This window comes from Colias croceus, chromosome 8 (genome assembly GCF_905220415.1).
Source record: "Colias croceus chromosome 8, ilColCroc2.1".
Taxonomy (NCBI): domain Eukaryota; kingdom Metazoa; phylum Arthropoda; class Insecta; order Lepidoptera; family Pieridae; genus Colias; species Colias croceus.
The window spans coordinates 3,995,538-4,139,716 of record NC_059544.1 but is presented as its reverse complement, the minus strand read 5'-3'; the positions used below and the strand labels follow the sequence as shown (position 1 = coordinate 4,139,716).

The 144,179-nt window shown below is 33.6% G+C and overlaps 6 protein-coding genes across 6 annotated transcripts; 2 read left to right on the top strand and 4 right to left on the bottom strand.

Moving 5' to 3' along the window:
- Positions 1-1,643: 1,643 nt before the first annotated feature.
- On the bottom strand, positions 1,644-3,647 carry LOC123693907. The gene is made up of 4 exons (XM_045639173.1): positions 3,455-3,647; positions 3,054-3,218; positions 2,193-2,345; positions 1,644-1,851 (listed from the first exon to the last, which is right to left on the bottom strand). Exons 1-4 carry the CDS (start codon positions 3,527-3,529, stop codon positions 1,681-1,683), a joined length of 564 nt encoding a protein of 187 aa, XP_045495129.1. The 5' UTR covers positions 3,530-3,647; the 3' UTR covers positions 1,644-1,680.
- A 3,283-nt stretch (positions 3,648-6,930) lies between these two features.
- Positions 6,931-15,244, bottom strand: LOC123693960 (phenoloxidase-activating enzyme 1-like). The gene is made up of 7 exons (XM_045639226.1): positions 15,066-15,244; positions 12,504-12,712; positions 11,957-12,125; positions 11,190-11,304; positions 9,857-10,044; positions 8,332-8,424; positions 6,931-7,275 (listed from the first exon to the last, which is right to left on the bottom strand). The coding sequence occupies exons 1-7, from the start codon at positions 15,115-15,117 to the stop codon at positions 6,962-6,964; spliced, it is 1,140 nt and encodes a 379-aa protein (XP_045495182.1). The 5' UTR covers positions 15,118-15,244; the 3' UTR covers positions 6,931-6,961.
- Positions 15,245-41,798: 26,554 nt separating this feature from the next.
- LOC123693657 lies at positions 41,799-42,443 on the bottom strand. The gene has a single exon (XM_045638843.1). The coding sequence runs from the start codon at positions 42,441-42,443 to the stop codon at positions 41,799-41,801; it is 645 nt and encodes a 214-aa protein (XP_045494799.1).
- A 9,498-nt stretch (positions 42,444-51,941) lies between these two features.
- Positions 51,942-102,572, top strand: LOC123694092 (headcase protein). The gene is made up of 5 exons (XM_045639393.1): positions 51,942-52,644; positions 77,008-77,104; positions 99,255-99,443; positions 101,466-101,654; positions 102,309-102,572. Exons 1-5 carry the CDS (start codon positions 52,055-52,057, stop codon positions 102,477-102,479), a joined length of 1,236 nt encoding a protein of 411 aa, XP_045495349.1. The 5' UTR covers positions 51,942-52,054; the 3' UTR covers positions 102,480-102,572.
- On the top strand, positions 72,564-75,124 carry LOC123694093 (protein ALP1-like). Its single transcript, XM_045639394.1, has 2 exons — positions 72,564-72,842; positions 74,191-75,124. Exons 1-2 carry the CDS (start codon positions 72,742-72,744, stop codon positions 75,062-75,064), a joined length of 975 nt encoding a protein of 324 aa, XP_045495350.1. The 5' UTR covers positions 72,564-72,741; the 3' UTR covers positions 75,065-75,124.
- LOC123694094 lies at positions 73,236-75,304 on the bottom strand. The gene is made up of 2 exons (XM_045639395.1): positions 75,130-75,304; positions 73,236-74,139 (listed from the first exon to the last, which is right to left on the bottom strand). The coding sequence occupies exons 1-2, from the start codon at positions 75,263-75,265 to the stop codon at positions 73,313-73,315; spliced, it is 963 nt and encodes a 320-aa protein (XP_045495351.1). The 5' UTR covers positions 75,266-75,304; the 3' UTR covers positions 73,236-73,312.
- Positions 102,573-144,179: the final 41,607 nt, after the last annotated feature.

Genomic DNA, 144,179 nt, shown 5'->3' with positions numbered 1-144,179 from the left:
CTAAAAATAACAAAATCCATGATGGGCCGTCAAGAACCTTAATAAATGTTACCCCTTTGAAATGATATTTCGAAAATGAAAATTTCGAAACACAAAATTCTCCGTTATCAAAGTCCACCATGTGCAAACATTGAAATGAGCAGTGCCAAAGTAAGCAAGATTGAAATAATTTTCTCGGCTCGAATAACCCTTCTTCTCAAATTAAAGCACTTCCTTTATATGAAAGCTTCACGATGTCAGCGGCATTGTTTTGGTGGTACAAACAATACGTCTGAATTGTTCATTGCGCCAAAACTCCCTTACCCTTGTGATGAATTAAACTGAAAATTTCCTACAAATGAGACAATAAAAGCATGAGTTCTTTTAAGTAATTTTAATGAGAATTCTTTAATTTTTATTGGTGTTTATGCAAATTTGGTTGAACACAAAATATATTCTATTGTGTGAATAATAGAGTTTTTTTATGTGTAAAGCATAAAAACTTTTAAACTCAAACGTTATAGATTTAGTTTGAAAATATTTTAATTAAGTTAAAAAAAATTTAGATTGCTCATCTAATAAACAATATCAACAAAAATATCACTTTTTATATTTTATAATCAAACATGTTCCAAACTGGATTTTTGAATTTAACTTTTAATATATTTTTTATAAATCCGTATGAAATATAAGGTTTATTTGAATAATATTACAATTTGAAAACTAAAGCGTTGGTCGAGTCGTGCTCTTATTTGCATACAACTGATAGTGACCTTTTAAATCCTTTTATAAACTTATTTGGACATATTTAATGATATTTTAAGCAACGTATCTATTAAGATAATATTATAGATGAGATTAAAAGAAAAATAAACGGTGTTTTATTAAATTTCAAGTTTACGGTCCGTTTTATTTGTGTTTTTAGTTAAAATAATGACGTAAAAGCGGGGGAATTAATGGCTCGAAAGTTTTAATACTGACCAACGGATGTAAAAAGCTACCAGACTAGGAAAAAGTTAATAACGCCTGACGGGCTCGCCCCGTCGCAATTATGAATTTATACGAGAGTTTTACGAACAATATTTATTCGCTTTTGTTAATTAGAAGGCAAACGTGTAGTAGCTATGCTTTAATATGGCACTACTGATTAATGTTTACTATTAAATTTGTTATGATTCGACGAGAGCTCTCCGTAGAGGCGGTCTGTTGAAACGCGTATGCAAAAAAGAAATTAAAATTAATTTGGCACAAAGGGAAATCACATTTTTTTTCCTCGAGAAGATAGAAGTATCTTTATATTATATAAAAATTAAACCCGTTTTCCTTGGTCACGGCATCACGCGTGAACGGGTGGACCGATTTCGATAAAACTTTTTTTAACCGCTAGTACATTTAAATATTCATTATGTTTTAACAAAAGAATTATTACAGAAAAACGAAGTTTAAATATAATTTTAATCATATAAAAATAACTTATGTTTTATTAATTTGAATGCAACTATATCAATTTATAAACAGCTTCGTGATATCTGTAGATAAACTTCAACCTTTACTTACATATTAATTAACACTTTAATTTTGACTATAACTTTTCCTTGTATGATAGTGTTCGTGAACCCAAAAAGATATTAAAACATTATTTCATACAAATAAAATAAAACCAGTGTTTTGTCAATGAACATTTATTTATTCGTAACATAGTTATTTATCATCTGGGTCTTCTATAGCTACATATGCGACGAAGCAAATAACAGGATCGTTCCTTGCATTTAACACGGATAACTGAATGCAGTAGTCTCCAAACATTTCTGGCGCGCAAAAATCAGATGCCGAACTACCATCCATCAATAAATTGTCTAGGAGAAACTCCTCCTGAAAAAGAAAGACACTAGTTAAGTTTTCTGATATAGGTAATATTGATGTGACAAAATGACAAAATATCTAAACTAATTGATATTTAAAATATAGAGTTTGTTTTAATAATTTTAAACTATAAACTGAAAAATTAAGTAATTCTTAAAAACTCCGTCACCAATTTAGAAAATACTTGCATAAGTAGACTCCGGAAGGTATCGAAAATGGAAAGGCTAATTTCTTTTGAATCTTTAAAAATATGCCGATTGTCAAGTTACTAAAATTATCATTCTGTTAATGTACAAATAAACTAAATTATTTTTATTTTGTTATTATTAGGTATATATATATATACGTACCGCAGCAATAGGACATTCCTTGACATTAAGTTGCTGAGCGACGGGATACCAAGGAGCGTCTTGTTCCTTCAAAGCTCCACAAATATTATTTGCACCTAACCACATGACATCACTACATGAAGACCCGGCTACCTTTGATAGTCGAATTTCCAACTGAAATTGTAAAACATATCTACGATTTCAAAATTCTTATGAAAAGGATTTACAGTTCAAATTATTAATAAAACACCGTGGAATGGAGATATATTATTGTATATTTATATTAATTAGTCTCAACGACAATCTTTAAATACATAGTGTAAAACATTGGAATAAAATTATTTACAATTTTAGTTTTTTAGAAAATTATTTTTTGAATATTAAATAATTTTTCCATATTTTTATTTCGTTTCGTATTATTTGTAATCATATTATGTTTATGCTTCAAATAACGTTTACCCTAGACCTTTTAAGATCGGCTAAAAATAACTTTTGTTCAGATTCTAACTCTGGAAATGTCAAGGGTCAATTTTATTAAATGAGAAAATTTCTTGGTCTAATGATTAATTATATCTATAAGTTTTATGAATCAGCGAGAAGACGGACATTTATTATAAATGCTGAAATACATTATTGATACATTTATTTGTTTTCTGCTATTATATGATCTCTGTTGTAGGACTTCATATTTTTATTATAGTACCTAGTAGGTAGGTACATGCTGTGTCTCCTTCGAGAAGGATCTTTATCCTATAAGTTCTGTAAGCTCAATGAACTATACATTCTGTTGTATTTAAGTTGTGTACACTAGTACACGCACGTCGCACACATTTTTTTTTAAATCTCTTTGCCTATAATATATTATAATGAATACCTACTTACTTGGTACTCATCATCAATAGTTTTCAACAGTTTCAGGATGCCAGTCATGCTGATTGTTCCATTAGTGGCATCGTACTTTAGAGCCATCGAGGGGATTTCCATATATTCGTTGTTGAAGCCATCGCAGTCTTCCATCGTGTCGCTGAACACTATTGCACAATCTTCCTGTTTCAAAATATATTTTTTTCATGTTTTTAAATGTTCTTGAGTTATACAAATGACCATAATAAATTGAACTAATTTAAATTCACAATTATATGTAAAATTTATAAGAGATTAATATACATTTATGTATAATTTCAAGTATTTTTTTATAACTAATATAGGTAAACAATTAAAATTTAACAACTTTTTATCATATTATGTCAATAACAGAAACGATATTTCAAAAATAAACTTACTTCCTCATCTTCCGCGATGGCATAACTAACAATTAAACAGATAAAATACAAATAAACAATAAATTTACATGACATGATGCGTATCCTTCATCAAATAAAACCCCATATCTCATTGCAATAATATTTATATATCACTTGATTATAATCGCAATTGTTCAAAATAATAACTACATTAAATGTAAAAAGCAGAAAAGTTCGCGTGTATGAACTAACAAGAGTTATTATAATCATGCCATCATTGTACACGATGTAAAACCATTTTCAAGGACTCTTACTCCGTTCACTGTTAAAATCCGTACATTTTACTATATAATTTTAAGTACGCCGTATTTTTTCGAGATAACAAACGTAAATTTAAATACAGAAATAGTAAAATGACTAAAGAATCTCTCTTATGAATCAAAATGAGGCACATTTTTATGCAATTGTATTTTTGTGAAATAACTTAACAACTACGTGACTGATTTTGAAAAACTGTTCATCGTTGTAAAGAAATTTTAGGTTTAACCGAAACATAACATAATAACATGTTTTGTAAAAGCCCGTATTATTGAATACAACAAACTTATCGGCACGATGCGATATTTTTCGCGTAAAACAAACAAATGGGGTGAACTCAACGTATATCATTTCCGATATAGTAGTTTTATGTAAATACCGCCTACTTTTAAACTGCCGTAATTTTTAGATTCCGATTGGAGTTTCCCCTCGCGGTATTTGTTATCTCTGCGAGATGAATGTATTCAATATTTTGATTTACTATCTGTTTTTGCAAGTTTGTGATTATTATAATATGTCTGTTTGTATCACAGTTCACAGTCGTAAACGTTTCTTTAAAATCGTTTCTTTAAAATTTAGGTCAGGAGTGGTAGAGCTCTATTTGTCAATATTATTTAAGCTCTATGTAAAAACTGTCAATTTCATGAAAGTTTAAATAGATTTTGACTAGAATATCTGTCTATACCAAGGTCTCTATTAATTGTATAATATAATATCATTGGTTTCAATATAATTCAGTTATGATGACTTCTAACAAATACCTTTTTTTTTATAGTGGGGAAATCTTCCAAAGATACCCACGCCCCCCGGGGAAGGAGCCGTGGGTTATGTCGGATTCTTACCGACTAAAACCCCACTGTGTTCCGTCGACCCGCTTTAATGAGGGGGCCGCGGGTATTTGTTAGAATTCTTCCGCGACCCCCTCGGCGGCAGCCCATCTCCAGGCCAGGCGCAAGCCAAGAACAGGAAAGGTGGTTTAATAATAGTAATGCCACCGCGCTCTACAAGTAAGAAGACATTCTGTCATAACTTATGTTTACCCAACAAATTCGATTATTTTAAATTACATTCTTCTCTGTATAAGCATATCTAATTTTAATTAGTCGTCATGTAAATTCCGTATGATATTTCATTTAATTTCAATTTTTTTATCAAATTATAAGAAGAAGATAACTTAGAGTAGACCGTAAATAAAATTATAGTTTGTTTTATATTATACTAGGCAAACTTGAATGTGTAGGTACATAGTTATAATAATTTTCTACGTATATTGTATGTGTGAAGCTAAAAATCAACACGCTATTCACAAAAGGTTAAACCAAATAAAATTTTAGATTACCAGGCGCCCATAACTTTGAAAGGGTAAATGATTTAATTATGCGCATAGAATTGTCAGCGTTCCATTTTAGATAGGGAGGCGAGGTAGCTAAATGGCGTAATTAAACGGCGCCGTCGAGACTTATCAAAATCGATAGATAAAATAATTTCGAAAAGAAAAGCTTCTATGGTAAAAACCATTTTAGCGGTGGGTTTGGCGTGTACGGATTTTCAAAAATGTAAAAAAAAATAGTTACTTGGGCATTCTCGAGCGCGTCAGATATTCATACTACGTATGCCCCAAGTGCCTCTGATAACAACGGTATACTAATCTGCCGGTTTGCGTGGTGGGGCTAGGCATATTAATTCGTCAAAAATGCACAAAAAAAAAATTTACTCGAGCGCGTCAGATTTTCGGAAGGGGTGTTAAGTAGGCCCCAAGGAAGCTCCCCTTAAAAAAACTGACGATTTCGGCGTGACGATAAGTTACGATGAATTTTTGAAAATGCAGAAAAAAAAAGTCCTTTTGAAATACTCGAGCGCGTCAGATTTTCATAGGGGAGGTTTATCTCGGTCTCCTGAAAGCATATTTTCTTAATCTGACAAAAATGTTGGTGGGTTCTCTTAATCTGACCGAAAAAGGTTTGAGAGTTTCTTTTTTTTAATCATCGTTATTTCATATCAATTTTTCTTAACACCCTCAGTTTTCGAGATATACTCAAAAAACCGGGAGTTTGAGTTTTTATGATGCTTCAAGTCAAAAAGTTTTAACTTTGGACAAAAATGTAAAGAGACCTTTTTTGTGTAAAATAAAATTACCTTTTTTGTTTATTCAAATTTTTTTTTTGTAAAATTTATCGTTCGCGACTTATATACTGCAACGCGTTTTTCGGAAGACGAAATGGCTCCTCCAGACTTCCGGTCACGCGGAAACCGGCAGATTTTGTATTTTTAGTAAGTTTTAGATTATATTCTTCAAAATAAAAATAAAAACAATCGCGCTCGAGAATGCCGGATTAACGTTTTTTTTTTACAAGTTCGCGACCCTATAACTTGGCGGCGTCAAGGACTTATCGTCAGATTAGTTAAATTTAGTCTTAAAACACTAAAATCAACCCCCAATATCTTAATCTGACGCGCTCGAGTATTTCAGACTATCGATTTTTTTTTACTAATCTGATCGTCTATCCTGGGCGCGCGTCACTACTTAAAGAGCTAAATAGTTAACAAGGTTGTTCTATTAGGTCTAAGGTATCTCTCATATCTTAAACTGCCACGCTCGAGTATTGCAGAAAATTCCCCTCTTCGCCTCCCTATCTATTTAATTTGATTGCGAGTGACACCTATGCAAATGATACGTAACGATTAATTGAATATCTTTGTAGAAGGGACGACACTCCACTTTTAGGAAGTCCCATAACGTCAATTGAGCGTAGTGAATTTATATGAAGCTTGTATTTATGTTTATCGCATTCAACTTGAATTAGAGATTCAACCTTTATTACGATCGATAAGTTGAATAGGTAAGAAATAATGTATAATATGTAGTTTTATTTATTCTGATCATAATTTGGGAGTATGTATTTAAAAGTTTTTATTTGTGAGGTATATATATTTTAACTATAAGTATATCCATACTAATATTATAAATGCGAGAGTAACTCTGTCTGTCTGTCTGTTAATCAATCACGCCTAAACTACTGAACCAATTTGCATGAAATTTGGTATGGAGAAATTTGGATACCCGAGAAAGGACATAGGCTACCTTTTATTGCGAAATATGTACCACGGGCGAAGCCGACGCACCTCTAGTAACTATATAAATGGTTTTTAAATCAACGCACATCGTAGTTAATAAACATGATAAATGAAACACAACATCATTAAAAAGAATTTATTTACGCCACTTCACTACGAATTAGTATTACGCATGGTATTCTGAATCCAGTCCATATAACTAGAAACAGATGTGTAGACTCCAGGCCAGCCGTCCCTTCCACAGCCATATCCAAAGGACACCACAGCTACGGACTCCCATACACCAGATGGTGTTCTCTGCATCAGAGGACCCCCAGAGTCCCCCTTGCAAGCGTCCTCAGCGAATACACCGCCCGCACATATTTGCTTGTCTGTTAGACGCGCGTTTAAAGTATTGTATTTGGAGACACAGTCTTGCTTGTCGTAGATTGGTAAACCGAGTTTTAGTTTTACTTGGCTACTTTTACCTGTAAGGGAATTTATATTTAGTAAAGAATCGATGTAATACAATGTCTTTTTTTAAGATAGATTGGACTGGGCTTATAATTTTAACAGAGGTAAATAATAATAGATATAATAAGTAAGTATCCTGGTACGAAAAAGATCTCATTTAGGATAGGAAGGATACGCAATCAATTGAGAATATACATTAAGTCCGTCCCTCAAAGGTCGCTAAAATATTCTTGTTTTTACCGTAACCTATTACATCATATGAAACAAAATCCCCATATCCATAAAAACGGTAAAATCAGAAACACGCGGTCAACGATCGGTTGTTCGTATGAACAAATAATTATAATAAGTAATTGCTGGGTAATACCAAGTTAACCTCTCTTACCAAGCCATTTATAAGAAAACAAAAACAACATAATTCTCACACGAGGAAAATCAATTATGTTTTATTTTTTTTCATACAAATATGAAAGCCTACTAGGTCATACTGGTGATTCTTCAAAAACGTTTAAGTTTATAAGAGTTTTGGAAGTACATATTATATACAATATATATACATAATATTTCCTCATTGATATATTTGAAACTTCCGAGATGGTATTACCATCTAAAAGCAGCAAATCAAAAGAGATATATAAACGGCCGTAATCTATGTTGCTATGGTAACAAAATTCCGAGATTGCGTTGATTGCGTACAAACAAATTATAATTATCTAAGAAGTAACTCATTTCGTAATAAGAAGAAAACTTTGATATAATAACAATTATTATTTTAAATAACTTTCTAATAATATATGTATTTGTTTCTATACCATCACATCTGCCTCTATTACTTTTTAACACTATAATTTATCACACAGAATCTTCAACAAAATCACCTTCATTATTACACTATGAATCAACAATACAAACATAAGTATAGAAGCGGATCAAACATAAAACACCAATCGATAACACCGATACGACAGGAAATTCCAAATTGATATAATCGAAACCCAACAAGAGTCCTATCAAATAGCACATTAGTTAACGATATTTCCTAGAAGCTTGTAAACTAATCAATAGCATACCGTTCAAGGTTTTTCCCCATCCAGCTACGTAAACTGAACTTCCAGAAGACAGGCGTTGGCTGCTATCCGGCAAGCAGATTGGTTGCACGAATCCTGGAAACATAAATTAAAACATTACTACAGTATAGAAATAAACAATTTCTTCAGTAGAAATATGACACTTTTTAGAAATATAACACTTTTTATATTTCGTGTGTGAGTAAAATATTGATTAAAACCAAATTCCTATCTATCGCCACTAAAATTTTGTATCCTTTAAGAAAATTAATTCAAACTTTGTACACTTATAATAAGTGTACAAAGTTTGAATTAATTTTCTTTAAAGTGGGTCAAAATCGAATCTAAAGGAGTAGGTTACAAACAAAATCGTCGGTTACATACAAAAATACAGGTCATAAAAGCGTGTTGAAAAGACTTTAATAATACATGATAATGGCTATACGTCAAACACAAAAATATTATTCAAACCAAATATTATAAGCACTAAAAAGACCATGACCATGGTCAGGGCATTATCACATGAGTCACGCCTACTACAATTTATTTTGCATCTTAAGGTAAAATAAGTATAAATGCTTAATGGCTATTTGCATCGATTATGTTTTTAATAGGGCAACAGATAGCATGTAATGGCATAAGTGTGTAAATATATACGATTGCCAATGATCCAAATGATTATATTGCATTCTTATATCCTATTCTGAAAAGCGTATTGTTATTCTTCTTTTATTAAGTTACGTATATCAGATATGAAATAAAAATACATAAAAAAATACATAAAGAATATAAAAAAAAATATAATTATTGTCAAACCCCTTCAACAAAATTAAATCGCCATGTGTTGCAAGCGCAAAACTCTAGAAAGGTAAAACCGATTTCGTTAATTTTTACAATATTCTTTACAGTACGAGGATGGTACTTATGGAGGGAAAACATAAACATGTACCACGAGTGAAGTAGGGGCGGACCGCTAGTTACGTATGAAAGTAAGACTATCTTTATTTATTTTCTTATTCACGTACTAAAGGAACATAAAATTATATAAGAACAAATTCAGTAGTTACACACTTTTTCAGGGTTTCTATTATACTAGTTCTATACATTTATGGATAATATTTATCACATAAATATCTATTAAGCTCAGTGAGGGTAGAATGGGAAGTTAATGTGTCTGCATAACCAGGTGTTTATACTAGTAATGACTTTATGCACTCTGCGCTATACGATCACTTTATTGGGAATGTATTACTCTCATATTTATATTTTAGAATGAATTTTAACGATTCATGTTATTTTTAGATATTTAATATTTTATTAATAAATTAACGACCGATACAAGTTGCATGATTATTAAAAATGTTGAAGCAAAAAGTTTATATTTTACAAAATTAAGGCCAATTGAATTTTTAGACTATTAATGTTACAATACATATATCAATTAACGCATTAAACGTAAATATTGAAACGAGTAAATTGTGTAAATAAATGCTATAATTCGACGTTCTTTTAAAATAATACAATTTACCTGTATATCTAGCTCTAGTAGCCATCCTCACAAGGGCTATATCATCCTCTCTATTGGTTTTCTTATCCGAGAATCCAGGGTTGGGATACGCAGCCTGGACCAGTAACTCCTGGGGAGGATCAGCACAATCGTTACCAAGACAATCCACGTCTGTCTGTGTGTTGTATTCACCCAAACGAACTGTTGCTCTGGAAAATAGTAAGTATAAGAAAATTAACACCATGACAATTTTTTGTCTAAAGCAAGCGTTCTTGATATAATATGTATTAGTATAGATTTCAGGGCACATAGAGCCTAGAGTTAATAACACTTTGAGAGTCTTATTCATTCCTACTACTTTTAAATCAGCCTTTTAAGTATCGTCACGATTTGTTCCAAACAGGTTTATTTCCAAAAATTTATTAGGTATCATCAGCCTTAAAAGCTTTTTTATCTTTTTTTTTTATAAATTTGAAATAAGGATATATATGTATAGTTGGATTTGGTTATTCGGATTTTTATAAAAGCTTCTATATTCACTATAAACTTAAAGTAATAAATCCGAAATAATGCCGTGTTATGAATTGATTTTGCTTCGTATAGGGAATTCCCATTCTACCTTATATTTATGAAAAGAACCGGAATATTAATATTATTCGTTAAAACGTGTTTTTCATATTTACAATTTTCCTCCAGTTTTTAAATAAGATCCAATGTTGGTTTTACAATAAGAGCTATGTTACTTTTATCGTGGAGATATACTTATGCATGAGAAATTACAATGACATAATTATAACATTGTTTATGCTCTCGCACAACAATAACAAGGAATGTAGTATAAATATAGCTCTTTATAGATAAGTATATAGTCATTGTGAATTGTAGAAAAATTACATGGCAAATTATAATCCGGAACCCGATTCAAATCAAGCCAGAATGTGGCTAGTACAAAATATTCTGTATACCTTGTATGTTTTACGTAAAGTATATGCTAAGGTTGCCGCGAACCAAATAAATTTGTGTATTATCACACAGGAGGTTGTATTCTGGTACCCGTTAACCCGTGTAATGTTTAATTTTACAGATTATTCGTATGTTGAAAATATATTCCATTAGGGGAGATGCATTGGACTGCAGTTGCAAGTTTGCATAACCATGTGTTTTATCCCGCAAATCGAAATGAAAATTATAATACATTACAATTACAAGGTATTTATAAACTATTATACAATCAACAAAGAAACAAAAACAGCAATAGTAGCCCATCAGGCATCAGCAAACGAGCAACCATTATTAAAAATATATTACTTCACTGATTATTATCAGAGGAGACTGATAGATATTGGGTACTTACAATTTTCCTACAGCAGTCTCAATTTCTCCTGTGACACAATGAGCAGCAGTCAATACATATCGATGATTGATCAAAACACCTCCACACTGGTACGTCAGTTTACCAGACTTCGTGCCTGAAATATACCGTAAAAGAATCTAATATATAAAAATCAATGCCACTTTTCGTTGTAATTCCATAACTCGAGAACGGCTGAACCGATTTCGATAATTCTTTTTTTATTATATTCCTTGAAGTACGAGGATGGTTCTTATGTAGAGAAAACGTTAATATGTACCACGGGCGAAGCCGGGGCGGACCGCTAGTTTCATATAAAATTCTAGTGCAACTCACATTAAGATATTTAATCTGTATTTCTAAGAAATATGGTATCAGGTATGAGGTACGAAAATAGCCACTATTTTTCAGGATGATGGATCCAGATTTCATTCATCAGTTTCTTAGAAAAAGAATATTTGCTTGTTATATCATTTTCAATAGATACAGGTGAGATACAGTATATAAAAAACTATATCATTTGCGATTATCGTATTTGTAGTTTGTATAACATAAAGTATTCGCTTACTGACTTTATAGATAAGCACAAAAGCTGAGCCTCACTCAAGAATAAATTAATTTATGAGATTTTTCAAAAAATGATTATATTCAGTTGTTAATTATTATTTATCCATAAAATAATAAACATTGAAAATTTCTCTATTTCTTCTCCAAAAATTCTTATAGAACTAGAATTTCTTATCTCATCATAATCTTTTAAAACTACTAACGGTATCCCAACAGAGACATCCAAGGGAACTCGTCCAAGTCAGTGATCTGGCCTCCAAAGATCCTGTCACCATTGTCAATACCACAGGAACCACGTGGTGCTGGGTATGAGTCCTCCTGCACAGAACCATCTACCGTGCCGTCTGGGACCTGCGCTGGTCGAGGTCTTGACTGTAAATCAATCAATCAATCAATGAAGATTATAGCACCTAAGTTACCAAGCATTTAAAATAAATTGGAATTTCCATCAGTCAGTAAGCATTTTTCGTGATAGCACTGTTAGAGGTAATTTCAAAGATTGTCGTGGATTGTCTTGGTCATGATTTCAAAAGATTTTAACGCTGCAGGTTAACTTTATCTTGGCAGGTACTTGATGAGTAATTTTAATTACGCTATATGTTAGTCAAAGTTATAAAAGTTATTGTGCTCTTGTAGCACTTGAAATTGATGCACCAGTATTTTCTGTTTCAATCAAACAACATTTAAAGATTGTCACCATCATGAGCATCACCAAAACTAAACAAAAATATAATAAACATTAACACTAACCGTTGTTTGAGACGGATTTGTTTGTGGTGGTAAAGGTCCACAGCAAACCTTCGGAGTATAACCATCGAAGCCACATTGTGACTGCTTCAAGAAAATTACAACATTATTTAGTAGAGGCCGCTGTTGAAACGCAGATAGCAGTTGTGGACAATCGTATAGTGATATACAATTACTTTGGGAGCCTAGTGGTGTTCTACAGGATTGTGATACTGAAAAAAATGAATTATTGTAATAAATTGTACTTGCAACTGTATGCAACACTGTGTAATGTACATATTTTTAAGTATTTTGTAGAGGAAACCTGAACCTTTTTTATATATTTTTTAACACCCGAATTAAACACAGTTAAACATTTGAAGATCGTAATTAATGATTCGCAAAATAATAATACTCAATATGGTACATAAGTACATTATTATTTATTTACTTATTCTAATGCAAAAAAACGACATTTAATTTTATAATACGTATTACTAACATAGTTTCTAAGATTATAATGTATACTAACACAAATATGGATGACTATCTGGAAATAAAATATTATTTATTATTTATTTTTTAAACATCCCAGTATAGAACTTGTACAATTTAAGGTATTTCAAAGATATTATATTCTTGCAATACAAAGCCTGGCATATATTTAACTTTGGCGTGTATGCAGACGACTCAATTTGTAACGAACCACAATATTATCATTTCTAAATTAAGATGTATGAGTAAATTAAAATACGGGAATTTGTGTTAAAATTGAAAGAAATAACTATAAAATTGAAAGGAAATAATCTTAGAATAAATAAAAATGAATCGGCAAATGTCTTGCTAAGTGCAAAACTCGAGAATGGCTGAACCGATTTCGTTAATTCTTTTTTATAAGATTTCTTGAAGTACCAGGATGGTTCTTACTGATGGTAAACGTAAAAATGTACCACGTGCAAAGACGAGGCGGACCACTAGTACAATATGATATTTATCATGTACTAGGTTTCCGCCCGCGGCTTCGCCCGCGCAGTCAAAGAAAAACCCGCATTAGTTCCCGCTCCCGTGGGATTTTCGGGATTGCGTCATTTTCCCGGGATAAAAAGTAGCCTATGTCCTTTCTCGGGTATCAAAATATCTCCATACCAAATTTCATGAAAATTGGTTCAGTAGTTTAGGCGTGATTGAGTAACAGACAGACAGACAGACAGAGTTACTTTCGCATTTATAATATTAGTATGGATGAGGGAGGACACTGTCTCTTTCAATCGTAATCAAAATATTGATAGAATAACACAATGTTCATTTACTCGTCACAACAGTTATTTATTCCATAATAATTAATATAATTATAGCATTACATGTTATTCACACCTATTGTTTCGTCACACGCAGTAAATTAACTTTAAACGATCTTGTTGATTCTCTTTTTCCTCATCTTGTTATAAATATTATTATTGTGTTCATAATATTAAAGATAAGTGTATCGTAACAAATTCAACGATTCAAGGTAAACGGAAAAAATAGTTTCCAAATTTCAACGGCTCAAACTTACAATGATAATGCCTAGGTAGTATCTAGTGGTAATTTGCCCTGTACAAGTTTACTATTACCGCTCTGTAGGATGTTTATTCTATATTAAATTACTTTTAATTAAAAGTAAGCCAATTTTTAGCCATTTTTACGGGTTATAAACGCACATACGCTAACAAATTTCACAAATAAATATGTACATAATTTATTTTTAACCGAATAATGAGGAAAACATTCGCTTGAACAAAAGCTGTTCTCTATAGCTTATTAATAAGACATGTTAATAAATTATCGATGATAGCGTCTCATAAACATGATCTTTGGTCTATTAATTCTCGATAACTTCCTTGTACATACAACAAAATCAATGCAATGTTATCAAATGACCTTCACAATTACTTCTTTATAAATGAAAACTTCTCATTATTGAATAAAATTAAAATCAAATAGCGTAAGCAAAACAAACTTTTTATCAATCCATACATACTAATATTATAAATGCGATGGTAACTCTGTCTGTCTGTCTGTTACTCAATCACGCCTAAATTACTGAACCAATTTGCATGAAATTTGGTATTGAGATATTTAGATACCCGAGAAAGGACATAGGCTACCTTTTATTGCGAAATATATACAACGGGCGAAGCCGGGGCGTACTACTAGTGATTGAATAAAATTAAAATCAAATATATTGTAGCGTAAGCAAAACAAACTTTTTATCAATCTAATATATAAAAATCAATGCCACTTTTCGTTGTAATTCCATAACTCGAGAACGGCTGAACCGATTTCGATAATTCTTTTTTTATTATATTCCTTGAAGTACGAGGATGGTTCTTATGTAGAGAAAACGTTAATATGTACCACGGGCGAAGCCGGGGCGGACCGCTAGTATTTCATAAATATAAATAACATACACAACATATGAATGACAACACTAATAATTCAACATTTTTTTTATAGTACTTTCAACTTTCCGTAAAAGTATGATTATTCAAAACAATTTTATCGTATATAAACTAGTCCTATTATTATTTTATAAATAATACATACATGTATCTTTCCCCAAGAGTGTCAGTCCAAAAATAACAATTAAACACTTCATTTTTATATCAAACAATTATATACAATATTCACTAAACACAGATCATCACTATAAACAAAATAAATAGAAAACACACTGACAAGACACTTGTTCGTCTGCGTTGTTGTACTGGATCTTAGAGGTCATCAACAGTTAATATATATGTAGATATAAGCTCGTGTTTGTACGGTTCGCAGAAAAAATCATGTTTAGTTTACTTGAATGAGATGATTTTAATTGAATCGTCATCGTAATGTGCTAATTTTTATTTATAATGTCAAAAGTGAAGATGTGGAAGTAAATATGTGTATATTTAACTGTCAATTATAGTTACATATTGCTTAAAAGATTTTTGATATTTTTAAATACCTATAATCTACATGCTAATTGTAGGATGCCTAGGAAGCCTTAAATTATGATATATCGTCGCGAATAACTTAAATATTATAAAAAGGGCCAAAAGAAGGTCATATTCGTATAGTTTTATGTAGATTTTTTTGCAGAAAATAGTCCGATATATTTTATGCTGACCTTACGTCCGAACGATGATCGAATGCGTCACAGGTGGATTTACCAGTTTCTGTTGTGGCTGTAGATAATTCGTACATTTTCCTTCATCTAACGTGCATTTATATATGAATCTGTATAATTGGCTCGTAAATATTAATAATGATTAAATTTATATTGACGCTTGAAGATGTCCAACGTCTACGAGTATATACGGACATTGTAGAGTCGATTGAATTACTAGGAAAAATCTTAAAACGAACTGTAAATAACATGAAACATGACATTTATTCTTCACCAATAATTATCACTTACTCGGTTTTCGCAGTTTGTTAGTAATTTATATAGAATCTTGTGATAAGCAATTAAATAATAGAGGTCATTTTAAAGGAAATAAAGACTCAGTAATAATACAAGTAATAATTTTCCAATCAATAAAAACGTGAGTTAGTTTACCTGTATGTGACCTTGATAGTTGATACATGGATCGAATCTTCACCAAAATATGTAAATAGAACCAAATTACAATATATTATCTATGTTGTAACGAATTATCTTCACAGGATAATTTTATATGGAAATTTGGATAAGTATCTCTTCTAAATATAATTGACTTTAATTTTCTCTATCATTTGAATGAATTACCATTAATGAGGAAAATTATTTTTCCAATTCACTCAATAATTTAATAAACTTTCATCTAATAGACAGGAAGAATCGTACACGAACATAAATCATACACACAAACAATTTAATTATAAACATGCTTATTATAAGGAAATTGTATGAGGCGATATATTTGTATTATTTTCCTAGATGATCCCTGTTTATCAATTCCCATGGCCGCGTGATATATATAAAACTAGTTTTCAGCCTGCGGCTTCGCCCGCGTTTTCAAAGAGAAACCCGCATAGTTCCCGTTCCCGTGGGATTTCCGGGATAAAACCTAGCCTATATTACTCGTGGATAATGTAGCTTTCGAATGGTGAAAGGTTTTTTAAATCGGTCCAGTAGTTTATGATCCAATTCGTTACAATCAAACAAACAAACAAAGCTTTCCTCTTTATAATATTAGTGTAGATTATGTATTAAATCAGCTACATAATGAGGTTTCATATTATTATATGTATTTCATATAGGGAAACTGTTATTATTATATTTTTGAAGAGAATCTTCTGAATGCTTTTCTTATCTTCTTAATAAGTCAAATCAAAGCATAGAATTCTAGATCTATCTATATAGATACACCTAGTTGATATAATAAGCTGACCTTTGCGACAGGTCTCTCAAGTATAGTCGGGACAAAGTGGACTACCTATAAGTAAAAAAATAACCAATGAAAAACAAATCGTGTCCAGCATGACAAATGCTTTAGCATTTTGAAATTTGGGCTTACCCAAATTTCACTATAGATAGGTACCTTCATTTTTTTACGTCATTAAACTATTTTTAGATGATAAATATTATGTAGACCACCAATAATTTGCCACATAGAAAATACAACTATCAATTTGTATTATTTTGGTATATCAGACGTACGGAGAAAAATCCCACAGTTAAGAAACTACACTACAGAACTTCCCAAAGAAGTATGCAAGCACACAAGCTTACAATTCCACGAAATGCATTATTTTCCTTCCTCCCTACTGGCATACTAAAAATACTTATATTTGGCCATTGCACTGGGGACTTACTAGTGTTAAAGCAGTACTCTTTCCAGTGTGGGAAAGTGACGGCACTAGACGAACTATATAGCTCTGTCACTTTTCATTCTAGAATGAATAGCATAGGTACTGCTTTAAGACAGTATGCTAACCCCCCGGTGCGTCGAATATGCAATACCTTGCTAAGATAATATGTAGCGCTATGAAGCGCGAAGACATGACGCTTGAAGTGGCTTCTACGGGGCATCGTCACGTAGCTTAATCGCTAATCGACCTTGCTCCAATCAGGCGAATCGTTTAGAAACTGGAGCGCAATTTCCTCAATTCGCTTAAGGATTAACATCATTAACTTTCATGTCCCGTCTACTAATTGTGTTTCAGTCCCCAATTCCACTCGTCATTTGATTACGTTCGCGCCTTAGCTCCAAATAGTACCAATAATACTGGATATGTAATTAATAAATGATTGTGCTGAAAACAATATGTTTACATGTAAAATATTCTAGATCGGAATAATATTATTTTCGTATGTAGATTTGCATAAAACAGTTTACCTTAAGTTGATAGCAAAAGCAATTTACTCCTTACATTTGCTGAAACAATACCCAGTAATATTTTCAATTTCTAAAATGTATGATACAGCATAATTTATTTCTAAACTAGCTTTCCACCCGCGACTTCGCCCGCGTTTTCAAAGAAAAACCCGTTCCCGTAGGATTTCCGGGATAAAACCTATCCTATGTCCTTTCTCGGGTATCAAAATATCTCTATACCAAATTTCATGCAAATTGGTTCAGTAGATAAGGCGTGATTGAGTAACAGACAGACAGACAGACAGAGTTACTTTCGCATTTATAATATTAGTATGGATAATAATTTCTATTCACTTTTTTTCTGTATAGTGTGTTAGAATATTGTGTTAGGTATTATTTAAATTTATATAATATGTATTCAAAGCGCTCTATATTTAAGAGGGTAAGTAAAAATTGTGGTGAAAATTAAATACCTATAAAGTCAAGACCAACACATTTGATTTAAAATAATGATGTGATCTAAAAAAATATTATGTAAAACGAACATAGTATATGTAATGAAATTCTTAGCATAAAGTAAAATAAACCACTATAACGTTAATTCTTTCGGCAAAATTATTGAAAATTGTAAGGTTACACTAAATATTAAATGTGAGTATTCCCAGCAAAGCAAATCGTTGTCTCGTAAGTGAATCACGTACAGATTCGAACGCTCGGACAGACAGACCGAGCACAAGTAAAAGTTCAAAAACATGCTATGAATAATATAAAACTATATAAAATTCACTGGAACAAATTAGATATGTGCTTGCACGAACCTGAAGTAAAATATTTGTTAAATAAAATAAAATATTTAAAAATTATCCAAAGTCTAAAAATAAGAGCACTATATCGGTTATTTTTTAATGTAAGGTCATTATGAAATATTTGATGATGATAGTTTACTCCGATTCAGATATTGGTTAATTATAAGTGATGAAATAGAACTCCAAAATATATTATAATACATAATATGTTTTAACTCATGCTGCTTAATGTTTATGTTCTAAAATTAAACAGAACATAATCAATGGTCGCGTATAGCAAAAGTTAGATTGGAATATTCCAGCAAAACAAATGCAAACAATATTCACTCCCATACTTACTCCAATGTGTTGAAAAATCTAACTTTACCGGATAGATCAAAACAAAAGGTAGGTATGAATGCAAAAGCGAATATTTTTAACAAAATCCTAAAAAAAGATACGTATTTTTGACACAATAATATTGAAATATCGGGGTATTTTCTAGTAGAGCGTCAATAACGTTGTGTCAAGATATAATCGATGGCCTTTAAAAATTATTTATGGCGGATGGCCGGTGACGCGTCTGCTATTTGCACTGGCTCCACAATCTATGATATATGACCTCTTAATGTATCCACGTTTAAGTGAAAAGATTGTGAACTTATATATTATAACATATTATATCAATATGTTATAAGAGTTTAAGTATATAAATGCATTGAAAGATTTATAAATTCTTCATACAAACCATCGTACATAATATTATAATTGTATGCTTTTTATTTCATATTAAACGCTTGCCCCGGGTCTATCTGGTTTTGAACGGGATAAATAAAGATTATGCCTATAAACAGGAAAAGTTACAAACTTGGGTAAAGTTTAATATTAATCCCATATTAATATTTAGTAGAAGACTTGTTTACACATTTAAAGAACATATTAATATCTCTGCAAATTAGAAAAATCAATTTGCAAAATAGCTTAATTAAACTCTTATAGGATAGATTTCACTTTTTAAGCTCATAAACTATCCGAACGTTTTTTAAATTTTCCATGGACTAGTTTTTATATTTTTTGAAACACTTACGAGCAGCGACGACGGACGAGCACGAGCAACATCTAAAACGTTGAATACAGTTTAATAAATATTTATATTGAACTTTAATTGAAATGGTACTTAATTCTTCCCTAATAATAAATTTTCATATAAAATATTAATTGTAGTTCCATACGCAACACTTATCACGATGTTTAAACATTTACGTCAAATTCAATCTGAACATTAATAAAGCGTTCATACAATTAAAGCCCAGGGAAACTTAGGTCCTTTAGGGAATAAATAAACGCAACATTCCGACATAATTCACGAAGCCCAACTGTAATTAGTGACCGCCCAACACATTGATTTAACGACTTTGAATACGTTTTCGTTAAAAGGTTTTTTCAGAGAGCCCGTGTATTGATACAAACGAGCAAAGTCGTTGAATCGAACAGTAACAATAAATCAGAGGCAGAAGTGCTGGGCAGGATTGGAAACAGATATGTGCGGGCCCCGAATATCCGCCGTCTTCATATAAAAACTGTCTTCATCATGTATGTGTACGTATGTGTGTATAATGTGTCATTTCATTACATTATAATAATGTTGTTGATAATTGATAATAGTATTGCAAAGCCAAGTATGGAATAATTGTTGGGAAATTGGCATATATAGGTAATCCAAAGGGATTTTTTCCTTCGCTATAGTGAATGTGAATGTGTAAACTACTGTTAATTATGTTATATTATATTGCATTTTGCAAATTGTAGTAACTAATTTCGGGGCCTTTATTGGTCTAAATTCGAGTTGTGAATGGAGGTAGAGATACGTGGATGTTTGTCCCGAGTAATAAACGATTGGTGAACATTTTCTCAATCAACTGATTGTTGTTCGTCTACGTACTGAGTACCAACTCGAATGTCAAATACCATTTTATGGTGAGTAAAAATTTAGCTTAGGTACACATCTCTAGAATTTTGATACCTGTTTAGGTATCTATTTAAAGTGTAATAATATTTCCAAGGTTTCGTAATTTCCATATTGTTAATTTACGAAATATAAAGTTGTATCTATATGTTATGTATGTACTTAATTAGAAATTGTATTTATAGCAAATTAAATAATGAAGATTTAATAAAGCTAATATGAACGAAACGACACCAAAACTTATATACTTTACGAATATCTAAACTTAAATACAAATATTTTATGATCTCCACATCATTATTCATGTAAATATCACATAAAGAACATTATAAAAGGTCAAGAGCTTAAAATTAAATAAACCCGTAATCGAATTCCTTCGTAGGTAATAAGTTTTCCTCATAGAAATGCTCAAGTAAAATGTTCGCTTCGAAACATTTTCGTATAAATTGTCTCTGAGGCTTATTTAATGATGGCTGAACGGAAATAGCAATCATTATTTAATGTCAATGTTTAACTAAGTTTGCTACTGCAAATGGGCCGGTAATGATCGGAGCTATTGCGTCCTGCCTCTTAGCCGAGACGGAGAAATAAATAAATGTACTGAAACTTTTTGTTTGTGGTTTTTAGCGAAATTTCTGATATTTTGATTCAGTAGTATTTAATTATAATAAGATTTATATAAAAATAACGCAGTGGTGGCTCAGTGGTGAGACCTCGGACTTCGAATCGATAAGTCCGTGGTTCGAGACCAGGCGAGCGCGCAGGAAATAAATTGATTTTTCAATTTATCTGCGCATGTTGTAACATCACCACTGCTCGAACGGTGAAGGAAAACATCGTGAGGAAACCGACATGTCGAAGATTTAAAAAGTTCGACGACATGTGTCATCCGCCAACACGCACTTGGCCAGCGTGGTGGATTATGGCCTGTACCCCCATAGGAGGCCCGTGTCCCAGCAGTGGGAACATATTATATGGGCTGATGATGATGATGATGATGATGATTATATAAAAATAATTTAATAATGTAAATTCTGCCTTATAAATAAAGTGAGTATACATTTTGTATTTTACTATTTAAAGGTCATAAATGCACAACCGAAAGAGTTGTAAAAATGGCATCTTTAAATGATAATATTTTGTTCATTTTGTTATTTTGTAAACAGGTATTTTGATTACAAAAAAATCTATACCTTGATTTAATCCGCTCAAGATAGAGTCTTTTTTATCAATAAAACAGGTATTTATTTGGAATTGGATAATAATATGTAAATATATTATTGTCATGAGCTGCATATAATGTATTTACTGAACGTCGCAAGTTTATCTGCTCCCAAAAGGAATAATATTATTCCCGCTTTTGCAAGATTTTTCATTGTTCTGTATCATATAGAGCCTGATTCAATAAATTGACAGTTCAACACAAAATATTTGTTTTCAATATGAACCAGTAGTTACTATGAATAGAGCGTTGAATGATACCTATTGGCAGTGCATTTTTTTCCATTAGAATATCCAATACCTTAGCAGAATGCCTAATATTCACAAATTACTGAGTGTAACAGGCATAATATTTTATTGAATTTGTGATAATATTTAATAAGGGAAATGAACTCACATATTAAATTTGTATTGAATGCATAACCAAACAGGTATAAATACCTAATATTGTGACCTAATATAATGCATAATGTCAAAAACTTAGTCAAAAATTATATCTTATGAACATTGCGTTAAATTTACAAAAAGCTCTCAATCATTTTCCAATTTTGTACCTACATCATCATATCAATCATATTTAAAGTTTATGTTCATTTTAATAGAGTGTATCGCATAATACTCACATTTTTATCTTAAATGTCTCTATTTAAGCAGACGAAATAAAACCGATACAAATAACAATTTAAACTCGTATTAAAATTTTCATTCCATAAACCTTTCAATGTTAAGAGATTCGCTTCAATAAATAAAGCTACAGGATTCCCAACCACTAATGAGATGGCGACTCATAATTTAAAAGTATCCAACCTTATTGACGTCTCAATCCATCCTTTAGGGGAGTTCACAAAATAAAGATAAAAAGCGCCATATATAGAGTTTATTTAATATCACGCGATTGAGGGACATCAAAAGGCACATCTCGAAAGATATTGAAGTTTGATGACTGTTTGCGACGCTCCAACTTGGCTCGCAGTTGTTTATAAAGATTTTTATTTATCATTTATTCCAACTTCGCTAAAACTTGGAATAGAAATCTTCAAATACCTATTACCTGAAAGTACGTTAGCTTCAGACTAGCGTCAAGAGACAGCTATGTTTTATGGATACATTATTTTGATTATAATCTACTTTAAAAGAAATAACGTTGAAGGTGCTTTGAAAAATCTTGCTCGGCTCTGATATTTGTAACGAATTTTGCACTCTCGGCTGCCTTCTAACTTGGTCTCTCTGCGATGGAAGATAAGATACAGGTACATTGTTATTGTTTGTATTATTTTTATTAAAATATGTTTACTCTGTATCATAAAACGTCGTTTGTTTTTTTAGAGTATAGAAGTTCTCAAGGTTTTAAACATTCTATGTAAGTTTATCAACTTTGTTATTTAGATATAACAAAATTTAATTTTCAACGATTCCAACTACGTTTTTGAGTTATGTTTGGAAATCAAAAAGATCGAATATAGAGTCGTATGTAATCGTTGGAAGCTTCGAAACAACACGATGATGTTTTCATTTACATATTTAGCTTTTAAAAACCTACGAATAACATCAAACAGATTTATTTTCCTCAAAATATTCCAAATACAATCCATATCTTTGTTCAGGTATATCAGTATGAGAAACGGCGTATCTTAATTCTAAAACAAAGACAATTACTCAACAGCAGCTGCGAATTTGGCAATTAAAAGGACTCACGAGCTTTCTCTACCTTCTTAGTTTATAGTATTATAAAGAAACCCTGTAAACTGTAACGTAAATCGCAAATACGAGCATGTGTGCCCCGACAGACATAAAGGGGAATTAATAAGGCCATTTCAGAGAGCGATTCGGCAGACAGATAACCTTATAGTAAACCTAAAATACACGACGATATTGAAAGTTATCGATCCCAGTATCTGCATGTATTATGTGCGATTCAGTTTTATTTATAGCAGTTTAAGTAAAACCTGTAATGGATGTATCGAATATTGAAATGGATTTGTAGTCTTGCGATAAATTGCTGTTATATTTTTCAATATAAATTCATATGAACGAGATAAATCGAGTGAGGATGATCTCTGTCATAGGTAAGTGATATTATTAAAAAGCTATATTAAATAGAATATTAATGTTCGTTATGAAAATAAATTTAAACAAGTCGCGAAAAAAATTCTTGAGCCGTATTTGCTTCAACAAAAATACAGGGCGCTTCATTTTACGCACATCCACTCGAAGGTATAAAGACGATTATAAAATGCGGAATTAAAATATATAGTACCTTTTTATTATCACAGCTATAAAAGTAAAAAGAGTGTAAACGGTACCTTTCATCGTACCTCAGTAAATTCGAACATTTAGATTTGGCTATCAAACTTGCGAGCACTCAAAAATCCATTTGAAAAATACACATTTTATACCTTACTGAGTTTTATAAGAGGATTGGTCGTAACGATACGATACGAGTTTATTTTAGCCCCCAGTCAAAGGGTCTTTAGATCGTTAAAATCTAAGGTAGTGTTAGAAAGATGATCTTTGGATTATTCTAATGTCAAGTTTATGTTTCATCTATTCAGATATTAGCTATAAAGACATGTCATAGCATTGTGCCGCAAGTATAATTTCTGAATAATATTGCGTTGAGGTTAGTTGTAATGGCAACTCATAACTGTTTATAGGTGTAATATTAATTAAATTCTGGTAAAGACCTGAGGCAAGGATCAAAACAATATAATGCTTAATCGGAGAGCTCATTTGCATTTATATAAATGCGTGGTCGTTTATATGAGCATTGTGATTTGATTTTAAATCTAGCGATTTTATAGTTGTAAATACTTCAATGATTTTTGCATTTATTAATAAATAACACGACCCCCTATTGGGAAGTTATTTGAATATCGATAGTCGAAGATATATTTACAACTAGCGGTCCGCCCCGGCTTCGCCCGTGGTACATATTTCGCAATAAAAAGTAGCCTATGTCCTTTCTCGGGTATCAAAATACCTCTATACCAAATTTCATGCAAATTGGTTCTGTAGTTTAAGCGTGATTGAGTAACAGACAGACAGACAGACAGAGTTACTTTCGCATTTATAATATTAGTATGGATTAATTGACTTAATCACCAAGTACCTACATACAAAACAAAACTTATAAATGAGATGATCACACACCTGTTTAAAGCATTATAATATAAAGTTATGTATCTTATTAGCTGTTATAGCTTCGTTAGAGTGGTCAAAATAAACATGAAACAAACTTTCGTCCCCTATTTTGTCCTTTTGAAGTAAAATTTTATTAAAATCACTTCATAGTGACATGCCAAATTACAGCCCGGTCGGTCCCGTACTTTGGGGTTGTGCGTTGATACTTGATAGATCAGTCTGTTTTCATTTTATACATTAAAGACGACACTTAATGCACATTTTACCAATAAATTTTATAATTTTATAAAGCTAATATTAAACTTATATGTTTGTGTATAAAGTACAAACTTTTCGACACAATTTTTAACGCCTGTACATATTGCTATAGCAACACGCGTCTCGCAGATTGGATGATCTCATCTTGCAGGGGTTGTTAGAATGACGTCACCCCAACCCCATTACGAAACTAAGTTAGCAGGTCATCGCAAAGTACATTATGACTATTATATAACTTTCATTATACAAAACATAATAGCGAATATTATGATTCATTTACATCGGCATCATTGTGTAACTAGTAGTGCTTACAATACTATTAACATACTACACTGAATTTTAATACTTAATATTATTTAAAGCTGTTCCTCGGTCTATATTATTCATACTACATATTTTATACATTTGAACTTTATATTTTTTCTAGTCGTATAAACGTTTTGAATAACATAATAAAGCTGCTTTTCTTTACAGTCCGCTAAACATAATCTTCGTAGCTTCGTTGGAATTTGTTTGATATTAACGTATTTAACAGTGTATGTATGTTTTTTATCTCGTGTTAAAACGGCCGGAGCCAGGATAAACGCTAGTCTAGTTAAGTATAGTAAAACGAGCCGAGTTAATAGTGATTGCTTCCACTGATAAATAAACAATATGTTATTAACTCGTTTAAATTGCGTTGCTTCTGATACACATTTCATACAAAATATTACGTAGGTAAAAGCTGGATTTATTTTGTTAGCATTTAATACACCTGCTCAGATTGATTTCCTGTTTTTGCGAAACATAAAATTGAAATATCGGTAGTCGAATCGGTCAGGTGATTCCGTATTTAATACAATCATTGGTTTTGATTTACAGCTTGCTTAAAGTGCCATTAATGGAATTAAAATTAAGCAGTCATAAGGGGAAAATTAGTATTATTTAATGACTCAGGTAGTCTGTGGTCATAATAATATTATATGTACGATAAAATCGCAACATTCTCATAATATGAAAGTTTGTACTCACGGATTGCTAGCTTTTAATACGTGGCTTCTTTCGTGTTTTCTTCAGGTTATGTCAAGGTACTCTTTTTATCTTCTGTATTAAAACACTGCACTGCAAAAAATCGAACGGTAAATAGAATAAAAAAGATGGCCCTTTATTATAAACTCGAAGCAATCGAAAAGCGAACAGTAAATAGCGACAATAATTTTGCATGGAAGTATGGGTACAATTTTCTTTTCGAAATCATTGAGGTGAACCATAAATATACTCACGTTTCCATTTAAACCATCGTTTAAAAAGGATCCAAAGCACAGAATATGAAAAGAACGTAGCACTGGTAGGTATTCGGTGCTACGGTACAGCGAAGCAATTACACAGATTAAAGGTTGTTTGAAGGAAACCATAGATGTGAGATAACCAATTGCTAAAGCCACCGTAGAGCCGTGTCATGTGTGTAACGTGCTTTCATCGATAAACTGTGGAGATTTCAGTTGAAATGATAGGTACGCGTTTTATGACGCTGCAGCTGGGATTAAGCTTTAATGGTTGTGATGTTTTTCATGACGTTTTTAATTTTAGTTCGTAAATGTGTGGAAACAAATTAGGTAACTACTCGTTTATAAATATATATAATATATATAATAAATAAATAAATAACTGATATGGTAGAGGCTGATGTCGAGTTGTATGCTTTGGTTTTCTTCGTGTTTCTTCTATGAAACCTAAACGATGACGAATAATTATAAATTTGAAATATAAATGAAAATTCGCCCTTACTTCTCGAGTTTTTGATAAGAAAGTACCTATACATAACATAACATAATTTCTGTGATAGCAAAATAACGTAATTACATGTGACAAACATAAAAAATAACGTACCTATTTATACATTTAAACACGGATTTAATTGACTAAACCCCAATAATTCTACGAGTTAGCGAAGTAATTTAACCAGTCTGGTGAAGCCAATTTCCTACGTCTGCACTTGGAAAACTTTAGCAAAATAAAACTCACATAAAATTTTTGTTTGTTCCCATGCAAATATTGGCACTGATCTCATGCTATATTATGAAAGACTGCAGGATGCAACGATTTATTTAACTTTCGTATGATGTTACGACAGGCATGCGGTTTTAAGGTTTACCATCTTGTATAATAATAATTACACTTATGTAAGTGAATATAATTTATTGTTTACAAAACTTATACATACTCTAAGCAATAGATACATTCAATAACAAATATTATAGGTATCAATGGACGGAATATAATAGTAGTGACTAATAAACTAACGTGTCAATTTATGAAAATAATGATTCAGAATCATTAAAGTTGATTGCAATTGTTTATAAAATGGATAAGTCAATCAATAGACAATTAATAACTCCCTTAAGCTTTTTTTTTCATGCTCCCGATATAGTTTCAAATGTACAATTAGCCAATTATATGTATAATTTTTCTAACGTTGGATAATGTACATGCTTAGTTAATGCTTTCCCTTAGTTTAATATTTCAGAAATCTTTTTTAGTTTTAAGTATTTGGCTCCCTTGCAACAGATACCTATCAATTATTGTACAAGTGAGTTTTTTTTTTCTTTTACTTTTTCTATTTATGTTCACTGTGAGACGTAGAGGAAACAATTGTTAATGTTACCATTGTATGTCATTAATTTATATATTACACGGTTTTAATTGTTTCTGTAAGATCTCCAAATAAATAAATAAATAAATAAGCTTTTTATGATAACTATTAATTAGAAAAGATATTAAAAGTTGATGAACTAATATCATTGTTGACATAAATGTTAAAGATTGTAAAAATTAATTTTTATGTTTTGAAAAATATGTTTTAATTTTATTAAGGGCTGATTTTTCAATCCTTGGTTAAATATTATCCGTCCAATAAATTATTACACAATAATATACAGATGTCATCAAAAAACTGTCAAAAGTGGGCAAGTAACACATTTTTAAAATGGTTGTTTAATACTAGTTTAATACGATATTCAATGAATAAGTTTTAACTGAGGAAAAATCGGCCCTAAAATATAATATTGCATTCTTATATCCACCGATGTATACGAGATTTATTTTTAGATTTAACGTAATTGAAGAGATAATTATATCAGAAATGGGGTCACGCGTTTTATCAAATTATTACTCATACCTACATTTATTGTCTCATCGGCAAAAGTTAAAAAAACCTTGTGCAAGTATAATTTAATGATATAAGTGTACTATGTAAATAAATCAAGATAATTTTAGATAGTAGACTACTGAACTTGAAACTAGTATAAAAATCGATCGGTAAAATAAATGTACCTATGCATAATTAAGGCATCTGCCCATGGACTTCGCTTGTGTTACAATTTACAGTATTTTTCAGACATTCGCAAAAAACCCATAATACTTACGTTGTCTATTGAAAATGTTATAACAAACTCAGTGACAGCATACAAACCAAACCATACTTTCAAGATATCACTACAAAGCGTTCTCATTTGAAACATTATTTGCAGCAAAGAAAGCCCATTTAGCCGTAACAGAGAAATAAATCAGAGCTGAGTATAGTTCGTCGAACTTAGTTAGGGACAATCGGGGATGTAAATTAAATCGAGTGGCTGAAGCACTGGGACTCTTTTAACATCTCCCAACGAGCTTTTTACTTTTCTAACAAGTTTGTACGACTCTCAAACGCTTGTCACCTCGCCTGTAGTTTTGTACGTGTGTTGCGTAGATTGGAAAAGGTTGTTCACACATTTTATTTAATGTTTATGTTTGGTGATAAGTGATTTAATGCAGGAAATTTTTAAATACATTATATTCAATATGGAGCCTCAGAAATAATAAAATATCCTTTTAAATAGGCAAGTTATTTATGATTTCTATAAAGACATTTTTTTTTTTTTTTTTTATTAACAATAGGCAGAAGTTTGGCCACAATCCCACCTGATGGGAAGCGGCGATGTGGCCTACTTGGTTGCACGTCTGCCTAGAAGGAGCCTATTCACCCTAGCTTTGAAGAGGTCCAAGTTGTATTGTTTAGGAAAAATGGTGTCAGGGAGTGAATTCCATTGCTTAGCTGTTTTTAGGATGAAGGAAGACTCGAAGCGGCGAGTTCGAATATTGGGGATATCCACAATAAAAGGATGATATCCTTCAGAGCGCCTCGAGGTACGATTAAGAAATGGGGATGGAGGAATTAAATTGTGTAATCCAAACGCACATTCTCCGAAATGTAATCTGTAGAACACCGAAAGACATGCCACCTCACGACGATGCTCAAGACTCAAGAGCCGAGCTTCGACTAAGGGAGGGTTGTTGATGATACGTTACATACGATACGTTACGATACATCTTTTAAATAAAATACCAACAATTTGCAACGTATTTGAAACCGCATGCTGACACAGGAATTTTTCATGACTTAAAACTTATTTTTTTACTAAGAAACAGAGCTAACCACGTATCAGTTTACAAAATTCCACACAATATGTTATTTTACTGCAAAAAGTGACAGATAAAAAAAATACCTCGATATCAACTTTGAAAACATGCTTGGCAGAGGCTGCTTTTATCTAAGAGCAATCTTTTTCGTAACTTTATTTATCCCTATACTGACCTTCATACATCAGAACGACATGTATTTTTAGACGATCAGGTGAACGGAGACGAAATAATTCATTGTTGTCTTATCAAACGAACCTAAAATATATATAATATAATACTTATGTTATTTTTATACTTCTTTTTCCTTGAAAATCTTACAAAATGAAAAACAATTATATCTTACGTGTAGGTTGATAGCCTATCTACCAATGTATAGAGTGATTAAACTTAGCTATAAGCAATTAACATTAGCCAGAAGCTTAGTGCACTTCAAACAAAGGAAACATCTTATTTCGAGAGGGCACCAACACATGTGAGACAGTTCGTAGAATTCATTTAGTCTTTAAATATTATGTTCGTTAAAGAAAATTATATACTACTTGGGGAATATAAATCACACTAATCACTGTTCATAACATATGTACCACTACCAGCTATAAAACATATCTGTACGACACCTAATATTTGTAAGTCTCAATATTCGCCTCGACGAATTTAAAAGAACGTGCTCCATACGCTCATAGTTAATAGAGATAAAATCTGACATTATCCCAGCAAATTGAAATTCAAATCTGTCCTCGCAATATAATATAATACTTGAATACACAAGCCCGTTTTTAATACGTGTGACACGATTTCGGCTCATAATCTTGATACGTACCGAGATAGATTTTCCTTTTGGTGAAACAGAGATTGGAGATAAAGCTTGAATAAACGTTGTGTTGGTGATACGTCACGCTTCTCGTATTATAGGCCTGTATATGGTATATAATGTGTGTATGTTTGGCTGTAAGGAAATCTTCTAAACTGGGATTTTGTGGGAAATAAAGTTGATAGGTATAATAGTAAACATAGTATTACTAAAAGTACCTATACTCCGAAAGATACGTATTTTAAACGATTTTTAATTTCAAATAGAATGAGAAGTATAGTCATATAGTAATTGATTTATAGTAACTAATAATAATCTGATTTTTATAAAACTAAAATAACATTCAATTAATTCGAATCGAACTGCTCCGTTAAATAATGTTTATCTAATGCAGTTTAAAACAAACTTATCCGTTGAATTCTTCTAAAAAAGCAAAGTCCGAAAATACAGCTTAAATAATCAATTCGAAAATCCTTCGCATTACGAAAATAAAACGTAAATTTCAAATTACTAAGAAAAGATTCGTTTAATCCATCACGTTGGATTCTCTGTAAAGAATCTACGTGCAAAAACTTTTAAACATCGATCTTTCACATAATTCTCGCAACCTATCCTAAGTCACTATTTACTTATGGTAATAGCGCGCATTTTACTTAGGTGATTGGTATTTAAAGATCTATTATAAAACGCAAATGTATTCTAACTTTTACCTATATGAAAATATTAATAGATTTAATCGAATGCTTCAAATCGGTAACTAATTTTGAGAGTCCTGGAATATTATAATTACGGACTCTACGTCGCAAGAAACTCAATGCCTTTCTCTTCCCTCTAGCAAGATATTATGAAGAATTGACTTGATACAATATCAACCACCAAATCTTATACATAATATATGACAGATACATAGGTAGTGTATTTATTTTTTTGCTCAGCAAGTATCGTTCATAAGAAATCTTTGATTTAGTTTACACATTCCACGCGCTTCTTAATTAAAGTGATTACGGAGTTTATTTTCCAATCCTATCTAAGATTTGAGAAAAAGATCACTGCAGGGAAAAACTTAGAAACTTCACGCTAAATAATATCATTGAATGAATCGAGTGTAAAATCCATTGAAATTCTATTTCAAGAAACGGACTTTTTGTTAGTTTAATGTAAAGACTCCTTCAAGTTCATAGAAAGTAAGTATTTATTTACGAAAAATTCCATTATCCTTTTATTGGAAACATTCTTTTTCTTTAGCAAAATAGCTCAAGTCGAAAGTCTGTTTATTTCACAAACTAAACTTATACATAACTATGCGCGACTAAACAAAGAATTCGTTTTAGTAATAATGGTCTTCGGTTTCCAACGTTCACAATAAACAACGCGCCATAAACATCTCAGGCACGAATACTTCTTATTTTTCTTTGAATTTGAACCGAAAATATTACGAGCCATAAAGCTGGTCTATTAATTAAGTAAGTTCGACTCCTGGGCGTATGACATCATGTCCGCGGGCTTTCGACAAGACTTCTTTGTCTAAGGTGACAGAATAGCGTGTAAATCTTGGAGTGTGACAGGCGTGGTATATAAATCTGTGTTCACGAAATAATATTTTTCGGGTTCTTTGTGCTGGGGCCGTTGCGTCACTGGCTGTTCTTGGATGCTGATGACAGCGGTGAATGATGAAATGTATTACATTTGTTTGTACAGACTCAAGATAAATAAGCGAGTGCCGGTTCAGCATAAAGAAAACATTGGGTTTCTCATAAGCACATGCGAAATATGGTAAAAGAATCACCCAGTTTATGACACATTTTATTATGATACTGATATTTAAATGTTCGCTATTCGACCAGCACCTTTTTTGGCAGGTGCATTTTATGTTTTCATACAATTCCTAGAATTCGTATTGTTTATATAGTAAGTCTAGTTTGAAATGACTTTTATGTATTAACCTAACCTAAACTAAATAATAATAATATTTACCTGTAAGAGAATAATACCAAAAATAAATAAATCATGATCATTTCTTATCTACAAGATATAACAGGTAGTAATTATTTTACTACCTACTTGAAATTTTCGTTTTAAATACAAAGATTATTATAGCAGTAGAATATTTTATTTATTGAATTAACGTTCCATTTAAAAATATCTGCTCAAAATATTACAAACCTTAATAGCTACTAAAAACTTCAGCGAGCTTTACGGACCAAGTCAGATAATTTATCGCATCCATTAAAATTAATAAATGACAATCGATCGCTAACGGGAATAGCAGAAACATGTTCTTAACTAATATTCGGTTGACTTATTATGGGCCTTCTTCACAATGGGCAACGTTTGTCGAGTATCGACGATCAAGATTAGATTTAGATAGTGTAGACTGTAGACTGTAGAGGGCCTAAGGTCGTGATCGGCATTAATTGTAGATGTTTATTCGTAATCTAATGGCGGCAAACATCGACGATCATTTGTTGGGCCAACGCTCTCGATTGTGAAGAGGGTCCATTAGGGGTGTGGAGTAATCGTGATGATGACGGACAAATATAAGTGGAAATAATTACAACGAGCCGATGTGTCTTGTACAAACGCGTCCTAGGGCGGTGTCAGGCGCAGGAATAGAATGGGACAAGGAAGGAAAGCTTTGTTCGACTTGTAGCTTTTAATTGCTGCTTTTATTTTATTTTTCATTATTTATTTTATAATAAACAACTATACAGTTATAAGGCTGGATTAAAAATAGAGTTATGGATTAAAAATAGTAAAACTCCTGCGACTACTAAAACTTTGCACATAGTAAACTACAGAAAACGCCAATGGAGGAAAGCATATCAGAGAATTTTCAATTATAGAACCATAATATATTATTCCTTTACATTTGAATAATAATCTTGCACAAGGAATATGAAATACATATGTGCATCATATTATACTACCCACAGAACATTATGTTCTGTGATACTACCAGTGAAGCTAACATCTTCCGCATAACCCGCAATCATTTAACATCATGAAACCGGTGGCAAGTGGAATAAACTCAGAGGCGAGAATTCGAGGTGTTTCTAATTTACAAACGGCGACATTCGTAATGCGCCACAAGATTTACAAGCGGTTTTAATTTAAAAAGATCTCGCTGACATAAGGTGCTATATTTGTAAATCTCATTGAATCACAAGTGCTCGTGATATCAATATTTATGAGCGAGTGCCATTTGCTGCAGATGCTATCTTGTTTATTTAAGTTTGTTCAAATTATGTTTTTTGTATGCGTTTTGAATTTTTGCAATTGGATTTTATTCAAATGTTGTATTACATACACTTAGTTCTAGATAACAATCATAAGTGTGATAATACAAAGTCGGGTTCAAATAATTTGTTTCTGTAGCATTTAGTCTACGGAAAACTTTACAGTTGAGGTATGTTTCGGAACAGACATTGGGTATTTTATATTTAACTAGCTTACCGCCCGCGGCTTCGCCCGCTTTGTCTAAACTTAATGAATTATATACTAAAACCTTCCTCTTGAATCACTCTATCTATTAAAAAAAACTGCATCAAAATCCGTTGCGTAGTTATAAAGATTTAAGCATACAAAGGGACATAGGGACAAAGAAAGCGACTTTGTTTTATACTATGTAGTGATTCCCACTGATTTAAGCTATATTTATTTCATGCAAAAAATAATTACTTCTCACATATTTCAGATCAGATCTTAGATTACGGCTCCGATTTAACAAAAATGAAATTCTTGGCTAATAATTTTCAAATCTAAAATTTTTATCTATACAAGTTACGCAGGTGCAACGAAAAGTAAAAACGTTAATTGTTAACATTCACCCGTATCTGATAAAAGCGCCCTTTTATATGTATTTACAATAACTACCTACATAATATTACTTTATAATGTTCATTAGCTTTCTCCTAAAATATACTAGCAGTCATTTAAAACTGGATAATATAGCGCCTAGCCCAACGAAGTCTTAGCCTAGCCTTAATTAGTTTTGTTACAATTATTATGATATTCGCGCATTTTAAAATAAAAACTGACGAAAAAGATAACTTACATATAAATAAATCATTATACAGGATTGCCCATTCTGAGAATAGTACTACTATCCACAGATTTTATCCAAATATGTAGGTTGCATAGCTATTTCGTAGCCCCGTTCTTTGAACTAAATTCGTTACCAACATTAATCACGAAATTTATTAAAGCGTAACTCAAATAAATCGAAGTTAAGAACATCTCCAGACAAAAGAATACATAAAGACTTTAATTAGCACTGAACACGCAATCTTCGCCTCTCCAAGTACAGTTATTTGGTGAAGCAGTCCGCCCATCACGTCGTTAAGTGGCTGCTATGAAAAAATCGTAAAAATGGCAAGGCGAAAATATGAATCTGCGCTTCTAAGAAAACTCATGTGTTAAAAAACGGAGCAAAAAGTTATACGCTTTAATGCCCTTACATTTTTCGGTAGTTAGCAGATTTTATCTTCTTGCTTTATAATAGTGTTAAGATAATAAAGAGAGGCTAAGTGAGTGCTTTCTTCAGTGTAGGCATGTACTCTGTGCTTTTAATATTTAGTTGTTTATACACAAAATGCAAGATTTTCATTAGAATGATTTCAATGTTTTTATATCTAGACAAATATTTTATATTCGTTACTCGATGACAATCATCGTGTTAAGGTCAAAACTATTAATATTCAAAAATTCTACGAAATCGATTCGACAATCTTGGCATAAAATATAATAGAAAAGAACCTTAGCTCTACGGCCCGCGATTTTAATAAAATTTAAAATTTATTCAACATAATATGTACTGGATCAATAAAAACATCTTATTAAGTACAATTTGTTGTCAATAGCAGTGTTCTTTGATACCTTCCGTGAAGGGCCAATAGTATCGTTCCATAAGTACCTTCCTCGACTATTAAATTTATTACTTTCATGATACGTGCAGCCGGTCATTGAGGTCGTTTCCGTGTACTCGTACTCTATATTATTGTTGTACTTATCTATCGCTTTAAAATCAGTACTTTTGCTCAACAATTATAATGATTGTACATTACTTAAATGTAATTACATCAAAAGTGTACAGAAAAAACTGTTATTAAATTTGTAGAGCATCAAGGTTTCCAATTTACGTTTGTCCCGTTGCCCTCAAAAAGCTTGTCTACAAATGCTACCTGTAACCTGACTTAAGATGAACAACACATAAACGTTACCTACATTATGGTATATTTATTACAATATCAAAGAACTAGATAATGTGTGTGTGGGAAAGTTAATACTCTTCCCACTAATTCCTCATTTCTAAACTAAAGAGTATCCTGTATCACACCTATCATTACTTTAAGATTTAAATAAAATATTTTGCCTTTTTGAAGTGACATCAAAAGGAAAACTGATCCTTTTCCGGGCTGATACCTTTTGTCATTGTCGTACGAAGGTGGCCTCTGCCCTCTTCCTCATTGTGCCATACCCCAACTCTTGTCAATAGATTTCTTTATTATACTCGAATACTTTTCTAATTCAATCCTCTGATCCTCCTGTTCATTTATTTATTCGTTTCAAAGTAATTCGCTGAAAGAGGCAATGAGAAAATGTCCCATTTTTTTCGTATTAAAATAGTCAAAAGGGAGGCCTCGCGGGACCCTATTGTTGCTTCACCTGTATTCTTTATAAGTCCAACGTTAATAAATCTTATTATGGCAGTCAATAGCATCAAGTTTCTAGAGGGAAGCCGCTTATAATATATTTATAACTCTTTAGTCAAGTCAAATTTCAGCATTCTTTAATTTTTTACTTTAGAATGAGCATATGTATAAGATAGGTATGTAAGACTTCTCACAATATTATTAAATATGCATTCGTGGAAATTTTAATTTGAATTTGCATGCGATATTTGAAAATATTGTTAGAGGCACGTTTTGGCTACAAGTTTTCTTATTTCTAGATTTAAACATTCAGACAAGATGAGTATGGGAGCCGGAAAATCTTCAATAATATCGCAAATAAAGAAAAAAGCGTTAAGAGAAAACAATAAGAAAGGAGTAAGAATTCGAAAGTGATAGCAAACAACATCGTGATTAAGAGAGTGTATATGTTACAATACCTATTCCTTATTTACAACTCGTTAGCATACTAGGAGCAGAGGCCAAGAGATTAAAGTGATCTGTCGTCATTCCCATTAACCTTACAAAACAAAAGGAATAAATTCTGAGGACTTAAACTAACATCTTGTATATATTAGCGTTTGATATATTTATAACATCGTTATTTTCATTCAATAAATAGAATTGCCTGTCAAGGATAATAAATTGTGTTCCATTCTAGTGAATAACACAGTATTTATTAATGTTGGTACAGTAATATGCAGATATAACCTTATACTACGCTAATAAATTTAGATGAATATCGCAACCTATATTCTACGTAATCGCGATATGCTCTCAGAATGATCTCCCCTCATATTCGTATAGATTTTTAAACACACCGACAGAAGGGTGCCTTTTATTTTCCAAGTTAAGTACACGTTTACGACAAACTCGTAAAACACGGATCACTGAAAATTTTTGATATGTAACTTTTCTATTCAAATGTCGAGTTTACGACGCGACCCATTATAATTTTACTGACATCGTATTTCTCTTTCAACGTAGTGATTATGAACGGTGGTTCAAAAGAATTTTTCAATATTAAATCTTATGCCTTTTTAATCACTTCCTCTACAGACCCCCGTGATTCCTACCAATTTCGCTCAGTAGAACTATAAAACGAGTTTATATCGATTTTATTATTGCCTTTTGGGAACTCGCGTTAATTGAGTTTTTTAACAAGGAAAACTAGATTGTTATTAATTTACATTTAAGTAACGACTACATAAATTATAAGGGCGAGTCAAATACCGCCTTACCTAATTTAATAGACGCCTTAAGTATCAACATAAGGTATACCGCGAAAATTGATTCGTGTAAGTAATTAAATAATCTACATAAAGTTTTACTTCCAAAATGTATTCATTTTCCAACTTTGAATATGATAAAGTTATTATGTAGATTCAATTAACCTTTATTTTATACACTTAACATACGATATCTAACTTTATACTTTTGTACCTAGGTATTTGACCTATTTTTGTTATAATTATTAAGAATCTAATTTCTAATGTATAATGAAATGTTTATATAATTTTATACGCAAACAATAATTACTTACATAACTTGTTTCTGCGTTATAAATCATCCAATCCAAACTTTACCTAATAGCAGACTTCATAAATAAAAATAAAGAGCCATTACCAATAACGACTAATAAAACAAAATAAACAAATCCAGTTTTTATTGCCAACACGAGTTGTATCAAAACCCTCTAATTTATAGTCGTATGATGTCATATAAACTGGGACTCAATAAGAATAAAGAGTCGCAATGAAAAACATGTGGCACGGCAGCGTGAGAACATTAAATCCGATCTTATAAAAGAGACAAACGAGATGTATTCATAAATTTGTAAATATCAACCACGATATCGCTTGTATGAAGGGAAAACGTAATGAATAGAGTGCCATATTCGGAACATGTGTATAATGCGGTCTTCATTGAATACCGTGTTTTACTTATTATAAGAAGAATACATAATACATTTACATGGAATTTGGATACGATATCTGAGAATTGCGAAGGATGATAACACACAAGTGATGGTAATAAAGTTTTCGAATACGGTCCTAATGTATGCATAAAACATATCTAATTATTATCTAGTAATATAGGTATGTTCTGAATTTTTTTTGCAACGCGTATGGATTTTATCCTAAATTAAACAAATTTCGGTCTTGACAACTGCACAAAATATTTCACTGGACGTTAAATCTGTTTATATATTTATAGCTTGTAATATAATTCTAACTCTCTTCAAGCCGAGTCATCATTACAAATATTTAGATTATAAAAGTTATTGCACCCAGTCACAGAGCCCAACACATGATAGTTTTCAACACGCTCATATTATGTGTGCTGATACTGTCTCTAATGACGCCACGTCTTTTGAAGAAAATAAAGTAGGATATACAAAAATAAATTAAACTTAACGAATTTATTATCATTATCAAAAAGAGGCACCCACGCTGTTATTTGAATGTAAGTAAATAATTTCCTAGCAATCAGTATCATTGTTTGTTAATGCTCTAAGTTGTTTACTATACTTAAAATATCTATAAAAGAGTAAAGAGCTTCCTATATTTTTATTCGATTGCAAACAAAATTATGTTTCTAATCGAATTTTTTTTTTTTTTTTTTTTAAAGCTCATTTATTCCGTGTAATAAATCAAAATTTACATTTCAAATGTTTTGTTAGTTGTTAGTTTAACTTAATTTATTTTAGTATCTAATGTTAGTTTAATTTTTTCTTATTTCCACGGACCCCTTATTGGGTAAAAGCCTCCTCTCTCCTCTTCCATGTAATCCTATCCTGTGAAATTTTCATCCAGTTTTTGCCCACCGTTTCTATTAAATCATCAGCCCATCGCTTTCTTGGTTTACCTTTTTTCCTTTTTCCTGTTGGTCCTGCCCATTTAGTTGTCAGTAATGTCCATCTGTTATCTGTATATCTCGATATGTGACCCGCCCATTGCCATTTGAGATGTAGAGCTTGGCGGAGAGCATCTGTTAGTTTAGTTTTATTTCTTATGTCTTTGCTTCTAATCTTCTGTATTTTTTTTATTTTTAATATACTTCGTTCCATTGAACGTTGGCATGTGGTAATTTTGTTTTTAATTTTCTTTGTATATGTCCATGTCTGGCTCCCGTATGTCAAACTAGGTAAAATACAAGTATCCATCACTATTCTCTTCAATCCTATGTGGTAGTCTCCTTTTAAAATTTCTTTTTGAGCCCAAAATTTTTTCCATGTCCCATTAATTCTTCTATCAACTTCTTCTTCATTACAGTTTTCGTTAAATGATACTAGCTTTCCTAGATATATGTAGCTGTTAACATATTCGATTTTATTACCGGATATTTGTATTAATTTAGTTCGAGAATTGGTCATTATTTTAGTTTTTTGAAGGTTCATATGTAGGCCTACTTCCTGGCTGGAGTTCGATAACAGTTGTAACATTTGTTCTAGTTCGTTGGCTGAGTTGGCAAATAGAACTATGTCATCTGCGAATCTTAGATGACTAAGATATCGGCCTGAAATCCACAGCCCTTTGTTTTTCCAGTCAATACTCTGGAAGACGTCCTCCAATACTGCGATGAACAGCTTTGGCGATAAGGGGTCGCCTTGTCTAACTCCTCGTCCGATTTGTATCTCTTCTCCTTTGTTTTCTAACCGTATTCTGCTTACACTATGAGAGTAGATGTTCTTTAGAATGTTTATATATGTGGTACTTATTTTGCATGATTCGAGCGCTTTCCAAATTGAACAGTGAGTAATGGAGTCGAATGCTTTTGAGTAGTCAACAAAAGCTACATAAAGCGGGTGATTGAACTCTTTATATTTCTCTAGTACTTGGTCTAACGTGTGGATATGGTCTATAGTTGAAAAGGCTGAACGAAAGCCTGCTTGTTCAATTGGTTGTTGGGAATCTATTAGTGGTGTTAACCGACTCAAAAGTATGGATGTGAAAAGTTTATAAATACTAGATAGAAGGCTAATAGGTCTATAATTAGCAATATCTAATGGATCACCTTTTTTGTAGAGCAAAACTATCTCTGAGCAGTACCATTGTTTAGGTACATTTTCGGTTTGAAGTACTAAGTTATAAAGTTGTGCGAGATATGGAGTGAGTACTGGTGCACCTATCTTTAAAGCTTCATTGGTAATATTATCTGGGCCTGGACTTTTGTCAGATTTTAGTTTTTTGATATGTTTTAATACTTCGTCCTCACTAACAAATTCGTTTACAATATCTACCTTATGTTGCGTACTCAAGGACTTTTTCTGTGTATTTTGTATCATTATTTCTGGTTTCTTATATAATTCTTTATAAAATGAAGTTGCGTAGTTAATAATATCCTGACGTGTTTTAGTTGTGTCTTGCTTTTTGTTTAGTTTAAGTATCCAGTCTTTATGTGTAGTAAGTTCTTTGTTAGCTCGTTTGATGCTTCTGTATTTGTCTAAGTTTTTCTCTATAATTTTGCTTCTATGGTTTTTGTAATCTCTTGCTATTTCTTTATTTGATAATTTAAACAATTTTTTAAGTTCCTCTTTAATTTCTTTTGTTTTATTTTTAGTTTTTAATAATTCTGTTCGCCTGTTTAGTAGTTTTATTGTTGATTCGCTTAGTATGTGAGTTTTATTGTCTCTGTTATTAGTTGTAGGTTTTTTAATAACGCTTGTTGAGATTATGTTTTCTAATTTGTCGTAGAAATATTGTATGTTTTTTGTATCATGATTGAGATTTATATTATTTTCTAAATTTTGTTTCAGTAGCTTTATGTAGAACATTTTTTCTTGGTCAGTTGAAGGTAACTTATGTTTCGATCTGAAAGTTTTCCTGCTCAATTTCGGTATTTTTAATGAAAGAGATGCTCGTACTAATCTATGGTCTGACGGATAGGACAGTTTATTCAGAACTTCTACATTATTTATAATTTTAGGTTCATTACACATTATAAAATCAATTTCGTTTCTCGTTCTATGGTCTGGCGACACCCAAGTCCATCTCCTATTGTGCCTCTTTTTAAAATATGTGTTCATTATAAACAGTTTTTGTTCGCAAGCATATTGAATTAATCTTTCACCTCTAGCATTCCGTCTCCCATATCCAAATTTACCCATTACAAAATTTTCATGACTAGATGGTTGTCCTATTTGGGCGTTGAAATCTCCCATAACGAATACGGTTTTGCCTTCAATTTCCTGGGCCGTCCTAAGATCGTTGTAGAATCTATCAAGTTCTTCCTCGCTCGCTTTTTCGGTAGGTGCGTATGCTTGAACAAGTGTAAGAAGTTGTTTGTTTAGATTAAGTTGTAATACCGCTACTCTTTCAGATATTCCACTATAATTTACTATGCAATTTTTATAATGCTTTTTGATTAAAAATCCTACGCCATATAGTCCCTTTGTTTCTCCTGTATAGCAGAGTATGTATTCCTGTAATTCTTCGATTTTGCAGCCCATTCTCCTTACTTCACTCAGTCCTATAATATCGAAGTCTACGCTTTTCAGTGCATGCAGCAGTTCAATTAATCGTTCTTGTGATGCTAAGGATCTTACGTTGTAGGTGCAGATTTTTAACAGATGGTTGCGCTTCATTTTTGAGGGGTGAGGGTGTTGGTCGTTGTCCCCACGGTGACCAACCGGCTTGGGGAAAGTATTTTTAAGTTCTTCTATTGTGGTTTGTGTTATATTGTTCCGGTGGCTGATAGGTATTTGCTATGCTTTGTGTTCTACTTTTCCAGTTAGAGATGTTGTAGAGTTGGATCGGCCTCTCATTAGTGTGAATGCGTTTTTCTTATTTTTTGTCGGTACGTTTTTCTCTGGCTGGATTGGGGTAGTTGGTGATATGGATAGATCCCTTTTCCGGTTGTTTGTCTGTGTAGAATAATCTTTAATAATAAGTTTATCGTAGTTAATAGTCGCATAATTCCCTTTATCTCGTTCTTCTTTGACCCTTTCGTGTAGTTCTCTTCTTTTTTGCAAGACCTCTTTAGGAAAATCTTCCGATACGTAAACATCACCAAGTTTCTTCTTATTCTTCATAATTGTATTTTTCAACCAACCATTAACACATGCCATGAGTATTGGTCTAGTTTTCCCTCCAACAGTATCTTTTTTTCCGATTCTATAAATCTTATTTACATCTTTAGGTTCAACCGTAATGTTCAGATGGGTAGTAAGTTTCTGGGTTACTTTTTCCAAAAGATCTGTTTGGGATGATTCTGTTTCCTTAAGACCATAAATAATAATGTTGTTTGATCTGCTGTTTTTCTCCAAATTCGCTATTTTTTCTTTTAAAATTTTATTTTCTAATCGTAATTCTTCAATTTCTCGTGTGAAAGGTGCTAGTTTTTCATCCATTTTATTTAAGACTTCTTTAGTTTGGTTTTGCATTTCGGTTTTAAGTTTGTTAAAAAGTGCTTCATTATTCATTTTAAAAAATTTAGTTTTAGTCTATGGTCAATATCGTGTCACCCGACTTTTATATTATCCCTTATCTTTTTCGAATGGCAACTCCCGATATTTTCCTTATGTTGGCAGTATGTATTTGACACTTGTCAAATATGTGACATCTGTCAATAACAGCTGTTGGTTATCGAAATGCTTTGAATTATGGAATTATTAATTAGTAAATTCAATTGTTGAAAACTTATCTTTTCTTAGTTCCCGATGATTTTTGTGCAGTTTCGATGTTTATTTATGAATAATTACACTTTTCACTGAATATGGATAACTTATACAGATGATTGAGGTTTAAATAGCGGAGCACAACAATTGTACGTATTACTTTGACAGTCACCGGAACCGAGTCTAATCGAATAAAAATCAAAAATATTTCGATTTCACTTCATTTAGCTACAGGTGTTTATATAAAACATGTCTATTACAAAAATCCTTTGCCCTAGCCATTAAAACAACGATAGTATCTAAATTAGAAAGTTTTCAAGCTTTATTAATAACCTCACCCCAAAGTTGACGTTTAACACACCTTGTCTAATTAAAGTTGGTTCTTAATTAATGATAGAAATTATAAATATAGCTGTCATTCAGATTTGCCATATGGGTAAGCTCAGCTTTGTTTTGGATTCACAGTTATGCAAGAGGGAGCTGTAATGCGAGGAGCCACAAACCGACTGTTCCGAGAAACGTGCTTTGTAGAAAAACAACGAGGTTTTATCGATTTAACTCGATATGGGAACATAGCCAAGATTGAAAGCATAGCTTTAATAGTTCGTTAAAATAGGGCACCGCAGATTGGTTCGCCGATTTCATTGTATGGTATGAATAAGATCATTGTGAGGTGACTTTCTAGCAAAGGTGTTCCGACTGAACTTTGGTATGTAAACGATATTTTTTTTAAGGAAAATGTTACGTGCTCAGAAGATGTTAAAGTTCTGTATAAATTAATAATTATGGTGTGATGTACTTCGCCTTGCGGCTATTTTGTATTAGCACTGCGGCAGAGGCCAAACGGCCGGAGCCTTATAGTTATTACTTATTATATTATTAGTATAATGATTCAATAATAATATAATTATACACTAAACTAAAAATAAAGAAAATTTGTATGAATACTTTTCTATTAAGCTAGATATTTTAGTTCTTTAATGCTATCTTAGTTAAAGATAGGTTAAGATCGTTTCGGACTTCGAAATATTTCCTGACATTATACTTCTTAAAATTCTGCTCATATGTAGAGAAAGCCTAATTAATTTACAGGAACTTACTAGGAATAACTGAGATTTGAAATGTTTAACATAATTTATAGATACGATTATTTTTACGCATTTGTCGAAAAGTTTTTCAGTACATTAAAAGATGTTTTAATTTACAATTCAATTCAAATCAAGTGGCGTTTGTGGTCTCCCATTGAATAAAAGAACATTAAATATATCAGATTTTTGCGAATAACCTAGTCGAAGACGAAAAAAGGGAACGAGTTTAACAGGTTTCAAGTTTTCAATGTATATTTTTGTAAGGTTTCCAATTTCTTTCACTACACAAACAACAATATGAGGGGATGTATGCACGCTACCGTGATAATAGTATTGAGTTGTAGACACAAAGGAATATCGCTTCACCTAGAAGGTGTAAATCCTTGTGAGCAAAACATGAAACGCGTTCATAGTTTATAGGTACGCGCAATAAAATAGATAAAAGGAAATGCGAAAGGTTTGTATTGCAATGTGAGGAACTATTACAACTTAAAATAAGTGAAAACGACTCGACAACATCACTTGAATGTCCTGACAATGAGGGATTTCGATCCAATCTTGGGTTGGGCGTCTTTATTGTATAATGTATTTAAATACCAATTTATGTACCACACTTTTATGCTGGCTTGAGCAATCTTTATTTTGATTACTGTGGCGAAGCATAAACCGAAAGCTAATTTAACGAAAAGCATGTAACGAATCAAATTTTGGTAAACCGCGCAGCTGTCACGATATTTCGCGGCGATTCGAGCGGCCATTATTCCGGACCATAAATAATCCACTCCACTATACAAAAACGACTAACCCTTCATTGCCTCTTCCTTTTACGGTTCCGCGAAAAGAAATAAAATATGTGCGAGCCAAAACAAAGGCTATAAAACCGAAATGACAGGGCCACACGCTTTTCACAGAGATGGGAGAGAAAAAAAGCGAACTATAATTTCGCATTATGTAACAGTCGGAAGGAGTCGCCTGACGGGATTCGTATGCAAGCGTGGTTTAAAAATAACCCAAGGTTAGCGAGCGCCGAGGGTCCCTTTGAGAGATCAAGGTCTACCAGTTTCTCGGGATGCCTTCGAGCCACCACATATTTGTTTTGTTCGTAAACGTGTTCAAGAATTTATTTGTAAGAAAGTAGATGCGTATCGTTATAAATATTATGGCGATACCTCGTTGATGTGTTAAGTTAATGGACATGTTGATACTGAGCAAGTTTTTCTTATTCCGTACTCTTCGTAACAGGCTAACAGCACGTTATTGTCTGACAACGCTGACATACTGTGATGAACTAATTTTATCGGCGCGGGCGCTCTTAGCATTGCTCGATTATCCTGATTTCTGTCGAGCGAAAATTTCAATTAAAATACCAGTCTTGTTGCTACTTGTTAAGGTACTTATTGCATTACTGGATACGTTTAAATATAATTTATTATCTTGACATTATCGGACTGTAAGCGCGGGTGGAATGAAATAAAAAGTAAACAATTAAAATTAATGGAAGTAGCCAAAAAATAAAACGACTCTACACGAAGTAAACATTTTCGAGCCAAAACTCGTCTGAGTCAAAACATAACAGTCGCTAGGACTTGTATTTCTGCTATTATTTTTTCATATTATATAAATTAACATAAACAACATAACATTATTTTATACTAAATGAATGGTATACATTATAGCTGTTTTGAAAAGGGCAGCTGATAAATCATTGCAACTCCTGCCTGAACAGAAATATTTCATCATTTATCGAACAGCTAAATACCAATATTGTTATCTTGACAACTTACTTTTAATCTCGAAATATTATACACAAAATTCGTAGTGAACGTATTTCATGAATATTATCAATATAAATAATAATTAGTTTGTAAATATAAACTAATTGCTCAATTTCTGAGTTGAATATAGTCAATAGCTTTCAAATCTTATTAGAAATCCTGGATTAAGAACTACTACGAATGTACGTAGGTACTTTAAATACATTTGAATGTTTAATTTGTATAATGGTCTTTAATGATTATCACATGAAACAATTATGAATAATATAGATATGTGTTACATTTCCACGCGAATTATTTTCATTAACACAATAGGTATTTTTTCATTGTTTGTTACGTTATTGTGGAATAAATCTCAAGAGCTTTTGAATGTTTGAAAAATTAAGTTTTTTACTACCTATTATAATAATTTATAGATAACACGTTTTTTGAAGGTTAGTCTAGTACTCAAAGTTGTTTCTAAGCAATATATAGACATAAATGCAGTATCAAATGTACTACGTATAAATATAGATACACGTTACGGTCTACGAGCAAAACTGAATGCGTAATTGCGTTAAAAAAATTCACATGTGTGAAATAAAAACAAAAAGCGCTCATCAAAGACCTTGAACAACCCCACTAGCAGGTGATCGCTTCACTGCACCTGCGTATATTATGCAGTGACCTATAAAAGTAATAATTATACAATTTATACCACAACAATTATCCCTTAGATGTGGGTCAAATAAAAAGGGAGAATTGAGCGTCCGTTGTTTCAATTAATTCAAGAATAACTTTGAGCTTGTGTCCTTTACTTCCACTGGCCTGCTTCACATTAACGATTCGAAATTGTTTATTGTATTACGTAACATTCGCATATCTGAAAGAGTTATGGACCTACAGCTATCTCGTTAAGGGCAATTAATTTATTTTCCCTCAATATATTATTAAACATCGCTATCAAAGGATTATATCAACTTTACTGCCTTCATCGATTACTAATTAATGCTTTCGTTATAATTTAAATAACTTCGCATCTTGATAAACATAGTTATTCATAGTTGGTTGGTATGTTGTTATATTTATGTTAGTACTTGAGTGAGGCCGCCAAAGACGAGGGTTCCGTGTTCATTAATCTTTTTTTTACATAGTAAACTTTAATTCAACATCTGCCTGTCATTAAATCAGAGCTCCGACGATCGAATTGCGGATAAGTAATGTTCTATGCAAATATACCTATAAATATAAAATCGTTTCGATATAGACGTGCTAAATTTTGTATATATATGTAATGAATACAGATGTATAGATACGTTTATTTTTACGAGGGTCAAGCACGCTTTTTCATGTATACCTATTATAAAATTAAAATACAGAACACACTGACGAATAATTTGATAGAATGTTATTGAATTTTCTACGAATAACAAATAAGAAGCTTTCTTTCACATCCGTACATGTGTTTATAATCAACTATAATACTCTTCGAATTATATACTGTTTAAATAATCGCAATAAAAGGACCCCGATGTCCAGTTATCAAGTTTCTAGCTTCAGTGTGCTTCACTGCTTCTAGTGTTGTGATGATTCACTAATCATGTAAGTCCTACATGTAAAAAATATCTAAGAAATATCTCAATATAAAGAAGCCTAACCTAACCTAACCCTAACCTAACCTAACCCTTTTAAAAAAGTTAACTTATAATAATATTCTCCGTGCTCGTTGCGTAATTCAACAACCTTGCGTACTAATAGTAACGGATGTCAATTGAATTTTTTTAATAACAAACAACAGGTACATAAATTATGAATAACTAGATTTCCGCCCGCGGCTTCGCCCGCGTTTGCAAAGGAAAACCCGCATAGTTCCCGTTCCCGTGGGAAAACTATCCTATGTGTTAATCCAAGTTACCCTCTATATGTGTGCTAAATTTCATTGTAATCGGTTCTGTAGTTTTTACGTGAAAGATCCATACATCCATACATCCATACAAACCTTCGTATTTATAATATTAGTAGGATAATTTTCAATTACATAATATATTATACAGTACCAGTTATGAAAGTTCCAGTATACGAAAACCCTATGCCTTTATAGTTTATAGGCACTTATGTGTATATTTGTAAGTAGCAACACGTGATGTATGTAAGTCCTATGTAGGTGTACTATAAGGTCTTTAAATGAAATGTTTAAGCACCTACTGTATGAGAACCACATGAAAACACACAATGTAGGTACCTAATAAGTAATACCGTTCAGTATATTAATCGAATAATATACGTAATCCGTGGTAATACTGAGATATTTTTAAGTTTCCTATGAGATGTCTAGCAGAAAACAATAGTACCTAAATTATTGGTGGAACAGATTATCTAAATCTAAAAACTTCAGGTATAAATTTAATAATTTAAACACTTTAATTTGTGTCATCGAGTAAACTTAAGCGTGTGTGAAAAACTATGTAAGTACTAATCCTTTATTAAACACTGCATTCAATGCAGAGACATGCCTCACAAAAATTGTATACTGAACTCCAGACAATGTAGGATAACTACATTAAGAAATCATAAACGTGTAACTGCGACAAATACACACAGAAATTAAATGATAGGTACACATACATAATATGATACACAGAAATTAAAAATTGACTTGAATCTCTAAATTAAAATGCGACGCATAAAATGTAGAGCTCCTTTCGCGGCTGAATTTTCGAAACACAATAAACAGTATGCTAACTGACCATAAAATTACTAGTTTCTCACGACGCCACAATGATTTAAAGACACTTATAATAACATTACATTATGCCATTGCAGACATAATACTTACGTAGAGATAGACAGTCCCAGAAATGAGTAATGTGAAACAATAGCGCACTATACGGCTAGACGTTGGCTCATCAACAAAACAACATTATCGTAAGTAATAAGCGTACAAAACAATCATTATGTGCAAAGTAACTCACGTTTAGTTTTTGTATTCGACTGCGTATCCGTTGGCGTCGAAAGGAAATGAGGGTTTTATGTAAAGTTGTACACCTTGTTGGCGAAACGCCTATGTACAATTATTTTTATGTTTCTATAGAATTTGCTAATATGGGCTGAGTATTTTCTATTACATATATTTATGCATATTATATTCGCACCCGCAACCTTTCACCAACATAATGTGATACTGTTTTAACAAGTTGGAGCAATGTTTAACGTTTAAATTTTAAAATTTGTTCAATTGCTATGTATTATATGTAGTTGTCTAGAGGCTCTAGAGCTCTAGAAGGGAAAGCCCTTCAAGAACTCTACATAACAGCTATGAGCTACAATAACTAGTATTTATTTTTATAAAGTGTATCCATAATCCGTAGACCAACTTTACTTTAACGGTTGGTTAATCCATATACCTTACTTTGTAGTAGGTTTTTTTAAACAAAATAAACACTGCGTAGTATAACAACTCATGTGAATAATTGTCCTTCCCCGTGATTTAAAATCTTTTACGCACAATTAACACGTCGTACACACGGTCACTATACCTCATACAATGTTTATAAAAGATGCTCAAAAAATAAATGAGCGGGTTAGGGACTTCTCTAAACAGGCACATAATTGTTTTCTAAATTTAACGCACGAATAATCCCTTTAAGCTTTTTAAACCCATAATAATGTCGGGCTCCACAAAAGATATGTTCTGAGCATGTTCAATAATCCATTGGCCATTCAGAGGTCACACAGATGTGCGGACTTCAGACAAAAGCCTTATAATAATATCCTCGAACGAGTTGAAACGCAATTCCTTCGCCAAAATAAGTTTGTTGTGACATTACTTGTATTGAACGTTATGTTATTGCAATAAGGGTTATGTTTGTGTTGGTTGAATCGTTTTTTAAGTATGCGAAGGTGTTTTCGGCTGGTGTTCTCTACACGTGTTGGTCTCCCCTCAGTAAATGCACCTATCACCTGGTAGTGGAGTGGAAGTAAAAATTGGGTCACACGTTGTGTAACTACTTTCTTTGTTTGAATCGCTCTTTTATATAATCTTGATTAGATATGACGTTTCCTCCTTTATTTATATCACTTCAACCTTGGAGTGTTTATATTTTGTAAGAATTAGACGATATTATTAGGTCTTTCGTTTACTGAAGAAGTTAATTAATGATAAGCGTACCGCATACCTATACATTTTTTTTCGATAAGTGTTGTTGTTAGCAAACATAATTGAGTATTATTAATTTATTATCATACAGGCTTTATTTTGTGAGAAGCAATAATTGTAAGATGTTGTTTACACTAGGTATTCGAAATAAAATTAGAATAATTATTAATCGTGTCTATCGAATTGAAACGAAATAATAATACTTACTTACAATTATTATTAACGAGCTTATTAATTTTTCAAGTAACTTTTATACTTCACTCCAATTTCCGTATAATTTTTCCCCTTTACAATCATCACACAAAAAACTTTAAAAGAAATAGATTCTTCGTACATACTCATTAGAACTTCGAATTACACGTAACTGAAACTCCCTTACCTTTAAACTATTAAACGTCTCCTTTGTAACATGGTCCTTGAACCGGTCCGTTGTGGTCCTTTCATACTCCCCATGCATACCACACGTGCGCTTGAGAATAATCGAACTATTCACATCGATGCCCCACAGATTTATTTTTAATGTTATGAAACGCGGGAACTGGTCAAGGATCTTTCTTTTTGGTTTTGTTGCAAGATTCGCATTTTTAATCTGAATTCTTGATTTTTGAATTTCGAACGCGGCTGGGCACTTAAAATGTAGCACGTTATATTATATTTTTTTCTGTACCTACCTATTTGAGGACAGCGGACGGTATTCTTTGTGAAAATAATTTTTTTAAAGTAATTTTCTATATTAATAAATAATAATTATAGATTTTTTTTTGTAGAATTTTCGGGAAATATTAAATATTGAAAATAAAAATGTGTGCGTGTACTAGTGTAGGGAAGGTACCCACGTAAGAAGTGAAACTTTTCAAACTTTTTACAGAAATACGTCGAATTACGCGTGGTAGGGTTAAGAAAAAAATGGCGCGTAACGAAAAATCAAAAAATGTTACTTACACTGAATTTTTTTCCAACCCCGATAAAGAAATTTCACTTCAATTAATAATTACTGATCGTAGGTATTATTCGACATACGTGAATAACTATTTAATATGTCTGTCAAGAACATAGGTTGGTACTTGGTAGGTACTTAGCTACGAAAAAGTAGAAAAAAAAAACATACTTAGGCCTACCTAAGTATGTTTTTTTTAAATTAAGTACCTGGTCTATACTTAATTCTTGATTATATATTTAAATTTCATAGGCACGTCGTAAAATAAAACACACATTGCAGTTTGATTTGCTTTAATTATTATTCATTATCTAATAACCTGATTATAAATTAATAAACCAAGTATAACCACTTCCTACGATAAATAAAGGAGCATGAAGAAAGGTAATTGATTTGATTTACTAAGGGTTCGATTACACTAGGAAATTATGTTCCCCTAGGTACCTATTTCTCACAACTACACGTGCATTATCGATAAAGCATTTCTATTTCTTATCAAGTCCTTATCAAAGGGGTCGAAGTATTGGAAGATTCTATCGCCGACATGTCTATGGTCACCTCAGCCAGGTATTTATAACTGAATAAATATTTGTTCATTGTTCACTTGTACAAATAAAGGCTTAGTAGAATACTCGTTTAGTTGTTAAAATAATCTTTACTTTTATTTACCCACGCATAGAAGTGTAGATAAGTGCTAGAAGGGCTATAGTTTCTTGTAGTTAATTTGCAATAAGCACTTGACCGCTAAAATTGTAGGTAAGTACATGTAGGTATAAAATTGTTAGTTTGCTTAAATAAATAAATACATATTAATATTATTATAATTTATAGGTAATAAGCTCCACGCAACCCATAAAAAATATATTGTATGTGTTTATTTTCTCCAATATTGTAGGTGGTTACAATTTTAGTCGTAATAGTAGGTATGTACAAAGCCATTGAACACTTTGAAACAGAAAAACACAAAACACAGTATTTCACTGCTTTTGTTGTTAATTGTCTGGACCACAAATAGCAAGTAGCAACAGAGTTTATCTTCCACCCACCGACTGTAAAACATCAATGCATGGGTGCTGGGTGCAGTCGAAATCGACCGCTGCCGCTGCCGCGTCCGCTACCGCGCGAAAGTGAAAATTTGCTAGGCACTTTCTCCCCACCCGGGTCGTCTCGCGTCGCCATCGCCCCGCCCCTCGCTGCACCCCCGCGCCCCCTCGCACGCCGCAAGGTCAGCCCCGCTTGCAGCGGGTGGTGCGGCGGCGGCGCGGCGACGCGCTGCGCTCTTGAAATTTCGCTTTCGTTCACTCGCGGTTATTAGTCGGCCGCGCGCGCTCCGGCAAGCATGTGTTTCGCGTGACGCGCTCTACTACTCCGCAGCACGTTCGATTTCGTTGAGTCGATCGTGGTGCAGCATGGCTCCGCGACGGCAAGGCGCAACCGGCGAACGGGAATCAGAGGACACTCATGGGTGCTGCGTGCCCGGCGAATGCCTGCGCCCCCGGGAGCCCGTCCGCATCGAAGACGCTGTCCGCGTGCTTTGCAACAATGACACGTGCACCGCCGGCCGGCATATGCACAGAGAATGCTTCGAGCAATGGGAAGGAGGAGTTCTTGCTTATCTGAAGTCGTGTGGCCGAGCGCGATCATGGTCCGAGCGGCAGCGGCATCAGAATCTATGGACGAAGAAGGGCTACGATTTGGCGTTCAAAGCTTGCGGCTGCCGCTGTGGACGCGGGCATCTGAAGAAAGATCTAGATTGGTCACCGCCTGGCGCAGCCATAAGAGCAGAAGAAGAGAAAAAGAAACGTCGACGAGCTAGATCTAGCCGCACGCCGGCTGCCATTGACGTGCGATCAAGAGCTTTCAGCCTGTCGAGTTCAGGGTCATGCTCTCCACCTTCCGCGCCTTCGGAGCCATCTACGAGCCCTACTCACGCTCCGCCAAACCCTATGACTCCCGCAAAGAGAAATTCTAAACCTGAAATAGTATCCGACAGGGTCAGGTGAGTGCTTTATCATGCTTTTGTTTTACCCATTGCGTATTGTTCCCGACTACAATTACTGCTTAAATGCACAATTTATATGAGTGAATTGTACACCTATTAACAATAGCACACCTGTTAGTAAACAGTTAATTAATAATGTATTGTAAATATGTAACGGCATACAACTCACGTTGTTTGCAAGTTGTTTGTCACTTGTTTCTAATAAGAATATCACATAAAAAGAGGAAGATATTGAAGGCATTTATCTATGAAGTAAAAAGGTGTTTACAGCTTAGATACCTAGTAATATTGCAATTGCATTAAATGTACGCCCACCTATAAAGATATTTTTATGTGCTTGACATGGACTGTTAATGTGGGCAATTTGAATGCATTTCTTGTCCGTTGTTTACATCGTAGGTATCAGATAACAGTTCTGTTATTGGCGCGGAACTGGTTGTATATTAACAGAGAAGCTGGTTAGCTGATGTTTGAACTTTGAAAACCGGCCAATTGCCCTTTCTCTCAGTCATTATGTACCTATAGAACTAGTAGCTGACTACGAATGTATGAAATTACACGCTAATCTTCATCATAATGCAAATGCGTAACTGGCTGCGAACATACAACTGCACAAAAACTATTGAATATATTTTGCATTCATGTAATATGTACATAATTGGAGAAATGAAATACATATATGTAATGGATTACCTACAGATATAACATAACTGTCTTATGTTTGTTTCACAAAAAATAACGTAGATTTAACTATAGGTATTTCTGCTGAGAAAAATTATGAGTAGGTAGGTAGGTACCTATAACCTAAGATATTAAAAATTGTATACACACAATATACCTACCTACCTATTTTAAATTTACATATTAAATTAATACCTAGGTAGCCTCTACCTAATCGTACACATTAGAACAATCAGGTAGGTTTTTAAATAGGATGCCTATTCTGAATTTATTATCTTCAATTTGTTAAAGTACAAGAAAAAACTTGAATAATAGATTTTAGTCATCAATTTAATTGGATAAATTTTCAGTTTTAAATATGTAACACTTATACGGTATAGGTATACCTACCTAGGTAGGACATACCTATCGAGAAAAGGAAAATTTGCATTAGAATATACCTAATTACCTACCTGCACGTACTTATAAACTTGCTTATTTTAATACGCTATTGATAGCAATTTAATCCAATTAGGGACCACATTTCCAATAAATATATGCAAGTTATGGTCTGGTTTCTCGTCCAGTTTATTACAAACATTTGCTAGATAGTGACCTTACCTGATTTTCTTGTAAGATAAAATTTAAGTTTGCATAGATCTAATTTCCATTTATGCAAAAATATGCATATTTAGGTACCTATATACAAAGTGCCTACTAATATAATTGTGAAAAACGGTAATTAAATATTATTTGTTTATAAATAGGTAGGTAGGTAACTAGCGAATGTATAATTATAGTAAAAGAGCGTTACTATAACTATCATGCTACTATTTAGGAAAGAATACGTCTACATTATTTTACATAGTTATTTGTATGTACCTACCTACCTAGTACCTACGTAGAAATAAAAAAAATAATTCGTGTGCGGAGATTTCGAACATAGATATGAAAACTAGCATGATAATGTTAACGAGTAATAGTTTTATAAATGCTAAATTATTATAAAGCTTTACATTGCTGCCGTAGGTAAAAAAATGAGCAAAAAATTAAGTGCATCTATAAAATAATTGTCTTTTTTGTCTATTATCCACGAGGAAAATAGGAGAAATAATATGGTATGAACCAGATTGTAGGTGGGAATAAAAACAGGTTTACGGGTGTTTACGGTTTACCAAACGTGAGCGCAAACGGCAAAAATAAAGTCGTAAGATATTTTTTATTTTCTTTATGAATGGAATCATCGTCGGTATTAATTATTCATGTAAATTCCCCCTAATTAAATTCATTAAAAAACTGCAATGATTTAATGAATTTACTTTCTCATAAACTTAAGTTTTCGACAAAATATTATGATAAATGATAATTATGTTTAGCAGTAAACTAAAAAGGGATTTTTTTAAGTAACTTGTCGGACGCAACACCAAAGATAATCTTGATTTAACGATAAAAATATTACAAGTTGCGGTTGCATTTTGACTGCTTTTTTTGATAAATTATGCGGATGGCAACACCGCACGAATGGTAGGTATAACCTTAAAAATGCAATTTCGCCCGTCCCATACATTAACTGCGCTTCGGTGCACATGGTTTCCGCTTCCCGTACACAGTTACAAAAATGCTTTCCCTAAATTGCACCAGCTGCCCAGTGTCCAAATTGGTGCGGTTTCTTCGTAAAAAACAGTCATTACGCTATCATTGTTCTTTCACGATCGATGCACAAAGTATTCAGCACATCGAATATTTGCATTTTAAAAGAAATTTGTTTACTGTTTAATATACAGTAGGTACGTACCCACTTAATGACTCCAGCATGTAAGATGAACAATCGCACTTGAATGTCTGTCTGTCTTTTATTTAATATCCGTCGTTAATTAATAACAACGCCGAAATCTTCAAAATCTCTCGCCTCAATCAATACTTTTTGTATGCCATTTAAGCAATGGAATGCACGCCAAATAACACTGTCATCGCGATTAAAAAAGGTCCAATGTTTATCACAAGTATGTTGTATTAAAAAAGGTATAAAAAATGATCCCGCAATCGGGTTGGGCAGGCCAACGTAAACAAGACTGTTAAGAACCGGTTCTATGGAAGCTGATAATCATGACTTGAATGCGTTTTCTACGCACGATTGTACAAAATATGTAGGTACGAATATTGTACGCGACTTGAGATGGGTTCTGTAATTAATATTTTAATTATGTTCATGCATTTGCCGACGGACTCTGGTTTTGTTGCGATAATAACATGGAAGCATCGCGTGGAACTTGGAAGTAATGTTTGGAAAAATGTTAAAATGTAATTTCTTTAAAACTAAACGGACAATTTGGGTATTTCAAACTAGAAAATTTGACACAAAATCAGATAGGGAGTGATTTTTTGTCTACGTAAAATAAACAAACAACTAAAACAATAGGTACTTTGCACATGGTTTTTAAATCAAGTTTTTGATCAAAAATATTAGTAGGTGTGTGAATGTGATTAACAAAATGTGGGCGAAGACCTTATGACGTCGTTCTTTTTTAACTTGACCTACGTATACAGATATAAACCTCGAGATTCATACATGGCTCTGGATAAATGATGTTAATTTGACCCTCGGAATATCACAATTGCTGTTCGTTAAAAGTTTACGCTTTGTTAAATCTTTCACAAGTTGAATTTTACATATCTTTAAACCACAAACGTTTATAAAATTGTATAAAAAATAGATAAGAACTCGTTTTAGTAAATTTACGATCTCACATACCTACCTAATTTAAATTTAACAAAAATCTTCGATTTTTAAACGGAGCGTTCTAATTTATTGTTTTACAACGCAGCTAATGAACTTAAATTCCAACAATAGATTCCTTGGACTGATTTATTGATTTTCGATTAAAATTAAAGTGACATAAATATTCTTATAGAGTCGGAGTCTGAATGTACCCGACACATACCTCCAACCAAATGTAACTAATGAGGTACTTTGTATGCGAGACAACGTGTATGGCTGTTGCTTATTGTAGGTATCTATTATTCCATATTAGGATATTACGTATTTAATTATACATTTGTGAGTATAAGTGTTAGGTACGTAATCAAAGTGAGCTTCGAACGTTCAGTCATGAAGAAAGTATCACAGATATTATAATACTAAACTGCAGTATCAATTTTTTATAATTTCAATATATGACATTCTATTCTGAGAATAATCTTTAACGTAGGTGTCTCTTGTCGTGACCTCTTGGTGCTCATATAGATTTATCATTGCATGCTAAATCATAAATATGTATAATTCTAGCGAACTTGCTAAGTTAAATATAGAATCGACACTGAGTAAGTTGTACATATTATATAAAAATACATAATATTCTTTCATAGCGACTAATGTACTGGTAATATTGCATTGTATTTTTCTTACAAAATAAAAATAGATATAAATTATTATAATTACTTTTTAGTAAATTAATACAGGTCTTGAATTATCTAGAAAGTGTAGCTGTATCTTATCGAAGTGTAAACATTTGAGCATTTAATGTTATTTATAATACAGTTCGTGATTTGATTTGTCAATAAGTGCATATAGGTATTTTATACATGACTCACTCTGTACTTGAATAACATTAGACAACCAAACATGAATATTTGTATATATCCAGGTTAGAGGTTATTATACTTATCCATACTGAATTAATGCCCTTTCTAAATACGTTTAAGTAACAAAATTCAATTGAATTTAATTATTCAATTAAAATTGAAAATAAACTGCAATAAAATTTAAACCCTTCGATAGAAAAACTAAATGGACCATTCATAGAGGTTTCTAATGGACATTCTTGATATTTCTGAAACTCAATTATCAATTTACAACGATTATTTATTCATACAATTATTGCCAGCACACGTATCGGTTAATTATATTTTATGACAACTAACATCAATTCGAATTTATAATAAATAGTAGAAAAATCGACTTTTTCTAAATCACACCCTGTTATTGTACGCAACGCACTTATAACGACGTTGTCAAACCCGTTCGTAGCAATAAATAACGTATGACATACGTGGGTGTGTCGTGTTTTAGTTTGAAAAATAATCTGCTTCATGGCCTTTTGCGTCGGAAATAAAATATAATCGGCATTCGGCAGTCGGCACTAAATTCGAAAACAGTGCAGCGTGCTTCGAAGAATGAATCTCGTGACACGATTTAGTTTTTATAACGACGGTGTTTATTTGGATCGCGATATGATTGTGGTACAAAAAATAGTCTGATCACGTTTCTTGTAACCTTGAGACGAGCCCACCTAACTAAATATTACGTAGCGTTGAAGCATCGTAATTCGCTGTCAGACAAATTGAAATGTTCGATTCCATCCGCATAAAGATAAAAGTTGATTTTTTCATGCTTACGCTACAGCTTTTTCATCAGAAGCAATAGAGAAGGAACGTTAGTTATATTCTCATTTTAAATATTAGTTCACATTAGGTATAAAGTATAAACTAGTGATGCAACGAATACGAATACGAATATTCGTATTCGCCGAATAGTAGTCATTTACCGAATATTCGTATTCGGCGAATATAAGAATATTTAAAAACGAATATTTTTGTACGCAACTCTATTTACTACAGATTTAAAAATCGCGCGTAAAAATATGACATGTTTAGAGGCCCTTATCCGCAACGACCGACTGCTGATCCTTTTTTTCTTTTTTCAAATTCAAATTCAAATTATATTTATTTGCAAGAATGTAGTAACAAATTATAGATGTTTTAATTACAATAATATTATGTGGCTAATACATTCCACCCATTGATTGGGTGTGCAAATACCTATTTAAAAAAAAAGTTGATTAGTCTAATTATGCATTTCAATGTACACACAATTCAATTTTCACAATACGCGAACGCACTACGATTTACACGATTTCTTAAGAAAATAACGAACTAAAGACTTTTTTCAACGGCTGGAAACATCCAGACTGCAAAAAAAATCGCCTAAAACCAGAAAATCTATGAATTTTGTTTTTTAAATAAAAATTTGAATATTGTAAATTTTAATTATTAGAAGAGTAAACATTCATTAAATAAATAAGTCTTTTATTACTAAGGCGAAATATTCGTATTCGTATTCGTTTTCGCCGAATAGTAGATTGGATATTCGTATTCGTAAAAGTAGTATTCGTTGCATCACTAGTATAAACGTCATCTTGTAATATCTAGTGCCTAGTGCATTATAAAAAAAAAAAAAAAAAAAAACAAGTGAACGCTAAAGGCGCGACTGCTATGAGTCATACGTCAGTGGCGCGTGAAACGGCCGATACGAGGGGAGGCCGCAAAAGGGTATTAAGATACTAAGTATTTTTAATACGAGATCAAATGCTGAATGAAATGAAAACCGCAAAGTCGTTTGCGAAATCAATTCCCGTTAGCTCATTGAGCTCTTTTATATATTGAAACATAAAATATAATAATTTTAAAATGATTAGAATTATAATTAAACTTTCGACCAACGAAAGCTCCTGATAATCCATTATTATAGTGCACTAGGCTGGTAAACTCGTAAATAGCTGATCAGAACGGAAGGCAAAATTTACGTTGCTATAAATGAATGAAACTTTCGCTTTACGATTTTAAGTGCTTGGACTTAAATACGGACAAGGCGGTGGTTTCCGTTCCCATGTCTGCACTGGAAGAGGGCGGCGAGCCTCGTTAACGTCGTTTTTAGGGCGTGATCGACGCAACGGCGCATGCCTGCATAAATTGCAGCCGAATACATTCTGCCGATTCCCTTCTATATGCATCTCTTTCGGAACATGCGTTCAAATGGCTCGTCACGTTGTCGACCTTGTACTCAGTTTTTGGTCGATAATAGTCGGATATGCGATCAGACGCCGGCCGTTTGAAAACAATGCAATTTTTACATTTGTAAAGCTTAAAAAGTACGGCGCTGCAATTGACTTGCAAATGCATGCGATTATGCATAGCGATGCCGTGAAAAGATGTATTTACGCGTGTATTGTATGCATTGTGCTGGGTTCGTGTGGGCACACACCTATATGGCTAGTATAATGCAACAAAGCGGTCCCCTTCAATTCAGGTTCACTTGACAATTACGGACACAAAATTTATTGTAACATTAATGTGGAACAAGCGAATCAGAAATGTGAAATCTAACTCGAAACTGGTCGCGCTGGATCGCAGAACGATAGCGATGTTGGAAATGTTGGATACCTATCTTGTATTGCACTGAGTTTGTAACTAATTCGATTGACTACATTTTCATTGTATGGTTTACGTATTCTCCTTCATTGCCTAAAAATAACCCTTTTTAATGTTCTTGAGAAATTAATATCTCCTTGTCTTGAAAAATTATTAAAAGTGTTCAGTTGTTTTATTTTAGGTGTAGGTATTATTACTTATTGGCCCTTTTGATAATAAGCCCCTTAATAAGTGAAAAGTATAAGTGACTAAATAGAGAAATAATGTTTCATTTTGTATGCATGTACATGCATATGCATGTTTGTGTCAGTGCATGGCTATTGTACCCAGCTGGTATAATTCAGACTGTCGGCAAAGTAACGACAGTGTAGAGCGAGTTATGCATAATTCGGCCATTAATTTACAAAATGACTTCAAACTTCTGGGCTTCAGACGCAATTGACCAGTAATTTATTATACATGTGTCAAAATTTTTGACTTAACTTTTATGTCCGGTATTAATCGAGTTCGTAACCAGTTCGTAGTTAGAAAACAAGTTTCAATTAACTTCACATTGTAGATTAAATTATTATCTTTTAAGCAACGCTTTTAAGATTAAGCCGTCTTCCAATTACCGTAGGCGAAACTTTCTTACTAATTCCTACTAATTCTATATCAACCGTTATAAGTTTAATGAAGTTCAGTTTTGTAACTTTATGTCATTTTATCATGTGCGGAATAATCAGAGGTAAAATTATGGGGAAAGTTTAATGTTTCTTCAAATTACTTCTTCGTTAGTTCATTAAGTATCTTTTAATCCTACTAGTATTCAAAACGGTCTCGTTTCCATGGAGAAAGTTCGGATAGGTTCACGGACGAAGCCGTGCTATTTGCGGCGCGCAGCGGGCGATCGTCAATGCAATTAAATTTGTAAACGAAGCTGTATACCGGACTAAAATAACACCCGATTCCGTTCTCTAAACGACACTTTAGTTCTGTTTCAGAAATGCCTAAAAATAATACCAAGCCTAGCATGGTGTTTTTAAGTATTTCTAAATTAAACATGCTATAAATTACAACTTCCATTTGTAGACAACATGTTACGAAGGTTACAAGTTGACCAGCATTACGTTATCCAATTTAAAAAGAACTTTCATCTGTAACAATATAATTGTCTTAAATGAAAATACATTGCACTCGATATTTATTACGCCCTTGAGGATGCAGCACATAAATTTGCTCGACAAATTGACGCGTCAATAAAAGAATTACGCCTATGTAGTTACCATCTTGTTCCTTCAACTCTTTATTGCTTGCAATTCTCTCGAGTATCCGCATGAAGTACAAATTACGCATGTAAATAACCTTAAATTTTAACATTCAAATGTACGCCCTTGTAATAACCAATAAGGAATTTTAAAATGCCGCTTTATTGTGTTTGCATTTAAAATAATGTTGTTGGCAAGTTCACGCAAATAATGAAATCATTTCAGTATCGCAATAATTGACGATACCTATAGGCTATAGCAAATATCAAACACCGGCGAAATAATTTATTCCGCGTTGAAATATAACATTTATAATTTTCAGTGGTCCAATAAATGCGAACACCTATCTTGCTTTTATTATCTTAAATGTTATGCGACGATAATAACTCATGAAAATAATTTTCGATTTAAATTTTATTTGTATCATACGACTGTAGCTAAAAGCAAAACAAAATTCGCGGTGGAATAATAAATGTCTATTTGCCGTTAAATATTCATGTATTCAGAAAGATAACAGCTCCGTAATTAGTCTCAAAATCGACTGACATTTAGATACTTAATTTATCAGACATCTCTCCCTGCTGGGAATCTTAGTTTGCCATTTAAATCAATTGCATTCCTTAAGCTTCATTCTTGTTTAGTGTTCTTGCTTTGAGTTTAATTTTTTAGTTTTTCCATCCATGTACTATGTGAGACTACCTATGTGTACATACTAGTTCCATTACATACAAGCAGAGGGCTCTGTTGCTAGTAAATCTCGAAATATATCTGCCGCAATAGACTGAGAATGACGTTTAGATTAGATAGCAGATTTATGGTTGCGTTGACTTGTCAGCTAGCTATATCAAATGATGCATTCTTGTATTATAACAATGTGTTTGAAACATATCACATCACTTGTACTTTTGTTCGATATTCTTTTAGTTTGCAAGCGGCATAGAGCATGGCACAATTGTACATAGTGAATATTAAAAATACATGGTAGAATATTTAACATTTACATATAACATTGTAATCATAATTGAGTTCCTCACGCAACAATTATCTGCCTTTTGAACGGAACAACATTCTTATCTACACGACCGCTTATGTAACTAGTGTTATTTTTAAAACGTGCATTTGCGCAGTTTTCATTACTATGTTGCTCGGCTATAAACTGCAACCGCCCTTACATAAATAACTAACCATCCTCAACACATACTTAGTTGGCGTATTGCGTCGTATTTCTATGCACTTGTTTATGATACAATTGAGGTCACGTTGCCGCTGTCACACTTCATGGCTATAAACAATTTGCTGCAGTAAAAATTGCACTTAAATTGTAGAGTATTTACTTATAGGCACGTATTGTCCTTATACTTTTTATCTTAAATGTTTTTGCAATGATTTGTTGATTTACACCTAACTTGCACCTAATAGTGCGCTAATAGTTATTATTAAAGGCATGACTAGTGGCATGACTGACGTGTTTATGCCAACTTATCAAGAATGTCTTTATTGGTCTTATAAATAAACGCGTAAATATGTATTAATCGCGCTGCTAACACTGCAATTACAATATTATGATTTTATAAACACTTAGATTACTCGATATAATAATTATATTTATTTTAAATTGCCTTACACTTGCATGTTTTCTACCTCTTTTTCTGTTTTATATAACAAAGGACACGGGAAACATTATTATGTAACCAATTAATGTTTTTCTAGTCATTCCGTTGATTATCATAAAATAATACGTAACTAGAAGATAGTTTAAACGCATAGCTATTGTATCGCGTGTGTTAATAACAGAATTGTTGTCCTTGGTCAAGAAACAACGTGATAGTTAAATAAATTATAGCAATCGATTATATAAATAGATGAAACGAGTGTTACGAGTGTATTTATTACTCTTAAGAATTATTGATTTTCAATTCTCAAGTGATTCATGCTACGATATAAGGGTTATATTCTTAACTGCGTAGTTTATTTCAATTGCAAATTAATGTATCTGGTATTTATGTTACTTATAGCTAATAATTACTATAAAAACAGTGTATTTCATCAATAACAATTTAAAGGCTCTACTATTGTTACAGTGGTTATATAAATATGTTTTGCCTTACTCCAAACTAAAATACACATTGTGTGAGAATATAATAGGCACTAGGCAGTTAGGCACCTATATTTATAAGGTTAAAGGTATGTCTATGTTATTTGACGCTTTCAAACGATGACGAAATATAGATCTATGCGTCTATTCATTATTATTTCTCTTAATAAAACACTTAAGAGAAATAACTACGTTAAAAGATACACTTTTGATGACCTATAAGGTCTGAACGTAATTGAACGATGTCTGCGCTTGCGACACATTAATGTGCAATTACTGTTGTGCCTCTTAGGCTGCCATCAGACAGACTGCAACACAACAACCGCACGAAGTCGCATTAGTAACCGCACGCAGTTGCTATACTCAACTGCAAGCAGTTGTCTGCAGTCGGGTCCGACTTCACGCAGTCGAAACCAAGCATGTAGGCCAAGAGTTAGTGTAAGGTTTTACACTAGTTTTACTCCTTATCAAAGAAATAAATAAATCTGTATCGAAATCCATATTGTTTTGTAATTCCGAATGCAAGTAAAGTCTAAAAAATGACGACGCAACGCAACCGATACGTGCGTTCGGTTCTTTGACTGACTGCACACTAACTGTATGCAGTAGCGGTGGACAGCATGCGGCGACGCTACCCGACTTCAGCCGACCGCGCGAAGTTGAACGCGCGACTGTATGCAGTTGATATTGACTTCACTCGACTGCAGCCGACTGCGTGCAGTTGATATCATGACAGCATGAAGTCGAACACACAACTGCTTGCAGTTATATATATCGACCGCGCGCAGTTGCTGCGATGCAGTCTGTCTGATGGCACCCTTAAGTAGCAATAAAATGTTGTCTTTTTGTCTAGTAAACGTAGACACTGATTTATAGTTTAATTAAGACGTCTTGTACAAGTGATCCTTACATATGTGATATGACTCCATTTTACGACATATTTCCTGTCGACAACTATTATGGGATGTCATTTTTCTAGTCTGATGGATAATATTCGAAAGTAGTTTTGCGTTTATTGTAAAGCGTTTATATGGAAGTATATTTTAATATTCAAATATGTAAATCAAACTAAATGATGTGTAAAATATATAATGCTTCATATATTAAATACGTAATGCTTCAAGGAACAGTAAATGTGAATAGTATTGCATGCTATTTGGTCAGACTAAGATAATATTAGATTTTCTAGAGTGTTCTGTCACTTGGTGCTCGGCGGTATTGTTTGTGCGAAAACGTTAAGTTGTTTTGACAGCAATCGCTTTTGAGTCGAATCATTCGGTTATTTTTGACCATACAATATGTATGTGTTGTTTGCGAAAATACAAGTGTATTGAACGAAGCGAGAGTATACAAATAAATTCATACATCAGCATAAAATATGCGTAACGTTATATTAAAATGTTTTCTCTCACAGCTTCATTAAAGGAAACGTTTTAACAGCAAATAAAAAGTTAATTAATGAAAATTTATTACTTTACGTGCGAAAACTCATTGGCTGCATGCCCGTTCTTTCACGCTCTACTTTATACAATTTTAGGGTTCCCACGTATATGCGATAAACTTAAGTTTTCGTAAGGATGTAGGTAATATTTTATTCTAAATGCCATGCACAAACTACGTGCTATTATTCCCTCGAAATATTAATATATATAGTTAAGTAAGTTTGCTACGGACATATTTCTCATATACGATATTTTCTTTTTAAGCAGACAAATTTCGTATAAATATTTTTTTAATTTTAATGATTCATGGTTTTAAATTAATTAATTTACTAATAACAATACTCTTTATAACTGATATATCGATTTTACTTCACAATATATTAACGAAACAAGAAACATTTGCTTCATTTGTACAAAGAAAAAAATACTCAGCAATTGTTTTTAAAGTTGCCAATTTATAAATAACAAGTAAGGTCATTGCGCTGGTTTTCGTCCAATTATAGGAGTTGCCAACTTTGTGATACGAAATAAATATTTTGGAGCACCCTTCCTTAAACATATAATATTTTTTTTAAGTCCTCATATAGTCTTCTTTAAGATAATATTAAGGGAAAATAAATCATTTTGATGTATCTTTTTATTTAAATTATTTTCTGCAAAAGTAGGGTAAATGCTAGTTTTCGTCCAAAAAAACTGGTTTTCGTCCTAGTGTAAGCTAGTTTTCGACCACCGTGTAGAAAAAGGAGGGTAGGTCAACTATTAAGTTAAAAATCAATTACAGGTAAATATATACGTTTATTTAATTAACATTACAATTTCTCACTACCTTACAGGTTTAGTTTTACTTGTGCATTTACTAATAATAATCAATATAACTAGTCAACACTGAGATCTATGTAGCACTTGGCAGTCCTTATAGGCGTTAGTGATGACTGTATAATCATTCGTAATAAAGAAAGGAATGCGTTCCTTACAATTTAAATGAAACAAGTAATAATTACAGGACTAAGAAATAACATCAAAAAACAGAAATATTCATTCTAACAACAAAAATTTTCATTCTAATACTTTCTTTATCAAATGAAACGTACTATACACACACAGCCATAATAATAAGTTTTAGCTACAGAATCTTCAGTGTACGCAGCGTCTTTTTTTTCTAGATTTCTTAGACTCCTTCGAGGCCATCTAAAAACAATAAGATCTTTCTGAGGATACGTTGAGTAAGTATAATAAAAAAATACTGCATTGGCAAAACAGATCTAGAATAAAAGATGATACTCAAGTGAATGATAATCAAGAAAAATACAGTATATTATGTCTGACCTACCCCCATTTATGCTACGAATAATTGACTAAACTTCACATAAGGAGAATGATAAATGACTGAATGAATGACAATATTAGGTACCTACAACACTCTGGCCCTCACCAATTATTTATAAGGAAGATACTGAATAGAAAACTTTTCAATACGTAAAAATAGACGAAAAGTAATGCAAAAGAATAGCTATATTTAATTTTTGTCTACTCCAATACTCATTCATGGACGAAAACTAAAACATTTAAAGCTTAATTTAGTTTTCGTCCACTTCTTTAAATATTTTTTTATTTTGGCAGCACTGACATAGCAGTGGACGGAAACCAAAAAAACTAAAGTAATAGCAATAAAGATCACTTCGGGAGAAACTATTCAGTATTTTAAAGGTCCGATAAAGTAAAATGACCCTAACAAATATTCACGTAGCTGTTTGAGTTTCCGTCCACTTGGACGAAAACCAAATATTTTGAGAATTTGGTAACCTAGTATCCGTCCACTTAATATTTCGAAGAGTATTATAAAAAAGTATGATAAACACTTATAATTGCGTTTATTATGCTTATAAATAAACATACGTACCAAAAACATTACGTAAACTAGCTAAAACAGTGATTTAGCTTACCATGAACTTTTCTCGCCGGCAAATTTTTCTCTCGCGCGATGACATCTGCAAGGCACGGATGCGAAGCGGCCACTTTTACGTTAATTTTTTGAACTCTCTTCTAGTCAAATCAAATTTTCATATTGATAGTACTGTTGCTTAAACATTATGGACCGTAAAAAGTGCAAACTTGCGCGGGAAGGTAGGTTTGTATTCAAGTTTTACGCACGTGATTGTAGCAGGTCAGTCAAATGGACGAAAACAGAAGCTGGACGGCAAACCAGCGCAATTACCCTACTTGTTATTTGCACTGGCAAGAACCTAATAATAAATTTCTTTATGTCGTCGTCAAGTTGTGCTCGAAACATTTTCCGTATTTATTTTTGATGTCGAGCATCTGGCATTTATAATTAAAAATACTGTGACATTTGTATCTTCGATGCCGTTTCGATTCATTTACTTGCAAGGACCTTTATTACGAGTTAAATAGGTACTCAAGAAATTATGCTATGACAAGTTACATTTAATTTAATTAAGAAATAAGATAGTTGTGTTCTTCCTCTACTCGTCACCATTAAAATATTATCTTCGAAAATGAGAAGTTATCATAATAATAATAATAATAAGGGCGTAGGGATGTGACGACCCCATCGCCCACGGTTGGGATATCTATTGTTTACGTGATAATAGATATTCCACCCGTGCAATCAGTCACCCGCAGGACACCTTGTGGCGGGGTGTCGGGGAGTAGCGACCCCGCGGGAACCGAGTGCTCCCGGGGGAGGCCCCTGTCTTCATCTCCGGCTTGCCTTCACCGGCCGGTCGGAGTGAAGCCTGACGAGGACAGGACCCCCACCTCTGGCTTGCCTTAACCGGCCGGCCAGAGTGGAGTCGCGAGAGCTTTTAGCTCGAAGGGTGGATGCGAAGCGTAAGTGGCGAGTGGGCACGTGATGCTGGACCCTCAGGGAGCGCGTGATCGTCGTTTAAAGTCCAGGGACGCCTCTCCACCCTTAGCTGCTCACAATATGTTGCCCCCTTGTCGCACTATTGCAGCGGCTTATTTCGGGGGCCCATACAGTGAGAGGGCGAGTCACCACCTGCCAACATATTTTTACTTTCTTTTAGTAGAAAGGCAGGTGCCATAGTTTCCAATAGTCCCCAAATACCGGCCCATTTAACATCCCTCTCCATAGCCCAGTTTATTTTGTTTTCCATATCTCGAAATAGTCCTACATCGGCCGCGGACTGCCTAGGATTGTATCTCTATAGTGCAGTCATGGGCAGGCTGCGGCTGGTGTCCCACAACACAGTAAAGTTCTCTAAAGGGCCTCTGCGTGTTGGATCCGTGTCCCCACGTAAGCCTTCCAAAGGACCGGGTACCTTCCTTATGATGGTACCCGAGTATTATGGAATGAGATACACATAATAATAAAAATTCTTTATTGTACACAAAAAGAGAGGATAAAAACAATTATACAGCAAAGTACAGAACAAGTACAGAGGGCGGTCTTATCGCTTCGAGCGATTTCTGCCAGACAACCACAGCAAAGGAAAGCTGCAGAGAAACGGAGTAGGTGGTGCACAACTGAAAGTTGAATTTTAATACAAATATGTATATAAAGTACTACATATAAATATATACATACAATACATACATATACGATATATATACATACAATACATACATATACAATATATATATACATACACATAATATATACAACAAATATACATACATAAATAATACATATACTTACAAAACAGTGTTAAGGTTCATCAATCTTGTGATAAGGAAGCATAATGGTTCCTTAGCTCCTTTTTAAAAATAGGCAGGCTTTGAGCTCTCCTCACAACCTCGGGTAATGCATTCCATAGCGAAATGGCGGTGACAGTAAAGGAAGAGTGAAAGAATTTTGAATGATGATGAGGGAAAGATAATGTCAGGTTGTTCGAGGATCGTAAAGCTAGGGAATGGTTGGAAGATACGTAGGAAAAGTTTTGTTTCAGGTAAGGAGGAGTTTTAGGATCAAATAGAATGGAATACAAGAGGTGGAGTATGTGAGTATTCCGGCGAAGGCGAATTGGAAACCACTTGAGCCTGGCTCTAAATTCAGAAATGTGGTCGTATTTACGCAGTCCAAATATAAATCGGATACAAAGGTTTTGCAGTCGCTCAAGGGAGTTAAGCTGGCATTCGGTGAGGTCGGGATAACAGACATCTGCATAGTCTAAAATAGGGAATAGAAGGGACTGTGCAAGCGCAATTTTAGTGGGAATTGGTAAAATATTTCGTAGTCGCCTAAGGGAAGCAGCGACACCAAACATCTTTTTGCGTACTGCGTTGAGTTGTACCGTCCAGGAGAAGGTTTGGTCAAAGTGCAAGCCGAGGTTTTTAGCGGTAGCGGAATAGGGAATAGGAGTGTTGTTGATTTGGATGGAAGGAATAGTTTATTGCAAAAATTAAAATTAATAACAAATAAAAATATTTAAATAAAATTTAACCTACAATACATCAATGATCCTGTTAATCACTATTAATGTTGTTTTTTTTACTACAACATAATATCACACTTCATAACAAATAAAATATACTTAGCTTGAAGTTTTCTGATCATAAAAATGGAAGTCGTGAAGTATAAAATTTATTTTAAAAACACTTTTAATGGCAGCTCCTACCTTTTATTATGTATCAGCTTTATTTATGTGATATTTGAACGTTGTCGTTCTATTTTGTCACTTCGGGACTGTTAAGTACCATTTATAGAATTTATTTATTACGAAGATCTTCGATATTTTTTATTTTTGAGAAAGAAAAAGTATTAGTATATTTTGTTTAATAACAATAAGTTATCATAGAGATCAACTGTAATTTGCGTCCATTTTTCATTATATTTATTAAATGGCGGCTTGCCTCGACCTCGTCTGGGCGATATCACATATAATATATTATATATAATTATTATATTTAATTTATATGCCTATCTGGGATTCAAATTAGTGGACCTGAAGATTATAATCTGCATATTCTTAATACTGTATACCATTTTCTTCAACTTTAAGAATTACATTACGAAGATTGATTATATAGATGCTTTCAAGTACTGATATGCAAATTATTATTCTTGTATGCATCAATCTTAACGAATCTGGATAATTTATAAGTTGTTTTGTTACGCGCAATTGAGCGCTTATCTCTTTTTTACATACAATGAACGTGGATCGAAGGCACGCCTCCACTCTATTCGACTAATTGCCTAATTATTTTTATTACCCGTTTGTTTCGGGCTCGACCATCTCGACCTATTTTCCAATTAGTTCTTATACGAAAAATGCGTAACGCTTTCGATGAAACATGAAAGATTTGTGACTTTTTGTCACGCGAGAAGTATTGTTACATTATGTTTAACAGAATTTTCCTTTGTCCACCGCACGAAACGTACTTCAAAGAAACATTTCGTCTCGAATCGTTAATGAGGGTATTGATATAATCCGAGCGAATCTTCGGCGTCTTTGTTCCCTAGACGATACTCGATAGAATTCTAATGAGGGGTTATTTTAGAATTTTAGAAACTCTCGAGCATAATAAGTCGGACCTAGCCTAAATTTTGCCAGCCAATCATAATAAAATAATAATTCATATCAGTTGTCTTATAATTTCCGGGCATTGTTTGCTACAAGAATTTATTATGTAAATCTTGTTAATGTTGATGTTTCGGACGGTTACTAGGAATTTAACAAACGTCGGTTATATGAGAAGTTAAATATTACATTTAGTTTCATATTACATTACTCTGAAAAGTGTGTTTATACAAATAATTATGTACTCGTTGTATTATTTTTACAAGTAAGTGGGTCACGCGTTAAATGTAATTTAATCTGAACAGCAGAGTTAAGTGATTTATCACACTGAGAAACGAAATAATATCGCGTTATTTGTTACAACTAGATTGCAAACATTATGTTGAGTTAATGAAATATTTGAACACGGTTAACACTTTTTGCCTTCAACATTAATTTGCTTCACAAAACCTTATGAATATCTAATATCCGCATCATAATCTATAGGGAAATAAATGGCGAAGTTTTTTTTATTAAAAACCGTGAACAAAATAAGCGGCGCGTGTTAAGTAATCGAATTTAGTGGGGCCCATTGTGCGGCCGAGGCCAAGGTCTTCATTGTTTACGTCGCGCTCCACAATGCATTGTAAAGACTAGATCACATCATTTAATATCGCTAACTTCCCTTTTTAAATTCGTGTGCACATGACTTAATGCCGTTTACTTATCTAAACAATTCGATATTCAATCTTATCATTCAGCAAAATACGGTATGCAAAGCCGACACAGATTAATGTTTGTTGTGGATTTTTTTCGACCTTGTTCACAAATTCAATCTGGGATTGTTTCAAAACAATCTGTTAGTGTAAGCGATAACAATCTTATTACAATACATTTACATTTGAATTTGGTCGGTATAACGAATGTTCATTTTATAAATCTACGGTAATTAAATGGCGTCGTGATCGGTAAATGATGCAATGCGGACAATGCAAGCAACACCCACGTACAGAGTCTCGAACCTTTAGATTAATGGGTCTGTGTTTGAACTGAGCACACGATGTTTATTCCGACTGCTTGTATGTGGGCTCGCAGACAGTATGATAATTCAATACGTGTATTGACATAGTGACTGACGAGTCCTCGACAACATCCGTAGGTACCGACTAATTATGAGGCGCGGGTCACATAGTAAGAAATTTCGAGGCACGTTCGTATTTAAATGGCGCCACAAAGGCAAAGGCACCTTGGCGCTGCATTTACTATGTCATATGTATTTTGTTTTACGTTCTTATATGTAGGTATTCTACGTTGTTTTGCTACGATAAGTAAGGTCATGATTTATAGTCTCGCTATATTTACTCGCCAATTTTTTCTCAGCTCTCTTGAGACGAAGGCTTATCGACTCCTCTCTAATTGTGTCTATCAGTAACAAGTCCATAAGATCAGCACGACTTTTTAATCTATTAACCCTTTGGAGGTCAACTTTATTGAAGTAGTTATGTTCTCCAACTCTTCGGTACAGTTGTACGGACTTTCAGGCCAATGAATTTAAATTGTTCAATTTGATTATACTGATTTGTATCTCGTAGCCTATTTGTGACGAACAAAATATTTTTTTACGGCTGTATTCCTCAATGCTTATAAGAAAAATGTACTTATATTAAGCCAAATTCTAAACGGTCGCTCTTACTAAACTTTTGGTTCAACGTACATTCTAGAATCTAGATAGGCTTCCAAATAGCTAGGTACATAATAAATTTACAGCTGCATGAATTGCGTGCATGTATTTTTTCTAAATTGCTTAGTACCCTATAGAGAAGCTCAGAATAGAATATGTTCGATCATGGCCGTGGGCTGAATGAGAAAGTCGGGACCGGTTCCCAAGATCCCACTAGGTGTCTACTTTCAAATCACAATGAACATTCAGTTTATCTCTGTACTAAACAGACGGCTTCTGTATTTAGTGTTTCGGGGGACAGAGTAAAATTGATAGTAAATGAAACATAAATTCCAAATAATCTGTAAATTTACTGATAGTTTTCTGTAATTTTACATTAATGAAATTAAATAATATCTCAAAACTAAAAGTACAAACGATACATAAATAATAAATATGTTTGAAAAAAAATAGTTATTGATATTTCATTCACCAAGCAGACTATTATTTCCGGCTAATAAGATACGTAAATAAATAAAACACAGGATGCATTAACAGCAATTTATACACGTATTATTTTATATGGCAAGTAATAATAACAATTTGACGAAGCGCACGCGCACATTCAAACTCCTTTGATAAAGCATCAGGGCACACAAACATAGTTATTTTTATTCAATATTCAAGGCCAAGGCAGCCATTTTGCATTCCCGATCGTGTATCGATTCAAAAAAGTTTGACTCGTAAACAAACTGCTTTATTATGTTGCATTTGAATATTATTATTAAGTTACGACAGAGCATGACGTGTTTTTTTATTGTTGTTGTAGTTGTTTAGTAACATAACATGTTTAGGGGAATTTTATTATAATAAAACTACCACAAGTCATAATCTTGTTTTAAAATAAAAAAAAAAAAAATAGAAATTGACTTAAAACATTATTGATTATTATTATATTTGATTTGTTGATTATAACTTATAAGGATTATTTAGTGATATGAACTAGGTAGGTATAAATGGCTACGAGCATGTTGATGTTATTGACATGTTTGTAGATTCTAGAAATCGTATCAAATCGCACACTTAAAAATACTTAACAAGCTCGACATGAAATGAAATGGCTCTTAACAAAAATGCACAGTTGTTGCTGTCGGGAAATATTTCTTTAATCGTAAATCACATTAAGAAAAGGAAACGTGGACCACATAATACACTTTATAAAAATAGAAAGCAGCGCGGTGAATTTCACAATCAGTATTTCGACGTAAGGAAAAACGAAAAAGATTTTTACGAATATTTGTGTATGTCAACAGAAACATTTGATTACATCTGTAATGGAATACGCAGTGATTGTACTCGTTATACTCGTATTAGTGTGGAACAAAGATTGGTGTTAACATTAAGGTACGTTTTTTTTATAATTTACCTCTACTCATAAACGTAGCTTAAATTAAACCGTTTAAAAACTAACGTTGTCTCCTTCATTGTTTTAACGACTGACAAAGACAGCATTAGTTTCTAACAATGCTTAACTTAAGGTGAATGCGCACAGGTAGCCCGCCAAATTCAAATTTTCTTCGGTTTTTTAGGAATTACAGCTATGTTTTACGTTGTAGGTATGTTGATCAAAATGCAATTCGCGCACACACAGTCGCAAATTCCATAAACGAAAATTTGAATTTGGCGGGCTACCTGTGTGAATGCACCTTAAGCAAATTAGGCATATTTACCCTATTATGTAGGTATGTGTGTAAATTGATTCCTATAATGTATGGAGATAGAAATAAAAGACTGAAGTAGGTAATTTATAATTATGTATTTAGGTAAGTTGGAAAAAAACGAAAAGGAAAAACAATATTACCTATGTTTGGTATTTAAACATCGTCATTAAATGTTTCGTAAAATTGACGAGTTTGAGACGGTGGTGACGTGACCATGTTCGAGTGTACTGGAGATGGTAAAATTGAAGCAGAATATGAAGAGTTCGAGGGGGAGGGGGAAGTCGTTAAAGCAATTTCATCGGCAATTACATTTTGTATTTTACTCTTTAATCTCAATTTTTGTACAGGGCTTAAGTACTGGAAATACGGAGCAAGTGACTTTAAAAATAGCATGTCTGCATCATCAACTTCATTTCTAGCTTCTTTAAATGCTTTAATTTTGTCTTCTTCAATTTTAAGCATTTTGATTTCAAATTCTGAACAAGTAGATTTTTTATGTTTTTTTCCTTGAGATCTATCCAAAGAAGACGTACTTGCACTCTGGCTTACATTTCGCTCCAAAGAAGACGTACTCGCGCTCTGGCTTATTGCATTGTGCTCCAAAGAGGATGTACTTGCGCTCTGACTGCATATAATGCGCTCTCGAACAATGGATAACGCTTCATCTTCATCAGTTGAATTGTTTCTATCAGGCAGCTGTGGAATTTCTTCTGATCTTGATGAATTATCTATCTCAAACTCCCAATTGACAGATTGTTCGCTTTGTGATTCATCATCATTAACGCCATAATTACTGTGAGTTTGCCGCGGCACCATAACATCCTTTAAAAATGTCATATGATGAAAATATGTCCACTTCCCGGAATAATTTCCTAGGCTGCCTGGGCTGCCTGGATCTCCAGATCGTGGCTTATGAACCTTTTTTAATTCTTTTTGAAATACATCCCTCAAGTTTCGCCACCTAGTTTTAACTTCATTTGCTGTAACAAAAATAATGATAAATTAATTGTTTTTTTTTTTTTTCATTTCAGGTATCTAATAACAGGAACGCCTTTTCGGAAGTTGGCAGTGCCATTTCGTATATCAAAAACAGCAATCGCAAATATTGTTGTTCAGGTTTGCAATGCTATTTGGAATAATTTTAACAATACCCATATGAAATTTCCAAATACAGAAGATTTCAAAGATATCGCTAACTCATTTTCAAATTTGGACAAATTTCCACATTGCTGTGGCAATCTCGACGGAAAACATATTCGTCTCAACAGACCACATCTCTCTGGTAGCATGTACTATAATTACAAACATTTTTACTCAATTGTTTTATTAGCCGTTTCTGATTCACAAAACACGTTTCGAATCATTGATGTAGGAGCTTATGGAAAAGATAGTGATGGAGGTGTTCTCAGCAATTCAATTTTTTTTAAAGATCTAAGCAGTGGAAAAATCCAACTACCATCTGAGGAACGACTACCAGAAAGCAATATTATCGCGCCATATGTATTTTTAGGGGATGAGGCGTTCCCGCTCAAAGCATTCTTAATGAGACCTTATCCAAGAAGGCAAGCATCGGGAAATGCTAATAAATCAAGATTTAATTACAAATTATCTACAACGAGGGTTGGAATAGAATGCACATTTGGAATGGCTGCGAGTAAATTTCGAATTCTTTTAAAAAGTATAGAAACATCAGAAGAAAATGCAATTACAATTGTTAAGGCAATCTGTATATTGCATAATATTATAATACATATGGACGGAAAACAATCAGAAATAACAGTAACAAATCGTCAATTGAACAATAGATTGATGAGAATTCAAAGCAATACAAGTAATAATAGAGCAACAAGAACTGCAATTAATGCCAGGGAAAAATTCACGGCTTATTTTTATAATCAACAATAATTATTGTGTTTAATTAAAAATATACATGTTTAATAATAATTAAAAACATTCTAATTTAAACTTACTTGTTTTATTCAAATTCCTTGCAATGATAGCCCACTCTTTTTCACTTTTAAGCCTGTTTTTATAATCTTCATTCCACTTATTCCATACAATGGGATGAGTACGCACTTCGTTGATTAAGTTTTCTTCAAAAGTCATCTTACAAATCCACGCGACCGAACCAAACGATTTACTTACACAAAATGGCGGTAGGTTGCGTGCCGTCGATACGAGCGCAAACCGTGGTACCCCTCCTTTGCCCCTCCTCCCCACTTGGTCGGGCGAGCGCCAATAGGACATTCAGTACTCATCAGTATGTTTGATCGGACGATCGTCCGATGATGCGATGCGTCGATGGTCGCGCGACGAAAACTAGACAATTTGGTCGCATCGCATGATCGTGCGACCTTCAATAGGACATTCAATAGATATCAGTATGTTTGAACGCATGGTCGCACGATCATTTTCGTCGGACGCACGCATTATCGCACGAGCGTTCGCAATAGGACAGCGCCTGAGACTTGCAGCACCATACTCGAAAATAAACAAAGCATAGGTACACGTGTAACCATCCAGTGACCTTCATACAGTTCGCTTTTTATGACTGTTTATGTTTTTTAAATGTCAAAATTGTACACTTACGTAACTGGGCCAACGTTTGTCTGTGTTTTTGTTGATTAAAATAACTAAGGCATTGTTCATCCAAGGCCACCCACATTAAGTCTTGCTAACTTCCGTTATTTGTATGACACAGCCTAAATAATGTGTACGAAACTTTGACCTTCGCATAATTAATCAAATGCAAAATAACGTGCAACATTATTAACATAAAATCAATAATAATAATTAATAATTCAACTTTACCAAGTCTTAACATAATATTAAATTCGCATCTCCATACACAAGCATATATTGTGAACATAACAAGAAACTTTAATATAATATGTATCATCGGAGCAGTTAAACCATCCAGTGCAATAAAACACGTTCAAGATCATAAAATGATTAACGAAAATAATGTAATGGACGACGAGGATTTTTATCTGTCGAATGTAAACACAATGCTATGTTGACACGCCCGCGAGATATGAAACCCGGTATCTAATTCGGTTGGCCTTGGCAATGAAAAAACAAGTTTTTTCGCGTATAGCCTTGACGTTTTATGTCGCTTTTTGCGCGGCGCCAAAAGCGACGGCGTTGCGTTTCGCTATAAACGACCGACCGTATTTCTGTTACCATTCCAATTCAACCAGAACAAAACTTATTTTTCGTTCAGATAGCATCAATTTTATGCTTTAATGGACGAAGTAATATTACAATGTCACTATAATTGATTGCTCCGCCAGAAAATGGATGTTCAGAAATAAAGATCTTGTTTTCTTTGTTATTCTTTAATATTTTATATTGTACTTATTCTCGCATTGTGTCCTATTAAAGTGTAACAAGGTATTTTATAGGTGGGGCGTAAAATACAACGTATGTTAACGCTTCGTTTTGTTTTTTATAAAGTTGTTATTCACAGATGATGTACATGTGTATTCTACTGCTGAAGTTAATAAACTTTGTGTCCTAGAACTTGGATAAATTGAAGCAATATAATATTTTACTTTCGCTATTAATTTATCGTGAGATTAATTAATTTTACTAACATGGTTGCCTCTCGCTTAATGAATTCTTCATATTATTTAATTACATTACCCAGGTCATATTATATTGTGAGTTATGAAGTAAATATACCCATTAATATTAAATATCCTCAAATATATATTATACTATTATATGTATAGTATTAATTAACATATTTCTAATGATAATTAAATACATTCACTAACAGATATTAAGTAATTTTATTGTATATCTCTTCTTTTTACTATCAACTTATCGATTTTATTTTCTTACAGAGCTGGTGCTGGGGCAAACGGAATATTTTCAAGAAGACTGGACTTTTCCACTTTCAACCTTTTGCCGAAGCATAAAGTCAACTCATATCAGATTAAGGTGAGTGCATTTAGGTTAAATGAATATAATTATATCGAGACGCTTACGTGTTTCCATATTCGGATATATCCTTATTCGGCAATCACGATTATTGTAAAGAGATGTCAATATACAGACTGAACTTTAATGCTGGCAGTAATCATATATATCAACTTAAAACTATATTAATTCTACACAAACAGCTTAAATATATTTATTTACATATGCATATTTGTATTGCATATACATTTTACCCGTTTAAATATAATTTGTCAAATTTTCGGCGTGAGTTATTTGTTTACTTGCCAAAGATTTATTTTACGTCACATCCAATGCTTATGTTTTGACAGTTTGACATTCATTTCTTTGAATATTGTCTGATAAATAATGAAGGTGCTTATAGGACAAGTATGTTTTGATTTAAAATACAATACATATTTTAACACTTGTAATCTTTTTGTCAATAATTGAATGTGGAAGCATTAACTATGTGTAATTTACCAAATTGATAATAATTATATCCATAAATGTTGTTTACTCGCAAATATTTTATTTATGTAAGCATTGCTACAATCTAATCTAGACTAGAAAGTTCGAATGAACACGTAAGACCCGCGACAGTAAAATATTTTTATTACAGAAAAGGTTTGCGGAGGTGAAAGTTTGCTTTTGTTAGGGAGCGCTGTAAAAACACTGGTCTGACACTTTTCGCGATAAAGCGCCGTCACGGGAGGCGCCCGCACTCCCGCTACCGTTTCTACCAAATAAACGTAACCCTACTGTAATTTAATCGTCCTACTGCATGTTTTATGACTACTTCACGGGCTATTCAAATGTTTATTTTAAAATACCGATAACTGGAAAGAAAGGACATTAAAACACACATTGTTTAGTTGAAACTTAGTTTCTTATTTACGCTTCGTTGAGAATTTGCTTCGTAACACGAAAAACAAAAACGTATGTTATAAAAATTTCAAATCGATTCCGCTATAACGTTTACGATCTGAAAATATATCAAGCTAAAAAACGAATGCTCGCGGCTCGACAGCTCCGCCCAGATTCTTTGCCAATTCTCAGTTATTTAATAGATTAGGTGGAGTTTTTATAGCATTAGAGCGGCGTTGAATTATTTTGCAATTCTAAGTACATCGGTTGTGTGTTTGTTATGCACCGTCGGCAGTTGGTATCTAATCTCCTCAGGCCTTGAGCTCGTTGGATGTCAACTGACGGTCATTCGCCCGCCCGCCGCGCCTGCATCTATTTTTACCCGTCGTTGTTTGATATTTATTACTGACCAGCGCGCACTGCAGAGTACTACGTATTTTTGGTGTCACGATTGAATAATTACCCCAGCTACCATTTCACCGAGCGATTTTCGGAATTCTAGCCGGTTCAACAAATCATAACATTCAAAAACCTGCTCAGCCAGTTGCGAAATTGAATCGACAAAACCAATGATAATAATAATGATCACGACTTAGCAATATCAGGTTCCTATGTTTCGATGGTGATTGCTTCAATTTAGTTTCATTATCTCGGATACGGCTATGACCGAATCTGAATTAGACGATAAACTGACGCACGATGTAGTCAACGAATTTGGCACACAAAATTCATGTCTGTTTTCTCTTGAAATTTTGTTAAAGTAAAGAAAGAAACCCATTGATTAATTGAAAAGTAGTTGTGTATTTACGCGCCTTCATCGAATGTAACAAGCACGCGAGATAATTTAAGGCATTCTCATTGCTTTTTCGCGTAAAAGCGACCAGTACTGTTTCTACCAGACTTGTTTCGCTCCACGTCGCGTGACATTACCTCGTTTGTTCGCTACCAGGGGAAAACTTCATAACTTAGCATTCCCATATATTAGTCTAATACTTTCTGTGGGATTTTTATAGCGAAAGTTGTCAACCAGGATTAATCGAAAAGTCGTATAAGCTTCAGGTATATTCTATTTTATGGCGATAGTTATCATTTCCAAGATGAAATGTATTACTACATCGAGTAAACTGTGTAGACTTCTCACATTCCTTGTCACATTTTACAGTCTGACGATCGCTGATATCCCAGTAATCGGAGTAAACAGATACTAAGTTGTAGCGTGATTGATAATAACGACAGTTGAAGCACGATTTCGCGGAGCAGTATCATTAAAAGCGTCAACTTCTTCTATTTATGGAGCCTTGATGTCTGCGAGTGTATTGATTATCCAGACCGGTTACTCATAGCTGATACTACCTAACTGAGCTTATGAATTCTTCGTGTGAGCGATTTTCACATCGCGATCGGTCGTATGTACATAAGTAGATACTATCTTGTCACGATCAAACATCAGACTAACGAGCTCAACGACTTCATAAAGTGTCACGAAGGATTTATTTGCGACGTTCAGGAGACGCAGACTAAAGTTTAGGTAGTCATTTTAACTGCTTCAACTTCGCCCCAGCATGTGAAATACGTTTAAAATAAGAATGATTGTTAACGAGTAAGATAAAGTAAAGTGCGATTAATCAGTTTCAATAGAGTAAATACAATATCAGACTGATGTTTAGAAAGGTTGTTTACAAGAAAGGCCAAAGTTTAAGTCTACATCGGTATTTGTTTGTAAAATACAAATAACACTTTGACGAGCACTCGAAGATGCGGCAAGTGCGCGGTCGTCCATGTAACTGAATCCGAGCGCGCGCCACTCGATACCCCGCTCAAGGCTTCCCATGTGGATTAGCTGTGTTTTTTCTTTTAAATCGTCTTGCCTGGCAAACACACTGAGATAATAGCTTTATCGTTTTGGCTGGGCCTCAGTTTAATACCGCAATTGAATGATTGCGATTCGATTTTGTTTTTAGAACGCTGCGTTCGTTTACTGTATAATGAAATCATCAATGAAATATAGTTACTAATTTTATATTAATATTGTGTAACGATTTACATTTGGTGTAACTATTGAATATATTCAAAGTAATGTTGAACTCTCTTAACGTCTCGTACAGTTGAATACAAAACGTGGAAACGATACACGTCAGAGAGATTATGCTGTCATGCGTTTTCTTTATAACTCTACAAATACCCATTACGAATTCATCTTGATTTTCTCAACGAACCGTAAATGGCAAGAAATAAGAAAGTAGCCGGCTAATAGATACAATAGGGCTGAATGCCTGATAGGTCTCGTATTGCAACTTTCTTGTACTAGAAAAAGTTGCCTAGCGATGATAGCACGACGCGCAATCACATACTAGTTCAGATATCGATCATTTCGTAAGACCGCTACACGTAATTGCTCCATTACTGAGACGTGATAAATAATTGCTACCACCGAGTCCTTTAATCAGTAGGAATCTGCTAATACGATGAACTATGTCGCAACTACGAGCATTGCGTCCTGCGTATTCTTAGCGCTACATTCAGTTTTCGTCACCGCTTTTAGTAGCAACCTATAAATGGTAATCTTAACTTCGCCACCGACTGGTTCCACCATTTCGTGTGTCTCCGATCAACTTTTTATCACGATAACGCAAGTATCCAATCAGAGAACATTAATACCATACTTGGGTAAGAGATTGAGTCTGGTTTTTGCAGCTAACGTAGGTAGGTGATGTATGCAATTTAATTTTTAAAAATTGCTTATGTATTATTGAAATTTGAGCAAATGTTTCAGTGCGGTATGTAAATTTCGCCTTTAGCACAAAATTAAATAAAATGTTTAGCAGAAGTTATTCTTCCTGTGGAAAACAAAAAGAAATGACTGTTTAGTATTCAGTGGTAGACTGGCAATTGTCTACTTACCATAATAGAGCTGTGGTTATATTTATTGAGTGCAATTCACTGTCTGCCTACACATACCCCACGCTTGACTCTGCTAAAGGTAATACTTTATAAACAGATTGTAAAATTTATTTTTGACATTTGAGACGTATCCATTTTATTGTTTATCATTTTACGACCCATATTGTTTTAATGTAACTGGATAATTCTATATTCGTTTCGATACATGACATCGGATTTCAAATGTTATTGCATTGGAAGCAAAATTAAATTAAAACGGAGCAATAAAATAATCAAGCTGCCTGACCTTCAGCTTGTTTTTCTCAGACGAAATGAGTCATTAGGCCCGCTCTTTACAGACGTACGCTTAAGTGTTTAAAGTACGTGATCACTATCACCTAGGCGTTTTTCAAACATTTTCCATTCCACTATAATCGCCTTTCTACGAACAACATAGTAACTTGTCGTAGTCGCTGTTACTAGAATAGAACTAGAGCGGTCGTTGATCCCTAGGCACTATTATTATCTCAATAACGATAATATTATTGTTAGTGGTTTGGCGATACGCATCGCGTTTTTCGCCGTTCCCCGTAAACAATTACGTTGGGAAGTGCGCGTTAAAAAACGGCGAGATATTTTGCAATGAATGGTTAAGTGGTTGGATAACTAAAAGTGCATTATTATGTTGATGAATGGTGTAAATTTAGTTACGTAAGAGTTTGTTGGCATGCGTGGATTGACAAGCAACTCGGTAACCCTGAAGTCGGCCGGCAGGTCGATGCTCGCTCGCGTCCCACTTACAGTGCACGGCGCAAGCGCAGCGTTTGCAAATCCAATCATAGCTCAACCGACGTTTGGTCTAATAAAATCTTTGATCATATGAGACAACGATGCTAATGGGATAAATACATTACGTGTGCTTTTTGTTTGATTGAGGCGCGGGGTTAAGTCTTTTTATCTTAGATGACGAGGTTACCGCTCCTGACTATTCTAGAAAACTGTCAAGCTTTATGCAAGTATTTTATAGTTTAAATAAAACTATTTAAGCAACTATTGAAATTGCTACGTAAGTGTTTACCCAGTAACTTTATTTTATGACTAGTAATTTAATCATAATTTTAACTTCAAGCACACACGTAAGTCTTTGTAATTCAATTCGCTTTACATTCAACATATTTTACACTTACCATTAAGGCAAAATAGTGTGCATATTTAAAATGCGTAACTCATTTTAAATAAATTATGTAGTACTAGCACATATTTATGTTATCGCTTGCGACACACAATTTTTATGTTCGTCATAAAAAAACATTCTGTGCACATGGACATATTTATCAAGAAGTTTCCTTATACAGAGTCATTTATGCATTGCTTTAATAACCAAGCGATTCATGTAATTATGAGGTGTGTTCTGAATACATTACGTTAACAAATTATTATAACCAGTGGATGTTGCGTGATTTCATTTTGCTATTGATGGTTTTCATGGCGTTTAATAGTTTAGCCGTAATTATTACTTAATTAAGGTTATTGTATGATTGTTAGTTTAGTATATAGCTGTTTATCATTTTGTTTACATAACAGTCTAGCATGTAACAATTATTTATATGGAATGATTACATGTTCGTTCTCATTTATCCATGTTTTATATTCTACAGCTAATAGACTGTCTAAACACTGACAATTTGATTTGTTCTATTTATAATAATAATCACAACAAGGTCGTTATAAAATGCGTGTTTGTTGAAGGTAACATAATTGAATAAGTTGTCACGTTTACACAATAAACGATACCCTTAAATACCAATTTACCTAAGAATGAAATTATCGTTGGCTACGTGACCTACCTACACGTCGCACAAGTTATGATAGCGACTCATTACAAGTGGAATGTTTTATTATATTATATACTACGAAGCGATGACACATAGTTCATTTATTTATACAAACTTCGGCACTCGTAGCTATACTATTTCGTCTACGTAATGCTTGGTATGAAAAAGTTTTCAAGTTTATAATTTTGCATCTACATCCGTTCATGTTCATTCACACTTTAGAATATTTATTACTATATTACGATTTACGATGAAATCGTGATAAAAGCAAAGTTGTAATAAAAGTTGGCGTTTTATAATTTATGAATCGTTTGGTCTGAAGCTTGATTTCAGTTGTCGAGGATTTGTAAAAGAATATTTTAGTGGAACGGGAATTGAGAAGATTGCTGGAACGCCATTAGCCGTATTGTTATTGCCGACATTCCAGTAATGAAGCGCTCGTTTTCATCCTCTAATATTGCCGATTTCCATCCCTCTCGCTCATAATGCATAGTAAGCTGGGCTGAGCATCCAACTTTTGTGTTATTTTAATTCAGTCGCTTTCTGTTGGAATTTTTCGATTAACAAAGTAGTCTATGAATCGTTAGGCTTGAACTGTTCGACAACTATTTAGTGGTATTTGTATGGTATATTTTAAAAACTATTTTTAATGTCTTTAACTTATTTCTTTCAATATAAATGTACCGACTTCAATGTGTTGTTACGAGGGACCATCTCCATTGAAATAAAGTGAAAAATGCACATCAGCTGCAGCCTGCAAATGTCACGTATGTTGAGATATCCAAACTTTCTCCCCGACGGGTATTGTGCACTTGATTTAAATAATGAGACGCGAGCATCGTGAAGCGCATCGGGGCTCACGAACCTCAAATATTGATTATTCGTTTTATAAGACACACGTGACACATGAGGTGTGAACTACATTGTTCACTTCAACTCACGCACGCGATTGTGACGCAATGGGAGATATTTTCAGACTTTCACCCGAGAATTCTGCGGGGGACCGAGGTGAAGTTCAAGACTATTTATAAGCAAAGCGGAGTCCTTTCTTGGCGTTTATTGATCGTTTACGAACGCACCCCGCGTATTACGGTAGGTTAGTATGCCCGCGGCTCCGACGCGGCTCCCGGAACACGCCGAATCCACCCGAAATTTTACATCCCCGGCCGTTATTGATCGGACTTGACATTGAAATCGTAATAGACGCAAACAGCTGGGAAGCGAGGGTGCGTACTCGCTCTTGAAAACGCAACCCTCACCGTTTCGATAAAACATGACGATAATTTATTACAACAATTTCGTCGAGTTTATTTCAATTTAGAATTATATCAGATTTTGAAACTCAATTGTTGTAAGTCTAATAATTACACAGAGGAGCCGAGCCGGGAGATGGCTAAAATCTCATTTATATTCAGCGGTCGGAGTTTGAATGTTATCTAAAATCCGTGTTTAGGTGTCGGACGGGATTGCTCTAATCTTGAAACTAAACACATTGTCGAGTTAGCTGAGCTTTGTTCTGGCTTAGAATCTTCGGCTGTATAATGGAGTGCAATGAGATTATACGGAATCTTGTATAGACTTGTTAAACGGGTTGCTGAATAAAAAGTGTCGCTACAGCAAATTTGTTGAATGCCAAGACAAATTATTGTGTACAGATAACAAGACTTGTAACCTATGTTAAAGAAACTTACTTCCTTCGTAGTATTTTTTTATCATATCACCTATGTTTCCGTTGCCGGTGACTGTCTGCATTTCCTGTACTAGCTAAGCTATGACTTAGGTAACTTTCTTGCGATAAAACACAAAAACTAGTCCTCTATTTATAAAGAGAAAGATAAGACCGTCTAGAACTAGTAAAGTAGCTTTTTATCTTTAGTGTTCCTATTAGTAATACTTTCTATTGAATAATGATATTAAATTTGTAAAATAAACTAGCGGTCCGCCCCGGCTTCGCCCGTGGTACATATTCACGTTTTCTCTACATAAGAACCATCCTCGAACTTCAAGGAATATTATAAAAAAAGAATTAATGAAATCGGTTAAGCCGTTCTCAAGTTATGCGCTTACCAACACATTTTGGGATTCATTTTTATATTATAGAGAAGATATACAGCACAATAAAATTAGACAAATGAAAAGCAACATATTCAAAACAAAATCTATTCTACGTAATTTGTTGTTTCATAAGGTAGATTAAAATTTAATAAACGTTCAGTGTCTCAGACGCTATTGTTCGGAAAGGCAACGGACTGCTATAAATTTCATAAGACTATGCTCGGTCACAGCCAATTTCATTGCAGCTAAATACGTCCTCCCGAGAAATCTTGAGACATATAAGTCTTAAATTAAATACACACATGTAACCAGTCTTCTAATTAGTGCTGGTAATTAAATGTTGTAGGATTTCCAAATGAAAGAAAAAATGCAATGAGAGTTAAACTTATGCAATAATTAATTAATCTATTATTTGTATTAAATGTAGACACAATACTTAATTATTTACGATATTCTATAGGTGGGTGGTATTTCCCGGTTGCAAGTCGACTCATTCTTGTTATATCGTAACTGCCACCCAGTTTAACGAATCGATATTTTATATTTATTGATAAAACGTCTGATAAAAGAAAAGGAATACTAAATAATGCTCAATCGCTACGTTGGTGGTCATAAATATTATTGTTATTTAAACCATTCAATAATTGAACAATTCAAATAAAATACCGTGTATAATGTTAAAGCAAACATAAAAGCAATTAAATTATACCTGTCAGAGTTGCCAATAAAACTATAAATTCAATCAAACGATAATCTCTAAAAGCGATGCAAAGCTGTATCGAATCTAGGAAAGCCGAATACACACCAAGAGGCTTATACAGAATACTGATCAGTTTGGAAATTATTCCATTATGCGATAGAAAATTTCATAAATAAAAAATGATCCTGCATTTCTATAGAATCACGGTTCCAAGTTAAATAAGTGATCACCGGTCGGTTACGTGAGGTGAATGGCTGAGTGCCCAGGGAATCTATTGCCAATAGCTACTACTCATCCTGCTTACTTAATTGATATTCATACGTGTCAGGCAAAATTATTGTGAAGAGATATGATTTAGCTCAGCTTCATTTCATTGGACCGAATATTGTTGTAGGGCGAATAATACCGTATTATCAACTAGCCCCAAAATGGTACACGTAGTTACAAATATGTATGATGGTACAATGACATCGTCTATTTATAAATATAAAAACGTGAATATCATAAAAGTCTCAACTATGGTTTCATGAGATGACACATACACACCCACAGATGGTCAGTGCAGCGCAAATAGAAACTTGCATAAATAGTTTAATCCTTGTGGAGGATATTGACACGCAGTGATGAAATGCATATCATTACTATGCAATGCACCGATGCCTATGCGACAAGCTTTGCTAGCACACAGTGAAAGCCGCTATTTGAGTTTAGTTCGGCGGTATTTGCCGCGCGTGTTAATAAGTGATGATGGTATAATTGGGCGGTTATTTTGAACTGTGGTCGATATTGGCAATGACGCGCGGGCCAGTCCGCTAATCGATCGTCGTGAACACTATGCTGCACTCCGCGCCCTATCATTTGTCTCCCTCGCAGCCGGGACGAGCCCGATCGCTCATCCTACTCGCTTCGTTATTCAAACGTCCCTAACCACCCGGTACCCTACCTACCGTATTTAGGATCTAAATTATGTTTTAAATTCTACGCTTTCATACTTCACCTCGTATACTTAGCTATCGTTATGAGCTACCTAATGGGCTATATCATTATGAATTTGTCTGGCTGTCTCGCTTACGAGCTCCGATAGCACCTCTTACGAATGGCTCGTAATTTGTGCTTCATTGTGCGTTGTTTTATATGAATTTAATTTATTTCGTAATGCTCTAATGAACGACATCTACTTTCAACTGAGGCCTTGGCACAAGCGCTAACCAGCTTAGGAATAGCAGTGGCATTTGGTATCGGTACGTGCGCCGGCGCAGTTCGCTTACATAACACACCTGCCATATCGGGCTGCACCTCGCTCACTCGCCCATTCTATGAATTACTAACAGGTCATAGACCTTAAGTATTATTTAACTCTAACTTGGCACATGATTTTGCGAGATTTAAACTCCATTGGATTTGGCTTTGTGCGTTTTGATTTGCCAATGCGTCAGCTTGCTTGTCTTTGATGTCCCTTATTTATTGCACACTGAGCGGTGGATATTCCAATGCAGCTTTAAATGTTGTATAAATAAAGATGAATAAATAAGTCGCAATTTTAAATAACGACGAGTCATACATAAGTAAAACTCTGCTTTGTAATCAGACAACACTGAAAACACCCAATCCTTTTTTAAACCTCGGAAATATCCCCTTTATTTGAGTGTACGCGGTGTCCGTGCCAAGAGAAAAAGCGTAGACGTTTACTTCGGTTTCCGAGTTTTTATTTTTTAAATCCGTTTACATCCCCAAGGAGCTGATAAAAACGACTCTGCTTACATTTCAGCGTTTTCAACGATTACAAACAGTCGAGTTTGGTTTAACAGTATCAATACAATGTAATCTATTATTTAGCATGAATGATTAGCATTAATACGGCATTATCGTACTGAGATATCGATATGATTGACGATTGTTGATGAGATAGCTCAATAACCTACATACAATAAGACATATTCTATATATTGCGTTTGTCCTATAACAGTTAATATTATGTGCAAGCATTCTGAGACATGCGTTATAGAATAATAAATCATACATAACACAAAACTGTGTAAAATTATTAATTAAGACTTGTACTAGCATACTACTCTTAGTATTTTTAGCTCATATTACTGCATGTATTAGCTCGTATTATATTAATTTTATAGGTTACTTGTTACTATACTGCGCCTTGTAGCGTGCACAATAAATCGCATGTCAGTATCTCTTAATACATGGATCTGTGACAAGCTCCTATAAAGTATGAAACACTCTGTATGTTCAATGGAAGCAAATGAGTTATGTTATATGTTATGTTATATATTCTCTATTGCACACACTTTTTAATTTTACAATACAAGGATATTAGAAGCAATTGGCGGCTTTAATGCTAAATAGCAATTTCTTCCAAGCAACCAGTACCAAGCATGAAATATACAGTTGCAAACATGGGAAGAAAGTGTACCTACACATAAACAGCAAATAAATTAATACTAAAAACATACAACTCAAAATAAACGAAAGAAAAAAAAAACAAACAATATCAAAACATTAAAAATAAAACACAAAAAAGAAAAACAGCACAGAAAATTAGCAGGTTAGAGTTATTAGTTATTTAACAGAAAATTTTACATTCGTAATTGCTCATAACTTTTATGCAATTTGAATTATACAAGATAATTGCTACGCTTTACGTTATACTAATCAGTAATTATTTAAAACGTAGTATTTAAACAAGTTATTGTGTTCAATAGTCTTAGTCTTATCCACTTTATGCTTGAGTCAATCCTTACGTAATTATGCAAGTCAAAATGTTTGACATTGACCGATACCCCTCATGCAAGTGAAGTCATATGTAGAGCGACTAATTGTTATCTATTTCCTAGTTAAACGAACTATTGAAGTTTTTATCTACACATATTGGAGTGCTTCCAGCGATACGACTTGGTTACATAATGTTTTATTATGGTACAATGACCGATAGAAATCGTAGGGCGTAGTTTGCCTTGTACTGTTCAATACACCTTAACTACAATATAATGTCAATGCAAATTGTTTATAAATACAGAATCGAGTGGAATTCTAAACGAGCTGTACTTTGGATTAACTGAATATAGTAATTGATTGATGGTTTGTGTACTTATAGGTTAATACTTGTGTGAGAATAATTTATGTGACGGGTCAGATATAAATGATTCTATTGAGATCTAATATGTTATTTGCTACCATATTAAAGGTTAGGAATACGAATATGGCAATGTTATAAATGCGAAAGGGTATTCAGTTCTGCTTCTAAATTTTTTGCTAGATCTTTACGAAGGCGTATTGCCAAATTAAGATTGCATAGTTATTTAGGTAAAATTACAGAATATTATGTATCATAAACGGTTAAAATTTATTCCCACTGGTAATTCGGTAAGCATATACAGTAAATTCAAGAAGAAAGTTAAAATTGCAAAGAGACGCAAATACACCGTTATTAATTATTATTATCATTCCAGTCCTGGACTTTTAAAAGCTTTTAATGTTATCTCCTCGAAGCAATCTTAACAATTATATTTTATCTCTAAACTTGAAGTTAGACTGCGAGTTGAAACGAGACCATAATGAAGTGTATTTATTAAAATATTCATATGAATTCAATACGTTACCGTATATTTATTAGCTAATAAAAGTTATGACTACTCGTATTAAGACCGGATGTATTCAGATAAGTGGAGCACAATCATTTGTATGTGTGAGATTAATGACTTATATTCCTATGAAATGTATCGACTTCGACGAAATCCTATTTCATAAATTCACACGTTGTTAATTAATAAAACAAGATCTTTATCTATGCTTGAATGGCACGGTGGACATATTTACGAGTATATACTTTTATATGCACTTCCTACTTCACTAATTAGTGCATCGCTATTTTGGTAAAACAAAATAAAACCGAATCTTTTTTAAGTTATGAACAAAATAAAAACTGTATCATTTGATGTTAGACATTATCTTTTCATTGCAATCAAAAACGGCTTACATATTATAGTTTGTCGAATTATTTTGACGAAACAACCCTAAATATTGCAGTATCTATTACCAACATTCCAAAAGCATAGGTTCTATTCGTGGTACTTTTTATTACAAGAAATGTAATAGTAATTTCGTAATATCAATGTGCGTATGTTTCACGTACGTTAGATTGCGCAAACAAGGCATTGTAAGTTCGCCTTGACGGGGCCGTTATCCTCTGCTAATACTATGTATAATGTACTTATCGATGCTATTTGTGTATGAATAAACCAATTAATTTGATTTATCTTCAGATAATTTATCCCGCGCAAATAATATCTAAATTATCATTGCCGTAACTCGTATGTTTGTAAAATTTAATTTTATGTATTAATTATTGTGTAGCTTGGTGATGTTCTAATATTTATATGCGTATGAAGAGGACTTATTAATTATACAATTTATCATATTGAACTTTAGTATATTTATACAAATTCTGTTGATTAAAAAAATCGCGTTTTTTTATTTAAATAGGTATAGCAAAGCTTCTAACATTGATATGTAAATAAAGGCATTAATTAAAATATTTCGTACATATTTGTATACTTATCGATATGCTTATATAACAATTTATACCACTTCTATATTTTGGGTTCAATAAATATAATTAATGTTTTTTTGCATTCCATTTTATATCTACACATTTTACATAGCCAAAAGGCTTGTTTACTTTTAATTAATTATAATGAATGATAATTACAAGATTCATATTTCAAGTTATATATTTCAATTCTTAATAAGGTTTTATTTTGGCTATAACATAACCATTTTGATCAACGAACTAAAAAACACACTACAAATATTTCGTGTGAACGTTTTTTGTAAGTTTATAAAATTCCAAGTAAATGAGATTACTCTTTTTACATATTAAACATCTATTTGTTGGAATATGACTAAAATATACAAAATTTATCGACGCCCACGTCACTCATACTTATTTACAGAATGCACTCAATGACTTTGTTAAACTTCCATCAAAGGTTCCGTATAATGCATGCTATGAATATATTTATTATACCTTTGGGATGTACAATTTACATGCTCACTCACGTAAACAATCGGGAAATGACAAATTTTCATTTGCGCCAATACAGCTTTCCACTTTATTTTTGCAAATAAGGATATATTTAATAGTGCATCGACAAATTTTAAAATCATAAACATGTCATAAATTTGATATAATATTATGAACTATTAGGAAGTTAAATCGTGTCTAGTAATATTATTTAAAATAGTGATGCAACGAATACTACTTTTACGAATACGAATACGAATATCAAACCTACTATTCGGCGAATACGAATACGAATACGAATATCTCGCACTGGTAATAAAAGACTTATTTATTTAAGCAATGTTTACTCTTATAATAATTAAAATTTACAATAGGCAAATTTTTGTTTAAAAAACATAAAATTCGTAGATTTTCTGGTTTTAGGCGATTTTTTTTTCAGTCTGGATGTTTCCAGCCGTTGAATAAAAGTCTTTCCGAAGCGACTGTACATGGCTTCAGTGAAAAATATTTTTGGGCGAGTTTTTTCTGACTTGGAAAATGGACATCTTCTCGCCAAAAGGCCAGTGGATCAGCAGTCTCTGCACACGTCATATTTTTACGCGCGATTTTTAAATCTGTAGTAAATAGAGTTGCGTACAAAAACATTCGTTTTTAAATATACGTATATTCGCCGAATACGAATATTCGGTAAATGTCTACTATTCGGCGAATACGAATATTCGTATTCGTATTCGTTGCATCACTAATTTAAAACTAAATTTACTGCGTAGTTATAAATCGTTTCCTTTCATAACGAAATCTGAATAATATCAAATATTGTTTTGCAGATCGTTCGTTTTATAATTTACATAAGTATAATACATATATAACTTCGCCGTCGACCTTGAATTTTATCAAACATAATATAAACAAAATGCACCAATTTCGTTATATAATGTAATTAATTATCCCAAGTCTTATTTACACCTTTCATTATCTTATCAGCATTGTTACACTCCAACATTCGATAAAACTTATCACATTTCGTATTAGGTACTGATACGAGTTAAAAAATTAACTACATTTTGAAGCAAACCTCTTCCATTATAGTTTACTTATACATATTATGGGTACTATGTCGTCACCAATGCCAAATTAATTTAGTTTATTTCCACATTGCACTATATTTAAACCGCAATTTATTCATTTTATTAAATGTCGTAACTATTCCCTAACAAGATTATTGAAATTCTTGGGAGCATGTCGAGTTGAAATGTATTTTAGTTAATAATAAAATTACACTGCGGACTACGCTTGAACAGATTTTAATTTACATTCATTTTCATCGGACTTGCGAATTCTGGACACGAAAGCGCGGTTATAATCCGATAAAGAGTTCGTTTGTTATTAAAATCATTATTTTATTTTTTTACTTTCTGATTACACAATATTTCATAATACGTGAAATAATATCAATCATAAAGTGCCATGAAATATCTTCCAATGTCCATGGTAGGATTTAACAAATAAAATGCATGTTCATCTTATCAAAAAGACAAATATTATCTCTAAAATAATAAATTCAAAAAATTAACTCAAAATTTTAGTTTTAAACAAAAACCAACAATATAATATATTGTTGCGAAATACAATAACATGTCAATTGTCAACAGAGATAAGAAGTGAAATTACTTACGCGTTATCAAAAATATTTTTAATGTTTATAAATTTACATTATATAGATTGCATTTATAGAAATTCGCTAATGTGTTTATAAGCAAGTTTGCAATATCTCTCGATATAGCAGAGTTGACATAAACTTTGCAGGGTTATCGCGGTATGGCAAACGGCCGGTTAACATATCTGCGTTGATAGTGTTATCAGTTATTTTTGTATCGAATATAACTCATAGTATGCAAGCCGGAGCAAGTTTGTTGCAGGGCTCGTACATTTTAATGTAGATAGTTATGTTGATTAATTGAGGTTTCGTATCTCAATCGTAAACAAATTGGAGTAGCTAGCTGCTAGGCACTACAATCTGTTTTTATATTTAACTGGTGCGTATATTGAGAAACATACCTATTATGTATAATAAAATACTTTCAAAAAGGCTTATATTGTAATTATTAATAATATATTGTGATTCTTCCTGAACACTTATGAATGCGAACAAACATCTAATCGTTAGATCATACAAGTCATTGAAAACAAGCATTTATTATGTTATTTATAGAACCATTATAACAATTAATCGCTACACGACACCGATATAGGAAAAGCGTTAAGATTTGCATACATTAAGCTAGAACACAAGGTTGAATTTGTTTCTATTTCATATTTTATGCTTCCGCTTGATTTATGGGCTATTATTCTTTTATTAAGCCTTGCTGTAAACACTAACAAAAATGAAACATTTTATAGGCGGTACCATATCTTAAGTCGAACACATTCTAGTACAAATAATCTTATCGTAAGATAAAGATGTAAACATCATATCATTCAGTGCATTTACTCTGCTTAAAAAGATGCAATCATTTTCAATTCCTCGTTTTATGGATACTTACTATATTACCTTCACACAGTCTCTATTCGCTTCTCGAGAACGCTAACAAAGTTCGCATTAAAAAGTTTATAATAATTTCTGGTCTGGTTGAAATAGCAAGTAACAGTTGGAAATGTTATTGTTTGCGCAGCCGGGTTATGGAGTTTTTGCACGTATACATGTATGTTTTTGCATGTATACCTATGTATGTACACACAGTTTTATATTTACGGGTAACTACAATGTCACATTTGTTATGTTGTTTATTATAATTTTCTTTATATTTTACTGTAGCGTTGACAACATGGTCGTGACTCGTGATTATTAAAAAAAAAAATCAAAAGGTGTGAGCTTTAATGTAGTAATGTTTCTGCATGTAGTACCTTAATGCAGTTCCGGAATAGTTTCAATTTTATTTTACTTAAATAAGAAACTAAGTGCAAGTAGTAACTACATTGCAGAATATGTAGACTGTACGTGTAGATTAAATTACAAAAGTATTTCTTTCAAACACAAATAATATTCATACCTACATAATGTTACTTATTAATGTTCTGAAAATTTAACAATTTTGTTATCAGCATAAAATCTTATTCAAACAAAACTTATTCAAAAGATTACCGCACAACATACTATGCTTATATTTGATTATCTACGAGCTACTAGACATATTGGCGTTCCCGATCGAGTTTCAGCTGATATCAAGCAATTAATTCACAACAGCGATCCATTGTTTACCCAGCCGCAAGGGATTAGATTAGACTTGAAGAGATACTTAGACGAAGAATCAAACGATTTCACTTGGAGCGAATGTTTATCTTTTATGAAGATGTTTTATTCTTGCTTTTATATACTACCTTTCCGCCCACGGTTTTGCCTGCTTAATCTTAAACCTAATAAATTATGTACCTTCCACTTGAATCTATTAAAAAAACCGCATCAATAAGTTGAGTAGTAGTAGCATACATAGAGAGTAGAGACAGGGAAAGCGACTTTGTTTTATACTTTGTAGTGAAGTTGTAAGATTGGCGTTTCAAGACGTTATGTTGATGCTATATTCAGGTGTAAAGAACCAAGAATACATTGTTATGTATGATACAAAAGTAACACATTTCGTTAGGTATGTTATATCAATGATACATATTGTTTACCCAGCTGTGACACGCACGTGGTGAAGCATGTGTGTTTTCCGACTGTTTTATAATACTCGTCGCCATATTGCTATCTTGTAAGATACTTATGATAATATATTTTTATTTGGAAATAAGTTGTTTGTGAACCTACTTTTTTGTTAATGTTTATTGTTATTATTATGTATAGAAAATGGTGATTCTATCGCTCTACGTGTATTCATAAATCTTACAAATCTTATTTATATGTTATGGAAAATGTTACCTACTATATATGTACTATATATGTACCTGCTAGATATAAATAATAATGTAATCGTAAATACGTCAAAATATTAATATATTTAAGTCATACTATTAAAAAGGATATTGAGAATTGTTACAGGCTAATTACCTCCAACTGCATGACTATGATAAATCGCTTTGGAGTTATATAAATTTGAATGACTAAAGCAAAAACCTATTTATATAGGATTACTACTCAGCCTCAGTACTCAGACTAAAAAAGACTAGACGAATTCGTACTAATTAATCTCATTAGCGATAGCTAATTGGCACTAATTCTGATTTCAGAACTACGCAATCACAGTCAGCTTTGTAGCAACTACGCTAAGTGTATTTAAACTATTTTAAAGTAAATTATTAAACATCGTTATTAACCCATTGCTCATGAGTAAGCACGCCTTGACCTACATCAATCAGTTTATTTGTTTGTATATGATTTTATGCGTGGACAAAGGAGTTATTTAATAGCAATAAATAATTGATAAACTTGATTAATTTATTTATCCATCGGGCTGTCTTTCGAGGTTTTATGTGCTAAATCTAAACTTTAAAACAGTCGGATTTATATTCATAAAAACACATGCGAAGCGTAAAACGAGTAGCCATTATCTAGTGGCACTAATGACATTACTTAAATGGGTAGTACTGACATAACAATACAGTTAACGATAAAACCAAGTTAGGATAAGTAGTTTTCCATGTACTAAGCACCCGTCTCGACTGCGGCGAACATATTTTCTTTGTGCAAATTATTTTTTGGTACTTCTAGTCTATGTTTGACATAAAATCGTTACATTTACTTCTGTTATAGCAATCAATTTATTCGTTGGATATTTCTGTAATTGACAGAGCACCACTCAATTGTTCCAGAACAGTTTAATAAAAAATAACAGCGCTATGTTTGTGTCGTGTTTGACAGGGAAACTCATCAAAATCCCATCAAAGACCTCACGCCCACTCGCAACGCGTTTAAGAATTTTTACACTCGTTTGAATGTAAATTCTTGTACATTTTCGTCGTAAAGAGATGAGATAGTTCGTTCTGCACTTCATTTTCCTCTGGGGGAATACATTTCACTATTTCTCAAGCAATAAAACGACAAGATTCCGTCTGCTTAAGCAGGTATTATGCAGAGAATTTTCATACAATTTCCACGTGTAGGTAGGGATTATGTATGAAAAGGTTTCGTTAAATTAAAACGGTTGAACTTCTAAGAATGTCGCGGAATGTTGCGATGTGCGAAAAGTGGAATTTTCAGGCCTGATACTAATTTACTTATGTAAATATCAAAATTATGAAGCGTGGAATTTTCGCGCCGAATATGATTTTGCCGTATTTGCAAATTCTTCTGTCAGAATTATGATTATAACAAATATTATAAGAAAATATGTATACAAGGTACAATTTATTTTCGTCAAGATTAACAAATTATACGTTCTATGAATCTCTCGACGCGGTATATCGACATTACGGGGCTGCCACGTTGCTGGAGTAATAAATGTTTGAGATTTACATAAACCACAATCCTTTGACAGTCGAATACTGATGAGGTGCGGACAAGTTACACGCAGGAGTGATGGCTACGATTGTATAAAGCGTCATTTCTTTAGACAATGCTTTGCATTTGCACGATATTGTATTCAAGGCATTTGTATCATAATTCTATCGTCCAAATTGAACTATAGTAACGCTGAATGCATTTTCTGTAACAAAGAGCATTAACACGAAGCTCTCAGACAATAGCAAACATGAAACGGAACGTAACGCAACCGTCAGGATAAATGTATCGAGCACCGCAAATACCATCCACTTGCAGACTTATTGTTTGGTTTGGCGTTGGTGAAAAATTGCTTTTCGTACGCTGTCCCTCTCGGAGCAGAATATAGCCACGACTGCAGTATGCTCGACCATCTTTAATATCATTTATTGTCAATAAACTCTCTTCCTTCTATACAAAATGGTACCGCTTTGAACTGCAGTACATTTCGCCAATATCGCATTCGATATCTTGTTGCGGCTAATTGGATTTGCGGCTAGGTTTCTCATTTTACATGGCCTTTGCGTTCTCTGCCGAGGGTTCTTTGTATTTAATTTTTATTTGTACGGTACTTACGCCGGCTGCCGACGACGGCGGAATATAATAGGAAACTTTCATTTGCCTAATTAAAAATAAGCCAAGCAGGGGAACAATCTGGATTTATTAAAGTTATTCAACATTAACGTCGGCGACATTTTATATTAAAAGCTCATTTAAAAACAGTCTCAGTGAAGATAGCAAAGACAATGGAAAACGAAGGTTGTCTGTGTGGTGACTGGTGAGTAACTTCCAGTTGTTTATTTTGAGTAAACAAAAGGCTTTATGCACATAATTTTGAGCAATGTATATTGTATACCTATAGGTTTATGAATAAGGCTCGTCGTTCGACATCTTTCGAGGATAATTATATTTTATCTTTAAAACTTTCAGAACATTTCTAGAAACAGAATGTTTATTTAACCATTCATCGTAAAAATTTGCAGATCCCTTTTGAGATTACTCTGCAACATGAAATAACACCTTAATCACATCGAATTAGTCTTAGGCTGCATTTATTAAAGTTATATGGAAATATGAGGAACTATTTTCAAGCTAAGAACGAGGCGTCGAGAGCCAAGTATGAATATTCCTTTATTGAGACCATTTCACTGGCTGCCAAGTTTCTCTACTCTATGTAAATTTAAGTAGGCGTAATTATAGGAAGTAACCATCGCTCGCTCTCGTTAGACATAGCTGTCTGAGCAGACTGCTCGTGTTAACTGTCTGTGGAAAGAACTAAACGGTCTTCCATTAATACACAGACAAGCAGTTACATCACATACGAGAACAAAATGCATGTCTTCGAATGTTTTACGTCGGAACTTTACTGCCACGAATCAGTCGTATAATGTAAAGGCGACGATTGCGAGACGAGTCGTGATCGGATTGAGTAAATAAATAGTCTCCTTTAAAGTACTCATCAATCTTGCAATATCTGCAGTATGTACACAGTAAATTGTGCAAGTTGCGGCGGTCTTGGCGGGTCGTTGCCCACGACCTGCAACCTCACTAAACTTTCCTGAACGCGACACTTAACAATTTAATTGTCACTCATTAGTCCTGAGGCGGCTTCGTTCGCACCCTTTTAATTAATGCACAGTGAAATTCATGAAGATTCACTGTTTGCGGGTTGTTCGCGCGTGCATTTCGATACGGCTGTATCAATCACGGTCGCCCGTTTCTAGACGAATCAATCACACACGTCCTTTGCAGGCGGTCCTATTAAATCGTTATTTATCATGACATAAAACAACGAGCCGTAGTAATTGCTGTATGCACTTAACATGCATAGTACAGTCAACCTGCATTCTAATTGACTAGAATGTCAATCGAATAAAATAGCGAGGCGACGTTCATTTTAAACTTGGGAAGTTATCAAACGTTAGCTATGCCGGATGGCTGCCCCCGCTCCGTCTCTTGGCAAACTGCAGTGTTCTATACGGCAAATCATATTGAGTTTGTTTGCGTAGGTCATTGCACTTGCTGGGACGTTTTATGTGTTCCTGGTGTCACGACGTCATTCTATTAATAGTATAATAGGAATGCTAACATCGAGCACACTGGAATGCGCAACGTGCTTGCATATTATAACATCCTGCATTACACGTCTAGTGTAGTCTAGTCTACAACATGTTACCGATCAAACGTATTCATGTAACGCATGTTTAACACAACTAAATCATCTGCATCGACTAACAATAGACACGCGATGAGTTGCCGATACAATGCGTAATGAAAATATTTGAGGGTGTACGCGTCATAATATGTTTAATTAAGTTTAGAGCGTAGAAGTAGTAACTCGTTAAACTTTCATTATTATTCGCGTTCACAAATTGTTCGTACGTGAATGAGTTTCGCTTCACAATCGATCTCTGCGGCGCTCGTGAGCCTTTGTTTGACTTCGACTCCGAATTCAGCGTAATTGCCTTTCAGCCTTTCATTATTCAACTTTATGCAGTCATTTACTTGGGTCATTACGAAGGGAGAGTTGCTGCGGTAAGTGTCGTGGGTGGATGCATTAATCGTAATATGTAAATGTGGGGATATGAAATATTGAAATTGCAAGCGTGGTTTTCCTACGAGCTCTAAACAGCCTAGCATTACATTGTTTTCTATTGCGTTACCATTTTATGCGCTGTAACCGCACATTTCTTCCTATTTCCTTTGAGTTAATATATAATATTGATCTATGGTTTCTTGTCGTTTTAAACGTATCGCGGAACTGGTTGACTGTATGCAAATAAACTATAATTTACTTGAGTGTCGTAAAATAGATAACTAGACAGTTTTCTACAATTACATTAATTATAGATATTTTTGTTATTATTTTAAAAGTAGTGTTGTGAGCCATTATTTATACTTCATCACTTAGTAAAGTCGTGATTGTTTATTTATAAGAGCAAGGTTTTCCTGTTGAACATCGCCTCAAGTGTTGCCGTCAAAGATGTAATTTTATCCACACTCGTCTTAGTATTATTTATAATCAAATATGTAAATGTGACTTGTTGCCAGCGTACTTAACAACGTGTATTTAACGACTTGCAGAAATTATCTTATATTAATTATAATAACATATACTTTTAAATGAAAACTTCTTGAGTTCACATCTCCAACATGCTAAAGTTAGGAATTTTCAAATTTTAATAAGTACTTAAATTCAAAGCTGTTTCATTTCTATCCACAGCTCCTAAGACTGTATACTTATCTTCTAAAGAAGCATTAGAACATTTGACACGCAAAAAGCTTAACAAACATTATTGTTACAGATCGAAGACGAGGGTAACCATGGCAACGACGATACCAGGCTCTTCATCCTGTCCACGCTGGCTGGTCAGCACAAGCCGAGGGTGTCCTGCGCGCTCTGCAAGGAGACCCTGCACGTGTTCGACCGTTATCCCCTGGTCGATGGGACCTTCTTCCTTAGCCCACGCCAACACACTAGCAGCGCTGTTGAGGTAGGATATGGTTGTTACACTCGTAAAAGTTTAACTTAGGGAATAGTTATTTCCAAGGATTGTAGAAAACAGTAATACGGCAATGGCATGCTTTATTCAATACAATCTATACATATAATAAATCTGTAGAAGGGTCAATTCTGTACATTAAAAATATTGAAAAAATAAATACCAGGGGGTGTTACTGGATCGATACCAAACCCAAATATGTGATTAAAAAAATTTTTGTCTGTCTGTCTGTCTGTCTGTCTGTCTGTCTGTCTGTATGTGAAGGCATCACGTGAAAACTAACGGTTCGATTTCGATGAAACTTGGTATAATTATACCTTATTTTCCTGGGCGTAAAATAGGATACTTTTTAAAATTAATTTTCCTGGAAAAATACGTAGAAAAAAATTAATCTTAACTTTTCAGTTTTATAGACGTTGTTCTGTAGAACCGCGAACACACGTTGCGTATTATTATAGGCCTAGCCGTATTTGGGTCCAATAGATATTTATAAGATGTTTTATTGTCAGAGTTACTCAAAATGGAGAAATAAACCATCCACGCGAAGACCGACATCCGCGCGGACGGAGTCGCGGGCGGAAGCTAGTCTCAAATATTCAAGATAAATTGGGTTTCCATGAACTCATCCCAGAAAACTTGCGTAAAATCATTAATTAAAGCTGTTTTAATTACATATATTTATCCACGCTTTCCTCTCAATGCTGTTCCACCTCCAGGCTACATATACCTCAATGATACACTCGTTAATTAAACATGGGGGAACAAAACGCGTTTTAAATTGGCGAGCCTCGAAAAGTCTCAAACTTAAATAAGATGTGGCAAAGTTTGTTTTCTACGAAGCGTCCCCCGCGCAATCCATGCGACAAACTTCTCGGCTCGGCGTTGTTTATTCAGCGAATTACAAGAACGAGCTCAAAGATACTTATGTTTGTTTGGAGATGGAATTAGCATTCCCCTCGCATCCATTCGGACTAACCCTTGCACAGGTGACATATTTCAATGGATTATCCCCCTGTAACGATGTATGGAAAGCGAGATGCAATTCTTATAAGAATTCCATGCTGAGATGAAATAACCATGACTTTATAACTGACTAGCTGTGCTGCGCGGTTTCAGCCGCGTGGCTCCGCTCCTGTTGGTCTTAGCATGATATTATATAGCCTATATTACTCGTGGATAATGTAGCTTTCGAATGGTGAAAGAATTTTTAAAATCAGTTCAGTAGTTTATGAGCCTATTCATTACAATCAAACAAACAAACAAAGTTTTCCTCTTTATAATATTAGTGTAGACAACTAATTACTTTTGGCATGAAACATAAAGTCCCAAAAAGGATTGACAACAATGCCTATATAATAATACCAATAATATTTTTTGCACATTATTCTCTCGTTAGTACAAATTATTTTGGTTTATACTTCTGCGATATTAAAGTAACAGCTTATTGGTTCTTGCATACATGCTTTGAAAAAGTATATTCCCCTAGGTTAGAGGTCGTACGCTTTCCTGTGTTATGTTTTGCTGCAAGGAACTACTAATTAATTTGCTATAATTGCAAAATGGCGGATGTATCTTAATTACCAAGATATGAATTACAATATATTTTCAATAGTAACTATTAATAGCAACTCATGTACTTTAATTAATATCAATTAATTGGTTTCACTTAACACACCGCGCAGAAATACATTGTGAAAAATAAATCATTAAAAACTACTTTAAATAAATCTTTTTAAACAAATAATACGATTTTTACATTTTGTAATGCACAATAAAAAATATAATTTTCACTTCGCACTCGAAACTAATTTAAACTGAAATTATTTAAAAAAATAAATTTATTGCAATGTTTATTGATAACAAAATGATAACGAGCTACTCGTAATTTATTTGCTCCTTGTACATTTTTACGTATGCAGTTCGTACGTTCCTTTCTCGTATCTCAAGAATTCCTTCAAAAAATGTGTACTAAAATAAAATTTCTTCAAATAAAATTAGCCCTTATTCCCACAGGTGAAAGTGGAAGGTCGCACGCAATATCTGACCTGCGTGTGCATGGGATGTCTGGAGCGATGTGACCCAGAGCGCACTATCCGCTGCCGGTTCTGTGGCCAGAAGTGGGATGGCTCATCTTTGGTACTGGGCACTATGTACTCGTATGACATCTTCATGGCCACTCCGTGCTGTGCTGAACGATTGAAGGTGAGGTTACAATTCTATGCTATGTGTATGGAATAAGACAAATTGTATCCTAACTGTTACTTAATTTGGAGACGTACTTTAACAAATTTTGTTTCGATTTAGTTGAAGTGCGATGTAGTAGATAATCTCTGCTGGTAGTTGTTACAAAATATCACCTTCAAATATTGAATAAGACATTTCTATAAGGAGAACTTTCATACAAGAAAAATACAATATGTTCCTTTAAAACATGTTAGAAAACTCATATCTGCAAAAGACGGCGAATTCGAATAGGATTTAAGCTGCAATTCATAGTATAAAGCGCACCTTGCAAAAGGTAGTATTTTATAATTTAACAAAGCCAAGTCTTTATTTCCTATTCTCCGCTATTGTTATATTTTATTGTGCTTTACAAGAGACAAAAGTAGCTAGGTAGGTTAGTTTCGTTTTTATAGACTTATGATTAATGGATGTTTTATATTCTTCAGTGTGTATTTATAGCATTAGCTATTTAAATTTGAAAAATTAAAATATGTGGAAGTTTGTGAAACATTAAAACTTCTCATTTATTACGATGAAAATAGTTTACAATAAAATTCACACGGATAATAATTTGAATAATAGTTCAACGAGTGCCAAACTTATTGTTACAATATATTATGTTTGTCCCAACAGTGCAACAACTGCTACAAGCCGCTGCTGCACCCGCACCAGCGGCTGAACTACTCGGACTACTCGCACCCGGTGACGTGCCCGCACTGCCGCGTGGTCGACACGCACTTCGTGAAGCCGCTCACGTACTGCTTCACGAAACGGGCCTTCCCGCTGTTCCAGCAGTGGCCATAACAAACGGCGGTGCCGGGCCCCTCCCCCGGCACCCCCCCCGAGCCGCGGGGCCGCTCCCCGCCCGCGCCCGCGCTGCGCCCCGTCGTCAACACGAGCATGGCCCGCGCGCCCGAGCCCCAGGAGGACAAGTTCCTGGCGCCCGGCCTGGCCAGCATCGCGGAGTCGCTGTCGCTGCTCGGCCTGAGCCCGGAGACGCTGGCCATGAGCCTGGGCGAGTCGCTGGCGGAGCGCTACCTGGCGGCCGCGGCGCTGCGCCCCAAGCCCGAGCGCGCGCCGCAGCCGCTGCAGCTCTTCTCCAACGACTTCATCGACTACCTGAACCAGCTCGCCTGAAGTGCGCGCGATGTGTGACGTGTGACGACCCGGACGATCGCCTCGCAGGAGGCCCTAGTGATAATTTTTGTTAAATTAAGTTGGTATTATTGAAAGTAATTTTATGCGTCGGTTTAGATCGTCCTATTGATTTTATTTTAATTTTATTCTGTACTTTGTTGATTAAAATAGATAGATGTTGATTTTATCGAAAATAATATTTACCGCTGAATATTGTGACACCAGAAATTGCATTTTGTTTTTCGTTTTCGGTTCAGTCTCGGATCGGCTATATCTGTTCCTTCTGAAGGACCTAAAAGATTTTTTTTTTGTTTAAATTATTGATTCTTCGATTTCAGTGATACTGATACGGTGACCCTATTTGATAGGGCGGTTCGAGTGGTGTGTTATTTAGTTCAATTTAGTTTATTAGTTATGTTTTATTTTAGCAAAATTTTAAACTTTAACTTAAGTGTTATACGATATTTTCTTAGGTTTATTGCAATCTTTATTTTCTCCCACCAAAATGGCACTTTCATCAGAGGGACCTCTCGAAAATGCCAGTTAGGTTATTTTCTTAACGATTTCATTTATTCATTTTCACTTAATTATCGGTAGGGGTTTTAATTGTAAGCGATTGCTGTGTCACCAATAATATGATTAGCTTGTGGATATGTATTACGATTACTCTAAGGTTTATTGTATCGAAGAATTGTTTCGGTATTTTCTCAATAGCTTCAGTGATTAGCGGACGATAAAATATTAAAAAAGTATTTATTTGGAATCGTGCCATATCAAATAAAAAACGAGTCTCGATGTTTGGATCAGATGTAAGGGTAAGATTGCCGCTCATCACCGAAGTTACCTTCCAAGTTATTTCCTTTTTTGTTATATTAAAATTTTGCTACGTCTATCTTAGTTTAGCTTAAGGTTTTCTTATAATTATCATGAATGTCTATTTGTTTGTAAGTATAGGTCTTTGGCGTGTAGCGTCGAAGCGAAGCCCATTTACTCATTAACGTTTAAAGATAAAAAATTTAGATAAGTTTTTGATACATTTGATACTTACTCGCAAAGTGATTAAAAGTGATAAATTTTATAGATGTAGACGTGTGTTAGTGATAGATAAAGTGGTGCGGATAGGTAGGCGCTTACTGTTTACAATGATAGTGAAATGTGAATTCGTTCGCACCGTAGGCAATAATTCTATAAAGACTTGACGATTTTTATAGGTGAAAATTTTTGCATTCTTCTAAAATCAAAACTGCCATTTATCTTTTATAAATTTATCACGACGGGGTAAATGCGCACGTGTTTATGCGTAGCGACAAAATAATGGACCACAGAACACAAATACTGATATTTTCTACGCAACATTTTGAAATTCCCCTTGTCTATTACAAACGGAACAACTTTTAGAGATCTTTGCCCGGTTTACGTGTAAACAGTGTGCATTGCCCTTATTAAGTGTAGATTCTTAAAGGAAATTTATAGAGGACTGTTTGTCCGTTAGTGAAGGCCTCATCATCACTATCATCCGCATCACTGCACATCATCATCATCATCCTTGTCATCTGGCACGGTTTGATTGGCGGCTGGCTGGCTTTGTCGTTCATTGATCTAACGAATAGAGAGAAGTTCTAGAATGTTCGAGAACGTTCCAGAACTTTCTAGAAGAACGTTCTTGAACTTTCGGCATGATACAAGAGAAATCGGGAAACAGAACATTTGCTTAAATTTTCTTACTCATAGCTTATAATGATATAGGCTTTAGAAGACGTATTTGATATTTTTTTCAAAGATAAATATGGATTGAATTAATAAGAACGAATAATACTTAATAAAAAGTTATAACCTTTAATAAGTTGATTGTCTGTTAAGCCATCTATTTGGTACAGTTAATTAACAATAAAATTACGTATGAGGTCATTTTTCTGTAACAAATGCAATGTTTAATCAATCAAATTATTGAAGATAAAAAAAGTATTCAATACACAATGTACTTGGAACTTTGCCAAAGTAAGATTTTTCAATAACTTTTACGCAACAATATGCAATGTTTGAACACTATGATTTGAATATTTCAGCAAATAATTTGATACTTACATATTTTATACGTTTACAAATTGTGTTTAAGTTTAATATAACAATATTCCTTGATCTCTCATGAAATCGTGTTGATTTAAATCATAATTAATTAATGGACCATAAAAGCCAGTCAGTCGAGTGTGTTTGTACGTATACCTCTCTTTAACGTTTTTTAAATTTGTATTAACCGCTTATTTATTCTAAGATCAAAAAATATATCTAAAAATCAAAGCACGGTAAAATAGTATTGTAAATAATGCCGTTTATCTTATTGTACACGCAGATGCTTACAAAGTGTTTATTGAGATATATTATTGCGTATTTCTAGTTTAGCCATAAATCGATAGTACATAATATCAACAATATCAAAATCCCTAATAATTTTAATCAAATCCCCGTAATTGTAATGCCATCTCATATGTTAATCAATTTTAATTTTATCGAAGTTTGCTCGTTCGAATATAGAAATATATTTAAAAGTTTAGTATACATTATATGAATGTATATCAATAATAAAATATTTGAAAAAAAAAAGATAAAAAAAATAAATTTTTGAAACGAGCTGTTGTTGGTATATTTAGGAAAATATTAAAAAGAACCAGATCATCTGATGGTGACCATGTACAAATGATAGTGAAATGGCATTACAGTTGCGTTATCTAGAGAAAACACAAATTATAGAATCATATTGTTTAATAGTCAAATACAGAGCCATCTATCTTAGATTATTATAGTACATTTTTACAATGACTCGTAAAGATGTCGATCCCCTCTTTCCGGTACAAAGTTATAGTGGTAAATATCCATATACGATATATCAAAGTCCTCCGAAACATATAATCGATTTTTATTATAAACGTTTCGATATTTAAGATCTTATCATTACCTCTTTAGATATAAAATAGAAAATTTTATTAACAACATAGCAGAAAGCTCTAAAGAGAACACAGTTAATTCCTTTTTGCATTTCATCTTCTCTATAAGGAAGTTACGTACAATTTATATTATTTAAAGATCGAAACAATATATTTCTATATAAAAGTCTAACCGTTTTTTCGATTAAACTTTTCGTCGTATAAGAACGTATTTATGTTTCCCCTAAATTTATATGAGTTGATTTAATAATATATATTTATTTTAAAGATACTTGAAATGGTTGTACAAGGAGGCTCATAGCAATATTTCATGCAACTCTTCGCAGTCGAAAATTAATCGTAGTATGTGTTTGATTATTCATATTTTAGTGAGTTATTTGTTCAGTTTTAATAAATGTAATTACACAAACGTTGCCAACTTCTTAGTTTATTTGCACATACTTATATTTGTTAAATTTTTGTAATTAATAACAATTTATTTAGACACCTACGTTTGAATTTCGTGTTGAATTTTAATGTGGTGTAATTTAGTGAATTGCTTCAAAGTACAAAGAAACAATTTGTTACTTTTGCAAATTTTATAAATTAAATCAAATACATATTAAGTAACAGATCTAGATAATCTTTACGAAATAGTTGCTGTAAATCCTAAATATAACGCGCAATTGTTTCAACTCACATATACGTGACTCGTTATAATGTTTCATTTATATAAATTTTGTTTTTCGTTGGTCGATTTAGGAGCAAAAATTGTTACTTAATATAAAAACTATATCTCGTATTTATTTCTTGTATATTTATTTGAATTTTATATTTATTAAAAACCTATTAGAGTAGTATAGTAGCACACAGTACTTAGAAAGATCGTCATAATAATCTCTCGAGTAGTAAGGTCTCGTGTCCCGCTTCTCATCATAGGTTTAATCGTACCTTATTTCCGCGGTAGTTCCCTTAAATTTAAGTATTTCATTCATTAATTAATCGGTGTGAATGAGTCGAGTGGTTGTGGTCATATCTATTCTTAAGTCATCGTCACGTTTTTTCATAATATTAATTATTTCTTAATGATAACCTCGTGCCAAGCGAGTTTTGTTAACATTGTGTACATTCTGGTCATAGGCGCTGCGTGAACGCATCGCAGTTAGGTATTTCAAATTAATTATTATTAATATACCCGGTGTCCCATTTGTAGAATGGTATAACGCGCTTTTCTTCTTTGCTTCGTCACTTGGAAATATAAAGCCCCATTCATAATTAAAATTAAACGTTCTGGTGATTAAGGTTGGTCCCAAATTGTGATAGTCAACAAGACTTGGTCGCGGATAAAGATATGCTAGGTGTAAGCTTTGTGATAAGGAAAATAAGGAACCAGTGGAGAAAATAAGTAATGTTTGTACATTTTAAATGTTTCTAAAAGGGCAGTTATGCATAACCCCAGGCGACAATAGAAATGGTGATTAGAAATCATAAATACCTTTGTTTCACACCCATTTCAGCGTACAGAAACCCCATTAAAGATACAATGCAATATCGAAAACTGCGTCCACTAAGCTCAAAATTACTTCAAACGCATTGGCTGATTCTAGTATACGGCTGTTATTGGTTAGTGAAAGCAAATCAACGTGTTAATTATATTTTGATACTCGATGTTTTCTACACTACGTAGTAAGTAACATGTTAAGGTTTGTATTAACTTTTTAGGTAGGGCTTAACGTCGCGTTCCATTGCATTTATCAATTTAACAATCATCCATGTGTCACGTAGTACTTACGTATTTGTGATCGACTTGAATTTACTTCATTGTAGCAAACGTGAAAGTGATATGCGCAGTAGCCGGTGTCGCGGAAAGGCTTTAGGTCAGTTCCCCGGCTGAATGTTAACCACCACTGCTAACATTCGGTTTTCATCACGGAACGGTCTCGAGAATGTTGCACGGACAATCAAATTGGTGATAATCTTACGAATTGGTTAATGATAATAATTAAGTTATTGCGTGGCAATTAGACTAACATTAACTACGTAATGCGCGGGGTGCATCAGGGTATGAGTGTCATAATTTGTAATATCGTAACTTTTTGTACTTTCGTATGAATAACGAGTAACTTAGAGGTAACATTTTTTTCTAATAATATGTATAAATTCGTAAATTAAACATCAAGTAATATACGTTTTTTACTGAAATCGTAGTTGTAGTATTTTTGTAAGACAAATCGAGCCTCGGAGCTCGTTACGTGTATCACAGCGATAATAGGTATTGTACGACAGCCCGTGAGCGCGATTTTGAGAAGTAATCTCGACTGAAGCTCGTGCTGAACAACGAGGGAATTGAGATTTCTTCTCGATTGAAAACTCACGGAAGCTATGTATTTTTTATTCGTAGATTAGTAAGTCTTCACCTAACGTGCGTTTCTAGTGCTTTTCGTGTCTTGTAAGGGTTTCTTTGATGTTTTCACAGTTTATTTTCACACTTAATTGGGATCAATTTATGAATATCTCTGACTGGTGTGAAATTTCAATAAATGAGCGCTTTCTGTTGGTGCATATTTACGTTCTAAAAATATTATGTTTTGAATATAATTAATGTATGTCTGTATGAATGGATAGTTGTCATGTTATCAAAATTTTCCTCACTTTGTGTAGGTTATCTACACGTCGAATGAGACAATTTATAATAACTGTACGATGTTTCCTCGCAAAGATACGAAACATTATAAAAGGTATATTATACCGTATTCTTAAGTACATCATTACATATTATCGTCTAGCGGTTTTTATAACTTATCTCAATATGTGGTCGTGTGGTCTTTTAATATGATCTCTTGTTTAGTTACAATTTTTCTGGAATAAGGTTCGATAAAGTGAAAGGTTACGGGGTGAGGAAGCTCAGTAAGGAAACGCCAATCGTTTAGATTTTAAAATTGTTTAAAATTAAGTGCTTGATATAATGTTAAGTCATTTTAAATATTCAATATATTATAGAGGTAACTTAAACCATTGAAAAATGATATTATTTTTAGAATGCCTCGATAGGTTTCTGTATATTTTTATACATTCGCAAAAGTCGATGCGTACGGAATTGGCACAAAGAAAATGTTACTAAGCAGTTATTATAAGTGAGTAAAGTTCCATTTTGTAACGATTTTAATGATGAAAAACTATTACTTTATAATGATAGTGAGCGTTGTATTGTCTATTTTGTAATGTTGGTAAAGCATGTTTAGTATTTAAGGTTGTTTCAGAAAATTGTAATAAAACTAAGGAGGCAAAAAAACATGTTATATTTTATACGGATACTGATATTACGCCCGCCCCCGCGGCGGGCTTCGTGTTACTTTACGAATGTAGTCTGTAAGTTTACTCTTTAAAAGAGTTTTCGCAGGTAGTAGTTTTAGTAGGCTTAGTGTTTTTTATACTGGCTTGATGTTGTGACATTTACTATTAATATGATATCGATACGCAGAACTACCGAACGAGCGGCCAACATTGATCAATAGCAGAATGTGTAGTGGGTTTGCGATGGTGGATCCTTACGTTTTTATTTAAGGCATGAGCGGGCAGCAATTCTGCAGTCGTGATCTTTACCAAAGTGTCGCTGTTCGCATGCATATCATTTTAATACGACGCTAGATACGTTTTTGGTACAAAATTTAGCGAAGTTTTTATTCTATTCAATTTATTATATTGTTAGACAATTCTGTGTTGTCAGTTTTGTAGTGGACAGTGCATTTCCAATGAATCTAAGCCGTCTCTAGTCGATTACATCGGCTTACGAACGAATGTTTCGTCCGAGCGAGGACGTCAGTTCGAATTGTCCCATTACAAGTCTGGCGATGGACCTGAATTACTTCAGTTATTTAGCAGAATTATATTATCGTCTAGTGTTTCCGATTATGTTACGTTTTATATTGCTTATATTATATATTATGGATACAATGTTCATTAAGTATTTAATATTCATTTGATGAGGACCTAGTCGATTCTCTATGATATCACATCTCCCAAAGTACAAATTCCTTGTTGTTTAGTCCAATTTTGTTTGACTGTTATTGACTGGAAATTAATTTAGAGAGAGTAAGCCTCGTTCGCGGGCCGTGGAGAAAGTTACGTCTAAGGACTGGCTTTGTATTGAAATTTTCTTTGCCTGCGATGAAGCAACTTAATACAATATGCATAATTATTTTATGGTTTGTACCGCTATCGTCGCCGACAAGGATTATTAAATTATAGAATACATGTGTAGTTAAAATGAATGCATAAGCGTTTGCTGATTCATGTCATATTGTGCCGCCAAGGCGTCAATAACCATATTATGTTAGCAGCTCTTTATTTTAGTTTGATGTTAGTATAATTTTTAATATTTTACCTTTAGTTAATGCACAATTTGTAACCCGATACTTAGTTATTTTCATTTTTCCACTAATTTTAAGCTTCTTGTTTGTATCATGTAAACTTTGCCCAGCAAAATATCTCTTTTACTTATATTTTGTTATACTTAATCGCCTACTACACATTATCTAAATGAAAAGCTAATTTGCATTGAAATATATTTCAAATGACACTATACCTACGGTAAATACAATAAAACCTTTATAAAAATATAATAAAACTTTTAAAAATACTACGTGTTTTACTTATACCCTTATCCAAATAGATTATTCCTTATTTGCATTTGCAATCCAACTATTCTTGTGCATGATTTTCTTCTATCTTGTGAAAATTATACACAATACAAACTTTACAAATGTACCTACCAATTACCTAAAAATTCAACAATTCAAAGGGAAAAAAGCTGTATTCAAATAAAAATATATATCTTTTAGAAGCAAGCCTTAAAATTATGAACCTTTGATAACAGTAAATAACTCAAATTGCATAAAGGTCACATAAATATCAAAGCGTAAATTGAGAACTCGAGTAACTTTAGAACAAAGAAAACTCGATAAAAACCTAAAACTACAGATGGTAGATGGATTAAAGTTGTCAGAATGAGAATTTAGATTACAATAATTATATTAAAAGTACCTACCTATTGACTAAATTGCATTTAAATAGGCTTAGAACATAAAATATTTATTTGTAACATTTATTAAAACTGATTACTTACCTATACCTAGTGATAAAATAATTTAGAACACCGTCCAGTATATTATATGTGTAACTTTCTACAAAATATGGGTAAATATATTATAATACCTAGGTAATTATATATTGCTTGAAGAATAAATTCGATACTGGACCGATTTCAACCACTCTTTCACCAGCAGACAGAGATATTTTATCACAAATCAAGCCGGTGTGACAATAAAAATCATTACTTTTCTACAGGAGCATGTAAACAATGAAGAAGTTCAATATCTGCTTGTGCCTTGTGATGTTATAAAATATAAAAAAGAAACGATTTACGGAATGATTATTGATATTACATTTTCCTATAGAGTACCTACCTAATTACCTATAGACTAATTAATAAGTAATAACTAATAATATCTATCAGTATATATTATCAAACAATAACAATTGCTAGTGTAGTAAATCACTGAGAATCATTTTGGAATAGATATAATGGTGTGAAAATAGCTTTAGGTTTTACTTGAATGAGTAATGTGAGATTCTCGCCGAGTGAAATAAATCGACAAAGGGTTCTACGTGACACGTTTGATTCTGTAGGCGCAGAGTTCTGGAGACGAATGTATTAGGTATTAATTATATTATGTACAAGCTGTGCTCGCGGTTTTACCCGCAGTGATCCTCTCCTATTGGTCTTAGCTTGATGATATTATAGCCTGCCTCGATAAATGGGCTATCTAACACCGAAATAATTTTTCAAGTCAGACCTAATATTTCCTGAGATTAGCGCGATCAAACAAACTCTTCTGCTTTGTAATATTATAGATAAGTTACTTTCGTGTTTACCTCTGAATATAGATATAAGTATTATCGTTAAAAATATTCTATGTTTAGTGTTTTTCACCAGAATGTAAAAACAACATTGACAGAATACCTAAATACATATATTGATTATAGAGCAGCTCATTGGTTACGATTTGACTAAGAACAGCAAGTACGTAAACAATCCAAAACTTTCCGCATTTATTCATAAGGATTTCAATACCCATTGAACAAACGAGTGCGCAGTAAATTTCGTCAAGTGTCCGCTTGAAGGATATTCAAATTGTGTCTAATCCTACCGCTACAAATTTAGAGATAACATTGAAGTACGGGTTGCTTGAGCAGACTTGTATTTCCCCTGTAAATAGCTGCTTTAGAATTAAATGTACATTGAATTTGCATCGCAGATTTTGAGATTTGGAACGTAATTAGCAAGTGAGATATGTTGCGATTGCAACTACGTATTTATGCTTTTTGGTCGTGTCGGGTTTTTGCTGATGGTTATTTTATAAGGAAATCTAAAGTGAAGCGAAACGTCTTTAAGATTAATGTATGACATAAAAATGTGCCTTATTAAGTTATCTGAATCTGAATCTCCTTCTACATAAGGAAGTTTGCCCATAGGCCATACCTACCAATTACCATGTCATCTAGAAATAATTTAGAACCGTAATAAATATGTACATAATTAACGCACATATTGTTTAAATACGTACCTATTGTACAAATTAACATCCTTTATTAGGCCCATAAATAAATTTACAGTTAAATTAATAGTTTTCGCGTCTACATCGCAATCAGCAATAATTATTACCAGAGGCTCTATTTCAAACACTTCTGACCCAAGATGTCGATTATATGAGATTAATGGCTTTACACCGTAATACTTACATAATTTAACTAGATTTATTGTTGTTGGAATCTTGATAATTAGTGATATTTGTAGTTACACCTTACTATGTTGGTATACCAATGGTATCTGATCTTGGAAAGGTGAAAATAAACAGAAATAAATCTTGGCACTTATCTTATAGAATTAACTGCGATTACGAGTAGGTACCTACCTGGTAGGGTTGTATTTAATTTTGTTAGCAAGGATATTTAAAGTCAATGGGCGTAGTAATGTACCAAGTCAATATTATATTATGGTTTTGTTTATAAAAGAGAAATAACAAAGAGAGCCTAAAGTATCGAGCCGCTGTTTGCGGGTGTGCTTAAAAATGTTATGGTTTAAATAAATAGTACGTACATTGAAAAAATATTCACTACCATTCTCGTTATCTAAATAGGCCTATACTTTGTCTATATTAAAAGCGAAAGGGTCTATCACGTTCGCGCGTAAAACCACCAATAAAACAAAACTATAAATGCGGGGTTAGTTTATAGAAATTTGATAATCATAAAGTGGACGGTATCGGGAGAAGGGACACCTCGGGGTACTTTATCAGGCCCTACAACGCATATAAAAAGAAAAAACAGTTTTTATTGCATCTCGCTACGCGTAACTGCGTACGTTATATGGTTTTATGCATCGCATATTACTACCCGCAGACTGTTTACCAACTTGATTGGATACGTGCTCTTTTTATTTACGCAAAGAATTTATATTTTTAGTGCTCCTAGAATGTTAGAGGCTAATCCTCCCCACGGTCTGTGTTTTCGTTGTTCAATCGAACGTGATATGGGATTTAGGTATTTGTGTTCTGTCCGCGACAGACTCCATTCGAACAGAAGATGGAATGGATTAAATGATTCAGCTATTATTGAAACGTGAAATAATTGAAATTTCGATAACTTTTCGTTAGCCGGATGTTTTTTTAACTAATATGATTTAGCGTCTTTATTCCGACCGACTCCCCATCTGGCCAGAATGTCTTCAAGCCTTTACTGAATGTAATTCTTATAATATTTTTATTCAATTGGCACTACACATTGGCATGACAGATGTTTTAATAGCATTGTAATTATTCGTAGAGAAAAAACTTGTGGTAGGTACCCGTACATGAGGCAGACATTTCTGCATTTTATTCTTATCTATTTCGTGTACGGTGTATTCGTAAGCTATACGGGCTATGTAGTGGCTATGTGCTTGTATGTGGCTGTATAGACCGTTTACTATTGACGTTACTTCGTCATTTCATAACGATCTATAGTCGTGAATGAAATGAAATTAAGAAGCATTTTCTTCCATAGAACCTAAGTCCTAATCTACCTATAGTAGACCGTAGCAGTACCATAGAGTTAGAGTATGTCGAGAGTATCATATAGGTCAGGAAGCAATAAGGCTTTATATTCAATCTAATCGAGTGTTTAAACACAGCCAGTAAGAAATTTAATAACAATTTCCAGTACATTTCCTAGTTATTATCGGACAACACACATCAACTATTAAGCTTTTACGTCCATGTAAAATATATCCCAGCCGCACTTTCGACCACGGGCCGTGTTTATGATGCGTAACAAGCAATAAAAATGAGGTCCCATCGTTTTGCGATCCAACACGGCCTACTGTCTCCTGATGAACCCCTAGTACTTTATTTGTCTATAAACTTTTTATGTCCTACGCACATATCCGATCTTAAGGTGCCTGGTCAGCGAACGTAAACACTCGTAAAGTCGGTGGACGGTGTAAAATTGTGTATTTACTTTGATCTCCCGAAGTATGGCCACGCTCTTAGCAACTATCGAATGTCTTTTACATTTTTTATCAACATAGAAATGTGAATAGATAAACATTCAAATCATATATGTAATGGGCACGAACCATGTTTTTAAGAGTGGAACAAATACAATCTGGCACCATTAAATCATTAATATTCTTTTCCCTATGCATAAATTATAAAGCATTCGCTGAGATTATCTAAAGCAGATGATTTATTAATAGATAAAGCGAAAGTATTCTTTATTGCTCGAATACCCTTTTATTTTTTTAATTACAAAGATTCGGACACAGCAGAGGGTTGTCAGCCCCCGTCGCGCTGACGAAATTAGCAAAGTCGGAAGAAATTATAAAAGAAATCAGGCACAATCTCATTCGAAAGTTTTAATTACGTTTATAAAGCCATCAGGAAATTCGGCTCTAATTAATTTACAAAGGTTTATTTGCTGACAATGCGGAGGTTGCGTTAATTCTAATTTTCTTGATAAAATTTATTTTTAAGATAATGGAAAATGAAGATTTTTTTCTATACAATAGAACCACTATAGCGACCTATGCATTTTTATATATTTTTAATATGTTATTTTACGAGTGAACATGTAAAGCATGTATGTTGTGTAAATCAAAGTTGTTAAAGTTCATTTAACTGAAATACTGTCTAAAACCATAAAACAATATTCTCATTAAATAATGCATCATCAACCACCGAATCTTCCCTCTAAAAACCTGACATAAATGCACACGAAACGTCTCCCAAAAAGTGCATAGTAAGGAGTGTGAAATGCGAAAGAGTTGTTTACTCAAGGCAAGAGCCCTTGATTGCACTTTGCACCTCTGCTTTGTTCCTCACGAGGGCTCTCATCTCACCGCTTAAAGTATCCACGTGGTGTCGTCAACTTAACCGTGTGTAATCTTTTGTTTCTGCTGGTTCACTTTTAATGTCTCTTTCAATGCCTTTTGTATGGTGCTTAATAGAGGCGTAATTGCTTGACTGATTTATTGGATGTGATTTATTAAAATCAGTTTAAATGGTTTTTGAAACTTTTTAAGTATGTGGGTATGTACTAAATACGTATTAATGCTAATAATTAGTGAAGTGTGTATTCTGTAGTTCTAATTTATATTGCAACGAATCAAAAGCGAATTAATCCAGATATCTTATTACCTTGCACTAGATATCCTTCAAGACACCAATCTTTGTTTCATACAAAATGCAAAAACCAAGTATTATTGCAAAGAAGTCATTATCATACATTTAAGTACGCAGACAATATTAATCACGTTGTCTCACCCAGTCTACAATAAATCAAAAGGTAAACAATTATAAGTCCATTCGTCAAAATCAGTTGCTGTCGATTTGATAAATCTGACAGCTATACTTAACTTAAATTTATGCGCTGAGAATATGCTGTTTTCGAGAATAAAATGAAGAATTTTTATAAGAAATTGGTCTTAACTATATGTGATCTAGTGCTGATATTCAGAAGCTGAGCGTAAAAAGCGATTGTTCAAATTCAGTGAACGCGGTTATAATAATTCACTTTTACGAGCGACTCGCGTCTGCACGATGCGTCTGCGACTCCGCCTTTAAAATTGTTCTAATGGCGGTATTATCGCTGGCCATCATTTCTTGTAAAAGCACATACATGCGGGATACTTAACTTTATCTTGATATCTATATTAGAGTGGAAAGCTTTGGCTTCTCTATGTTATCGAATAAACTCTAATTTTTCCTTGGTCTAGGGACAATTCTTTTTCAGGTTAATGTAAGAAGGTTTTATCATCGATGAAGTATGGTGCAAAGAAATCTATGGTGACTCAACTCCTCGAATTTTAATTTGGATAGAAAAATGCGAAGGACGTTACAATGAGACCAAAAACCCAATTAGTTCGAAGCATGGACCCAATATTCGTCCATGGTTCGAAGACAAATGAATAAAACTTTTTCTGTTTAAGACAACGCTCTACTTACCTTTATTAGTATTCACAAGATGGAAGCATCTAGAGACTTGTTTTTGTTTCAGATTAATTACAAATTACTACATTTATATACTGTGTACCAAACGCTGTCAGTGTCAGTCTATAAATTATAAAAGGACTTCTTTGAATACAGGCACTTTATTTGCGCTGTAAGATATTTGCGTCGCAGTAAAAGCGACGTTACCGATCCCGGCTCCTTATACAAATTAGACACGAGCATTCCATTCGGAGATGTTAAAAGTGGTCGTAACATAAACTTTTTCAATTTTCACCTGCAGTTAAAGTCGCGTAAAGTGAGGGAGAATGGTTTTGTAGAAGTAAATATTTTTAGACGGTTGACGGGGCTCCGGGCGAAATGTGGCGAGTTGATAAGGGCTTGCTATAAAATATATGTAAACAGCTCCTTACAGCAGTCGCTTGCACTTCACGTGTGCATGTATAAAGATTCGTATTATGCATTCGCTACTTCAATGTTTGTACAATGAAGCGATAATGTCCTAAATTGTTGAAATGTTGAGGTTCGCTGGGAAAATTTAAATTCGTGGCAGATTGGAAACACAACTCAAAAATTTTAGGATTAAAAACCTACGTATATGAAATAATTAAAATAACACATTTAAAAGTTTCAATATAATAACCAACGAAATAAAATAAATACGAAATTTGATCGTAGAAATAAGAGTAATATTTCTTAAACAATAGGCTTTGTTACGAGGTTTTAAATCTTGTGCCATACGCAAGCATGTATGCTTGCGTATAAACCTGTTATAAAATCTAGCCATTATAAACTCATATATTCACCGGATATTAAAAGAGCTTTTGTATAAAATATACAGATGAATTTCATCAAGTTACATTCGAATAGTAGTAAGGAACTACTATACCATAATGTTATCAAACTTTTATAAGGAAAACACCAATTTGTATATCAAACACTATTATTACTACGAGGCCATACGATATTTGAAGGACATATTGTAGTCTCTATTAAATAAAACAATACTAGATACCAAAACAATTTTTTATTACCCACATGATAATGATCAGCTAATTTGACAAGCAAACGATATTCTTAGTTCCTACCTCAAGTTAAACATATTAAAACAAGCTAACCTCTCCGGGCCGCGTTTCAGCATTATTAATCTCTAATTCAGCGTCTGTAACGTAGCGAGACGTATAAAATTCAATCTTTTAAGAGGCCCAGTCAGTTTGAATCATGTTCTGCGTGATGGGGCGGCAATCATTCTAATGGCCTCGCCGGATCGCAGACCGAATTAGTTCTTTACAAAGCTCCATCATTGGATTGAATGCGTCCAGACGTAGCTATCGCGTATTAGTCTAGCCTATTAATAAGCACAGTATATAAAAGATACTCGATATTCCACTAAATTGGATTACACTTGACACACCGTTTGATCTTGGGTACACCCATTTTTGGGGATAGTATTGTGTTCTTATCCACAAGGGCAATCTACTTACACGAATGATTGTTTATGAATACACGAATGAATGTTGTATTACTTTGTTTGAGTTTAAATCTATGAAGATCTAGTATGAACTAGCACAGAAGTAAATTAATAGTTACTGGTGCTCAAAAATTGCAGGAGTAATGAACGAATGAAGATCAAACTGAAATAATAGGGTCCTATTTCCATTTGAATAGGAAGCTTTGTTAAAAATGATAATTGAGATGATGTGTGAGTTCGTCCTATCTTAATTTGACATTAAGTAAGGATTTACATGCTATAATCCTTATAATATGCATATAAAAGACCGTTATCTAAAATTACACTCCATCGAATCGCAACAACGCCGCCACACGTATGTAGTATGTACTCTACAATCTAGATATTTCTAATACAATAAAAGACATTGTTCGTATCTCTCGGCGGACCTAACTATAGGAAGACTAGAATTGTATAGAAATGATAGAATTATACACCAGGGGCCAGACTCGGTGTTACTATGAAATTCTATGCTGGCAAAAAGACAAATCAAATATGCTTTTACAATTGCGAAGTTGTATTAATTTGAAGTTTCGTTTGCAAGATTAGATTTACTTTAATGAAGATTTCAGCGTTCAATTATTACACTAAATTTAATATTAAAAGGAATTTAAATTTCAAAGCTTATTGCAGATTCACTATATTTGTATATTGTAAAATTATTCACTAACATTTTTTAAGATTGCATTGCGCAGTTGAAAATAAGATAGGGTACCTACCCCTATCTTATTTTCCTACCTACCTACCATCCGCCAAACGCAGTTTAAAATAATAATGCTCTTTATATGGCAGGTTCTTGAAGGGATAAATTACCAAGGTAACTAACGGGTAAGAAGAAAAATGTCTCGGTAATAATCATTCGAGTAACGTAATGATGATACACAAAAGGTACACTTGAAAGAATATACTTCTTGGGTAAAATAATAATGATCAACAACATTTGAAGAAAATATTTATATTTTGATATATTTTGATTTTACCAACGTTCGTGTTTCGAAGAAAATGAACTACCAAATTAGTGTTTAATATTTCTGATTGACAAGGTTGTAATGGAAGTTTATAACACGTTATATAAAACAAAACTAATATTATTTTCCTTGATAACATAGGTAATTATATTTTTTAACTTAACTACCTTTTTAACCGACTTCAAAAAAAGCAGGAGTGTTTTTTTTTTGTTCGATGCGGGATGGTGTCGAGTTGGTCCCATAAAAATTTTATTCGGATAGGCCCAGTAGTTTTTATTTTATGAGCATTTTTGTCTGTATTTGTAAATGTTGCAAGTGCAAGTTTGAAGTCGGTTGTTTTTAACGCAGTTATCACGTCTTGTTATTACTTTTGTTATTTTAGAGCTTTTAGTTTATGGACATGATATTAAGATCAATATTGGGAGAAGCCTCTGGCTCCTGAGACACAGTATTAAACTAGTTCGGGAGCCGAAGGATTCATTTTTTACCTGTATTATTATGTTAATAAAGATTTTTATTATTTTATAATAAACCTCATATTACTAAATTTCACTGAGAGGGAGCGTGTTTAACACGAGATAATCATGCAAGGAGAATTAATCATTTATCTATCTTAATTACGACACGCCATCAAAGTTCATAAAGCGTACTTTAAATTTCCTTTATACGAGTTTTGGGAACAATTACTTGACGCTATAATAGCGTACCTCACGTGTGAAGATAAAAACTTTGTAGACATACGTTTATCACACGAATTTAACACTAATTAATGAAGTTTTGATTCATATTACTTCCGAATTGTAAAGAAACCGTGGGGGAATCATTTGTAGATAATTAAAGCTTGCAATTATTGAGATTAGGAATCAAATTGGCCTTAGTTCCTGGTTGGTACAAAGGTTAAAAACAGTTACAAGCTGAAATTATGTATTTTAAGTATCTTCTAGTTTTATATCTATCAGCTTTCATAGCTTGATATCGTCATCGGCATTAAAAGGAAATCTATCAAGTTGGATCATCGATGACTAGGTACTAGGAATTAGGATTGAGATTTCTCAGAAATTATTAGTCTAATGCAACAGACTTTCCATGTAAAACTGCTAAATGAATAAGCCATTCACTGGTGTACAAGGAAATAATTTAGTAGTAACATAACACCAGCGGCGCACAGAATCATGTAAGTCAACTCGAGATCACATTACACTAATACATTAATAATGTTACCGAAGCGTGCTCCGATCTGATATCCAGAGACATGATGACCACCAAGCAAATAAGTATAAATTAATTCGTCACTTTGGTTTACTTTTTTTTTGTTAGACTGCCTTGTTGTATAGCCTACGGATAATACAAGCATATAATGTAAGGTCTGCAAAAGTACAAGGTAAAAATTTTACTCTTATTAACCAATTATACCTATGTATATATTTACCTGTTTATTTAGCTTATCTGATACGTCATTAAATAGTCTATTAGTGACTTCAACTAACAGCAAGTACTGAAACTGGATTTACTGAATCTGTCGTTCTTTATAAGTTAAAAACAAAAGAAAATTAAAATATGTTATCTTTTTATAATACTTATAAGCAACATAGATAAAATCTCTTTAATATTCATACTCCTTTCCTCACTTCAATAACCTTAATTTTTTATCGATACTCTGTAACTATTATTTTATGCAGATGAATGAATAGTGAAAAGTTTGAATAACTTTGTATACAATATTAGCGATGCTAATTAATGCGATTCGAGTCAATAGATCGAAAATAAATTAGCCATAAACAAAGTTAATCATGTGTAAAAATGGTTGATAGCTCTATCGGCGGCCGATCGGTCCCTAATATCAAATATCTCTAGAAAAACGTTACATAATGATTGATTATCTCAAACAACAATTTAAGACATCGTAAATATTTAATATTAAATTGCTAGTTAGCTATACGCACATCGAAACCCCATGATTATGTTTTTACTATTTCATATTTGTTCATGCAAAAACGATGTTATTGAGAACCGTTCGTGATGTTATTATGTTTTTCATAGCTCATATGTCAGTCGTCAAGAAATTAGAATAGAAAATTAGTTTAGCTTAATTATAGGTTTGTTAACGAGAACAAGCTAATGATAGGGTTAGCCGTGCTATACATTGTTCAAGGAACTATGACGGGTTCAAGGTTAGCCGGTTACAATCGATGCTAGTAAATATCATATTTGTAGCACATTAAACTAGACAGATATATTTTAAATTATAGGTGCTAATTGCACATTTTTCACAATAGTTTGCTGCGAAATGGCTCTCATTAATATTCATTTAATTGCGATTTCAAAATACATATTTATATATTTTAATACAAATAGAATAGGTACTTACTCAAAACTTATATAAAACATTGAATTCGAATTTACAGTTTTATTAATTAAACCGTGAATGAAGCGTGACAAAATAACCAAGTATTTGTGTTGAAAATCTGCAAAAAGAGACTCTACCCATTATGATAGAAGCTGAAACTTGTATTCATTGGAACTTAAAGGGAACTAACTGCACTTGAAATTGTACTAGAAGATAGTCTTGTGGCGTCACTATAGTAACTCGAAATGAAAATCAATCTTCCTACTTACTTGAATTTATGTTTTAAAATTTATTTATTTGCCAGTTAGAGTTATGAGATATTCACCGTTTTGTAGAAAGGTGGACCAATGTAACATATTTTTCAACAACACAACAAACAAAGTTGATTTCCGTCGTTTGTATAGTAATACGTTTAAATGAGGCGTTCTTTTATACACTGTGTTATTTATAAGAGCAAAATTTATATCGACTACCTTTAAGTTTTATAGATATAACATTTTGGAAGTAGATAGGTATATTAAATATATACTCAATACTACCGTTTTATATTTTATTATTAAAGTGTTCACTTTAATAATAAAATATAAAATATAGATATAACATTTTGGAAGTAGATAGGTATATTAAATATATACTCAATACTACCGTTTTATATTTTATTATTAAAGTGTTCACTTTAATAATAAAATATAAAACGCACTTTGCACTTTCTAGTTTTCTACTCACTCTCTTGACTATAATCGAGATTCCATAGTTATAAAATAAAGCGAATACGAATTCGCTGTAATTAAATTGTAGGAATTGTTGTTGTGGCGATTATCTAGCGCTGCAGCGCTTAACAGTCGTCTTATTGCATGTTCTGTGCATTCCTATAGCCGCTAGAGGACACCCCAACACGAATTCTGTTAATAGTAATTTCACTACCAACAAAAGTTATAGTTACCGATAAAAGTGGTTTTATTCGCTTTTTTAGTACAGCGCTTTCCGGATAATTATTGTACAGCGAATTAATAGTACCTTAGGGATCTTTTTATATGTTTGTCTTTGTTTAATTTGATAGTAGACGTAACAAATTGTATGTAATGTGAAAGGAGCTTTCCAAAAATTTTGGTATTGGTAGGTAGATTAAAAGTATGTTTTCAGTAAGAACTAAGAAAAAATGTTTAAAATTGTACACAACAATAAACTTATATTAAATTTACGATGGAGACATTTTAAGCACCACAGTTTCAAGGAAAATTACCTGATTTTTCTTTCATTTTTATGACTCAAATAAAAGTCGATCCCTAACGAAAACGTGATCAATCAATCGGTAAAACGAGACGGTTTGGTCTAACTTAAGTATAATTAAGTTTAAGGTATATTGGACAATGATTTTATACTTAATGACATACTTTGTGATGAACCAGACGTGTAACTTGAAGTGAAAATTATAAAAACTATCGTGTGAAAAATATAAGTAATTATTTATTATTACCCTTGCTTGTTCAAACTTTAACACCTATATTTCGAACAAAATTAAAAAAGCATGTCTTGATCCAGTGCTCAGGGGAAAACTATTCCAGTCTATTCCAAAAATAAAAATTGATTAGTGAAAGCTGCGAAATACATCTAGATACCATAATAAAACTACTACATACATTATATCCTTTATTTTATCGAATATATTTTATTCCCATATTATAGTCAGTTTAAATAATGTGTTAAAATTGCAACCTAGAGGTAGAGAACTAAACCATTTAATTTGACAAAGGCCGAAGGGGTAAACCGAAATGAGAGATAGGAACTTATTTAGCTTCCTGAACTAAATATTTATTTAGCTTAGGTTGAGTCCCTATTTGTCTGGACTATTTGGCAACCACCGAAGTTACTCAGCAAGTACAGTCAGCAGCAAAAGAACTTTATTGAAATGGATTCGAATTATTAGCATATATTAAAGTTACAAGTACAGGTTGTCTTTCTTATTTTACTCAGCTTATGATAAAAAAATAATAATCATTGAGTAATGATGCATTCGGCTGAGCGTTTTCTAAGAAGTAGACGGCCGCGGCGCAGCGGTTAGCAGTTTCTATAATGTAGAGACTAAATTGTAATCCGTCAGAATTATTATTTCTGACATAAACTTATGGCGTGAAACAAAAACAAAGTTAAGGTTAATACGAGAAGCCAACATTTAATATCCCTCAAATTCTGAACCAACCTCCGTTGCTGACTCTACAGTGATTATTAAACGCTACGCAAACCTAAAACAATAATCCTTAATGCGAAGTTATCACATAATAAAGCAGTTCACTTAACGATTTATGCCCGTGTGTGACGCTGTTTGCAAAGGTGTTTAAACTGCAGTCTAGACTAGACTTTACGGACATTTTAATGCCGTAACTTGTGACGTAGACTTCATACGGCACTGGGCGTGACTTTATAGAGGGGCTGCAATTTATGAGATGATAATGTAAGCTTAATATAACTGCTCGAAGAAAACTCCCACGTTATAAGAGCTTTAGTGATAGCAATCCAAGGAAAGTTTTATCCAATACGCTGATCTACATCTATAGCCGTATGAAGTCTACATATATAGTTCATACGATTAGTACCTATAATAAATATTATGTGAAAGTAATTTTAGTAGATTGACTGTACAATTTGTGAAAAATAATAATTGTCAGTAGGTAGGTAGGAATTCAAGCAAAAATTAAACTCATCAACATTCTTATTCAGGGTGAAAAGATGCAAACACAATATAAAAAAATCTATGTAGAGAAATACGCTATTCTGTACTTTCAATTTCAAACACGAAACACCAATAATAAATTTATGTGAATTCAATAAAGTAAAATGTAAAGTTTAGCTTTAATTTAATTTACATAATGCCAGTTATTAATAAGAACAGAAACTATCTTGAAAGGTTGCGGCTCACGTCTGAGGGTAGGTCGTAAAAATAATTTAATGCAACGCGGCGTCATTAGCGTCGCGCCATCTGCCGAGCTCGCACGTAATGAAGTTAAGGGAAACATTGTATTTTCTTTATTTTATAATGAATTTTCAAGTCGCTTATGATTTTTGAACTCCGGTTATTATAATTATGAAAATTGTGATTATGAAGTGTCTGATCTACGAAAGGGGTTTTGTTAATGATGGTTTTAACGTTTTGTGTGAAATTTAATATACAGTATATAATTAGACATGGGCGTAGCCACGGTGGGGCAGGGTGGGGCAAGCGCCCCACCCTGCCCCACCGTGACAAATAATTGTCATACGCCCAGCGACCAAACGGCTGAAGATAGGGACACATTTTGGATCTATTTCGTGATGTGGTAGGTGAACAATAAGGTGTTTTGAATAAGAATAATTCGAATAACGAATTACACACGAAAAAAGTAAACAGCTGAGGCTTCTATGTTACATAAACTGTAAGAAAAATGACTACACATTTACAGTTAGTTACCCCACTATTTTATCCTCTCGTTCTAAAGAACGTGTCACGTGAGTTACAACTCAAAAAAATATGGGCCTTAGACAAAAAAACTTTCAGATAATATTACACAGAATAAAGTGAGTGTTATAAAAAAGTTTTCAAGGTAAAGAAGATGCCATCGCAAATGCGTTCGCAAATGCGTTCGCAAGCGCGTTCGCAAGCGCGTTCGCAAGCGCGTTCGTAAGCGCGTTCGCAAGCGCGTTCGTAAGCGCGTTCGCAAGCGCGTTCGCAAGCGCGTTCGCAAGCGCGTTCGCAAGCGCGTTCGCAAGCGCGTTCGCAAGCGCGTTCGCCAGCGCGTTCGCAAGCGCGTTCGCAAGAGCGTTCGCAAGCGCGTTCGCAAGAGCGTTCGCAAGCGCGTTCGCAAGCGCGTTCGCAAGCGCGTTCGCAAGCGCGTTCGCAAGCGCGTTCGCAAGCGCGTTCGCAAGCGCGTTCGCAAGCGCGTTCGCAAGCGCGTTCGCAAGCGCGTTCGCAAGCGCGTTCGCAAGCGCGTTCGCAAGCGCGTTCGCAAGCGCGTTCGCAAGCGCGTTCGCAAGCGCGTTCGCAAGCGCGTTCGCAAGCGCGTTCGCAAGCGCGTTCGCAAGCGCGTGCGCAAGCGCGATCGCCAGCGCGTTCGCCAGCGCGTTCGCAAGCGCGTTCGCAAGCGCGTTCGCAAGCGCGTTCGCAAGCGCGTTCGCAAGCGCGTTCGCAAGCGCGTTCGCAAGCGCGTTCGCAAGCGCGTTCGCCAGCGCGTTCGCCAGCGCGTTCGCCAGCGCGTTCGCCAGCGCGTTCGCCAGCGCGTTCGCCAGCGCGTTCGCCAGCGCGTTCGCCAGCGCGTTCGCAAATGCCTTCGCAAATGCCTTCGCAAATGCCTTCGCAAATGCCTTCGCAAATGCCTTCGCAAATGCCTTCGCAAATGCCTTCGCAAATGCCTTCGCAAATGCCTTCGCAAATGCCACATTTAAGCTTTAAACGAAAAAGTAAAAAAAAATGTAAAATAACGCCCAAAAAAATCATGTAATTAAAAATAAAATTTCATCCCAAAGAATACTCACAGAACACGATACTCCGTTCATTTCAAAGAATCACAGCAAAACTCTAGTACAATACTCATAAGCTAGCAAAATAGTCTCATTCAAGACAGAGAGTGGTCACGGAGGTGTCATTAATATCAACAGTGACCATTAATGTACAGAAGGTTGAAATCTTTATTGCGAATTTCGCTAACTCCGGGATAAGGGCGATCGCTTATCACCCCTAAGCGTTATATTTATCTAAGAACACCTGAATTAAGCTCACTGTTATAAATAAATAAGGCGTAATCTTCTTAAGTACTTAATTTGGGCACCTTATTTCATCTCCGGTTGGAAAAGGTATTGTAATAAAAGAAATTCATATATCTTTATTAAAATTTGTAGTTAATAATGTGAAAACAATCTTTATTTCGATTTGTATGAGTAACTTCATGCATAAAAATATAATGACACATTAATTTCTTTTTGTCAATATCTTTTAATGTGAGAATTATAGTGCCACAAACTTATCTGACCCGGTGACAGTGTCACTGATGTCGCTTTCTTTTTATTTAAACAAAATATTCCGTATGAAAAGTCTGTGAAAATGTGACATTTCAAAATGGCGGCACGTAGGTAGTTCCAGTTTTTGCCACCGGGTCAGATAAGTTTGTGGCACTGTAGCTTAAACATTATAAACACACAATGAAAACAATTAAACAAATCAATCTAAATGAAGTATTCGACTAAATGAAAAAGCTCGTGAAACACGAGAACTTTGCAATTCTGCGGTTGTATCTTATGAAACTGTTGGTTTGGTTTGTGTCCATTGTTTCATCTGGCAGGTCTTTATTTTTTATTGAATACAATTAATAAAGCAAAATAAAGCAGACGCAAATACAATTAACGCTTAAAAATATAGTTTGATACAGCTTTTTATTAAGGTATTCTATGTTCAGGTTGACTATCTCTATCTAAGTATGTTGTTTTTTTTGTCAATTTAGCTTTAAATTAATATTTTTATTTTATTTTATTACCGAATTGACGATGGGATTCAGATCCTTTTTTCATTTATACTCATTATTGTAGATCCATAAGGATATTGATACGTACATAATTAGGTAGCGCTTAAGCTCGCTTGTTTATCTGCAACTAAAAAATGTTTACAAAAGTATTTATCACTATGCAAACAATATTGTCATTTGGCTTTGTTATTGTGCAAAGGAAACACGCACAAAGGCTCTTCTCCGTTAATAACACAGTTTACGACAAAGTGACGTCCGCTATTAGTTTTATATTGTACGTTTAAGGTTTATTAGTGGTATACAGCTCCCCAGGTTATTTCACACATGGCCAAGTCTAGACGCTAGAATATGTCTTTGCATTAAGAAAATTCGCTTCACGTTAATACCTCCCTTTATTACACACACACAATGCACCACCCGTTTCAATTTTGCCAAAACAATTCCCTAAAAAATGGAGATTAGCCAGTAAATACCGCTTTTATTATCGAAGTACCTGATCTCAAATTGCTAACAACGATGTAATAAAAGAAGTTTATACGAACAATAACCAATTTGTGCGGAAAAACACCGCTTCAGGATATAGCCATTGACATAAATAAATCATTATTTTTTCTTAGGGAGGCTTAACGTAACATCAAATTTCAAAATGAATTTTCATTGTAATGCGCCACAAAAGAAAAACGCGAGTGTATTTACGGTGCTTTGTTAAAAATTAATTTGATACTTTTATCTCGGATTTCTTAAAACATTCTTGTTATGTAGGTACTCAGATAAAATAGCAACTCAAATTTCTTCATTATGTATTGATATTTTTTGCTTGTTTAAAACACTCGTCCAACCAAAGACGAATATCGAAGGGAGAGTTAAGTGGAAAATTATCGATCAATTTATTCAAAACGTATCGCTAATTGGACACGTCATTGTTAGTTACAATTTTAATTACTTAAAACAGATGAGGGCAATAGCAGGCGCTCCTATAGTAATCAATTCCGAAAAAAAAAACAGAACTTTATAAGAAACAAGGGTGCTTTAAGCTTGTAAAATTGCGTAACGAATATCACACATAATAAACCTGTAACATTTTAAGATATTAAAACCTGATAGGCAAACATTATAAACCTCAAAACCTCTAGCCTCAAGCGTGAAAGTTATTAAAATCTACAAGCTTCACGTTCAATTATCGACTGAACAAATTCTAACATCGATTAATTCGTATAAAACCTCTCATAGATGGTACGATAAGCAGATAATTACTCTGATATCGACTTATAACCGTATAAATGGTTATTTCACGTGACTCCATCTCACGAGTCTTATAAGTAATGTTATTTGAGTACATTGTTACAGCGAGTTCAATTTGAAGCTTATCAAAGGAATTATCCGCCGCTGATTAAATCGATTATTTACCTATTTCATACGAAGCGGATTTACATAGTTAATAAAATCGTTTTATTCGTCATTTAGATGTAAATGTTATGTCACAAATATCGTAGCCGTCAGGTTATTAAAAAGCTGATATTTTTAGCAAATTAAATACTACGGGCATTCAAGTTTTTTACAGTTAAACTATTTTAATATTAATTGTTGTTGTGTCGCGCATTCCTAATAGGCGTTCCTTATCCTTAAAGAATTGGAGATTCTATTGGGGGAATTCCCCTCTCCAGTTTAATTTTATTGCAATCGTATAATACTCGTAATAGTAACTCTATTTAAGTACATTTTTTTGGTATAGTACATACTGAATAATATGATCAAGTTTTATTACTCCTTTTATGAAGAAATATTTAAACAGGCCACTTGTTTTTTAAGGTAGGTACATTGAGATGACCGTCTTTACACCTGCATATTTGGTTGATATTTTTCTTAAATAATCTGTAACCAACTGCTATAAGCAGATTGTAAAATAAAAAGTGTTCACATTGAGATACTGCATCCCCTGACTAGAGCATTATTCACGAACCCTTGCAGGCTCAGGTGGAGCTGGCAGCTGTCCGGAAACGGAAAACCTTAACTAATTATTTTTTTCAATAACCACCCGACGACGCTGCGCCATCTTGTCAGAAATACGATGCATCTTTTTAGTCTTATTTTAAATGTTATTAAATTATTGCAATGAGACTAAATAGGCAAGTAACAATTATATTTATGGCGATTGGCGACATATGCCTTGCGCGGTATATTCGCCTTATTTTACGAGCTTTTTATAGTGGAGATTTCATTAAATGGTATTTAAATATACATAATATAAAAATGGAATGATTGTTTAATTTACTATCCTGTTAACATTTCAAGAATCAATAACATAAAACAATTTAACAATTCCGTTGAAAGCTTCCTAAATCTTAACTCAAGACATTTTGGACTTTGATTTATTACATTTTAACAAAACAGCAGCAACAGAGAATCTTAAAATAATCCAAATATAGAAGAAAACATTCAAATATAATCATAACACACAATAAATTAGTTGTATTCATAATTCGTTCCCATTTCTATCTAAACCCGCATAAAGTACAACTTATAGTGTATAAAAATAAAATGGCCTGTTATTTATGAATTCGTTAGAAAGCCATTTATGTTCAGCGAGGCACAGCAACACTGATAACACGTTATTTATACACTTTAAAAGCCCGAGGCTCCGGTGATAAGGAATTTATTTGTATCGTCTCCATAGTGAAGTAGAAATTGAAAACAGGGCAATTAATTGAACTTACACTTATATAACATATATTTTATCTTTAAAATTCTATTAGATTGTGTTACTACATGTATTGGTACATTTTCGGTATAATTCCGAAATGTTTTTTTTTTTTTTTATAGTACGTAATCTTAATGTGAAGCATATAACATGAACAATGAAATAGAATTATTGTAACTTTCATTCGTAAAATTTCCAAAAGACCAGAAATAACGATACATCAAATAAAAACTTATTTTATTGCACGCCAAACTTTTCACCTGTAACAGTACATAGACCAAGAGCCAAGGAGCGTATTTCATATATCCAGACGTTTAATACCTTAACTATTAAGCTAGTAACAGTTTGAGCGATATTACACCGGACAATGGTTAGTCGAGAGCAGAGCAAACACAATATCCCCTATGATACAGGGATTATACGGTTTGAGTAGACGCCTGTATTAGCTACGAACTTACGTACAATATTTGATACTTTAAATCCGTTTTGAAAAGTGCGACGTTGTAAAGTTTTTGGTGACAGTTTAGCTGGAATTTTAGTTTTTGTTCGCTCTATTTTGAAAGTGAAAATTTAACTAATAGACATTGTATTTACAGAGTTTGGATGAACTTATCTATGTCTTCTTATAAAGTACCTAATATTAAATATTAATATCTAATATATAAAAATCAATGCCACTTTTCGTTGTAATTCCATAACTCGAGAACGGCTGAACCGATTTCGATAATTCTTTTTTTATTATATTCCTTGAAGTACGAGGATGGTTCTTATGTAGAGAAAACGTTAATATGTACCACGGGCGAAGCCGGGGCGGACCGCTAGTATAATATAAAAATGAATCCCAAGATGTGTTGGTAAGCGCATAACTTGAGAACGGCTGAATCGATTTCGTTAATTCTTTTTTTATAATATTCCTTGAAGTTCGAGGATGGTTCTTATGTAGAGAAAACGTAAATATGTACCACGGGCGAAGCCGGGGCGGACTGCTAGTAGTATAATATGTATATTAGATGCTAGACCAAAATTTATATTTCAATTAGAGTTATAATCAACATATTTACACATTCTATTCTATATTGCCTACGTTTATAAAGAAATAGATAATAATTCCATTATAAACAAATATTCCCTTGATAACAAGTTGAACTCAAAAACAACTTCAATCAAATGAAATTCAACATCATAAGCGTTCAAAATCTCCAGGCTGCTAGATAGTGGACGTCAGTTTTGGGTTTCATTGTTTCAAAGTTCCTACAGTTGCATCACAACACATCATATCGCTGCGTCACATGGGTATCAGCGCCGGCGCCGGTGCCCTATTACCGCATCGTACGATATATTGGCGTGCGATAGCATTCGAAATTTATAGTAAGTAATTTTGTAGAACAAGGCTTTTGGTTATCTGTCAATGAAGTTAGATTGATGTCTGCGTTGTGGTTGAAGAACTGTAAATTGGTTTCGTAATGATATTCTACGTGCTATTTTCTTAAAGCTCTGTTTCATACACCATAACATATTTTATTGAGTGACAATCCGGTCATGGTTAAACAAGCAAACTGAGATGGCCAATACCTCTCTCGTTACAAGAAATTCAACTGTAGGTAATGTTAAAGTTATACGTTCAAACCAACACCTGAAACTAACAAGAAGTTTCATCATATCGTACGACTTCGTCTTTCATAATACTCCACCGTTTTCCATGCGGAAATTGAGTGCGGTCGGCGTCTGTATTATTGTATATTTTATGTTATACATAGCGTCATGTGCCGTCGGGTGACTGCCGCTAAATAAACTACTGCACTTGAAATGTATGTTTGGCTAAATTAAATTAGCGGGGTCTTAGGAAATTCGCCTTTTGGAAATGGTTATTTGATTAGTCTTCGTGTTGAATGATACATTATTAAGGACGTTTTTCTTAACGTATTAAGATTTTTCGAAAGACACACAAATTTTTCGCTATGGAAAAAGTATAGTGTCATAGAGTTTAATATAAATTTATAAAGAATAGAAAAAATTCGATCACGAGGCGTCATAGAGTTACCAAAAAGTATTAAAGTAATAGTAAAAAGTATTGTAGTAGTGAAATAGTAATAAGAAGTTTGCTTAATAATCCTTGAACATATCATATCTATAACAACTTGATGCGATTAAGATAAGGAAGGATTTTTTAATAGGCTTATATGATTAGCTTCGGGTGTCTCGAATACTGCTATGCGGAAATTAAAAATTATTGCAACTATTATAATTCATCACCCTTCTATTCTTACACACAATCAAGCGTTTCCGAATGGAAGACACACAATTGAACCTATTAATTACAAATAATGAAAGTAACATTGAGTATAAAATTTTGATATCAGTCATCTTTATATATATAAAAATGAATCGCAAAATGTGTTGGAAAGCGCATAACTCGAGAACGGCTGAACCGATTTCGATAATTCTTTTTTTATTATATTCCTTGAAGTACGAGGATGGTTCTTATGTAGAGAAAACGTAAACATGTACCACGGGCGAAGCCGGGGCGGACCGCTAGTAAAGAATAAAATACATTGATCCCACATTATTCCTTAAAGGTTACCTTTACGACCAAAAACAGATTAGTCGCACAGCTTTTAACCATACTCAATTAAATTATTCATTCCACAGATTACATCGTTAACGAGTTATTGCTTGTTAACTAATCCTCCAAAAAGCGGCCAATAACGATACAAAGTCACGTTAGATGTAATAGACTTAATAGATTAAGCACGGATATGACAAGGATACGACCACGGCTATAAAACTTTCCCTGCGTGAAAAGTGAGTTTGGTCACGAAGAGGTCATTAATTTCATATAACCTGGCCAATGTTTCTACGCTTGTAAACCGAAGATCGGGTGGACGCGAACGGGGTTCGTGATAGCTTTCGATATTGATAATAATAAACAACACATTAATAGTTACTGTATATAAAAATACTACATTAAATTATGTAGGGTAGGTATACATCAATCAGGAATGCTCCATTATAGCAGAAGATGTTCTATAAACACTTTGTTGTGTCCTTACCTACATTTGATATAGGTAAGTCTGTACACGGAATCTCTTATTCACCATTGCTGAACCACGTCTAAAACAATATACACCTAGTGCTATTTAATATCGCAATTCACACCTATAACTAAATATAGCGGAAAAACCAGACTGTGTTTTTTCATCAACAATAACATGCACTCGTTTACTAGCCGGCACATACAAAATATTTAACAAACAAACTAGAAAAGTACAATATTCTATTTGGAAATTTTGTGAAACAAAATTAAAATTCTGCGAGTCACATGCGAAACAAACATTTTCATTCATAAATATTGAACAAAGCATTTGTTATTCTCCACATCAGTGAAACGACAAAACAAAAAGCCAGGTTCTTCTATTGCATTAAAATATATTGCAGCCGCTAACGTCGTATAAAGAGCTAATACGTGAGCTAGGGCCTGTTTGGAAGCTGTGACAAGTTTTTGAGCGTTTATGAATAAATAAGCAGACCCCGTCTGCTGCATCAATACCGCTGTGGCTGGATGCCAAATTCTGTTCGTGACACTTAGCACTTTCGCCCTTTTTTCGTACACACGGTGAATATTTTGTGCGACTAATTTCCAAACCGAGTAAAGCGACTCTTTCATTCGACCTTTGCAACGTTTCAATTCAGAGCGCAATTTTTTCACCGCTGATGAAATTGCAATCTTCATTAGCTTGCAATTTATGTCCATTTTAGGTGGTTTTTTTGTCGTCCGTTATTTTGATGTCTTCATGCCAATTCATTTACACAAGTAGGTAAGTACATACAATTCTAGATTCAGTGAAGAAGAAACTTCGAAGAAATATTTATAGAATTTCCACAACAATAAGTTCACACGTAGGTACAAGTAACGCGACAGCACAAAGCTCGCAAGGCACTTTGTAGTCAGCGTTAAATCAGACGCAAAAAGCAGTTGACATTTGAAATTTCCAAAGCGACGGTGTTTGGGGAAGGTGAGGCCATTACCCGAACCGATACTGACTACACCCCGCTTGTCTGCAGTTCAACGCCATTAAGGTAATCTATATCTACATGCTCCGGCCGAAATGTACAAAGCATTTCGAAGATGGCTTACGAAACTCGAGACCTTCAACTATTTGTAACAATTAGGTAGATACTTAAATTATTGTTTTGTAAAGGATAAAAATGTACCTAGCTCAAAATATATCTAATATTTAACACTCCTCCCAGAAACATAGACGCAATATAATCATAATATTATCTTTCTGAGCCTACAGGCAATATATCGTAGATGAATCATACAACACGTGCTTCCGTATTTAGGTAAATAGGTAACGTAGTACGTTTACACATACAAAATACTTCCTTCTGCTCTCCGAATGTTACTTCTTTAATCAGACATTGTAATTAAAATTCGCTCCTACACGTAAATATTGGCATTTCACACTAAAATCAAAAGAACGAATTCATAATAGACATTAAATAAATTACGCCGATCCGTAAATGCCAGTAACATAAAGGTTTATTCGTTTTAAACCCAATTATTCTGGGGATATCAATTGAGAATTGGATTCTGAATTAGAATTTGATTTCAATTTCGAGGCTTTAAACCATTGAGGTGGATAAAATAAAAGATTTTTAGGTGTATGAAATATGCATATATAAGGTACATTTATTATATTTTTCGAGTATGACTTAAATTTAGGATAACTAATATTAGGACGTTTTCAATAATTGAATATATGTACAACATTTTATTTTTTCGTAAAGGTTTGATTCTAAATTCAATAGACGACGATTAACTCAAAGAAAAATATTATAACCAGTATTTCCCATGTAAATATTTACTTGTAAATACCTTTAGTTATACTATTAACGCAAGTTGTACCAATTGACTAACAACAGAACGTAATAACTCCTCCAAAGTACAATGTCTATACAAAATAATTTATGACATACTCAATTATATAAGCCCTAACAAACAAACTAAGGTAAATAATATATTACGAAGGAAATTTACCGTAAGGCAATGAACAGCATAAGTTAGCAAATGTCAACATAAAACCTGGACGTAAATAGCATCATACGCGCTGAAAGCAAATCGAAGTTTTCCCATTTTCAACAGCAGTTAGACGAGTTTAAATTAGGTTATTGCTTATTGTTCACCGGCTGAGATTTACGATCGACGACAGACAGCAAAACAAGCATTGTCCGACAAACAATGTACGAGATGTCACGACGCTCAGCAGTTTGTACCTTCATCGCTTACATGTAACCGAAATATTACAGTGTTTCACGGTGAACAAGTTGTATTTTCTGACACAATAGTCTTCGTTTTAATCGATGAATTACCTACTGACTAAACGGGCTGACTGATAGCTCTGAAAATACATACATTTTTAGGTGTGTGATTGGACTTTAGCTATTTTTTAAGTTACAATGTTTCGTTATCTCATAGTTTTTATTATTAATTAGATATAAAATTGTATCCAAAAAAGGCAAGGCTAAAAAGTAAAGTAAAATCTCACACAATATTCAATTTCCATAAAATAGGTCTTTGATAAACATCTTTTTCGATACGAATTTATTAAAGTGAGTTACTTAATTGGATATATGTATTAATAAAACCATTGTTAACTTTCAAAGTAAGTTTTGCTTCTTCGAAATAAATAAAGTAAATAAATGAACAACAATACATTATTCACGAGTAAAATTAATTATAATTCAAAATCCATTAAAGTAAATGTAAAGATATTATCGTAATAGCAACAAAAGGTTGGTATTACAAAAACTTTCAGGGATGGTTCTAATTATGGAGTCGTGCTCACGCTTTGTAGTACCTACCTACGTTATTACAAAGAAATACAGAATATAAATTTCTTTCACCGATTTATTTCTAAAGAATCACGTTCGTGACTGCAACGAACGAAAACCATCAAATTAAAATAGCACAGCCAGTAATTCACCTTCAATTTCGTTATTTTTATGATCATGCCAGACTTTCGTGGAAACTCCTAGGTTATAAGTATTTTTTAGATTAGGACTGTGCCACGGTCACCAGCACACTTGGAAATCAGTTATCTCGGAAATGTTTAATCTGTTTCCAGAATAAGTAAGATAATGAACAAAATTAGCGAGAAATTACGTGTTGATTGTGATAACTATTACATTTATTATATAGGTAATATTATAACGTATACAAGTTTCACGAATAATTACTATATAGACGAGATTGTGTTTCAAAATGAATCTGTTACTTTGAATATCGTAAAACAGGAATATTCCTAAAACAAATTTAGCTAAATTTTGCACAAGCTAAACAACTCGTTAACGTTCATCATTATGTCTTTTTCGTCAATTTCTACCCTCGAACTTTTCAGTCGGAGCATACTTTGCCGACGTTAAATGTTTTCTTTTTACCCAAACGTCTAAAGGGAGCCTAATAGAGGTCGTCAGTAGACGAAATTATGCACAGAATTAGGGGTTGCCTCTTGATGGAGTAGTACGTATTTTAGTCTTGCTTTACGACTATTGGCATCGTTATGAACTGAATAGATGGGAATACGGTGGAAAATTTTATATTAATTCCTTTTGGCGCGGAACGGGCTTGACGTGATGGGAACTTTAATATTGTGTTTTGTTTTTCTTGTAGCACTGGAGGGTACTGATAATTTAAATTTTAAGGTCTAACATTCTTTCATCCATCGCTTTGTTATGAAGACTCAAGATTGCGCGCTCATGTTTTACATAAATCATCTAAAATGAATGAGATCGTCCATTCATTTTACTGGATTAGTAGATAGGCACTTATTATAATTGTATTCACAATTGTTTTATGGTGCTTAAATCAACACAGTAGGTATACAGTATAATATTCAAAATGATCAATTCATTATTCTTATTGTCAACACCGTTTAACAACAATTGTATGCAAACTAATAAACAGATGAAGAACCATACAAATAAATTAATTGAGATTTGTTATTTTTCAATCTTCTTCCAAGTTATATGCGCAGCGTTCATAAAGTGTAATGAAAAACATCACATGTTATTTACAACAATACAAAACGTACTCTTTAATACCATAATGCTACTATTACAGAAAGAAAATATGGTAGCTCGGCGCGTAACTGCAGAGATATTTTTCACTTTTTCCATTTTTCTTTGTACACACTTACATTAAGCGGGAGTTGTTGAGAACATGCTGTTATGTTACTGGTAAACATTTTTATAAAATACACAAGAAATTGTATGTTTCAAGTTATTTAAGTTGAATTCTTATGTGTATTTAATTTGGAGCGCTGAGTAGGAATTTAATATACAAAATTATTCTTTCTTGTTTTCTTGCTAATACCAATTTATTAAAGCGAGAGCACGTCGTTATTAAAGTTTGCAAGTTAAATTTTTAATATGATGTATGCATACATATTTAAAATTTAATCACCTTTTTATCGACTCTACCTTTAATGCGGAATAAACATTTTCTAGTTGTGTTATAACATAGGTACCTTGTTTATATTACGGTTATTAAATAAACTTAAATGTCAATCCTTAACAAAAATTAAATTGAATTGTAAAAAATAATTACGAAAGAGGGATTCTTTCACGAAAGCTAAGCACATTTTAGATCATTCCAACTACACATATAGATTTTGAATCATTTAAAACAATTGCTCTTTCCAGTATTTCACAAAGCTGCTCAGTGAATCCCGTGTGATTTATTTACGTCCGGAATATTTATCGGAGCGATCGATCGGTATAATCTACCGGACCGCAGACGTGCTGAAGGAACGGTATGTCAAGCAGTTGGCCGAAGATTTCAGACGCATTGTTCCAGCTATTCCAAGCTCTTCGTGGTGAGCGTTGACGCGATTGAATGCTTTTCACGCTTAATGTATAAATGGTATGGCTAGTTGCGGTTGCGGGTATTTTCTATTATAAGTCCTTCTATTAATAGGCTTTGAGTAGAGTTTTAGTTATATTCAATCACAAATAAAACAAGCACTAAATGATATTACTTTACATTGTGACGAATATAAGGATTAAATTTGTCCATAGCAAGTTTTATATACAACCAAGGATTAATGACGATTGGTAGGTATGTAGAGTTCGACGTTTTCAGCATAATACTTTGTAGAGGGGTTGTGAACTCAAAGACGATACTGATCGTAATGATTTTATTTTGCACACAATATCCGTATTTATACAAAAATCGACCAAAAACAAAACCAATCAGAATTCTAATGTTGAAATTGAAATTTAGAATGCGCTCTGATTATGAAAAAGAATGCGCCGGCCTGTACACAATATGATATATATAAACTCTATGCATGTCTCCCATAGTGTCCCCCCTCAAGCGAAGCGAACATTTTTCTTGACGACGCGTCCACTTCTTGTAGTGTAGGGACGTGCCTTGTCCGTGTTGTAGTCTGTAGCAGGAACTGACGACGTAGCACTCGTAGGTGTAGGTGTAGATGCTACTGCTGTGCTTGCCATACCTTCAACCTCTTCGTTTAATATGTATGCAGGCTTAAGTCTGTCAATTGATACTACTGTAGTCCGAAGTGGTAACTGTATTTGGTAGTACTTGTCGTAGCGCTTCAGTACTTCATAAGGGCCGTCATACGGCGGAGTGAGTGGTGCTCGAACTGTATCGTTCCGTATGAATACATGAGTACACGTAGACAAATCCTTGTAAATAAATGTTGCTCGATTTGCGGGGGATCGTTTAGTCGGTGTGAGTATAGCCATAGTTTCTGTCAGGCGTTTCACGTAGTCAGCGTCTTCAATACCCGTCCGTGTAGGCACGAAGAAATCGGAGGGCATGCGCAGTGTAGTGCCGTAGGTCATCATAGCTGGACTCAAGTTGTTATCTTCTCTTATAGCTGTGCGTAAACCCAGCAGTACTGTCGTTAGTTCGTCTGTCCATTGACAAGTACTGCCGCGAGCTATGAGCGCGACTTTCATAGTGCGATGCCATCGTTCGATTTGCCCATTTGCTTGAGGGTGAAATGCCGTAGTGCGTATTCTTGTAACCCCAAATCTTTTCATGAGTGCCTTAAATAAAGCAGATTCAAATTGTCGACCTTGATCGGTAGATATGCGTAGCGGGCAGCCGAAGCGTGCAATCCAGTTCTCGTACAATGCTTTCGCGACGACTTCGGCAGTTATTTCTTGAATTGGAACTGCTTCAGGCCATTTTGTAAGACGATCAATGATGGTAACACAGTATCGGTAATCTCTTGAGAGTCGTAGTGGACCGACTATATCTATGTGTATGTGTTCGAAGCGTTGCGAAGGCGGGAACTCTGCTAATGGAGTGACGACGTGCCGGTGAACTTTTGCTCGTTGACAGCTGATACAAGACTTGGCCCATAACGTAGCGTCTTTATTCATAGCTGGCCAGAAAAACTTCGATGTTATTAGCTTCCGAGTAGCTCTAATACCAGGGTGGCATAGTCCGTGTTGAGCGTTAAATGCCATATAACGGTATGCCTTCGGTAGAAAGGGACGGGGCGATGCGCTTGATAGCTCGCACGTGATTGGTCGATCGAGTCCGGGTAGCGTGACTTCACCAAATGTTAAATTTGTTTGAGTTTTTAATTTTCTGAGCTCTTCGTCGTTACTTTGGTCGATGGCTAACTGCTTGTAGTCGATTACATTAGGGCATTGGATCTCTTCGATGCGTGACAACGCGTCGGCGACTGTGTTCTCTTCTCCTTTGATATACTTGATACTCGAACAGAATTGACTTATGTAATGCAATTGGCGTTCGCGCCGTGGAGTATCGCTACCGCTTGCAGGTCTTGTTAGTGCGAAGGTGAGAGGCTTGTGGTCTGTATACAGAGTGACTTCGCATCCTTCAATTAATCTTCTAAAGCGTTTAACAGCCGCGTACATCGCTAATAATTCGCGATCATACACGCTGTAGCGACATTGCGTAGCACTCATTGCTTTAGAGAAAAAGGCTAGCGGTTTCCATCGGTTCTCAATCTTTTGTTGAAGTACAGCGCCGAGACTATGATCCGAGGCGTCAGTCATGATGGCAAGGGAGCAGCCAGGAATGGGAAAACATAATGTTGTCGCTTCTGTGATGCTTTGTCGGCATTTCTCAAAAGCTTCAATTGCTGCAGTAGTCCATTCGATAGGCGTTTTGTCGTACTTCTTTTTATTATGTAGATACTTGTTTAATTCATTTTGTAGATGTGCTTGGTTCGGTAGGCAGTCTCTGTAAAAGATAGTAGCAGCCTGGACTGGATGGAGACGGGGGCCAGCTCGCAGTGCTTTTCTTCATGATGTAGTTAGTCTTTTTCTTCCAGGTTTTCTTTTTGCTCCGTCGGAGGTCACCAACTGTAAAGGGGTTGTGAACTCAAAGACGATACTGATCGTAATGATTTTATTTTGCACACAATATCCGTATTTATACAAAAATCGACCAAAAACAAAACCAATCAGAATTCTAATGTTGAAATTGAAATTTAGAATGCGCTCTGATTATGAAAAAGAATGCGCCGGCCTGTACACAATATGATATATATAAACTCTATGCATGTCTCCCATAACTTCTTATATTATTATGCTCTTATGCAATGCGAAAATGCATGTTTTGAAACTCCACAACAAACATTTGCATCAAGGTTGCAGCCACAATAACATCGTTCTATTTCTAGACCTTTTAATAATATTATGACGAAACCCACACGCGACAAACCTACACACTACAGCTTGGGTTAGGTCAGTATTCTTTTCCCTTTTAATTACACATTTCCATATCTTTATTTTTGCATTACGGCGATGACTCAAGCCGTAACAGGCGACCTCGCTCGCGTGATTCACCGAATGAATCAGTCAACAAAGAAAGCGAAATTTCTATACTAATATACATTTAGTTACGACTTTATTACATTTGTTTTAGCGTCTGACGCTAATGTTTATTCTAGACCATATAGAAACGCGTGGGTGGCATTTTGAGTACTCGTTGCGATGTTGATATTTTTGTCGAGATAGCAACGCGATTTGCAATAAATAAAAGTTGTTAAACCCACAGAAAGCTCACTATCACTTCCGAGTTTTTGCAATCTGTGAAGTTACACATCCATTATATTACGAGCTTACCTATAATCTTCTTTTCGATTAGTTACAACTTCAATACGGCTTCTAATTTCATAATAATATCATAGCCGACAAGAACATGTGAGCAATTCCCTATTTTGAACATGATTGTTATAATAATCATAATCGAAACCTTCTCTTTGCACATTACAGTGTAAATTCGTAAATGCTGTACTTTCTATTAAACAGTTGAATAGAATTTATATAACATCTAAGATATATCATGCAATATTACGTCGTCCGCAGTTCGGCAAAGTTAATATCGCAAGAAGTAACGTTCTGGACCGCAATCATGTAGCTGTATTAACGTTATAAATTAGGACGTTACGCTGTCAGCCCACTCAAATAATCGTAAAGAAAAGATACTGGTCATTCCAAGCACTTGTGGCGCTCGTTTCGTCTGTTTCATTTCGGTGTGTGTAGGAAAAGTTCGAAATACGACCATTTCCAAATTTTGGCACGTACTTTGTGGGCACAAGTGTTCACATTATTCCTTTGGTATTCATAATTGTACAATTGTCCAGATGTGTATTGTTTCCATTGAAACAGTTGCATTTTGAAAATACAATTTCATTGATTACTAGCGGTCCGCCCCGGCTTCGCCCGTGGTACATGTTTACGTTTTCTCTACATAAGATCCATCCTTGTACTTCAAGAAATGTAATAAAAAAAGAATTATCGAAATCGGTTCAGCCGATCTCATTTTTATATATAAAGGTTATAATATTTTCTAATATGGATTCATTTATGTATACAGTCTCACCTAGATAGAGATACCTATACCACGAATCTATTAAAGCTACTAATTTAAGATTAATAATTAATATTACAAATTACTACTTATGAAGTCCAAGGTATTGTTATAATATGTAAGTTTTGTTAATAAATACAGTACAGAAAAATAATCTCCAAACACAAACTACAATACCAAACAAATTTAACCAAAATCTTCCTACAGAACCGTTAAAATTTTCACAATTCGTACGTTGTGGTGCTGAAAACCCGCAGTAATGGTATTGAAGGCCAGACATCTCTAGACAGCATCACATCGACTTCCACGTGATGCATACGTATTGCTTGATTTTCCGCAACGTAGTTTCAATTGTACCAAACCATTAGTGGTATTCGGTTGACTCTTTTCGATACAATTTGATAGAAAGGATAGAAATCTCTAATGACCACTTTATATACAGATATGGTCTGTAGATATAGAGTTTGTTGAATTTAAGTATATAGAGTAAGATGTGTGTAGTTTTAAAATAATAATTAATTATTTGAAATATAAAGTTCAATCGAGAATGCTAATAACAATAATATCATTGATGCTGACTAATGTTATGAATTTACGTTTATTTATACATAACTATGCAGCTATTATTTTGTTTTGTTATTTAACTGCCACTTCGAAATATGTCATGAACAAAAGTATAGCCAATTAGCCGTACAAATAATACTTTAAACTCCAAAAAGAGAAATAAGAAGATATTCATCCAAGCATTTCAATGAAGCATTTTCCGCATCCGCTTTATAAAGGTATTTTATTACTAATTGACAGCAAAACAAGTGTTAACTCTAAACTGAATTAGACACGCAAATATTTATTTCAATTAACAAGCCCCTTCTAAAGAACCTGCGATTGACACGAAAGAAGAGCTGTGACATCTGAGAAAAAGGGTTCTTTCTTAAACGAAAAGGAATTTTGATTGAGAGCGTACTTAAGCCTTTTACAGCATACTAATTAACTGCGTAGTCGACTAATTGAGTATTTATACACGATATTAAAGAATGCTTTGTAAAATATATGTCGCGATAAAATCTTGGGGTGATGTTGCTTGTTGTTTTGTATCAAATTTAACATTTTTGGGATGTATCGTTATTAAGTAATGATCACTCTAAGTTTAGACAATTTTAATACTTTTTATATATTTTTTGTACATAAGAAACTACAAAGATATCATCACACAATTCGACAATAAGTTCAACATCCTAAAATTCCCATACCACTTTAGAATCTGTTTGTATACAAAATAAATTGAAATCGTCGCTCGATTAATAAAATCGACATTTATGTAAACATCGGTGATACAAAATTTACGATTGAAGAATGACGCCACAGAATAAGGGAGAAACGCAATAAAAGATAGGTAATACATTTTCTTTGTACATTTTTCGCTTGACCACACATGGAATATTTAAAAGTGGCTGGCTTCGGACCTTTCGATCGAATTGAATAGCCATCCATGTGTATAAGGTTTCAATACATTTACATATGCCAAGTATTTCTTATTTATAAATATTATTCTCACACAACATGTTTTATTTACCTACAAATATATAGCTACAACTACAACAGACTAGCCCTTTTACTTTACCCGGTTTTTCCATCTCCGTTAACAAAACTGCAAGCCATTTGACGTTCCGCAAAGCCTGTTATATCCAGAAACGTCCATAAACAATACAAATAATTGTCCTCCATTAAGTTCATACGCAATTACAATCACGCGCACCAGATTGCATTACCTCCGACCAAATCCTTTACGACCTATACAAATGGCTGCCAATTTGATTAAAGTAGTCAACCGCATGCGAAGCGGCGTGGAGTCCTGCCAAAGCTTCGCGGGTTACGTTTTAATACGCTGCGTCTAGTTTGTTTAAATTAGCAGTTAGGGAAAGGGTATTTTTCTTAATCCAGGAGGTGGTTCTTGAAGTAATTTCGTCTTGAGTGAGAGTAAACAGGCTGAAAACGAGAGGAGTGGCTCCCCGTTAATTAGACGAGGTTAAAGAGCAGACGGTATGGCCCCTTGAATCGTTAATCGCAACCCTTATTATGTCACAGTTTTTGTGAAAGGTCTCCGTCAAGACGGTGTGACTAATTAGGAGCGAATGTTTGAACTTCATCTTGTCTTGGAACTCTTTACGAATACTTTTAAATTACGCTTTGAGTACTCAAAGGTAGTGAATTTATCGGGATTCTTTTTGCACACTAAATATTTGATGTTCTCAATAATTATTTAAGGGCACGAAAACTGAGTTACGAATTGTGTTTTTTATCTGTGTGTATTATAGATAATATAATTATAACTAGCTTTCCACACGCGGCATCACCCGCGCAGTCAAAGAAAAACCCGCATAGTTCCGGTTCCCGTGGGATTTCCGGAATAAAACCTATCCTATGTCCTTTCTCGGGTATCAAAATATCTCCATACCAACTTTCATGAAAATTGGTTCAGTAGTTTAGGCGTGATTGAGTAACAGACAGACAGACAGAGTTACTTTCGCATTTATAATATTAGTATGGATTATGAAGGTTTCCTATGAGATTAATTTCCACGACAACATGTTAAGCATCTGGAAGTTTGGCCAACATTTTATTGATACACGTATTACTTAAAATAAATGTAAAGCTAAAATAATTTACTACGAAAAGCAGCCACGCTTATGTACTTAGCCAATTTAACTACGAATATAATCAAGACTTTTCAGGTATGCAATATTATACCATTCTAAAAACTTTGAACCTTAAGCTTGCTTTTAAATTTCCATATAATTGACGCCTAAATATTTCACAACATTTATTAGTTTAGAGTGTAACAAACTTGCGATATTAAAAGTTTTAATTTACTACAAATTTTCGTTTTAACAACAACCGAATTAAAACCAGTTTAAGTCAAACGCCAAAAAATATAACTTTTAACAGCCAGACCTCTTAAATTTTATGTAAAACGAAACGTTTGACAAAATTCATAGAATACTATAA

Bases quoted from the DNA above. Each gene is read 5' to 3' on its own strand.
- LOC123693907 (XM_045639173.1), bottom strand. From the start codon at position 3,529: ATGTCATGTAAATTTATTGTTTATTTGTATTTTATCTGTTTAATTGTT. The intron at 3,219-3,454 runs GTAAGTTTATTT...ATTTTGAAACAG, and splicing joins CCATCGCGGAAGATGAGGAA to GAAGATTGTGCAATAGTGTT. The intron at 2,346-3,053 runs GTAAGTAGGTAT...TTACAATTTCAG, and splicing joins CTATTGATGATGAGTACCAA to TTGGAAATTCGACTATCAAA.
- LOC123693960 (XM_045639226.1), bottom strand. From the start codon at position 15,117: ATGAAGTGTTTAATTGTTATTTTTGGACTGACACTCTTGGGGAAAGAT. The intron at 11,305-11,956 runs GTTAGTAGTTTT...GGTATATTTCAG, and splicing joins GATGTCTCTGTTGGGATACC to GCACGAAGTCTGGTAAACTG. The intron at 10,045-11,189 runs GTAAGTACCCAA...ACTATTTTCCAG, and splicing joins GAGACTGCTGTAGGAAAATT to AGCAACAGTTCGTTTGGGTG.
- LOC123693657 (XM_045638843.1), bottom strand. From the start codon at position 42,443: ATGGATGAAAAACTAGCACCTTTCACACGAGAAATTGAAGAATTACGA.
- LOC123694092 (XM_045639393.1), top strand. From the start codon at position 52,055: ATGGCTCCGCGACGGCAAGGCGCAACCGGCGAACGGGAATCAGAGGAC. The intron at 52,645-77,007 runs GTGAGTGCTTTA...ATTTTCTTACAG, and splicing joins ATAGTATCCGACAGGGTCAG to AGCTGGTGCTGGGGCAAACG. The intron at 99,444-101,465 runs GTAGGATATGGT...TTATTCCCACAG, and splicing joins ACACTAGCAGCGCTGTTGAG to GTGAAAGTGGAAGGTCGCAC.
- LOC123694093 (XM_045639394.1), top strand. From the start codon at position 72,742: ATGTCAACAGAAACATTTGATTACATCTGTAATGGAATACGCAGTGAT. The intron at 72,843-74,190 runs GTACGTTTTTTT...TTTTCATTTCAG, and splicing joins AGATTGGTGTTAACATTAAG to GTATCTAATAACAGGAACGC.
- LOC123694094 (XM_045639395.1), bottom strand. From the start codon at position 75,265: ATGACTTTTGAAGAAAACTTAATCAACGAAGTGCGTACTCATCCCATT. The intron at 74,140-75,129 runs GTAAGTTTAAAT...TTTTTGTTACAG, and splicing joins AAGGAATTTGAATAAAACAA to CAAATGAAGTTAAAACTAGG.